The following is a 144,179-nucleotide window of genomic DNA, read 5'->3' on the forward strand; positions in this document are numbered from 1 at the left end:
CTGTGTTGATCTCTATGGCCCATGTTACCACATAGGGGAATAGGAACTATGAATATTGAAATCTGAGGGCAGTGCTGAGCCGGCCCTGCCCTTCACTGGCCTTGAGATAGCTGGCCCTGTCCCTTGATGGACACTGCAGCATAAGAGCTGGCTCCACCCCTCATGGTAGAGCAGTCTCCCCTGCACTCCTGAGAGATGGCACCACCCCTCACCACAAGTGTGGGAGAGCTGGTCCAGATGGCATGGTTATAGGGAGAGCTGGCTCCACCCCTCACTGGAGGGCGTTGGTCCCAGTAGCTTGGACTGACCAGCTCAACTACCACTCAGGTCCACATCCTGGGCCTTGGGCTGGCCCACCCTAACATCTACACCATCTGTGACCTGCTGGAGTGCATGAGGGGACTGGTCCTGTGGAACTGGACAATAGCTGCAGGATCTTTAGGACTCAGGGCAATAGCAGGATGTCTGAGAGGACTCTCAGATGAGTGAGGGTCCAATGACGATGGTGTGCCAGAAACCAGAGGTCTTCAACCAGACCAACAACTCATTGTAATGAACATTTACAAGTAAAACTGAGTCGATAAAAGGGTACACTGTTCGACACACCACAGTTCCCAGTGCCACCAGGATAACTGAAGAGATGTTGGAGAGGTGAGAAGATGGAGGAGTGAGGAAGTTTTTTGTTTGTTTTTAATTTTTTTGGCTTTTCTTTTTAGGGGGAAGCTGTGGGGGTAAGGGACAGATAGGAGTGGAGGGAGTGGAAGGTGAGTGGGATTGGGGTGCGTGATATGAAATTTCCTAAGAATCAATAAATAATCATGTTATATAAAAACAACAACTTTAAGATTCCATCCCACCCCAAGCAGACTGGCTGTTATGAAGGAAATAAATACTACGAGAACGTGGAGAAAGAGACCATTATGCACTGTCAGTAGAAGTTTAAACTGGTGCCGACACTGTGGAAAGCAGTGTGGAGAAGTCCTCAAAAACCTAGTAATAGATCTATTATACAACCACTGTTGGGCTTAGACCCAAAGGACTTAACATCCGTTTGAGAGTTTTTATTCATCCTTCATTGCTACTCCACTCTCAGTAACCAAGGAATGGTACCAGTCTGGATGTCCACTAACTGATAAGTGGATAGTGAAAATGTGGTACATATGCCCAGTGGAATATTATTCAGCAGCAAAGAGAAATGAAGTTATGAAATTTGCAGGAAAATGGGTGAGACAAGGAAATATTATATATTGTTTCCTATAAGTATGTTTAAATTACGTGTTTGTAGGTGTGGGAGCATGTGTGCATGAATGCAGGTACCCTCCGAGACTAGAAAGGCTGTCAGATCCCCTGGAGTTTGAGTAGCAGTGACTCAACCAGCATGGATACCACGATTGGAACTCGGGTCCTTTGCAAGAGCAGTATCCATTGTTAACCAGCTCTTCCTCTCCCAGATGTTATATGAAATGAAGTAACCCATGCTCAGACAGACAACATTTGCATGTTCTTTCTCTTATGTGGATCCTTAGTTCTAATTTTTTTACATGTGCATTTGTAGATGTGAGTATGGGTAGAGGCCAGGAACCTAGAAAGTGGCTCTTGAGGGGGCGGGGGAAGGGCTTTAAGGGGAGACAAGGGGAGGGTACTAGAACACATGTGCTTTGCAAGTACAAGTGGCAGTCCAGGGGGTGGGAGGGCTTAAGTGGGCATGGGCACAAGGACAGAAAGTGGAGAGAGTGTCAACCAAAGCTAGGTCTGTATGAAAAAGCCACAGAGAAACCTGTTACTTTGTAAGCTAAAAAAGTTTTTCCTGTGCTGAACAGGGATGTGGTGGGAGGAGACACCACATAACAAAAACTGCTGCTCCCTTCACACTGCCTGGTGTCAGGGGCACGCACTGCTCCGGAAGCCTTGACAGAAGAGCAAAGAACTCTTTGCTTTCATCCTTTGAACTGGCAAAAGCTTTCTAAATGCGTTAGATTTATGATTATAATGAAATGACCTATGGAAATATCCTTCACAATATACCAGATCATCTAACAAACAAAAGATGAATCTGTCTTGCCATTTTTGTATCAAATCTGACCTGCCTCTGTCTCTTATTGTTAGTCTCTCTTTAGAGAAGAATAAAGCAAAGTCATGATACTTTACAAGTCAGCATATTTAACAATTGCATTTTGTGAGTGACATAAAGCATCCCTTTTAGATTATGTAAAGTACAACAAAGACGTATCTATTTTAGGATTAGACAACGGAATTTCCATCAGGTTTTAAGCTTTTTACATTTGTAACCAGTTGTTCTACTTTGGATCACAATGGTGTCAGAGAATGAGACAAAAGTAAACCGAGGCATGTAGGGACCAACCTGCAATGTCTGCAGGAGACACAGGCTACAGGACAAGGGCAGATGGAGTAAATGTTCACCATTCCAGAGTAGGATACACATCTGTTTATGACATACTCAACATACAGTTGAAAATAACAGTCAAACCACCTGTCTTGCCAATCCTGTGTCTCCTGCCTCACATAGATTCTGCTAGAAGGTAAATACTGGTGTTTGCCACAGTATGATCCCTGTTCCATTGGAAGCTCCGCCTCAAACCTGTCCCTTTCAGAAAGCAAGCCAAGTAGCGGCTCCTTCCCTGGAGCTGATCAAGACCACACCTACAGGGTATTTAGGCTCTGGTCCATAAACCTGCCACATGATTTCCCCTCTTTCCTTCCCCCGAGATCACCCAGAAATGCTTTGCTCAGATTAAACCTGGTCCTTTACTTTTAATTGGGCTCGATTTGGCTTACTCTATTGATGGAGGAACCTACTACCGGGGATTCAAAATACCTGTTAAGGCCCACCACTCCTAACCTGGATGGAGAAAGCAGGCCTATGGTTCCAACCACCACTGATTCACAATCTTTTAATCTAAAACAAGGACCGCATTGGAAGCACAGTAAGCAAGTATGTTAATATTAGCTGCTAGCGTCTGTTTCTGCTTTACTTGTTTTGTTGTTTGGTTCTATATCTAATTTTAAGTGATAAGGCAAAATTAAATTTGATTCTGACTCTGCCAGGAAATGTTCATGTTTTCATTTTAAAGACCTGTTTTCTACTTTTATTTTACCACTGCGTATTCGTCACTGCTTACCCTTTATACATGCAGAGCTGTTCTGTACAACCTAATGAAGAAACTATGAAAAGAAATAGACCTGGTGGCACACACCTTTAGTCCTAGCACTTGAGAGGAAGAGGCAGGAAAAGCCAGGCTTCAGTCATCCTCCCGCCATGTAGTGAGTTAGAGTCAAGCCTGGCTATGTGAGCGCCCATCTCAAGTGGAAACGTTAAACATGAAACTGGAAACAAACAAACAAATCTACCTCCTTGTTTTTGTTTTGTTTGCTTTGCCAACCAGGGATGTTCATTCCTGGTGTCTTGTAAGTGTAATTACACTCTTTGGAGGGAAGATTTGGCCTTCAGTGGAAAGGCAGCCTCTCTTACTGACTTTGATGGGAGAGTCTACTTTTGCAAGAGTGAAATCCCACCGAATTGGCTTTCCAAAATGTTCTGTGGAAAGTAAGAATTAATAGGTGCCAAGTCCTCGCTCCTGACTGTCAAACAGGAGACAAATTCATCAGACAGCAGGGTCTGCTCTGGAATAGTTTCCCGGGGTGTGTCACTTTCCAAAGTCATGGTTGTTTCCTCCTGTCTTGAGTTTTTTATGTCAAGAGGATTGAATTCACCTTGATTTGAAACGAGGTTCAAGTCATCAAGAATTAGTATTTTGCTCAGTAAAGTCATACTTGAGGCAGGAAATGCAAAGTTGGGATATGTTTTCAGTCTGGTAAAGTGGTCACTTGTGGCCTCAAGGGTTGCAGACTCCCTCTCATCCCTGTTAATGAAATGGTCTCCCCCGGGGGGAATGTTTGAAATCTGGGGTTTGTATCCAGTGTTGAGATCAGGAATATACACAACAGAAGAACTGGTAGACAGTGTTGTTAGCGGACAGTCTTTTGTCTCCAGGAGTCCTGTGAGCCTTTCTTCCTTGTAACCTGTGTGATGGTATTCCAGCGGAGAGATTTCACTTACCTCTGTAAGCACAGGATCCACATACAGAGCCTGCTCACTGTCTTTATTATCCTCAAATACACTTTTTTCCTAGAAAAAGAAAAGACATTACTTCACTTTACAAACAAAACAACCCCTCCCCGCAAAAAAAAAAAAAAACAACAAAAACCCAAAAACTGTTTAAAGGAATCAACCGAATAATTGAGTGAGGGCTGAAATGTTCTTTCTCCAACTTTCCTTTCTTTCCCCCTTTATCTTGGTGTTATGTCTTGGATGATTTTCTCTTGTCTTTTTGGTGTCTTCTAAACCTTTATTCAGGCCTCCCAAAGATAGAATTAAAAATAATGCAAGACTTAAGCATATTTCTCGGTTAAAATCTTTTTTAAAAAAGTTCTTTAGCCAGGCTGTGGTGGCACACACCTTTAATCACAGCACTCTGGAGGCAGAGGTATGAAGATCTCTGTGAGTTCGAGGCCAGCCTGGTTGACAAAATAAGTTCCAGGACAGTCAGAGCTGTTACACAGAGAAACCCTGTCTGAAAAACCAAAACCAAACAAAAAATGGTTTTAAAAATTTTATTTATTTATTTTTATTTTATCCTGGGAACGCTTTGTTCATATGGACTTAAGTTGATTAGTAGGTGTGCTGACTAGTTTTATGCCAACTTGACACAAGCTAGAGTCATTTTGGAAGAAGGTTGAGGAAATGTGGCCACCAGATTGGCCTGTGAGCAAGCCTGATTGATGACTGATGTGGGAGGGGCTAGATCATTGTGGGCAGTGCCACCCCAGAGCTAGTGGTCCTGAGTGCTGTAGGAAAGCACACTGGACAAGCCCTGGAATGCAAGCGAGTAAGCAACTCTCCTCCATGGCCTTGGCATCAGTTCCTGCCTCAAGTTCCCGCCCTGTCTGCCTTGGATGATGGACTGCAAGCTGTAAGACGAAACAAACCCTCTCCTCCCCAAGCTGCTTTTGGTCATAGTGGTTTATCACAGCGATAGAAAGCAAACGAAGACAGTGGGCTCACCCAGCTTTAAGCAGAACCGTGGGTGTCTGTTTTACAAACAGGCCAGCACTGCCCGAGATGTTGTTGTCCCCTCTGTACTTGAGCTCACATGGCACTTCTGCCGAGACCATTCAAGAAAGTCCTCATCTTCCCACATTTCCTCTCTGCAGCCATCACATTTGGACTCATTTTCTATGGTCATTGCTCTGGTAGTACCACATGTTTAGATGACATTTCTGTCCCACTAACTGGGTATTCAAAATGGTGATGGCTAAGCAGAGTTCTGGAAGTTCTGGAAACATACTTCTGACCTTGGCTCTGTAGCTGGCAAAGCTGCACCCCCCCCACCCCCCCCACCTCCCCCCACCCCCCACTCCCCCGCCTTTCCCAGGGCCATCCTGGTGCCTACTCCTTTTTTCCTGGTTGACATAAATCCTAGTCCATCCCGGTGACACCATCTTCCGCAGTCACCCAACAATAATCTTTGCATAGTCCATAAAGTTGGAGAAATGGAGTGGTACCCTGCCTGAGACTTGGACACATCTCCGTCTCTTGTAAACAATCCTCTTGGAGCCTTTAATGCACGATCCACAAAACGTTTCTTCCCTCCCTCCTCTTCCCTGAAGACACTTAGCAATCTTTCTTCCTGTATAGTATAGTTTCCTTTTTTCCTGCCCTTTACTCTGCTAACTGTTCTTTCGGCTAAGTAGGGTTTGAGATGCTATAACTTTGTTTCCACACACACATACACAGCTATGTTTCTACTCCAACTGGCATTTCAATTGTGGAGATTTTGTTGTTGTTTATTATTTATTTTTAGTTATTTATCTTATTTTGTATGTACCAGTGTTTTGTTTGCATATATGTATGTGTATTATGTGTGTATATGGTGTCTGAAGAGGTCAGAAAGGGTCATTGGATCCTCTGGAACTGGAGTTATGGATGGCTGTGGGCCACCATGTGGGTGCTAAGAATTGAACCTGGGTCCTCTGCAAGAGCAACAAATACTCTTAACTACTGAGCAGCCTCTCCAGCCCTTACTTATTTGTTTTGAAAGGTCTCATTATGTAGCTCAGGTTGGCCTTGAATTTGTGATCTTCCTGCCCCAGCCTTTCCAACGCTGGTATTACTGGCATACCTACCACACCAGGAAACAATTACATTCTGTTTGGTGCTGTTTGATTACCTGTAGCAATTGTGCAACATTACTATTTTCCATTTTAGGAATATCTTCATGAAGCCACTTTGGGATTATCAGTAAGACTTTTCTTTTAATTCTAGAAAACAAAAAAGACACATTAGAAGCAGCTCCTTCCTTCCTTCCTTTCTTCCTTTGTTTTTTGAGACAGGGTTTCTCTGTGTAGCCCTGACTATACCGGAACTTGTTCTGCAGACCAGGCTGGCCCTGCCTCTGCCTCTGCTGGGATTAAGGGCATGCACTGCCATGCTCTCTCAGCACATCTCTTTAGAATCAGAGCAGGCAATCATAGGTCATGAACTGAGCTAGAATGGAACACAACCTAACCTCATGAAGGAAGGTCTTCCATCTCTTACTTAAGAAGGGTTCAGGGGAAGCCAGTTTGATGTCTTGTCAGATGTTTTTCATGGTGCTGCCTTTGCATATAAAAGCACTTTCTATATTGATTGTGCACACTCATTTGGGCAGAAAGGTTGTACCAGGCTTGTAGACAAGACCACACTGATCTGAGGTCTATTTTTATGCATCAAGAAACTGTGAAACAAGTAAGACCTGTAATTTGTTTTAGCAGGTTCCCTAAACACATTTATTAAGTGACAACAAAAATGGCTGGGTAAATTTTGCAAGCTCCTTTGTCCTTGATTGACACTAGAGAAAAATGATTTCTTTGTGTATATGTATACAATCTTTTATGATTCAGATTTTAAAATTAATTCACATTCTTTCTGTTTATAAGTAGACCAAGATAGTGAGTTGATGCTACTGTGATGTTTCATAATGCACATTGATACAATATACAGTGATTTTACATATATATTTTTAATTTATCTACTCTTAGTTTTGTTATATTTATGTGGTGATACAATGTTCTGAAAATATTTTACATCTTAAAAGACTGAAACTTTTGCTCTATCTCACTGCCAGAGTTAATAATACACCTCAAAGTCACTTAAGAGAATGCTAGTCTACCATGTATTCAGTTTGTTTAATCCGCCTTTAAGAAAATACTGTAGTAGTGCATTGGATTTCCCATGTAATCAACATTTACAACCTAAGCTAATGCATAGCTATAATCTTAAATTATCTCCTCTTCCGTGCCCCTGACCCAGATAATGCACGTGTATCATTTGCTGAAAGAAGCAAATATAGAAGTTGAAAGCCACTTTCTAAAACCTACCATAAAGGTTGAAAGCAATCATGTATGGATATTAGTTGATAATGATATTTTTCATTGGTGTTATCTGGGCCAGTTGGAATCAGTTGGAGCCAGGGATTTAATCCCTTGTAAAACTCTGTTAAAGATTTCTATAAAGTATCCTATTCCTTTCCTATGTGATGCTTTCTGTGTTGATAAATAAAGAGTGAAGCCCTTTGTGAGAGACACACACGGCACTCACAGACAGACAGACACACATAGGGAGAGACACACACAGACACATGGACAGACAGATTCACAGGACAGCCTTCAGGTAGGTACAGGTTCAGACTCATACAGCAGACAGATGAGAAGGTACAGGGAACATGAGGCAGAGGATTCCAATCTGGACTTTGTTCTTGGTTAAATGACTCCAAGGGAAGTGCTTTTACTTCTTTCCTTAATTCGACACTGATGCATTATTGGTAACTTGATCTTAATCACTAATACATAGAATCTGTGCATATTTAAAATGTGATTTTTGCCTCTGTTTTAGTTCTGATTTTAATAATGGGCTTTTATCAGTAAAGTATAGTTGTATTAACCAACAGTATCTACTTATATGTTAAATACTTATATTGGAATTATTTCTTTCTATTTTACATGTGCATGTGTTTTCATTATACACGTGTGGATTTGTGGATATGTGTACATGTGGAGGTCTGGGGACAACCCTGGGTTAGGTGCTATCTGCCTTATTTTGAAGGCAGGGTCTATCACCAGCCTGGAGCTTGGAAAGCAGGTCAGTGAGCCTCACAGATATGCCTGTTTCTGCTTTTCCTGCACTGGGATTTTAAGTGAGTAACACAATACCTGTGACCTTTGTTAACTTGGATCCTGGGGCTCAAACTCAAGTCATACTTTAATGAAAGAGCCATCTCCCAAGTCCCTCTTTTATTTTCTTAAAATTAGAATTTAAGCAATTAAATTATCCAAGAATTGTTCTATTTTCTTATGCATTATTGCTAACTAAAAGTCTTTGGGCTATATTAATTATAGTAATGAAATGGTTATTTAAAATTCAAACTATTTAGGATATCTTTAGATGCTAATACTAATATTATTAATATTATCTTTAGATGATAATACCAGTTTTTATAGGCATTATTTGAACACTAAGAGGTTTCAAGAATCTTTGTATTTAATTACATTTTAAGACACCTCCAAGCAAAATTGCATACAAGTTCATCCACTTTGAAAAGGCACTAGGATACACTTATTAACATATTTAAAATTTGAAATATTAAGTCCTGTGGGAAAAGCCTGTGCAGATAATAGGTTGGTATAATTTATAGACTAGCTTGCTTAAAACCTTTCTTCTTCATTTTGATTATACATTTAGATGAATGATTGCCTCATGAAACAAGTGTTGAAAAAAAAAAAAGACACTGGTTTCCAATTTCTGATTGGCTATATATACAGTCTAAGTCATAAACCAGAGAACGTTCATGTGTGTCCAAATCTGTGCATTATTAGACATACTAAAACACTGTAACATTAAACAACTTTAGTCTGTAAACATATTAAAAAGGCCAAAAGCATCTGGTAACATATAGAAAATCAGAGGCCTTTCCTAACTCATATTTCACTTTGAACAACTAGGCAGAAGCCTTTACTAATACCTGGGAGAAGTCATTTGGAAGAAGATGGGGCCTTCCTCAAGACAACACAGCCTATTGCTACTGCTTTTAGTTGCCCACCATGACTAGATGGTAAGACATTATTTCTGAAGACACCATACACATTGGTTGCAGAATACAGAAAAATGATGTTGGAACTGACCTGGAAACTTCCTTCATACTGGCTAGTGTTCACAATGCTGGGAGGGTTTATGTCAGCCACTGGGGGAGGAAAGTCATCAATGGTTTTACCAAGTGGTAACCCATGTTCTACAATACTAAAATGCCAGGCAAAATGTATTCACTGGTGCTATAGTGCCAAGAATGTTACAGGAGTAACCATCCACTTTTTGATTGGGTCTGAAACCTGCCCACAGGAGGAAATTCAAGTGTGGTGTTAAACCTGGTTAAAAGCTCATGTCTGGGGAGGGCATAGGCCCAAATAAGGAAGATCTCTACTACTGTTCTTTTGCTAAATGGTCCTGTTGTCAAATTGCCTTCTATGTATTTGTTTATACTCATTGATTAGTGGTATTCACAACCTGGGTCAGAGAAGCTTCTTTTTACAGTAAGCAGCTGTCAATGCGGAGACTCATAATTGGTCAGTAAAAGTTCTGAGAAATAAGTAACTGTTTAATGATCAGTATGAGTGGACTGTCTAAAATACCCTCACCTTGCAAGGCTCAAGACAGCATCGTAGAAGAAGGGGCAGAAAGAAGGTAAGAGGCAGAGAATAGGGAGGAGTGCTGTGAAATTCTGTCTTCAGGACACGACATGGTTGCTACACTCACATACTAATACCACCTCTGGTTACCTGCATGTGACCTGTTCAGTTCCTGAATCTCACATAAGGGTGGAAAGAGAGACCCAACAACAAAGCTGTCCTCTGATCTCCATGTACACACCCTGTGACATGTGTACACTCTTCCAGTCACAAATAATACACACACAATAATGATTAAAAATTCTCTTTTTCAAAATAAAGATGTGAATGTGTAAAGAACTGACTTGACTATATTTTGGTAGTACATATATATGGCCTAAATCAGGAACCAGACACTACAAAAACCTACCTTATTCGAAGTGATGTGTTAAATATCCCAATCAGAGCAAAAATCGGCAACATGGTGGAGAAGAAGACCATTCCCGACAAAAATCCAATGTCTTGACTATTATCTAACAAAGGAAAGAAAAGAAATTTAACTAGGCATTAGTGTCCATGTGGTGACCACGCCACTGTTTTCTGCACCGTGTTTAAAGTGTCAGTCACTGATCTCAAAGGGAGGGAAGGCAGAGTTGACATTCACCTGAGACTACAAAGTGACTGACCTTCCAGATTGCCTGACTGTGTACCCCAGGAAACCATCTTCTGTCTGAGGAAATTGGACTGCATCTATCTGAGGTCAGTGGGTTTCTAGAAGTGCATCTCCAGCAAATGTGGTCAACACACACATACATAGTTTATGTAAGTAAGTGCTGTGATAAACCTCATTTCGTTTGTGTGACACAGCTGAGAATTCCCAGTTGCTGTGACAATGTCTAAGGCTGGCCAAAGCCACAACTAAGATCTCTTTGCAACCTTTTCTGTGAGGCAATATTTATCTGTGACTTCTCATCATTCTTTAAAATGAAATTTGACCTATAAGAGAGCATAGTAATTCTGCCTAGAATAATATATGCTGTGGAGAAGAAATAAAAATTGCCACATGTGACACCCATTTTAAAAACACCTTTCTTACATTTTGAAGTTGAATTGATCTCTTTAGATCTCTCAATAGAGTTTATCCAATGTGTGTTACTCATAGGCTCATCACATTTTCCCCTAGTACAGGGGAAGATAACCGCAGTATTTTCAGATCTAGAAGATATTTTAGATGTGATTTACCAATTTGGAACTTGTAGGATCATGCTGAGTTAGCAGCTACCTTTCTACTTTTCCATTCTTCTTTCATCCCTGCCTCCTTTCCCACTTTTCTTTGATAATTAACTCTAGGCAGCTACTAGACCCACACTAGTCACTTCTCTGCTCTGTTCACCTGGGGGCTTCCAGGTTTTCCTTCCTCCTCTTTAAACACACTTGCCAGGCAGGAGCCTGTGAACTTTACCTCTTTCAAATTTTCACAGACTAGGGAATTAGTATTTTTCTAGGACTAAAGATGTATTATTGAATATTCTAAGCAACTATTTGGGTTGCAAGCTACTGCACACAATTGAGCATTAGAACTTGGAATTAGAGAGAGGGTTATCAAGGTAACGTGGTGCTTGGGGACATAGTGTAAGGAGGATTATCAGAGGGACCAGGAGTCTAATTGAACTCTGCCCTTCTTCAGCTCTATGAACTTGGGGAATAATTATCAAGTTGCTGAGAGTCACGTTTTACTTTCCATAAGACACAGACAGTACTGTCTATCTAATGGAGCACCCATGAGTCCCCAGCCTCCAAAATTTCCACAGAAAACTCAATGTGCACATATACAATTAGGAATCTGTACTGGGATGTTTTTTGTCTGCTTCATGTTTCTGTATAACATGAGACATTTTCCTTCTTGTTTTGTTGTTTTTCTCCCCTATCTATGAAGAGTAGAAGCTCAAGGAAGACAAAGGCATTGTTTATTTTTCCTCCCTCCCTCCCTCCCTCCTTCCCTCCCTCCCTCCCTCCTTCCCTCCCTCCCTCCCTCATTCCCTCCCTCCTCCTCTTTCCCTCCTTTTCTCCTTCCCCTGCCTCCTTCACTCTTTGACAAGATCTCATGTAGCCCATATTGACTTCTAACTTGCTATGTAGCTGACGTATTGAACTGTTGATCTTCCTGCTTCTACCTCCTCATTGCTAGGATTATAGGCTTATACCACCAGGTCCAGCTTTGTCCACTTTTTTTTTTCATTGTCAATTTCCCATCTCCCAGAACAGTACCCAGTACATAGTTATTTAACACATATTTGTTGAATAAATTAACAACAGTGCAAAAATACCAATACAACCTGCAAAATTCCTTACTCTAGTCCTGTTAGATTTTTGTGCCAGAAAGTAAATAGTCTACTAGTCAAACAGTCAGGCCTCAAGTTTTTCAATGTCAAACTTCAATTTAGAGTTATATTTGCTCATTGTACAATCTTATCTAATATTTTTACATGCCTGAAACATTTATGTGTGGCCGTCAATAAAAACACATCAAGTCCATGTTAACAAATTAAATGGGATCTGGTTCATTTAAGAGGAAGAACACAGACTTGTGTATTTAAAAGGATAAGGCTGAGTGTGATGTTTCATGCTGGTAATCCCAACATTTAGGAAGCTGAGGCAGGAGGCAGGCTGTGAATTTCAGGACATCCTGGAACTGGGCTACAGAGTGAGACCCTGTCTTGAGAAGCAAAACAAAACAACAAACAAACAAACAAATAAATGAAAGCAAAAAGTAAGGCTTGAATTTCTAACAGTTTTGTACGTTTGAGCATTCTTCAGCCTCCCTGAAGTTGAGTTTTCCCTTTTATAGAGTGGGTCCACGGCATTTATCTCAACAGGTTGCTCTTCAGATTGACAGATGATGTATGTACAGCCCTAGCACATGGTGGGCAGGTGACACGTTTTTAAAAAGACGTTTTTGGGACTTGAGACCCATAGCCTGCTGAAACAACAATGTAACCTCCTCACGACCACAGCAGACAGGTGCCCCTGAACTACTGCTTACATTCAGTGTAAGCACATTTTGAACCTAGTCAAGTATTTCCCAGAAATGCTGATATGTCATTTTTGGTGTGGAAGTTACCTGCTGAGGAGGCCTTAATTCCACGTACATACATACACACATACATACAAACATGTGCATTTTTTTCTTTACCAGAAGTAAGATGTCCTTTAAAGACTGCAGCAGTGAGCATCTCAATCTTCTGAGATTCGTGGGATGATTTTGATGTGACCCGAGGAACTTAAAACAAGAAAGAAAGAGCATCAACATTTTAGGTCTTAGCATCCTGGTGGCCCATGTTCCTGAGACATGTTTCTCTTGTATGGAGGTGATTAAAGTAGTAGTTTTAATATGTTCAGAGGGTGGGATAAAGCAAGGTCCTCAAATGTGTGTCTTTTATTTTCTTTTCAGTGACTACATCTTGAAGGAGGAACTTCTGAACGGAGAGTTCAAACTACACCAGGCTGAGCCTTTAATCCTAGCACTTGGGAGGCAGAGGCAGGTGGATCTCTGTGAGTTCGAGGCCAGCTTGGTCTACAAAACGAGATCCAGGACAGGCTCCAAAAGCTACACAGAGAAACCTTGTCTTGAAAACCCAAAACCCAAAACCAAAACAAACAAACAAACAAACAAACAAACACCCAAAAAACAACACCAGGTTTTAAAATACCAACATGTTTAGCAATTTCACTTGGTTTCTAGGCAACAAACACCAAGACAATACCAAGATAAAAATTCCACCCAGCCACAAAAATGCACAATAACTTGTTCCTACTTGGTTTCTTCCAATTGGTGATGATGCTATGACATCCACATTGCCTTGGCCATCCAAGCTGGGTCACCTCTGCCTTGGTACAGACTCTGGCTTTGGCTGCACTAAGGTGAGTTTTTATGAGCAGACACTTTGAGGTTGTAACACAGAGGTGAGATGTCACTAATGACTCCTCTCGATGCTTTCCTGCTCTTGAGGATCTTGGCCAGCCCTGTCTAGCCATCAGACTTGCAGGGCCCCACTAATGAAAGCTTGGGAACTGGGTGAGGTAAGAAGTCTTGGCAGTTAATTTACTTTAGGTCTGAATTCAAAAGAGTTCCAGAGCAAGCTTGCCCTTCTCCTGCTTCCTAATAAATGAGAGCTGTCAGAGGTGACTTCAAGGGCACAGCCCTCAAGAGCAGAAGACAGCACTGAAGAAGGTTCTGATTCTGAAACAGGTTCTAAGTTCAGCATCCCACACACCCTATGTATCCAGCCATTCCAGGGTCACTACTCAGATTCACCTTTTGAAAAAGTGTGTTTGCACAACTTGAGATGTTCCTGTTGCCAAGCCACCAAAGGCTTATGTGATAAAGTGTGGTCTCTGGAACACTTGTTAAGAAATGCACAACACGTATTCAAAGAAAAGATTCCTATAGGCCTTTAGGATTTTTTTTTTTTGAAAGAGCTAATTGTATGCAGGTAACTTAAGGGCAAGTTTCTGTAAACTATGGGCTGGGGATTTTAGCAGAACATCAGGAAACTGTAAGGTCTGTCTTATGTCTTGACTCTTTCCACAGCAAGAGGAAAGTTTTCCCTGTGAATTGTGGCAATCAGAAATTGTTTTGAGCTTCACAATGTTTTACCAAGTTTCTTCTGCTCCCTGGAAAATAATTCTACTGAAGTCCTGAGTCATGAAGGTTAAGTAGTCATGGCCAACTGCCAGGTTTACTCATCTAGATGAATGGCTCACAGAGCAGTGATCATTCTCACAAGTCAAGAAGGACTTGCAGCTACATGCTTTGGGAATTTTAAGAGCAGAAATATAATATTAAAATGCAGCATAATTTTCCATTTGGCAAAGGCAGAGGTTTACAGCATGTGTTGCCAGTATTTTTTTTTTTACTTTTATTATTTGAAAACTAGCATTTTCATTTAAAAATAGTAAATTGAGCTGTTGTATTTTTAATACAATATAATTTTGCTGTATAAACCAAGTTGATTATTTGACAATGAAAACTTCATTGGATTATTAACTTATATCATACAAGACTAACTGTACTTCATATTATTAGCCTTAATGAATAAATACAATTTTCCTTTAGAATCTGTTATTATAGTTTCAAATGAACAAGGTGTGCTCATTGAAATTAAGCTAGTAATTTAAAAGAGGTTTTTAATTATGAGATGGTAATTTCATAAAGGATTAGATATCTGAATAAAATAACTTATAAACAGAACTATCAGGGAAGAAATCAAATCTGTGACAAAATATTTTTTAGCATGGCATGAAGTGAAACCATACATTTTCCATGTTATACTGCCACTAAGTGGCTAGTTAATTTCTTTATAAATCACACTTAAATTTTTTTCATTGTAAAAGCAAAAGTTATGGTGAAGATATTTTAACAGGAAATAGAAGTGTGAGATAAAAACAACCCAATTCTGCCCTCTTAATCCACCAGCTCTCAGTCTCTTGTAGTATTTTTAAGTATTTTAACATATGAAAGCACCCACAGATAGAATGAAACACACGTAGACTCCTTCACAGCTGTAAAACATTGTTATGTCTGTCAGCTTTAACCATCAGGCCGTTAATTTCCATGCTGGAGAAACCTCATGCTATCTCTGTTATTGCTTTATTAAATGCAGTGTTTTGTTCACAATGGGACAATTCTGTCCTGCAGTAGGGTGTTACATTGTATGACTATTATATCTTCATAGGATATATTTCAGGATATTCAGAAACCCAAATAATTTCTAGTTTGGAAATTTTTTTGATGTAGTTTGCACATACAATCATGGAAAGTAAGAATGATCATAAGAGAAGACAATGTGCCTGGAAAGAGTTGGCGTTTTTTTATAGTAAAAATAGCTCCCCATTCTTGGACAAAAAATAGAGCATAAATATACTCTTTAGCCCAACAAATACCAGGCTAAATTAACCAAATCTGCTCCAAAGGACTGGTTTTGGAAATAATGTATTCTGTTTGTTTCTTTGAATTGGTGCCAAATGATCTCCTTAGCTCTTCCCTGTGTGGCCACCTCCGGGCAACCATGTTGTCACTGTGAGGCAACCACTCAGTATCTTCCAGTGTGTTTCAGACGACACAGAGATCTCATATGCTCTCTGCTGAGCCTTGCAATCATGTCCAACTTCATCATGGCTAAGCATGCCATTTACTGAATGAAGACTTAGGAATGGTAACCAACCAATGTCATCTTCATGACAGTTAAGAGTGGAACTTCTCACCTAGTTTTTGCATGAACTTTGTCCTGGTCACTAGGCTCATGAATTAATAGTCTCACTTTTACAACAGGGCAGTTCAGAGTGGTGGACCTGCCAGCAGTCTGGCCCCCTAATGGGTAATATTGCTTCTCTGGGGACAAGTCAGTGTGTCATCCCTGCCTGGCCTTACTGAGTTCTCAATCCCACCACACTGTGTATTATTGGGTGAAAGCACTGAGCACTGATTCTTTAAAGCTTCAGCCTATGATTATTTTCTCCAGATATTTTTCTTGATCACTCTATCAACACACGCTAATTAGGAGAGGCTTGGAAAGTACAGAAGATTATGGACAGTGCACAGAATTTCAGATTGTGTCACAACCTAGAAGCAGTCATTTGAAATATTTGCTTTGTTTCCACATCAATACCCTCTTGGAGATCACATGCCTTAGCAATATCACAGCGTGTCGTTTGCATTCAGTGTTACATAATGAACACTTCTCATTAAGAATTTCTCAAAACACATAGTTGCTTAATACTCATCACACCCATGCAATGAGTACCCATTCAATAACACTCCTGTTGAGAAGCTGTTTTGAACATAAACTGTTGGCTCACATAAAATAGCTCAGGTCCTAGCTCCACCAATTGGAATTATATAACCCTAAACAAATTATTAGTTCCTTCCGTGACTTGTGTTCTTCGCAGCAAAACTGGAAGACAGCCATGCTTAACTCAGGGATTCTAATGTCCATCTTAGTTACTGTTGTGTTGCTGGGAAGAGACACCATGATCAAGGGATCTTATAAAAGAAGCTATTTAATTGGAGACTTGCTTACAGTTTCAGAGAGTGAGTCCATCATCGTCATGGAGTGGAAGGAACAGTGGTGGCTGGAATAATAGTTCAGAGCAAGTTGGAGAGAGAGAGAGAGAGAGAGAGAGAGAGAGAGAGAGAGAGAGAGAGAGAGATCGGGTCAGATTTGGACTCATCTCTTCCAATAAGGAACACTTCCTAATCTTCCACAAATAGCTCCACTAACTGGAGACCAAGCATTCAAACATAGGAGTCTGCGGGGGCCATTCTCATTCAAACCACCACAATGAGATAGTTTACATGAAGTACCTAGTACCTTGTTTGACATGAATGAAAGCCTCAAAAACATTATTTATTGCTATGTTGGACATTTAAATTGTCTTCAAATTCTTACTGTCATAATTAGCTTTGGGACAAATGTCACTGCACATGAATTTCCTTTCCTTATCTGTTGATTCTTTCCCATATATCTTGAGACCCACATTTCTAATTATTTTTCAAGGTTGTGTTTCTATATGTGGGCTTCTTTGGCCACAGACATAGGCATCTATGGGACCGTTTTATTTATTTCTCCCTTTGCCAGGCTTTGTGTCAGTTGAGGACTGTATTATAGGAACTTAGATCAGAGCTGACAGGTGCCATTCTGGACATTTCTTTCCAAAAACAAGAGCCAAAGAAAGAGGTAATTTTTTTTTAACCAACATACTATTTTCTTAAAACATAAACATCTCCGTTTGGTTCCTATCTTTCTAGTCTTATTTTAATAATTCAGCTGTGTAACAACATTTAAATGTTATCATTCTGGGCCCAACCTGGGCTGGTGGAATTCAATACCATCAGATCATGGGCAAACATTTGGTTTAGCCTATATTGATTGGTAAAGTGAAGACACTGACCATACAACACCAGACAGGCATCAGAAGCCCAAGGAAGAAACAATAGTGTGTCAGCAACCAACTCAGCACGACACCTGGAAAACTAAGCCAGATCAAGTTATTTCACGGGTAAATGAATCATATCATCCACGATAATTAGTGATGGCAAGGTATGCAGAGACACTACCACCAGACTCTCTTAATTCATGCATTCCTCCCTTGTAGTATGTTTACAGAGAAAAGGGAAGACGAACAAAGGCATTTTGTTGCAGCAACGAATAGAAGAAAGGGAAGGAAAACAACCAGAAGCTGTTCAAGAAGATTCCCCAGGCCACGTGGACCACACAGAGATGCAGGTCAGAGGTCAAAGCAAGCCAAGATTCTACAGGTAAGACTTTTGCCTGTTGTCAAAGATTCTTCAAAGTTCTGTTCTTGGTTTTGGGCACAGTGCATCCCTCTTCTCAAGTCTGAATAGTCTAGTAGCCCCTGGGGAAGAACAGTGCACACTTCTACCCATTGAGCAATCACTCTAGCCCTTCACGACTCTTGAGATGTTACGTATCCTACAGAAACACAGTGATTTATTAGAGGCGGGACCAGGAGAAGATAACACCTCGATGAGAAGTCCAAAATGGCTCATATTTCAAGGAACGGTGTGTTTGTTTTGTAGTTTATTAACTAAAAATCTGCAAATTATAATTAATTTATATATGCATGAGTGACAAGTCTCTAATTATAAACAAGGGAAAATTTGGAAAACACTCTGTACACTGTTAACAAATTTGCATTACATTTAATAGTACGTATACTGAGTTCTATTAAGATGTCTGTTTTTTTCTTCTTTAGACACTAAAAATCCTGAAAAACTGGTAATGAGCACCTAAATAGCTCTGGTGATGCTACAGCTAGTAACTTCCCAGGAACAAAGTGAAAAGAAGTTTCACAGCTTGCTCACACTTGCCTTCCTCTGGAAAACCGTCCAAACAGGTGTCTGTCTTCTCTGGGAAACTTCTACTGAAAGTTGCAGTTAAGCACACTAATTAGTCATTATGAAATTACTGCCTTTCCCTTGGCGCTCTAACTTCATAAAAGGATTACTAAATTCAAGCCCTTTTCCATCACAGAGAAGTCTGTAGGACAGAGCAGTGTCTCTGATTTATATTGGCAATACTGAGTTCAGGGAACTGACTTTGTTTTCAGTATTGGTTTTCTACAAATTATTGATGAGTTTTCTGTTTCATGTTGGGTATTTTCTGTGCTTGAAGACTCCAGAAGTTTCTGTAGCAGCTGTGCAGGTTGGTGGCATAGAAGCCCTAAGTGGTTCGGTCTCGCTGAGGCCTCACAGCCAGAGCAAACCAGACGTGGCAGAGAGGGTCATGTGGACACCATTCCAGAACACAGACCTGCTTCCTGTGCTTCTTAAGAGCCTGGGCTGCCAAGGATGCCAGAATGGGCGGACTCTCAGGAAGCAGCCAGACAGCACGAGAGAGAATTCCTAAGATTCTCTCATGCCCTCTGAAGCCTGTGATTGCTAAAACTGGATTCTACACTTGTCTCTCCCTGCTTCTCGCCTTTGCCGGGTGTTCTTTCTTAAGGAGACTAAGCAGCAGGCCCCCAATCCAGCACCAAGGCATCTTGCCAGTGCATACCAATGACCAGACTGCAGAGCTCTTGACTCCCTCCCCTAAGCTTTCCCACAACCCCGACTTTTATAATACACCAGAGCTTAGCAGATGTATCTTAGTGAGGGCACAGAGGCAGCGCCTCCATCATCTTTTGTAAGCAAAGCCCAGATAGGCCCAGTGCGCGTAAGTAAGTCACTAAGCCAAGCGTAAACTCCAGAAAGGAGAGCAAAAAACTCTAGAGATATGGGTAGACATGCCAGATTGTGAGTAGTAGCTGACTATGTGACCTTGGAGGCCCACCTTTTACTTAGCAATCTTGACCCTTGAGTCCCTGGGAACCCAATCTGAGAAGCCCGTTCTGTGTACTATTTCCCTTGTGTTCGGGCTCATTTAGATGGTCTTGTTTGCCCCTGGTTTCCATCAAAGTTAGCTAAAAAACCCACGAAAAATCTGGGAACCCTGAAAATTGAAAGCTGGAAACTAAATCTGGGAAGAATGATAACTAGTAATTCTCTCTATTCTTGGAGTGGGAGGATGGGTCTCATTACATATTCCAGGCTGGCTTAGAGTTCACTATACTGTCTAGGCTGCCCTTGAACTCCTGGTGAGACTCTTACCTCAGCCTGGATTTACAGGTGGTAGCCACCACAACCAGAGCTTCTATCTGAAGGTTGGTCTGCCATTTAAACATTGGTTCTTACACTTCATTACAGAAGAACCGGGGAGTGAAGCGGCTCAGGTATCTGCACAGGCATTTCCAAGCAACTGGCCCAGGGCTCCCACTCTGAGAAACATTGTACTCTAGATAATTTACTTGACTGGAACCTCTGCTTTGTTTCTAATGTAGGGCTCACTTTGAAAATGAACAAGTGAGAAAATAATCATAATATCCCATCAACTACCTCACACTTTGTCGTGAATAAATGAGGAGGAGGCAGGCTCAGTTTGAGGGACTGATAATGAAACAAAGCTCTGTCCTCAGGGTTTTCTTATTGACATATGTGGAGAGCATTTAGACTGTGGCTGAGATGGGACTGACACAGGCTCTTCCTAGGTCTCTGGGGAACGCAAACAGCTGCCCTGGAACCCCACAGCCTGACCGTGCCAGGACTTGGCTATTGCCCTGTGTTATAACTTTTGGCAAGTTTTTGGACCTCATTGCCTTCATCTGCATGGAACAATGATCATGCTGGTTTTATAGGACCATAGCAATAGAGAACAATTCATAGGTAAAAAGTTTACCATAGTGACCATCCTAGAAATGTTAGCTAATATCTTATATTCTGAAGACTCCCAGTCTTTCTAAGTGACTTGATAACATGCTAGGATAGAGGAACATGGGTGTCTAACTAGCAAAACTTCCCCTGTGGGTATGGTAAAGCCTGACATTCTATTCTGAGGAACTGATTTTTTTTTTTTAATTTTTATAAAGCTCTGCTTTCCAGTAAAGGCTTAATATTCAAGGAAGGAAAAGAGATTAAGTCATTCAAGTCACCCAGCTCTTACTATAAATGAGCTCTTTCGGTTTCTCTTTGAGCCTGGGTTTTTCAAAAACTTTTATTGTTGTCATAGTTGGCAGTACTTGAACCAGGCAGGCCAACCACGCTACAACTGACTAGCATCATAGCTTGAGAGCAGGTTTTGCTGTTTGTATCCTCCCCATCCATCCATCCATCCATCCATCCATCCATCCATCCATCCATCCATCCTTCCATTTATTGGCAGACTCTCACTACACAGCCTAGGCTGAACTTGAACTCCAAATCCTCCTGCTTCAGCCTCCCATGTTATAGGATTATAGGCATGTGCACCCATGCCCAGTGTTCAAGACCAGGCTTTAAAGACAAGGAAAAGACGCTCTTCAGAGAGTAGCAATACAGAGAAATGCCTACTAGCCTAGCTGGGTATAATTTTGGAAATCAGTGACACACATGTAATAATTTAGAAAATAATCAGGACAATCCTCTTTGGAAGGAACATTATTGCTCGCACTGCATGTACTTCCTTATAAATAAACGCTTAATTATTTGGAGTTTAGCTATTGGGAAAAAACTTCATTACCAAGCAAACTGGTTAACAAAAATAATATTATGGGAACATATTTTGTTTTCAATCACAAGTCACGTTGATCTTCACCTGTGTAGGTTGCTTCTCCCTGCTTTTATTTGTATTTGTACTTACAAGGTAATGAAATTTGTTATGTAATTATTCTTTTCTATTTTCTCTAGAATAAAATTTCTCCAAGTTATATATCTTGGTCTTTGCTTACTGAGGTTCTTAAGCACTTATAAGGCCTGCCAAGTGGTATAGGATGAATTAATATTCAAATAACATGATAATAACTGTTTTTTCATGGATTCTTAAAAAGGTAAATAGTGAGGATTTGCTAAAACATATTTGAGAACCTACTATTATGATTTTCTTAAGTCAATTTAGCTTCTATTTCTAAACACTTATCTTTATACTCACAGATAAGTGTGGCTCATATCCCTCATCAAAGAAACTTCTTTTTACAACAGATGGAGATTGCTACAGGGATCCATAACTGGTCAAAATGTAGAGACTAAGTGACCATGGGAGGCAAAGACTTAATTAGTACATCTATAGCACAACCCCAGTACCTAAAGCTCAGGAGACATGATGGAAAAGGGAGCAGAAAGATGGTAAGAGCCAGAGGACCAAGATGCTTGTCGCAAGATAGCGTCTTCTAGACATTACAGGGAGCTGCTCCCATGATCTCTCAACAATATGGCTGCCTAAACAAGACCTGCATAATGAATACATTAGTTGATGAGCCAACGAAGATGAGGGACATTTCACAAGACTCCTCCCCTAGATGAAGAGCTACAGACAAGCAATGGCTTCTGAGGGAGGGAAAGTTAGTTATCTTTGGGGTTAAGTTCCCTCATAGGCTATTCGTTTCAAATTATTAGTCCTAAACACATATACATAAGTACAACACTGAATGGATTCACAAATACACACACACACACACACACACACACACACACACACACACACACACACATATATATATATATAATTGCACAAGAAGGGACCATAGCCCAGAGGTGGTAGTGCAGGCCTTTAACCCCAGCAGTTGGAAGACAGAGGCAGGTGGATCTCTGCAAGTTCAAGGCCATTCCAGTCTACAGAGTGAGTTCCAGGACAGTCATGGCCTCACAGAGAAACCCTGTCTCAAAAAATAATAAAAAAAAGAAGAGGAGGAGGAGGACAAGAGGAGGAGGAGGAGTAGAAGGGGTCATGAATTTGGAAGGAGGTATAAAGGAGACATAGGGGTGGAAATGATGTAAATACAGTGTATTTATATATAAAATTACCAATAGAATTAAAAAAACAATTTGATAACATGCATCTTAAAATGTGCTTAATCTCTCTCTCTCTCTCTCTCTCTCTCTCTCTCTCTCTCTCTCTCTCTGTGTGTGTGTGTGTGTGTGTGTGTGTATGTGTTGCCTGAATATATGTGTGGTTTGTGTATATGTGCTTAACTTGGAGTATTTGTGTATATGCTTAACACTGTATGTGTGTTGTATACATGTATGTGCTTAACTGTGTATATGTGTGTATGCTTGTGTATGTGAGGATACTTTCTTCCATGTATGTGCATGTGGCAGCCTGAGACTGACATTCAGTTCTACTTCTACTGTTCTTGACCTTCTTTTTGAGACATTGATACGTTACTGAACCTGGAGCTCATTGACGGGCTAGAGTGACTGGTTAGTCAGCCTCTAGGATCTGCCAGGTTCTGCCCTTCCAGAGCACTGGGATTACAGATACACACTGTTGCACACGGCTATTATATGGGTGCTGGAAATGTGAATCCAGAGCCTCATTCTCACTCAACAAGCCCTTTACCTACCAAGCCATCTTCCCAGCACCAAATTTGCCTACCTCTTGATCTAATAATTTTTTTTTAGACATAAAGAAGTAAAAGTTTAAATACAAGTCTACTAAAAGAAGCTTACTGATAATGAAAAAATGAAGTAGCTGAAATTTTGTTTAAATAAGGAAATGGGGGTGGAGAAATGGATCTGCTGTTAAGAGCACTGTCTTCTCTTCCAGAGGTTGGCTGGATTCACAGCATCCACATGTTTGTGCATGTGTAACTCCAATTTCAAAGGATCAGATGCCCTCTTCTGGCCTTCTTGGATATTGCATGCATGTGGTGCACAGACATTATACATGCAGGCAAAACATCCATATATATTAAAAAAAAATCTCAAAAAAGGAAATAAGTCATGGTATGTCTATAAACTAGAACAATGTGTAGCCATTAAACAAGGTGTTTAAAAACTTACAAGTAGAATACATAGGCAAACCAGAAAACACTGCAGGTTCCAATCACAAAATGTATGTGCATAGGAAATACTATCATAAATTCATTAACATGTGATTAATAGATATTTCTAGATCACATAGTAAACAAATGTACATTGTGTTTGCAAAGAAAAATACGTATTTGGGTTTAAAAATTTTTACTTTCTCTAGTATTTCCACTGTTTCTCATTAAATGTATCACGGGAAGGGATGTGGAACAAAAGAATAGCCTGTGGTTCCTTTAAGCGAGTGTGTGAGGTGCATAAATCCTTACGTTTGACTGCTATTTTGCCTTTTAAGTGAAATTTTTCCTTATGAAATAAGAAATGTGAAGCTCAGACTTTGTAGGTTCTTATTCCCTTCTACCCTAGACCTTTGTCTTTAAACAACATTTGTGCTGGATATGATTGGCACACGCCTGTAATTCCAGCAGTTGGACGGCTGAGGCAGGAGGATTGTCACAAGTTCAAGACAATACTGTATTACAGAGTGACATTCTGTCTAAACAACAACAACAACAACAACAACAACCAAATACGTGCATGCACACACCATTTGTTGGCCTGCCCCTGACCTGTAGAGGGACAGATTATCTGCCATTCCACTTGTTCAGACAGAACTGAATGACAAAGATTGAGAGTGCTGAGCAGTGGTGATGAGAATGTACAGCATTTGAGCAGCTCAGTGCAATGACCCACGAGCAATGCGCCAGACTGCCTAGCAAATCATGACTCACTTTCTACATTTGCAAAATGGTGCTAATTACACAACCAAATACGGTGGACATAGAAAACAAACAAGCTTACAGAGAACAGTGCTTTGCAAGTTTAAGCAAATTATGCTCAATTACACTCATTTGAGCAACTCTGGGTTTCATTTAAAAAGAACCGTGTTACTTGGGGCTAGAGAGATAGCTCAACTGTTAAGAGCTCATCCAGAGGATCTGGGTTTGATTCCCAACATACACACTGTGGTTCATAACCATTTATACCTTCAGTTTCAGGGGATCCACTGCCTTCTTCTGGGATTCTGTGGGCTCCAGGCACACACAAACATATAAATAAAACTACCATACACATAAAATCAAATTAAAATAAAATTTGAAAAAGAATTTAATTACTAAGTAAATATATTTTATATTGTATGGAAAGTCTCAGGAAGTTTAACCAATACCAACTTAAGACGGAAAATATTAAATTTTAACTTCTAAAAATAGAGAACTGGTAATTTATTTGGAATTATTCTCCTAATAATGTAGCTCTAGGATTTGGACATTAGGGGGCGCCAAAATAACTTGGTTTGCTTGGCTCCATCCACTTGAAATCACATATCATAGTTGTCAAGCTGTTGCAATAAGGATGATGTTATTAATGATGTGAGTATAATTAAGCCAGATGCGTTGTTTCTGGAAAGCAAAACAAAACCTGGCGTATAAACTATACATAAAAGGCATACATCTGGTTCATGGAGCCACTCTGGAATATTGTGACAACTGTACTTGTTTGACTTTTATTACTTGCTTACAATTGAAATCTATTCAGCTAAGAAGGTGGTATTGTGTGGTGTGACTAAATGCATATGTAATTAAACAAATAGTAATAGGAACGAGATCTTTCTATATCTCTATCAGCGAGGTCTTGCTGAGAAGTCATTAATTCCATGGTTAAGTGTTTTTAACTCTTTTGGGTTACTTTTAGTATAGAGATAATCAGTGTTTAGTCACATTATTTGATTTTTTATTTTTTTTGTGATGCATTTGTTTTTTTCTGTAACTCAATGATACTTTCCAAAACAAGGACTGATAACAAATCATTGTGTTTGTGAGGATTGTCACCCCAACTGTGTGTAGAATTAGTCCCTTTGTGGGAAGAAATGTGAGTAAATGTGTTGAAACCTAAGCATCTCCAGGTGGCTTAAACCATTTCACAAATTGTCAGCCTTAAAAAGCTCAAAGCAAATGATGATTTTAATATTGTCACCCTCCACAGAGTAGCCTTTCTTAAGGATCGCAGGCAAGCTGAAAGAATGCTTGGAAGAAGGAGATCAAAAGGAGAGCTACAGAGAACACAGTATTTAAACATACCCACCTGAGAGGGGCGTTTTGTGAACAAAAGGCAAACTCCAAGACTGCCAATGTCTTTTACCCGGTCCTTGACATCTCACTTGAAATACATAATTGCTGTTGGGCTCCAGGTAGAATTCTGACTGCTGCACATATGTGAAGTTGGTGTCAAATTCCTTAACCTAAATGGATGCATAATGGCAATGAAGTGAGGTGGTGGGCATTCAGAATAGCTATTCCATTCAGCAAATCTAGAGAACACCCACTCGATTCTGGGCACTTCCTAGAGCCAGAGAAAACAAGCAAGAACAGAGTACTATAAAACGTACACAACCACACGCAGGCTTTAGAATCAAAAGCAAAATCCATATTGGTTTATATTTGACAAACTTGGAAATCTCCAGAAATTCCAAATTATGATACATTTTACACTTTGTAATAGCTGCCTGCCTCCCCCCTCCCCTGAGGATGGAGGATTTAGTTGTTAATCGTTCGTATTCTTTCTATGTATCAGATTAAAAGAAATTTTTTTTTTTTGCATTAGGGTCTGATGCAATCCAGGCTTCTGATCCTCTTGTCCCCACCTCCAAGCACTAAGATTTCTGATATGCACCTGTTGCCTAGTTACTTGGTACTGGGGGTTGAATTCAGTGCAAGCATTGACTATTTATATGAATAACCTCCCTGAATGAGGAAAGTGTCTCATTTATTCATGAAAAATTAGAAAAAATACTCAGAAGGCAAGTTGTTAAATTGGTTCTTATTGGAGATTTGTGTAAATAGTACAATATGTATGAGTGTGTGTGTACAAGTATATGAGAACATCCAAGAAAAGGGGACTCTGAAAATGCAATGAAAAGGAAATAGGAGAGAAAATAGCTCAGGAATACAATTGTGATTGTGGTATCATCTGTTATCAAAGAAAGTGAAAAACACACTCCATATTCACTGGTTCAGCGGAGAGGAACCCAGGGCTCACAGCAGCAGCACCCCGTGGAATGTGACTTACTGAAGTTGTAAATAGTTGTGACCTGCCATGTGGGTGCTGGGAACTGATCCCCTGGTCCTTGACAAGAGCATCGTGTGCTCTTTTAGCCAGGAGCCATGTCTCCAGCCCGAGTCAGTTCTTGACAGGAGCTTAAGGTGCCAAGAGGAAGACTACAAAGATAAGTAGCTAGAAGACAGGGTCTAGCACTCAGAGGAGCAGGAAGGGTGCCAAGCACCGTCCACTGTATTGTTGTAGAAACAGGGGCAGTTTATTGTGAAAGAGAAAGCACCCCAGCGAAGGGGAGTGGGCCAGAGAGCTGAAGAAAAAGCATGTGCTCAAAAGGACTTCTGGCCCTTTTCACAGAGGTCATTTACATAGCACTCACCTGTCCTATAAAAGACTCTAAGCTATCAGGGCCCACCTGCCCCGTGTTGATAGATGGGAAGTTAATTGGGTCCCTCTTGGGGTTATCAATAAAACAATTTTTAAAGAATAGACTCAAATGGAAGCACGAGGACATTATTAGAGCTCAAAAAGAAAACTTCCAGAGCAGTTATGCTGCAAAACTTTAGCTACAGAAGGAGAAAGCCATGCGTTTCGGCTGTCATGGAGGCCACAAGGTTTTAAGTAGGAATCCTAAAACACTGAGGGATGCACGATCCAAATGGGCCCCCCAAAATGGCAGTGCCCTTGACAATGTCATAAGTGACATTCTAGGCTCAGCTCAGGTTGGGCGCTGACCAGGTAACAGAAGAATTGCTAGCAGATAAACAAAACCCTGAAATCAGAAACTCATGAAGCAGGTTTCTGTCTGTCAGGAAGAGCCATTGCTTCTCTTATCTCCCTACAGCCGAGTATCTCCAGCAATGGGCATCCATTCCCCAGTAATACCTTTCACAGCCCCACTCTAGTCCTCAGGTTCTCCTGGCTCACAGACCTTCCCCACTTGATACTCGAATTCCCAGGCTATTCCCACTTCCTCCCGCAGCAGCCTGTCTCTTTAAAACTGTCAGGGCTTTCCCCACCTTTTGCTTTTCTCTCTCTGTCCCCTAAGAGATGGCCATGGTAGCTTTGAACTTTCTCAGATAAACTTGTTTGTCATCATTTAAAGAAGATTGGTTACAAATTGTTGTTAGTTATAGTCAGGAAAAAAGCTAAACAAATGCGTTAAATTCAAAGATCTCTTTCTAAAGAAAAAGGGGAGGATAAAGGAATTATAGGAAAAAAAGAGTAGATTATTGAATCTATTTAATCCAAAAATCAACTATCAATCTCAAAATATTTTACATTGGTGTGGATTTTGGTTTATTGATACAAATTTGAAATTATTTTTGCTATAATGTATGTATGTATGTTTCTACTTTTGTTTTGAGTATTGTGTTTATGTAGCTAATTTAAAAAATGTCATGTATAATTAAGAAATACAGGTTGACAGTAATCTATAATAATCAAGCTTATAGTCATATTAGATATGTTTTCAAGGTTAAATATATACATATTTAGATAGATACATGGTCTTCATACACTTCAAAGACTTATAGAATATGACATATAAGGTGTTCAATAACCTAAGGCTTTTCATGACAGTAAGACAGGTCTGTTCCTGACAGCACCAAATTACTTCAAAAAAGATGACGGGCATCGAAGAAACTCTGTATTGAGTTTGCTTTTTTCATGGCAAAAGCTAGCCATTTGGGCAAAGAAACTGCCCTTGCCTCAACAGCTGACAGTATACTGTCCAAACTGGAACAGCAGGACACAAAAAAACATGACTGGCAAACTTGCCAAGACAGGGTAGACAGCCCTGCAAAATTTCCTGCTTCTCAAAAATGTCTGTCAGATATACTAGGCCTATAGGCCAAAGTCGGATACCCCAACATTACAGAACAACTTTGGGTGACAGTCTAGGCAACCAGATGTCCCTGTCATTAGGTAACATTACACCCTTCTGGGGTTTAATGGACTTAAAGACTAAACAATTAGACTTAAAGTTTTCCTTAGTTATGATAAAGGTAAATTAGGGATAAAACTTTAGACTCACAAAAATAAGATAAATAATAGAATATTTTCTCTAAATTTGCCAAATACAAAACTTTATATCTATATCTATATCTATATCTATATCTATATATCTATATCTATATATATATATATAGTTTTACTATGTTAAAAAAGGGGGAAATGCTGTGGACTAATCCTCTTGTTCACTGTGAAGCTGTATTGCTCTCACTGTTAATAAAGAGCTAACTGGCCTATAGCTTTGCAGGAAGAGATTGGGTGGGAGAGACTAGAAGGATGCTGGGAAAAAGAACAATGGAGTCAGGAGGGTTGAGAGGAGACAGAGGAAGCAGGTGATGAACATGTTGTACTGAGATAAGGTACCAAGCCATGTGGTAGAACATAGATAAAAATATGGCTTAATTTAAGATATAAGAGCTAGTTAGTAACAAGCCTAAGCTATGGCCAAGAATTTATAATTAATAATACTATATTATTATAATTAATAAGAGACATAATTAATGTCTCTGTGTGGTTATTTGGAAGCAGCTGGCAGGACAGAGCTGACTGGCTGTCCATATGAAAAACTCTGCTTACAGGATACAAATAGAAAAGTAGAAGTCAAAGTATCTTTACTCTCAGATGATATGACTTTACACATAAAAGACCCTAAAAACTCCAATAAGAAACTTCTATAGTTGATAAACATATTTACTAAAGTACTAGAACACAAAATTAACTCACAAAAATCAGTAGCCTTCCTATATATAAATGACAAGCATACTGAGAAAAAGCCCGGGAAACAATACCTTTCACAGTAGTCTCAAAAAATATACCTTGGGGCAACTTTAATCAATCAAGTGAAAGACTTGTATAATAAAAACTTTAGTACACTGAAGAAATTGAGGAAGATATCAGAAGATGTGAAGACCTCCCATGCTCTTGGATCATTAGGATTAATATTGTGAAAATGGCAATACTACCAAACTCAATCTACAGACTCAACACAATCCCCATCAAAATTCCAACACAATTCTTCACCAATTTGGAAAAAAGAACAACTTTTAGCTTCATATGGAAACAAAAAACTCAGAATAGCTAAAACAATCATGAATAATCAAAGAACTTCTGGAGGTATCACCATCCTGGACCTCAAACTGCACTACAGAGCTATAGTAATAAAAACAGCATGGTATTCACACACACACACACACACACACACACACACACACACACACACACACACACACAAGATATCTTTAATAAATGATGCTGGTCAATTGGATGTCCAAATATAGAAGAGTCTAAATAAATCCACATTTATCACCTTATACAAGACTCAACTCCAAATGGATCAAAGCCCTCAACATAAGATCAATATAAGAACCTTATAGAAGAGAAAGTGGGGATAGGCTTGAACCAATTGGCACAAGAAAAGACGTTCTGAAGAGGATACTGATAGTATGGACACTAAGATCAACAATTAATAAAGAGGACCTTATGAAACTGAAAAGTTTCTGTGTGGCAAAGGACATCATTATTTGGGAAAAGCATAAGCCTAAAGAATGGGAAACAATCTTTACCAATTGCACATTGGATAGAGTCTTAGTATCTAAAATATATGAAGAACTAAAAAAAGTTAAATATCAAGAAAACCAATAATTAAAAAAATGAGGTTTCAGAACTAAGCAGAGAGTTTTCAAAAGATGAAACAGATGCTGAGAAACACGTAAGAAAAATTTTAACATCCTTAGTCATCAGGGAAATGCAAATCAAAGCTACTTTGAGATATCATCTTACACCAGTCAAAATTGCCAAGATCTATAAAACAAATGACAGGCCATGTAGGGAAAGCACAACGCTTATTCATTGCTGGTGGGAGCACAGACTTGTTCAGCCACTGTGTAAATCAGTGTGTGGATTCATCTGGAAGGTGAGAATGTATTTACCATAAGATCCAGTGCATACACTCTTGGGCATACATACAGAGGACTCTACATCCTACTACAGAGACAGTAGCTCATCCATATTCATTTCTGCTCTATTTATAACATATTCATTGCTGCTCTATTTATAATAGCTAAAATTGGAAACAGCCTACATGTCCATCAACTTAGGAATGAAAAATAAAAATATGGTACATTTATACAATGGGATATTGTTCAATTGTTTAAAAAAAAATAAAATTTGCAGGTAAATGAATGGTGCTAAAAAGAATCATCCCAAATGAGGTAACCCAGACCCAAATATTGTATGTTTTCTCTTATTTTTGGGTGTTAGCTTTTTTCTTTTTGAGACAGGGTTTCTCTGTGTATCCCTGGCTGTCCTGGAACTCACTCTGTAGCCCAGGCTGGCCTCAAACTCACAGAGATCCACCTGCTGCTGCCTCCCGAGTGCTGGGATTAAAGATGTGTGTGCCACCACCATCCAGCATGGCGGTTAGTTTTTAAGCCTTTGATATGTGTGCTACAATCTGTATAAACACAGAAGTTAGGGACTTAGTAAGGGACCGGGAAAGAGAAGAGGACCTCTCCAAGGAAGGAGAAGTAGAATAAATAGAATGTACTGTTGTGGAGAGATGGGAGGGACTGAATTGGGAGGATTAAAGGGGAGGGGGATGAAAGAGGAGGGAAATAGGGAGAATATGGGGAGGGACAACTAACACAAAGGACCATTTGAGGTACCGTATGGAAACCTACTATTGTAGAAACTTCCCAAAATACATGCATATATGAAAGAAATCTAAATGGAGTCACCAATAACAGGACAGATATTGCCCCAATTATAGATCTTACACCACCAAGAAAAATCCCACTCCCTGCAATGGGTCATATCTAGTTGAGCTGGCCAAAAAGGCCCCATGGAAACCTCCAGAACACTTCAGGCTATTGCCAAGGCTATTGGTTGCTTTCCACAAATTGATGGGAAGGCCCTATTGCTGAAGAAGATACTTATGTATCCCACTGAACACTCAGAAGTTCAGCTGGTGTCCAACTAGAAACCTTACCCCTGTTGACTAGTGTTTAAGGTACTAGAAGGTATTCTGCATGCTACCAGAGTGGAAACACCAACCAAGCTACAAACCCTGAGATCTACAATGGTGACCCATCTGCAAGATATTCTGGTTCAATAGTGACAGAAACATTGTGGGAGTAACCAGCCACTCTCTGATTAGATTTAAGTCCCACTTTATGAGATGGAACCCATGCCAGACACTGCTAGGGTGGCTAAGAACCTGAGACTAGACAGACCATGGGCCTAGTGGAAAACCAAATACTATTTTTCTGCTAAAGGAACATAGCAATGAAATGACTCCTAATGACATTCTGTTATACCCATAGGTCAGTGCTTTGCTCAGCCATTATCAGAGAAGTCTCTTTTTGCAGTAGATGGAACCAACACAGAGACCCATAGCTGGAAAAGGTAAACATGTTTTTTTTTTTTCAATTAAAAAAAGGCAAAAAAATAAATACCAACCCATAAAAGCAAAATGAGAAGCAGATACTCACTCAGTTTCAGATAATCAGTCATAAAATAAATTTCTCTATAGTCTCATGACTTAAGATACCATAGGAATGACCAATACATGCAGTTCCTTCTTGCTACTGGTTCCAAAAAAATCCCGTACGATCAGGTTCTTCACAACAATAACTCATTCCTGGTACCAACTTCTGTACTAGCTATGTTTCCATTGCTGTGGTAAAACACCATGACCAAGGCAACCTATTGAAAACTTATCTGGCTTAGAGTTCCAGAGGGATAAGGGTCCATGATGTCAGAGCAGAGGCAGGGCAGCCGCCCCAGGATGCTGAGAACTCAATCATGAATCGCAAGCAGGAAACAAAGGATGTGAACTGGGAGCGGCATGTAGATTTGAAACCTCAAAGCTCACTCCCAGTGACAGACTTCCTCTAGCAAGGAAGTCTACACTTCCTAAACCTACCCAAACATCACCACCAACAGAGGACCAAGTGTTCAGATGCTATGGGGAACATTTCTCATTCACATTACCACATACTACAAATGTGTCCTTTTATCCTGGTGGCCATGGCTTGCTGAAACTGATAACAAAGTTTTTAGGGTCATAGCCTAAATAAGGCTGGCAGTCCAATTAAGCTAGGCACAGTCACTCATCTACAATGGGTCAGTTGAAAAGACAGAGGCATGATGAAAAGCAGGATGAGGTGATTTATTCAATATGGCCACAATGAGAGGAGAACAAGGAGGTCCAGTACATCTTAAGGGGTCTGACATGAAGTTTAGGTTCAAATAAAGGGTGAAAGGTGTGCATTACTAAGTAGTTCTGATTAAGGCATGGTCCACTCATCACCACTATCATGGCTCTATCTGTCCTTCAAAGAGTCTGACAACTTGTTAAAGCTGTTTCAGTCCTCTTTGGGAGACAGATTTCCTCCTTTTGGCTGGGACTATAATCACAGGATCCTAGCAAAAGATTCCGGGGATGGGGGAGCAAATCCCAACAGCTTTCAGACCAATGTTTCAATATTCTGATAACCAAAAAGAGGGGCCATTCCCTGCCAGAGAATGTAGTTTACATTTACACTTGGTAAACTAAGGCCAATGAAGTGAGTGTGCATTAATTTGTAAACTTGTATATTTATTGTTATTCAATAATTTTGATGTGGAATGGTACAAATGTGTCTATGTCATTGACATAGCTCACTTGGACACAACCATCAAGGAGATCTGGTCTTATTTTGTAATTAGGACTACATTGTGGCTGGCTTATTTTCCTATTGCAATTTCTGAGACTTTCTCAAATCTTCCTCATATATCTCAACCCAATTTTGGAATCTAAGTAGAGATTGTGAGTTGAAGTTCTTTGAGGAAGCTAAATTTCTATTAAAGGTCTTGCAGATTGCTAGATCTTGGCTGATCAGAACATCCTGATTATGGAGAGATGCAATGTTGTAGTTTATACTCCGTGTTTTCTTGGGCTTTCTTACCCCCTTTAACAGCCTTTAATAGTCTTAAGTTTTGCATCAGCCTAACATCCTCTTAGGTAAATGTCTCAGAAGGTATCACAAAGCTCAGCAGTCCAAGGCATCCACTAACTTCACAATTGGCAACAGGGTTGCTGTAGGCTGCACAATTTGAAAGTGGAACAGAGCTTTGACCCTGTGATCTGAGCCACAAGGCTTTCCTTAGATAGTTGCCTGTCACTGCCTTCCAGCTAGCCTAATGAAGACAGTGTCACCACAGAACCGAGAGGTGAAAGGCGTAGCCCTTTCCAACTTTCCATTCTTTTGTACTCAATGACCTAGATGAAAATATAAAACAAAGCTTCATCCTGGCTATCTTTGACTTGACTGGAAAATTATAGAAAGAAATGGCAGTCCACCTTTTTCTGTGCTAGTGGCTGCATTTTAGAAGCACAGTAGAAGGGATGGAATGTGGGCTTTGGATTGGAACCTGTTGTTTTCATTTTCTGGCTATTCACTGGATACCTGTAGCAATACTGCTGTGGATATCGCTCTATATAAATAAAACACTGATTGGCCAGTGACCAGGCAGGAAGTATAGGTGGGACAAGGAGAGAGGAGAATTGGGGGAACAGGAAGAAGGAGGAGGAGACACTGCCAGCTACCGCCAGGACAAGCAGTATGTAAAGATGCCGGTAAGCCACAAGCCACGTGGCAAGGTATAGATTTATAGAAATGGCTTAATTTAAGATGTAAGAACAGTTAGCAAGAAGCCTGCCACAGCCATACAGTTTATAAATAAGCGTCTGAGTGATTATTTTATACGTGGGTTGTGGGACTATGGGGCTTGGTGGGACCTGGAGAGAAGCTCTCCAGAAACACAATACAGAGTTTGTAAGAGGCACCTAGGCACTAACTGTAAACATAGGAACACTTGCCTTGACTCATTCAGGCTAACTTCAATTATATGATGAATGGAGTTAATGTGACCTGTCCCAAAGAATTGTTGGGAGTTTTCTGTGAGGATTACAGGAGATAATGAATATGATGGGGAAAGGAGGGATAGACAGAGGCACCTTTACATTTGTTGTATAGCAGTTTTCTCTGAACAATTCCCTCCATGGGGGAGGGTAGGCTTATGAAGTTCAGGAGGTAAATGAAAAGTCACTCCACTGATCAAGAGAACAGAAACTTGGAAGATTCCCCAGAGCTCCTCCCCAGCATAAAAATGAGCAAACAGCTGTTGGGGGAGGGACCACTGACTGCTGGGTGCTTCACAGAGAAGAGACTGAGTTACCTGAACGCTGTCCAGACAGCTCTAGGGTGGATGCTTTCAGTAGTCATCACCAGTGTTGGGGCTTCTGGGTGATGCAGCTTCTTGAGTCATCCCTGCTCCTGTGGGAAACTCCTCACCTATGTTCCTGTTAGGAATCTCCACCCCCCAAATTCATTGTTTCACTAAGTTGGACATTGGTGTAATCTTTCATTTGTTCTGTCATGGGTTCCCTTTCTGTTGTGAATAGACTTCTTTATCTATCTGTCTATCTGTCTATCTATCTATCTATCTATCTATCTATCTATCTATCTATCTATCTATCTATCTATCTATCTATCTATCCATCTATTTCTATCGCGTATCTCTAATCTATCTATATCTCTAATCTATTTATCTATCATCTATCTATAATCTGTCACTCCCCTATTTGTGTGTGTATGTATTGCATCTCCCCAGGAAAATGTCATCACACAACATTCTCTATTATAAGGGCACATTTGTAATTCATTATTTGTACTTCAATGTGTCTGAAGGAACACATTGTAAAAAGCCCAGCAAACTTTTAGCAGTTTGTTTTGAGTTAAAGTTTAACCTAGATGTAATCCATGTGGTGACTTGGGAGGAATGTAAGACTCAATGACGTTCAGTGTGTGTGAACGCCCCTCCCCTTACACAGAGGCCATAATGAGGTAAGTGCAGGAGGTAAGCAGACACAAAGGGGGCCACTTGACCAAAGGGACAAAATGAAACCTTTGAATGACTTACTGCCTTTTCTGACTTGCTATAAAAATAGGCTTACGTTGGCATCCTGAGGACGTGTGAATTAAAATTCCTGACACAGAGGTGGGCAGGGAATGTCTGTGCCAGTGGGCTAGAATTAGCCCAAGACATGGTGATTAGACTCGGGACCTGCAACATTCCAGTCTCTCCACAGTGCTGAAGTTCCAATCAGTCATTTAGTCTCTGCAAACACAGATTCTTTTCACCAACTCTGTCTGTACCTTAGGTACGCTGTATATGTATGGGGATGTACATACAAATACAAACATTTAAGGAATTTTAAGGATATTTTTGACCACTACTGTGTCCTTAAAAAACAAACAGACAAACAAACAAACAAACAGACAAAGTTTTCAAGATCCTTATTTTAGTCAGGCTTATGTAAGAGAAAAACTCTAAATATATATTTTCAGCTCTCATTTAAAAAACTGTGTTGAGATTTATACAAACATCTTAGAATTTGCAGATCATCTTAATGTTTTACACCATAATGATGCATTTTAAAATATTATTCATCTTTGAATTTTATTTAAAATAGCAATAATAATAAAGTCATAAATGCCAAACTTTGTTTTGCTCTGGGTACCTCATAAACACTAATAAGAGGTAAATGTTTTTCTAGCAAAAAAGTATTTCAAGGTATGTGTTATAACAATTTAAATCTTTAACAAGTTATTTGTTTATATTTGGTAAGACAACAAAAACTAATGTTCTCTACCTGTCTTTATAATTGTTAGATATCTAAAGTTTCCATTTGTTTTCTGTGTTTTAGATACAACCTTCTTAGCTTTCATTTAAAACTACCATATTAAAATTTTTTTTCTAAATTTTTTAATAATGTTAAGATTAAAGTTATGTTGTAAAAGGTTGTTTTAAAATAAACATTTCATATTTAAGTTAAAAATAACATAAAGGGCCGGGCGTGGTGGCGCACGCCTTTAATCCCAGCACTCGGGAGGCAGAGCCAGGTGGATCTTTGTGAGTTCGAGGCCAGCCTGGGCTACCAAGTGAGTTCCAGGAAAGGCGCAAAGCTACACAGAGAAACCCTGTCTCGAAAAAACCAAAAAAAAAAAAAAAAAAAAAATAACATAAAGGTTATAAATTATCCAGGGTTATTTCCATACCGAGATAAATATAATGTTTGATTCTCTACAACAATGTTTTCTTAATTATTGGTTTGCTCTTAGTATCTTTTTACTAAATGAACATTTAAAAATCCATAATTAAATTTTAGTTTTTTCATGTTTTCCCATTGGATGAAACCCTTGTTTTTTGAATAATCAGTCATTGTTTTCATCATAAAAACATTCTCTTTAGAGGGTGATGCCTACTTAGAATATTTATACTGTTATAATGCAGAATGTTAATCTGCATTAAACTGTGTTAAATCTGTTTGTAAGATTTGGTCTATTAGAGAAACATAACACATAGCATGGTAAAATACTCAACGATGACAACTAACATTCAAAATTAGTTACAGAGTCTTCTTCAGAGGATAAAAAACTAGATTATTTCACCAGCTTAAAAAAAAAAAAAGACATCACACTGAAGACTCCATTCTATTTAAAAAAAAAAATCAGGCCCGTGTCCAGGGACTTCTAACTCACTTCTAAGAGGCTGTGAACTTTCTCACATCATCTGGTAGCACATTCATGTGGGCTTTGAAAATTCTGGGCACTAATCTTAAATGTCACTGACCATCAAGTACTCCAAGTGACTGACATTTCTCTCACCTTCACGTTTCTTAAATTTTTTTTTGTGATTAGATCTTAAAATTTTGTTTATGACATCTAATATTCTACCTGATATATTTCTAAATGATAAAATAATACTAATCTTGGTTTTAATGAAAATATAAGGTCTAAATGAAAATATTATCTCCTTACATTTGGTTATGCCTTTTTGTTATAACTGTTTCCTTAACCTAAACCCCTGCCTTATTCAAAATTAATATATAAAAGATTCAAGGGTTTTCATTAAATACAATTTAATTAAAACAAAAAAAATATAGCTTTTAAATTAAAATTTAACTCCACTTACTTTCACTAGAGATACCCAAATATTTGGGTTAATTCTTCTTATCCAAGTTATGCAAAACACATCAATTTCTAATAACAGCATTCAACCTTAAATACTGATGTTTCTTGATTTAATTAGTATCTAAAATGTCCTATGGGACAATTAAAAAATTAATTAAACAATATTCACATTTTACAAATAAAAAAGGGACAATACTACATTGATTCCTTCGAAAGTCTTAAATCTAACCATTTAAATATAAGTAAGATAGTTTGTAGAGTATAAATAACTGTAAATACGGGGGGGTTATGTAGCCAATCTTGTTAAAAATATGTACATTTTGGTTATTTTAGAAATATTTGTCTCATCTGTAGTCTTCACTCCATTAGGCCAGACTGTGTTCCTGATTACTTAACTTTAGGTAGAGTGTCTTACATCACATGCAAGTATTACGTCAGACACTGAGGGGATTAAACAAGTCAAATCCGGCTCACAAGCTAATGGTTTTGACATGATCCAGGATGTTCTTTCTTAATGTCCTTTCCCAGCTGTTCCTCTCTCCTGACATCTGCTGTCCTGCCCACTACTCAGCCTCATCTAGATCAGACCCTAGGAATGAGCCTTCCTAGCTATGAGGGACCTCATAATATTTAATAAATAATATGTGCCCCACATGCCCAAAGTGTGGTGCTTGTCCAGAAAGGGGAACTGTGAATGAAGAGAAGCCGAGCCTGCAGACACTGACTGGCTGGGTAGAGTTCCGGGATTGTGGAGTGGTTGGAATGTGGCAGGTCCAGAGGTTAATTACCTTATCTTGGGCTAGTTCTAGTTGGAACAGCCATTCCTTGCCCATTTCTGTGCCAGAACTAACATCTTGTGAATAACAGATAAACAAACAGAAAACATGAACAACAATAACAAAAACCCTTTCGTAATCTGTTAATTTAGCAGACCACTAGCTTCTACCCAACCGTGAACTCAGAAAGCATCTCAGGTCCATAGAAAAGCACACCTCAGTGAAGGGGAGGACACACCTCAGTGAGGGGGAGGACACACCTCAGTGAAGGGGAGGACACACCTCAGTGAAGAGGAGGACACACCTCAGTGAGGGGGAGGACATACCTCAGTGAAGGGGAGGACACACCTCAGTGAAGGGGAGGACACACCTCAGTGAAGGGGAGGACACACCTCAGTGAAGGGGAGGACACACCTCAGTGAAGGGGAGGACACACCTCAGTGAAGGGGAGGACACACCTCAGTGAAGAGGAGGACACACCTCAGTGAAGGGGAGGACACACCTCAGTGAAGAGGAGGACACACCTCAGTGAAGGGGAGGACACACCTCAGTGAAGAGGAGGACACACCTCAGTGAAGGGGAGGACACACCTCAGTGAAGAGGAGGACACACCTCAGTGAAGGGGAGGACACACCTCAGTGAAGAGGAGGACACACCTCAGTGAAGGGGAGGACACACCTCAGTGAAGAGGAGGACACACCTCAGTGAAGAGGAGGACACACCTCAGTGAAGGGGAGGACACACCTCAGTGAAGAGGAGGACACACCTCAGTGAAGGGGAGGACACACCTCAGTGAAGAGGAGGACACACCTCAGTGAGGGGGAGGACATACCTCAGTGAAGGGGAGGACACACCTCAGTGAAGGGGAGGACACACCTCAGTGAAGGGGAGGACACACCTCAGTGAAGGGGAGGACACACCTCAGTGAAGGGGAGGACACACCTCAGTGAAGAGGAGGACACACCTCAGTGAAGGGGAGGACACACCTCAGTGAAGAGGAGGACACACCTCAGTGAAGGGGAGGACACACCTCAGTGAAGGGGAGGACACACCTCAGTGAAGAGGAGGACACACCTCAGTGAAGGGGAGGACACACCTCAGTGAAGGGGAGGACACACCTCAGTGAGGGGGAGGACACACCTCAGTGAAGAGGAGGACACACCTCAGTGAAGAGGAGGACACACCTCAGTGAAGAGGAGGACACACCTCAGTGAAGAGGAGGACATACCTCAGTGAAGGGGAGGACACACCTCAGTGAAGGGGAGGACACACCTCAGTGAAGAGGAGGACACACCTCAGTGAAGGGGAGGACACACCTCAGTGAAGGGGAGGACACACCTCAGTGAAGGGGAGGACACACCTCAGTGAAGGGGAGGACACACCTCAGTGAAGAGGAGGACACACCTCAGTGAAGGGGAGGACACACCTCAGTGAAGGGGAGGACACACCTCAGTGAAGAGGAGGCCACACCTCAGTGAAGAGGAGGACACACCTCAGTGAAGGGGAGGCCTCTCCTGGGAGCAGAGGTAATCTCCCAAGAAGCACACTGTAAGAATAAGTACATTGTTGGACCATGTTGCAGGACGGTAATTAATGAGATCACACCTAAACAAGGACTGGGTAAGTATGCATATTTCTTTCCTTCTATTTAAACCAAAACTTATCAGCAGTACCCTGAAGATGGACCTGGGGTTATTGAATCCTTTAGTTTTAGTTTTTTCTTACTGTGGCCACTTTCAATGAGTCTCTGCTCTTCTTTTCACACGCCCACTTTCACAAGTGACCAAGCTTAGACTGTTGAGGCTGCCAGGGCCTAGGCTTGTACCCTAAAAGCTTTGATGGCAAACCAAGCGTGTTCCTCCTAAAATACTTGGTCATTTAATGCTGGTATTTAAATTCTGCTAGTTTGTCCTGAAATTCATTTTTACTTTAATCCCATCTAAGATTAAAGCTTATACTAGTGATAAATCTTAAAGTTTGATTGTACACTTTTAAAAGATTTTTTTCCCCACGTAGGAGGTTTATTGAGGGGAGGGGAGAGAAGGGGGCAGAGAAAGGGGCAGAGATTGGTTCCTCGGGATGAGAGTGGAGAAAGGAGGGGGGAGAGAGAGACAGAGAGAAAGACAGACACACACACACACACACACACACAGAGAGAGAGAGAGAGAGAGAGAGAGAGAGAGAGAGAGAGAGAGAGAGAGAGAGAGAGAGAGAGAGGGAGATGAGTGCTACTTCTGGCAGAGGGAGATAGCTAAAGATTTGTTTTTATTCATGTGTATGTGTTGTATTCATGCACATGTATGAAGGTGCCCTTAAGGTCTAAAGAAGGTTGTAAGATACCCATTTTTTCTTATCTTGTTGGGAGCCAAATTACAGTCTTTCACAACAATGGCATTGCCTTTAACTGCTGAGACACTGCTTCAGCTCCTGACTCACACACACATTTGCATTTGAAAAACAGACATCTTACTCTAACATCTCCATTCTGAATCTCCCCTACCCACCATGCTGTCAAATTTCAGCATAGAATGCTTTCGTTTTATACCCATGGATGAAGATGTAAATTTCATCCTAAGAGACAATCCTAAGGAACTAAAGATAATCTTATTTAGTTGTAAATTCAGCCCATTTAGCAACTTACAGAAGGCAGAGGATCATTTCAGGAAACAACCCCATTCAGAAGCACATAGTAATCACTGAAATCAGAGTAGTTCAAATGTCCTATCAGTCAAAAGTGCGAGAAGCGGATGCTTCCTGAGTCCAGTCTGCTAATTGGCTTTTCTCTAAGTCATTTCCTCATATGCTAAGGAACAATGAAAACTTAGCTTACATCCCACGTTTGATTTGTTGTTTCTCTGTATCTCATTTCACAGAATACATTCTCAATCATGGTTTTGCTACTCCAGTAAATTATGGTCTTGGGCACAGTAGCATTTACAGTCTCAGCTCTGGAAATGATGGGTGCAGAAGGTATTACTAGAAAAAGAAACAAAATATTTGTGGTAAAAAAAGTTCCCCAGAAAGAAATTGATAGCCTTTCATCAATATATAAACATGTCAAAATTCAAAATACAAAATTCCATAAATTTATAATTTAAGTAACAGCTGATGAACCTTGTCTTATTTTCTGATTTATTATGTAAGAGAAAAGTACTTCCTATAAGTCTAATGAAACTCCAACTGCTGGCTTCATTATCTGGAGTATAAAAAAGAGATAAAGGAGGTATTTCTTCTGCCATGGCTTGGATTTTAAAAGTTCTCAATGGCCCATGTGTTAAAGGCTTAGTACCCACCTAGACACCACTGGGAGATGACAGGAACTTTAAGATGTATAATCTAGTAGGAGGTCTTAGATCAAAGAGATGTGTGACTTTAAGAGGTATATTTGCGACTCTGGCCCTTCCTCTCTCTCTCTTTTTGTTTCCTAGCAATGATAAAGTAAGCAGCCTCTTCCACCATAGGCTCTACCGTGACGTGCTTCTCTACTATGGGCCCAAAGCAATGGGATCAACCAGTCGTGGACTGACACTGGCAAAAAGTCAAGCTGTATCACATCCTTCCTTCTTACGAGTTTATTATCTCAGGTACTTTGTCACAGTAACAGTAAGCTGACACAGCATCTGTATTTATTTCAGATGATCTTTCTTGATAAGCTGTTAAACATACCTTTCACAGTAACCTTCTTCTGTTGGGGAAGAGGGAAATCTGTGAATATTTACATCTGCTGCTACTTGTTTTCTTCTCCCATTGCAATGAACAAGTTCCCTAAGAGTAAGACGTTGTGTGTCCTTAAAGGGGGACTGACATTCTGATGGGTCACCTTATAGTTATTCTAGAAGAAATAGTGTAGTAGCTAGAATATTCATATTTCTAAACTATATAAACATCTGTAAATTTTTTCCATTTGTAAATTTTAAAAAAAGATTTATTTGTTTAGTATGTATAGAGTTCTGCCTGCATGTGTGCATGCAGGCCAGAAGAAGGCACCAGATTTCATTATAGATGGTTCTGAGCCACCATGTGGTTGCTGGGAATCGAACTCAGGATCTTTGGAAGAGCAGCCAATGAATGCTCTTAACCTCTGAGTCATCTCTCCAGTCCCTGTAAATTTCTTTATATGAACAGAATATATTATTGATACTTTTTATTTATTCTATATGTATATTATAAAGGTGAAAACCTTTGTCTTCGTTAGATAAATTATCAACTCAGAAGCCTGCATTTAGGCTTTAGGAACTATTGTTACAACTTAATATCCTCTATGAATTAATTAATTTTTATTCATTTTTAACTTCATAGAATGCACTTTGGGAAGCTACTGTTTAATTAACAATTACCTAAAATTATGTACACAGGTAGATAATTTATAGAGAAGTATAAAACTCAAATATGCTTTATACAGGACTAAACAGCATAAACATCATAGTGAAATTAGTTTCTTCCCAGAGCTCACTGTAGCTGATTTATGTCACCCAAATTACACAGTTATTTTCCTTTTACTAGGACAAGCTGTGTTTCAATAGCAGTCAGTTTCTGAATTTTTCTGGAGTTAAGAAAGTAGACTTACATGGCTCTGGGACCACTTAAAACTTTTTAAAGTGCTATCAAAGCCATAACTTATATTCCTCCTCCTGTCTTCCACTTGAGTTTGGTGCAGGCATTCAGAATAGCACCATTAAGCATTCTGAACCCTGTAAAAATTATCAAAATCAAAATATAATAACTATGGTAAGTCCTCTTAACAAAAAATAAGTATGTAAAGTTGGGGGTGAGGATAGAAAGGGAAAGGAATTCATGATCATGTGTATGATTACAGATTTGGTCACAAAATACTCTGCCAGAACCCTAACATTCCACAGAAAATGCTTGTGCAACGTCTGTCCATCAGCTGTCTGGCCTTGTTTGGGTCGACATCACCTTTGTTACTAATCCCTGTATGCAAGGGTAATTAATGCAAAACAATTTATATAGTCATCCTCATTTTACCTTTGAAACTTCTTGCCTCATCCTCTTTCAATTCATATATAGTTTACAATGGCATACATATTCACATTGTACTGCTAAGTCTGAATAAACTAATTTACCCTTGAAGAGTACCTTAGCTAATTATCATGACATTATATTTAATGATGGTGGAAATTGAGAGTAGTATAAATCTCCAACAAGGGAATAAACAATCACATGCTCAGATAATAATGAAAACAATACTGTAGGTTATTTAATAGAAATGCTTATTAAATATTGTAACCTTTAAAAGGCAGGGTCTAAATATTTCAAGTTAAAACATGCTAACACGAGTTTGGTTAGTGAAATTAGAGATGTCAATACAATTTTCAGCAATCTCTATGTACTTGAAAAGGGCCCTCCCTGATACACAGTACACAGAGCATAGTATTTTAGTATGCCATGGCTTTTACAACATAAGGTTCATCATATCTGAGTACAATCCTTGTTTTGTTGCATCTGCCCTTGAAGGGTGACAAGTTCTTTTGAGGTAGATTTCCTGTCTCTCTTAGTCTCTCTGGCTTTTGGAATACAAATTCTCAAAACATATTTCTAAAACCACTGCCATCTAGAAATGAGACTAGAAGGATGCCCAATTGCAGAATTGCCTCAGGTGGAAGAATATCAGAAAATTTCGATTGTTTATAATCTGCAGGGACTTTAGGTGTGCTTTGTTCAGATTTAGACCACTTGACACCATCAGTGCAAATTAGTTGTCTGTAATAAAAGACATGTAGCATCTCTCATTCCTTACCTATGTCATCCAGATGGACTTGTAGTGGTGGTGAATCCTCCATGCCTAGGGCGTTGACAGCTTGGACCCATACCAAATACTTCCTTCCACCTTGCAATGAGTCAGTGGAAATGTTAACATGGCTTGAGGCAAGATACTGTTGCTCTTCTTCTGTCTCTAAACTATAAGAAAACGCAGTTATATTTATGTAGTTTACTTGTTCCAGAAACATTGAATGCTATCTTTTTCACCTGATTTCAGAACTCAACTTGTTACTAAATCATGAATCAAACTTCATTTTATCTTCTGAATTTTTAAAAACAAATTCAAGGGTGGCACAGGCCACGGTTTAGCTTTGGTGGGTACCAAATACTTTTCCCCCTGTAGACCTCCTCTATTGAAAAAATAAAAGTGGTTATATAGTTATGTGCAAAATATACATATAAACAAAATGCACACATATATTCATATGTTAATGTATTGTTGGTTTATTTGTATGCTTACATATATATTAATATTATTTATTAAAATTTTAAAGTTCTATTCTTTTCTCATTTAAAAAAATTAAGTATTTTCATGAACTCCTCTGTGTATTGTGGACACCAAGCACTGTGTTCACAGTACCTCACCAAGCACTGGGCTCACAGTACCCCCACCAGGCACTGGGCTCACAGTGCCCATTAATGACTAACTTGGCATTGTCCACAGCTTGACATGAATGAGCCACCACTGTGAAGGGGCAATGCAGAGGATCAGTGCTTTGGGCTTTTCAGCTGGACATTTATTTCGGCCACAATATTGGGTAAGGGGTGAGAGTGAAAGGAGGATCAGGATGGGGTGAGAGGCTGAAGCAGGGTGCGGAAGGGCAACTTTGCAGGGAGAAAAAAAACCAGCATATTGTAAAACAACTAAGTGAAATGATGATATGAGAGCTCAGCAAGTACATGGAAGGGAGCATGAAAGGGCAGGAAGTAGCTGGGAGTGGAGCAGGCCATGCTCAAAAGACCCTCTAAGGAGGAGCCAATAGGTTGGGATTTGCCATGTGAGGGGAAAGAGCATTTAGGATCGGCTGGGCAGTTTCAGAGGCATCATTATGAAGGTTAGACTTCTGGGAAATAAAAGTGGTGCAGGAGAAAGAACAATAGTCCAGGATCATCCAGAATTAAACTATTGTAAGTCTTAAGTGAGGGTCAATGAGGATGGCCATGACATATTTTGAAAATAGAACTATCTGACCATGATTGGGAGGTGGAGGCATGCAAATCTCATGTTCAAGGCCATTCCTGGATATACAGAGAGTTTTAGGCTAGCCTAGGCTACAAGGAGACTCTATCTCCAAAAATAACATAAGAAAGTAGATTGTACCAGGTAGTTGATTAAATGAGGAGAAGGAGTCATTTGCTGTGCAAGACAATGAAGAAGATGATGGTAGGAGTTAGGGACTAGGCAGAATAGAGAACCGTTAAACACCACTTGAATCACATCAATGTTTTTGCAACGTATGGCTGAGGATTTCCAGTCAGCCAGTTAATCCTGACAAATTCCACTTGCTTTGTGCTAAACTGTCAAATTTTATTAGCTAATATTGCCTTTGGACAGTAAACAGAAGAAGCAGACCAGAGTAGGAGCCTTCTAGGTCTCAAGAGATGAAGACATGTGTGTGTGTGTGTGTGTGTGTGTGTGTGTGGTATGTGGGTGTGTGTGTGAGAGAGAGAGAGAAAACAACCCGTGGGAGCCAGTTCTTCTTTTACCCTGTGGGTCAGTGTCAAACTCAGGTCATCAGGCTTGGTGGAGAGCATCTTTACCTGCTGAGCCACCTCATGGTCCTCTATTTTTAAATCTCTACTCTGAAATAGCCATTCAATGTTCTCTCTCTCTCTCTCTCTCTCTCTCTCTCTCTCTCTCTCTCTCTCTCTCTCTCTCTCTTTCTCTCTCTCTCTCTTTCTCCCTCCCTCCCTCCCTCTCTCTCTCTCTTTTTCTCTCTCATTTCAAATGTAGCCCCGACAGACTTGGAATTCATTATGTAGACCAGGCTGGCCTCAAACTCAGAGATCTCCTTGCCTCTGCCTCCCAAGTGCTGGGATTAAAGGGTTGCACCACTATGCCTGGCCTTTTTTTTTTTTTTTTTTTTTTTGAGACAGGGTTTCATGTAGCTCTAGCTGTCCTTTAAACTGCCTCTGTTGCTGAAGATGACCCAGTTTATTCAGAGTTGGGGCTTTGTGCATGCTAGAAAATCATTCCGTTAATTGAGTCACATTTCAGCCCCCAAATCCCTATTTTTAAGAAATGGAAATACTTCACAGATCTGCACATCACCATTCATTGGGAATGGGGTGCTGTGGGAGTCATCTGACCCTGTTTTTTGTACTGTTCCAATTATGATGTTTAAGCTGATGAGTTGAGGCAAGGACTGGCCTGATTTCTTTATCTAACACCATCAACTTTTTTTTCTTCTACAAGACTGCTTTCATGGGGTTGGTGAGGAAGAGAGAGCTTTAAGATTACTGCCATTTCATGCGTAGAGTTCCATTCTAGCTCCATGTATTACTACGTGACTCTCTAGCAACTCCCGAATTTCTGCAGCTTCCTAATACCTCGGCAAGAATCAGAACTTGATTCATGTGACTTATTCACAGAGACACAGATGTGAGGAACTAACTTTATGCTTTCATTAAAAAATGAGTTTATGAATTAAAACACCACAGAAATGTTCTGTCATACGAAGGCCACCTTAGCAGGTGATAAAGGGCTCTCTCAGGCTGACACATGACACAGGGGTAGAACCAAATAACATGTCCCTAGCAACTCGGGCTTTAAGCTTCAGTGTTTTCCCATATTGCCTCTTGCCTCCTTTCATAAGCTGTGAGGCTTAAGATAATTTACTTAACCCTAATATAATTCACTTGACTCCTCTGTGAAACAGGAAAGATAGCATCATTGTAATAACGAATGAAGGTAGATGCATGAGGAGAGAAAGCAAGGAGTAGGACTCATTAAATTATGACAAGTTAAAAGGCATTTGTAATGTCACTTTTATGAATGGAAATGAAATTAAAAAAATTAAGACAGGGTTGTTCTGTGTCTCAGGCTGGCCTCGAACTCTTTTATATATATATATATATATATATATATATATATATATATATATATATATATATATATATATTATTTTACAATACCATTCAGTTCTACATATCAGCCATGGGTTCCCCTATTCTCCCCCCTCCCACCCCCTCCCCTTACCCCCAGTCTACCCTCCATTCCCACCTCCTCCAGGACAAGTCCTCCCCCGAGGACTGCGATCAACCTGGTAGACTCAGTCCAGGGAGGTCCAGTCCCTTCCTCCCAGACTGAGCCAAGTGTCCCTGCATAAGTTCCAGGTTTCAAACAGCCAACTCATGCAATGAGCACAGGACTTGGTTGGCCTCGAACTCTTAATCCCCTTGCTTTGGCTTCCCAAGTGCTGGGGATTGCCAGTGTGTGTGCACTACCACACCTGCTTGATGTGTGTGTGTGTGTGTGTGTGTGTGTGTGTGTGTGTGTGTGTATACATACATATATCAAATTTGTATCTAAAGTTAAATTACGTCATTGTGTTTAGATAGTTATGTAGGTGCCTTATATTTTCTGAAATACGAGGGGTCATAAGTTTATCAACAGAGAACTTATGGGAAAATAGGCTAAACTGTGTTAAATAAGAATTCAAACGTGAAAACGAGAAACCTACAGCTATGCTTAGTGGTAAAGGTAAGTGCTAAGTGGGGCATCTTTGACTATTTTCCAGTTAGAGAAAACCACACACACACATTCTTAGTTGGTTTGTGGCTAGTTCTCTTACCGCACATATTGAGACCTCAAGTCTTGTAAGGAGAAATGCATGGGGTGCTAAGGATGTGACCCAAACAGCAAGAGAGTTGTCCTTTACAAGATGGGGCTTAGCAGTTAAAAATGCTGGTCTCCAAGACTGATACTCTGTTGGAAACAAGTTGGAAGAAGAGCCTGGTGCTTGATTTAGAAAAATGTTCCCTTTGGGCAGCCTTTTGGACATCTAAGAGGAACCACTGACCTCCAAATGTTTATGATCTTGGGTTTGTTGGTGTCTTTTTCCCCCTTTAACTTGTAGGGTTTAAGATGGGCCTGGAAGTCATAAAACAGGAAATAAATATTTGCTAAATTGGCTTGGCTGGCCCAGGGGACTGGACTAGGCCCTCTGGATACAGAAGACGGTTGTTTGGCTCAAACTATTTGGGTAACACCCAGGTAGGGGGATCAGGATCCATCCCTGGTGCATGGGCAGGCTTTTGGGAATCCAGTGCCTGTGGTGTGATGCCTTGCACAGGCTTGGTACAGTGGGAAGGGGCTTGGACCTGCCTAGGCTCAGTTTGCCGGGCTCTACTGACTCCCCATGGGAGACCTTGATTTGGGGGATGTGGGGATGTGTGGTGGCTTGGGAGGGAGAGATGGGAGGAGGGAGGAGGTGGGATCTGTGGGTGGTATGAAGAGCGAGTAGAAGATTTCTTAATAAAGAAAAAAAAAAACAAAAAAATGGCTTGGCTGGGACAGAGTAGAGGGCTATCACTGATCCATTTCTCTTCCTAAAACTTGTTGAAATTAAATATTTTTCATCTGTTTATTATTTATTTTGTGTACGTGTATACTCACAGGTACACATATGCTATTGTGGTCAGAGGTCAATTTTTAGATTCAGTTCTCTCCTTCTGACTTGTGGGTCTCAGGAATCAAACTGAGGTTGTCAGGCCTGAGGCAAGCATTTTTAACTGCTGAGCCATTTTGAGGGTCCCATTCACTCATTTCTATTCAACAACTATTAACAACCTGAAGACACTGTCAGACACTGCTGAGTTTCACAGATGGTCTATTTATAAGGGCCTGCTGAAGACAGCGGGCCAAGAGTAGTTAGACACTTAGTAACAGAGGCCAGTCTTTTCCTGGTACCACCCATTGATACACAGGAAAATAACAGAGTTCTGTCTAGTGGGAGCACCACTAGAGAGGAGAAGAGCCATTGCAGCCATAGACTCAGTTCTGCTGGACAAGGTCCACGCAACACTGGAAGACCTCCGATTCCCCTGTCCTGCCATTGAAGGATTTCTACTTTCCTGTGGAACAAGCAGGTGGCCATGGCGGCAGGCTTCACAGTGTGTGTGATTTTACTGGAACACAGAAGCACAAGAGTTGAAAGTGAAACTTTGCCTATGCCAACCTCTTGCTGTTTGGCTAAATGGAAATACCCTAAGAAGCCAGGATCTTCACAGGTTTTTTTTTTTTTTTTTTTTTTTTTTTTTTTTTTTTTTTGTTTGTTTCTTTTGCCTGCTGCATGCTTTCCACCTTCAATGCCCACAGCATTCAGTAGAACTCAGCTTTTTCTTGGAGGGAAAAGGCCTTTTGGGCAGTTTATTAGAGAAATGGGCTTTTCTTTCTCTAGCTTATTTCAGCTCCTTTTGTTTGTCTGTGCTTACTGGCAAGTGTGCTTTGAATTTGCTAGAAGAAAAACATCTATTTGTATGATATTTTTTTCAAATGCTTTATGTCATCTCTAAAGAATTTAGTGTTGTTATTTTTTATTTTTAATGATGTGTGTGTGTGTATGCATGTGGGTATGTGAGTGTTATGTGTGTGCATAGGGGTATGTGAGTGTATGTGTGTACATGTGGGTATGTGAGTGTATGTGTGTACATGTGGGGGTATGTGAATGTGTGTGTGTGTGTATGTGAGTATGTGAATGTGTGTGTACAGAGTGTGTATGTGTGCATGGAGGTATGTGAGTGTATGTGTGTACATGTGGGTATGTGAGTGCATGTGTGTACATGTGGGGGTATGTGAATGTGTGTGTGTGTGTGTGTGTGTGTGTGTGTATGTGTGTATGTGAGTATGTGAATGTGTGTGTACAGAGTGTGTATGTGTGCATGGAGGTATGTGAGTGTATGTGTGTACATGTGGGTATGTGAGTGTATGTGTGTACATGTGGGGGTATGTGAATGTGTGTGTGTGTGTGTGTGTGTGTATGTGTGTATGTGAGTATGTGAATGTGTGTGTACAGAGTGTGTATGTGTGCATGGAGGTATGTGAGTGTATATGTACATGGGAGTATATGAGTGAAGGTCCCATAGAGGCCAAAGGGTTAGATCACGTAGCACTGGAGTTCGTTACTAGCCATCTGACATGGGTGCTGGGAACCAAACTTGGGTCTTCTGGAAGAGAAGTAAATGCTCTTAACTCTAAACCATCTTTCCAGTCTCACTGCGCCTTCTTTAAAATTCAGTAAAATTACATTGATCTGTACTCCATCAATTTGAAATACAGATTGGTTTTGCCAGAGTTTAACTATAGTTTACTTCCCTTATCCAAAGTGCTCAGGACCAGAAATGTTGGATTTTAGATTTTTTTTTCAGATTTTGGAATATCGCTTATACATAATGATATATTTATGTTCAATAGCTATAAAGTTAATCTTTCATATTAGAACACATCGAGCATCATTTTCTAGACTTGTCCAAAATTATTTGAAAATAAAATTGTATACAGTACTCTGTAAATGATTGTTGATGTGTTTATTAATCTTTCTTCTCCTGTATGAATCAGGCTTGGTGTAAGGCAAATCACATAAGCCTAGGAAGACAGTTTTGAGTGCACCATAATATTCTAATCCCTTTTGCTATAGTCTGATCAGTGTCCCTCCAGACTCACATGCTGAGACCTAGCTTCTCTCTTGAGCAATGGGTCAGTTTCATATGTAAGATTCAGACTCTAGTGCAAGAGTCTTAAGGGATTGAGCTGTTAGATGGTGATGATGTAATGAGGGTTCCACCCTCAAGGATGATGTCAATGCCTTATGAAGGAATGGAGTTGTTTTTCCTCCTCTCATCTGAGTACATACAGAAGACACTGCTTATGAGGAATGGTCCAGTGGCAGACACCAAATCTACTAGCACTTTGATCTTGAACTTCCCGATCTCTGGTCTATATGAAATGAATTTCTATTTCTTACCAATTAGCCGGTCACTGACATTCAGTTACAGTAACATGAATGGGCTAAGATATCTCTTGTTTCATCGTTGCTTTAATAATTGTCTCCATTCCACAGGAGCTTGAGAGCCAGCCATCCAGCAAGGCTAACAACCTCTCAGGACATATAGTGGCAATAGTGTTGGATGGCAGTCATAAGGCTGCTCTGTAATGCCTTCTGCCAGATTGCCAGCTGGATAGAGTAGGCAGATGCATCGCATTTTTCTGCCCAGAGCTGTGGAGGAGGAGTCCATGGGAGGATATCTTTTTTTCCTTTCCACTTTTCCTGTCTTTAATTCCCATTCAAGTTAGAGTTGTATTACCTAAAGAACTAAAACTTGAAGGTCACAATTAATCGTTAATACTTCCCCTGAACTTACTGCTAAGGACCTGGCACCATCATGTGAGTTGAAAGCCAGAACCACTCATTTCATTGGAACAAGCATGCACTGGGGGCCCATTTTAAAGATGAAGAATGGGAATTTTGAGGGACTAAGTACATTATCCTAAATCCTCAAAGGAGAATAGGACTGAGATTTAGGTCACAGTTTAAAATGGGCTCTTTAACTCCTGCTACCAGTTACTACCAAGAGAGAAGAATGAGTTGGTCATAGAGTTTGTTGTCCCATGAAGCAGAGAACAGCAGTGACCCAGGAGTGGTTTTAAGTTCCCTAACAAGCGTAGGTGTCTCTAGGTCGTGGTCTCTGTTGGATCTGCAGTAGAATATGCATCTGATAGTGCCATAGAACCTACCTCTTCACGTGCACCACATACTTGGTATCTATGTAGGTGGGCTTCCCAGTGTTCCAGGTGCACATCATGTTGTCTGAGTATTCGTAGATGACACATGTCACTTGGCTGGGGGCATCTGGTGGATCTGCAACAAAATGAATCACTAAGAGTTGCTCTTGATAAAGTAGGTAGTTTATAAATCATCAGTTTCATAGGGAAACTGGGCCACTTGGCACTGAGTACCCAAGGGCTCCTCATTCCACTACTACTACCTTGTACCCAGTTTGTCACCAAGCATTGCCCCTTCCCGCACTATGCTGTCCTGTGGGCTCTACTCCTTTGGGATACTAACAAGGTCGGAATCCTCCCATTCACATAAAGCAAGTCCCCCGCCCCCAATTCTCCAATCCTATCTCCTCTCAGCTACCACTCTACCTTTCTTAATTTTTAATCAAGTCATTAAAAAATTATTCTTATACATATTTTTGTGTGAATGTATGTGTGTACAGTGTGTGTGTGTGTGTGTGTGTGTGTGTGTGTGTGGTTTGTGTACACTTATGTGTGTGAGAATTCTGGCACAAGTGGAAGACAGAGGCCACACTGGATGTCTTCCTTCATTACTTTTCATATTATTTTCTAAATATGTATTTTATTGTAAATTACACATGTCTGACTATGTGGGAATTTGGCATGTAAGTGCAGATGCCTCTGGGGAGACAGAAGAGGGCATTGAATTCCCTGGAGCTGGAGTTACAGGCAGTTGTAAATAGCCCTATGTGGGTTTTGGGAACTGAATTTGGGACTTCTACAAGTAGAGTATGTGCTCTTAACCCCTGAACCACCTCTGTAGCCTTTCTTGCCCTTTTTCTGTTCTTGTTGCTATTAGTTTGTTTGTTTGTTTTGAGGTAAGATCTCTCACTGATCCTGAAGCTCACTGATTGGGTAAACTGGCAGGCCAGCAAGCCCTAGAGATTCTCCTGTCTTTGCCTCCTCAGTACTGGGATTACAGGCAGCCATCATCATGCCAGGCTTTCATGTGGATACTGGAGATCTAACCTCAGGTCTTCATGCTTTCATGGCAAGCATTTTACCAATGGAGCCATCTCCTCAGCTCCTCTGGTCTCTCAGGATTAGTTTGCACGGTTCTGCTGAAGCCACAGTTGTTAAGGTCACAGGAACTTTCTGTCTGGAAAACTCCTTCCTGTCCCATCAGAATTCCATCAGTATCACAGAACTTGACCTCTGCAGCGGCTGACCTTTCCCCTTCAAGCCTTTGTTCTCAGGCTCTGTGAGAGATTCTTCAGCTTTCCCCTATTGGTCCAGAAGACTCTTTCCTCCGATGGAGTGTGTATTTTACTTTCCCCCTTGAAAGTTTGCTGTTCCCATGCGATTCAGCAGTAAGGGGAAGGAAACTTCCAACCATGTTACAATATGCATGACCCCTGAGGACACTGTACAGAATAAGCCAGACACAAAAGACTTGCATGGTTCCTCTTAGAAAAGGTATATAGAATAGTCAAATTCACAAAACCAAAGGTAGAATGACAGTGGTGGCCTGTTGTGCAGGTAGGCAGTGTGTGGAAGACCAGGATGAGAGCTGTTATTCAATAGACAGTTTCCTTTGACAAGAAGAGTCCTAGAAAGAGAGTGCTGGAAGGAGATAAGCAAATGCAGCAACCGCCACTGAAGCAAACCCTTACAATTGGCGAAAATAAGTAGGTTATACTATGTAGATTTTACCATTGCCACATCAAAAAGGTTTTTTTTTTTTTTAAGCTTTGGTATTCATAGAACTATTTCAAGATGTGCTCTCTCTCCCACATCCCTGACCACACCCCTACCCACCCACCCCGGCCCTGCTTGTCCTCCTCATAGCCTCATTTTTTTAAAAATTTTGTTTTGCCTGCTAGCATTTTTTCCTATGAGAAGCAACACTATCCCCAGTCTCCTCAGCTCCATTCTCCACCCAAGTCTAGCCCAGGGATGTCAGTAACTAGGTCATGTGCACAAGGGTGCCCTTGAGCTAAGCTGACTAATCAGAGAATTTCTCTTGGGAATGAGCTCATGACTCAGAATGAATCAATAAGAATTCTCTAAGGGTCTCCCTCTCTCCTTCTCCCTCTTCTCTCCCCCTCTCCCTATCCCCACTCTCTTCCCTGCTGCTCTCTCCCTCCGTTTCTCTCTATGCAATACATGAGCTGAGCTGCTTGTGACATTCCTGTCACAGTGAACAGTCCTTTTAGTGGTGCTCGATTTGAGGGTGAATCCAGCCTAAGACAAAGAGTTTTGATGACAGTCTTGGACCCTCAGGGTCTTTGAGGCCCATGTAACCCCAGAAGCCATCGAATGACATCCAGATGTCCAATTATGTTGTTCAACAATAAGCCACCAGGACTGATGTTTTCAAACAAGCATGGGGATACTGAGTGCTTGCTGTATCTCAACATTTCCAGGGCATTTCTCTTGGTTTTCTCCTCCAGATAAACTCCTGCCTGAGATGACTATGCTGAGAATTACAAGACAAATGGAAGAAATTGTGGTGGATGCTGGGAGGGGAGAATTATGAAGAGTAAAGCTTGGGCCAGTCCGCAGACAATCATGGATTCATGGATCTCTGCTTCTGCTGATGAACTGTCGGCTACTGATGGTTAGGGGTGAACATTATCTTCAGTTATGCACCCGAGAGTGAGCCCACAAGGCACGACAGATGGTTTCAAAGCATGGTCACACAGATGGCCCCAGTTAAAATCAGTAGATCACAAAACAAAAGGACATGAATATGGGGAAAAGACCTGTGAGGAGGAGGGTGTTGACAGGGATGGAGAGTAGACAAAAGACAGTGAGGTTAAGAGCCATCAGAATATGTGTGTGTGTGTGTGTGTGTGTATGAAATTGTCAAAGAGCAAATTTAATTAATATGAAAAGGACACAGACAGTTTGGTATCTGCAAATTGTCTACCAAGAATATTACATGTTATTTCGAGAGGCAAATGGATCCCTGTGAGTTCAAGGCCAGCCTGGTCAACATAGTGAGTCCCAGGTCAGCCATAGTGAGACACAGTGAGCTAAACAGTGAGACCATTTTCTTAAATGAAACAAAACAAAACAAAAAACCTCAAAAAGTTATTTAGAGCTATCAAATTGGCAAAGATTTAAAAAAATGGTATTATAAATTATAAAATGTTAAAATGGATTTATGGAAATTCTGTAACACATTTCCGGCATGGGTACAAATTTGGATAACCTCTGAGGTTTACCCTTTGTGTATAATAACAGGGAAAGGCGAGAACAGGGCTGGCAGGATCCCTCCGTGTGAAAACGTGCTTGTTGCTCAAACTGACAATTGGGGTTTGATCCCCAAGACCCATATGGTGGAGAGAATGGATTCCTTGGGTTGTCCTCTGACCTCCATATGCGTGCCATGCCATATGCATAGGCACATAAATACACATACATGTGCTCACGTGCACGCAGAATAAATAAAACATATAATTAAAAAAGTTTCTAGTGAGAACAATACCATGCAACCCAGCAGTTTTACAGGTAGGAGTGTATTCTTAGTGAAATATCCACACACATATGAAAATAACTTGCCAATAGTATGTAACTATCCTTCAAAGTAGTGTTAATAATAATGAAAAACATGGAATCCCCCTCAAAACACAAGGCTGAGCAAGCTATGATATACTCTTAAAACACACCTTAAAACAATGTTGTTGGCAATGCTTTAAGGACTTAGAAGTTGTTAGAAATATATTACTGAGTAGTGACTCTATGATAAAGTGATTAAAAAGTATGTTACAAAGAAGTATATTGCAGCAGTTTCCATAGAGGGAAAAAGAAAGGGAAATGCTGAAACTTCAAAGACACATTTCCAATTGTTAAGATGGGATTATGTCATGGGCAGAATGATGGACTCGTGTGCTTAATAGGCATTTCTATTTTTGCTCATCAAAAGCTTTTTAACTGTGTATGTTGAATGTAATCAGTTTTACTATTAAAAGCTGTGTTCTTGGCTATAGAGATGCCCAGTGGTTGAGAGTGTTTGTTGGGTTCAGAGAGAGAGAGAGACTCTGCCTCAAAGAAAAAAGAAGGAGAGTGAGAGAGGAAAATACCCAGTGACCTCTTCTAGCCTCCCTACCTTCACACGCATATGTACATGCATTCTCACACAGAAACCCATACAAACAACTCAATCTTCTTTTTAAAAGCTATTTTCAAACAGCAATGATGACATGAAAGTGCTTTGTAAGAGTTTGGTGAGTGGTAGCGTTAGGTTCCAACGAGAAACGTGGGCTCCCACAAGGTGAAAGAAATCTTGAAGTTTCATTTGAACTTGAAAGAGGTAAGCATGGCAACAGTACCTTACATCATTCTGTACTCTGGGTTGTGAGAGCTTGTGGATTATAACAGTGGGATTATGTCATGGGTAGAATGATGAGCTCGTGGGCTTGGTAGGGGTTTTTCTATTTTTGCTACTTTTTTTTCCTGTGGTTTTAGACAGAAAGCCCTGTAATTTGACAATTACAGAAGACACATGTCAACTTTCTGGACTTTGTTTCACACTATTTTCCATGAAGCAAATGGTCAGGACTGCAAATGGATGGTTGGCAACAACTTCGGAAAAGACAAAAGTGACAACTCTGTCACATGGCTAAGTGAGCAATGTATGTTAGTGGGAAGCCGAATAAGGAGCTAGAGAGTAAAGTCCCAAGAGGAACATCCCAGTGTTAGATTCACTGCTAGGCTATAGCTATCCAAGAACAAAACTGGCTGTCCACTTCTTGAGAATATCCAGAGTACACAGAGGATTAAGATTTTGTTCTCTCACACCCATCCCACCCTTCTACCCTTATTGGATGCTCTCTGATCATTTACCAGGAGATTTACTAATTCAGTCTAACCAGAGATCCTTTGCCACTGAGATCTTCTGAAGCGGCAGGGTCTGTGGTTCTCTTTACTTTGTATTTCTAGTACTTAGCACATTTTTGGGTACATTTGTAAAACAATCACTGAAGTTTATCCCATGAATTGAATGGCGAATTCAAAAGATGATAATGAGAAGAATTAAGATGGAGAGAGGCGTGAAGTTTCAGGTGGAGATCACTAAGTCACTGCAGGAAGGTGCAGGTTAGGCTATCCACACAAGGAGCAACACTGAAAATATTCAGGGTTTTGAGTGTCTAACAATTCTTTCATAATCGTAAGTGTAGGCCAAAGACTGAAAATATGTAAGAAAAAAATGCTTAAAATTTTAAGTAAATGGTTAAGTGGAAACATCACCAACATGGTTTATTTAATTTGACACTTTTCAATGACCCCTATTTGAACAAATTTCCCATCATGTGTTCTCAATCAGAGAAAGAATCTAAGAAGCATTTAAGATTATGGATTATAGTGGAAACTGTGATAGTGATGTTTCAGGAATCACTCATTAGAAAGACTTTGAAATACCTGTATAGTTTCAGGGAAAACACTGACCCACTTTCCTTCTACCTTCCATGATGTGTCAAAATGCCTGCAACCACTCCATTCAAAACAGTGATGCCTACTTGACATCGTAAAGCTTACAGAACAAATATCTTGTATCAAAGTGGCCCAGTGAAAGCAGTGTGCTTTCTAGAGCACCACAAAACCCTCAAGTCCCCCCTTTTGGCCTAGTTAATAGGAAGTAAGTTTGCTGAGAACTCAGCCCCAAAGCTCATTCAAATTGAACCCAGGGGGTTGAGTAAATTCTTGCCTGGCAGTTGGGTTTTCACACTCATAACCCAAGGTTTCTATGAGGAATTACACCTCAAAAATTAATGAATGGAAAGAGTGATGGTACAGGATGAGAGCTTCTCTTAGGCTGTCCTAGAGGGGGAGCGGAGCATCCTCTGACTTGGTTCTGGGCTTTGGACAGAAACCCCTCAACCATACTAAGAGTATGAGTCACCTGCACTCTGGTACACACAGGGAAGGGTTGTTAAGTAAAATTTGTAAGAACATGTTTGCTGTTGTTTTGGATGAAGGTCCTTCACTAGGAAAATAAACTAACTATTCAAACCAAAATGAAGGGGCCTGTGCTCAGCACCAAATTGGAGTTTAAGATCAAGTTTGCTTGAAAACAGGAGGCTCAACAACATCCTGTATTAATGGTTCATTCTCCCAGACCCAGCATAAGGCAGACCCATTCTGCTTTAACTAAAAGTAACATGGTGGTAACTGTTTTGATTTCTTGTTCCATCTTATAAAACCACCTGCTCTGATCTCCATCACCACATCTGTCTGTTTAGAGAATGAGGTGCTCTTTGAATCAGGAATTGTAAGTAAGATACAGAACTGAAACCCAAAGCTGCTGGATTTTTTTTTTTTAATAGAAGTGATACTTATTTTGGATTTTTCCCCCTCTCACTTAAACCAACAACTCACCTTTCCCAGAAACTATGGAGATTTCTCATTTTCCCTCTGAAGAAATTGCATATCACTCTCCACTCTTACATCAATCCCCAAAAGAGAAACAGCAGAACACTGACATATTGAGAGGGTGATTTTTTTTTTCCTGAGATTATGGACAAGCTAATAAGATTTCATACTTCTGATGAGCTGTCTGTTTATGGTTTGATTTTTCACAATGCAGGCACATTCTACTGTTTAATGCATTGATTCAAGGCACATGTAGCAAGTTTATTATTAAAGTCTAAAACTTAGTTCTTCAACTCTCCTCCACCTCATCCTATAGCTATCTCATTTGAAAGACATGCATGCTTGGTCAGCTGCCTGGAGTAAAGCACGACAGTGGCCTTATTACAGAACAAGGAAGTCTCCTAGCTTCCAGGCAGTCAATCATGAGGCCAAGTGATCCAGGGGTCTGCTCTGGCTCTTCTTATTTATGATTTGGAGCCGAGGAAGAAGCAAGAACTTAGATAGTATTATAAAAATACAAGGGAAGGGAGGGAGCCCTTCTGATCTTTCACCCCAAATGGCAGAGATATACTGGAGAATGAGGATAAGGAAGTGGCTCAGTTAGTTGGTAAGGCGTAAACATGGGGACTTGAGTTTAGTCCCTAGCATCCACATAACATGCTTGGCATGTTGTCATAAGCTTGTAATCTCAGCATTGAGTGGGTGGAGACAGGAAGATTCCTAAGGCTCCCTGGCCAGCCAGACTAACTGGTGAGCCTCAGGTCACAGTGTGAGGCCTTGTCTCAAAAAACAAGGTGAAAGACTCCTTTCAAATAATGCACAAGTTTGACCTCTGGCCTCTGTACCCAAATGCACACACATACATGTACACTTGCACACACAATCACAGACACACTAATACTTAAAAAACAAAAGGTCCATAGATATTTATATAAATAAATACAGGAACTTATACACCTTCATAATGTTGTGAACACAAACTGATTTGGTGTGTTTTGAGATAGATTTGACTGAATTTTTCTTAATGATGGCAGTAATGGTAATTCATAATAGGAACTATGGGATTAAGAACAAGAGATTGTATGAGAATCTCCCTATGTATGTTTACTTGTTTGTTTGTTTATTGAAATGGGGTCTCACTATGTAGCGCCAGATGGCTTGTAACTCCTGATAAGAATGGTCTACCCTTAAGCTTACAGAGATCTATCTGCCTGACTCCCAAGCGCTAGGATTAAAAGTGGAAGCCACCATGCCTGTCTGGAGAATCTTCTTATGATTTATCAACAACATGCATTTAATAAGAAATAGATACTAACATACTTTGAAGTTTTTAACATATATTCAAATAAAATTTTGAAATATTGTGCTTACAATTACTTTCATTTCACAGAAAAAGCCATGGAGGTTGAGGACAGCTAAACAAATTGCCCAAGATCACATAGCTCATTGGGAAGACAGTGAGAATACAAAGATAGTTTTGAAATGCTCCCTGAATCTTGGTTTCAAAATCTCTCACTGGGATCAATGAGCTTCAAAGTGAATGATTTTAGTTTGGAAAACAAATTCACTGACAAAAACCAAATTAAAAAGAGATGAAAAGAGCATCATTTAAACTTTTTGTTGTTGCCAAGGCTTAGGTTGATCAGGAATTCACCATCCTGCCTCCTCCATATCCATCCTTACCTAAGAGAAGCCTCTCAGACCTGAGGTGTTGGCTTTCACATAGACTGTATTTATTCAGGCTAGTGGGGAAAATTGTTCTGGGGGTATTTGCAATATTTTAAAATTTATGGTGTTCACATCAAACTTCCATAATTCTGTCTTCTTTTGAAAACCCAACAGATCAAGGTACACTGGGCCCTCTGTGACAGTGGCTGTCCCAGTGAGCCATAATCTTTCTTCTTTGTATGGGTCTCACCAGCCCCCATAACTCAGAGCTGATGAACCTGACTCATTTGAATTGAGCCCCTGTCTTAAACCTATATGATAGGTCAACTGTAGTGATTTGCCTCTAGCTTTAGTTCAAAAGTCCAGCAATTATCAGTTAACCATTAAGATACACCATAGTACTTACATCCAGAGGAAATGTCCTTCCCACAAATGAACGTCTCTTGAAAATGCCCAGGACACTCGGCAGTGCAATGCATAGAGGCATGAGGTTCCCAAAAGCCTTTGTACCAAAGTCGAGCTGTTGTTCTATTAATCCTTGTGATAGGAGAGTTTTCTCTGCGGCCGTTTTTATAAAAATAAAGCTTCATTGGTCGGCAGTTCTTAAGGGCTTCTTGGCAATATATAGAAACATTCATCCCCATCTGAAACATTTCACTAGGCTCTACCCACATGTTACCAGAGCAGTTTATAGTTGTAATTCCTGGAAACAAACACATAAAATAATCAATTGTGCTGGCAAAATATTGTAAGGGATTTAGAAGAAGAATGTGCCACTGCATGTAAAATGTTTTCTTTCAGTAACTGAATGATTACTGAAGAACAGTTGTATGTTTTCATTTTGGTTCCCCTGATGAGCAGCAGCTCGACACAGCCTCTGAGCTTTGTCCTTGTCAGAGAGCAAATACAATTTCCTTTTCTACTGTAAAGTGGAGACCATTATGAAGTGACAACATTTTTTCATAGATGAGACTCAAAGTAGTGCACGGGGCACTGCAGAATTCAATTCTATGCTTTTGATACTCAACCAATCTTTTGTTGGTTGGAGGGGGGCTGTTTTTGTTTGTTTGAGATAAAAAGTTCCTTTTATCAGCATAATGTGACTATAATGATCAACTCCTTACAAAGAGAGAGTCCTTAATAGCTACATGAAACTTATCATTAATTTGATAATATAGGGAAAACAAAATACATTATTGAGTTAAAAAGCAAGCTGCAAAACAACATAGTTCGTAAAAGCTCAACATTGGGAAAAAGCAAATAATGGACGAATCAAGGAGAAATACTGAAAGTTGTTAGCAACAGTAATCTCCATGATAACATTTTTTTTTAAATTGTGTATGTCTATGACTTAAACATTACACAATGGGTAAATTACTTTCATGACACCGAATCACTAATTTTAAAGCTCAGTGGCAGTGTTTGCCTTGAGTTATGTTCCCATCAGACTCGCCTAATAGTAAAGTCATTTATATAGAGTCAAACGGAATGGAATGTTAATGAAATAAAACTCTTATCTAGAAAACATACCAGAAGTTTTATGAAATGTGTTGTAGCTTTTCCTGGAAGCACTTGTATTAAAATATATTTAAATCTTATTAAGATAAGAACAAAGATCAGTATTTGATTTTAAAAAGGTCCTTGTCTTTGAAACATAAAGCTTAAAGAACTAGCTTGCTGAGTATGTAATTTAAGATTTCATTTTGTTTAAGTAACATTTAGACATAAATTAAAAATATTTAAATGTTGAAATAGTAATAAAATAATTACAGCATCATCAATAGGTACCAGAACCAGAGCCACGAAAAGGGAGTTTGTGACAATATCTGGGCAATCTTTTTTGTCGTTGTTGTTTTTGTCTGTTTTTCGAGACAGGGTTTCTCTGTGTAGCTTTGTGCCTTTTCCGGAACTCACTTGGTAGCCCAGGCTGGCCTCAGACTCACAGAGATCCGCCTGCCTCTGCCTCCTGAGTGCTGGGATTAAAGGCGTGCGCCACCACTGTCCGGCCACCTGGGCAATCTTATACTATTGTAATCCCAGGACTCAAGAGACTGAGGGAGGATGACTACAAGTTCAGGGCCAGCATGGGCTACATAGATTATAAGATCTAAGCTAGCCTGGGCTGCACAACAAAGAATGAGAGCAGGTGAGATGGCGACCAAATTTGGAGACATGAGTTTGATCCTTGGGTCTCACATAGTGGAAAGAGAGAAGTACATTGTCCTCTGGCCTCGTCCTTGTGCCACGGCACAGGCTCTGTTCCCCAAACAGATGAATCAGTGTGAAAAATATTTAAAAAGAAAGAGAGAAATACCTACCAGGGCATGGTAGCATATTAGTAGAATCCTAGCACTTGGGAGGCTGAAGCAGGAGGATGGAGAATTTGAGGTCAGCCTGTATCACATAGCCAGTTCAAGGCTGATGTACAAATTGTGGCTTGATCTTAAAAAAATAAATGAAAGAAGAAGATGAGGAGAGGTAAAAAAAAAAAAAGGTAGGAGGAGGTGGAGGTGAAATGGGGCAATATTGAGTAGAGCAGCATGGGTCCAGAGTAAGGATGACAGACAGATTTGTGAAGTTCTCTCTCTCTCTCTCTCTCTCTCTCTCTCTCTCTCTATATATATATATATATATATATATATATATATATATATATATATATATATACATATATATATATATATACTATATATATAAAGGAAACATCTGGTATTTTAAATAAGTTTGATAATTCAACTTTAGAAAAAATATCTCTATGCTCATTGTGAAACCATTTTTAGAATACATAGAAAAGTGTCAAGAGATTTGGTCACAAGTCCTGGGTTTTAGAAATGGCTTTTCAGAGCATAATGGGGGCAAGTTGTTGATCAGGAGGAGACAACACAGACTATAAAAGACTAGGTCATGTTGACTTGACAGTTCCTTTCTTCTTCTTGAGATAGGCTCTCACTTTGCAAGCAGCTTATGCTGACTTTGAACTCATTTCCATCTTCCTGTCCGCCTCTTACATGATGATGAATAATATAGACATGAGCTACCCTGCCCAACTAATTGAATTTCTTAAACAAGGTTATTAGATTGGTTAGAAATGTTTAACTTTTTTTTGTAGAAATGTGTAATTATACTTTTATATCTTTATAAAGCCATTTGTTTATTTAATGATATATTTTTTTTTTGGTGGAGTAGTTTCGCCATGTGTTCCAGGTTGTCCTTCCACTCTGTAGCCCACTCTAGCCTCAAACTTGCAGCAACTCTCTTGTCTCGGCCTCCTGAGTATCAGGATTAAGCTGTGTGCCTCTGCACTTGGCTAGTAGAGCTACTGAAATGGAGTAACACCATTCTAGTGAAAACCTTGACAGTTGTCACTTGGATTCTACTAAAATAGTCATAGAAGAATGAACGACAGTGCTGGCCCTGTCTAGCACCACTTCTTACTTCACTTGCTGTGCACTCGTCATTTGGATGTATAAACAGAAATCTACTTAGTGTCTGCTCATTTCAAGCAACTGGCTTCTTTTCTCCTAAAGCTTGTAAGGAATCTGTTGGTCTGATTCTGAAGTGTCCAGTCATCTTGCTGTGAGTTTTTACATCTACACCTATAGCTCCAACATAACTGTGTCCACAACTGTAGATGAGCAAAATGAAAGTCAGCATGGTCCCAAGCAAGGATGACTTACTCATTTGTGAAACATTTCACATTTAACAACAAACAAATAACACCCTGCAAAACAAACAAAAAACCAAACAAACCAAAGAAACAAAAAAGGAGAAGTTTGTCACTATTATGAATCACCTAGTCTGAAAAATGTCACTCACTGTTCAGAACCCTGTGTTGGTACTGATTGTCTTTCTGTAACTGTACCCTTGCCCAGGAAACAGCTGTTCCCAACAGAAACTCCCAGATGTCAACCACAGCCTTCCTTAAAATTCTGCAGTCTCAAATGAACTTTTTTTTTAATGTTGATGTGAATTATAAGACAGAAGCAAAGCAGCAAAATAATGGTGTCTCACAAGGACTAAAAACTAGCAGAGAGCTTACTGTATAGTAATCATCAATAAGTAGTTCACAGAATTTAAGTAAATGCAAGCTTTGGATAAATTACATGACAGTTATGATAATCCCCAAATAGAATATCTCAAGATGGCCTCCTTTGTGGAAACATTCATAAATGACAGAGGAGTGTCAACTGGGGTATCTGGGGAAAAAACAAAACAAAGCAAAACAGAAAACAACTTGCATTTGGAGGGAAGTTGGATTACTTTTAGTTTGTTCCATTCCACATTAATTTTCCTCAGTGCAATAATTTTTGTATTTTTTAGATATTATGACACAATGGCTTGAAAATGATAATCATTCGATGTTCTATTGTTAAATGAAAATAGAGACACACAAAATACTATACCTCCATGACACCATCTGAAGAGCACATAGAGGGCTATTCCTACATGCAACTGAAGTGTGAGGTGATTCATGTCCCAAGTGAGGAAGAAACCTTTCATTTCTCTCTGGAAAAAATATGAAAAATCTTTATATTGTAACATTTTACTGAGACACTTAGCATTACATTTCTCATAATTATTGGCTTGAATAGGATTCTTTCATTCAGAATGACTGAAACAGGGCAGAGAGATGCCAGTGTTGTGTGAGGAGCTTCATGAAGAGGCAGATAAGCAGAGCATCAGAGTGGAATGTCTGCCTTCAAGCATCACTTAGGAGGTCATCAGATCTTTGTTAAAATGTAGTTACTCCAACTCTATTTTCCCTCATCAGACAGCTCCCCTATCTGCTGTAACTTCTGATGATGAACAGTTAATGTGTGACCGGTTCACACCCATCATGATCTGGAAGACCAATCTTTGGTGGACAAAAGTTGGGAAACACTGAAAGTTTTAGAATTCTCACAGAAAGAGGACACACAGTGGGAATAGTGGAACAAGGCAAAGACTAAATAGACTATGACAAGTCAAAGCTACAGAGGGCCCTTCATCTCTGGCTCAGAAGAGACGTATGATGAAAGACACTGTCCACAGTTTACACCTGGGCCTTGCTCTTCACTTGTCAGTCTAGCTGTGGAATAAGCTGGTTACTCAATAGCAATTATTTTGTTTTTGTCAATTTAGTTAAGCCTGAGTTTTCCTATTAAAGAACTTCAAAACACAACTCATGGCTCATCAAGCAGCATAAAACACATGATTATATTTTTGTGGTTTATGAACTTGGAGAGCCCTTTCTTAATTTGAGACAACATATCTTTATAAAAGGCAGTACAAGCTGTAGAACCACCTCATCAGAATTTCACTGCTCACCACCTAGTTATCAGAATTGGTGTGATGGCAGACAGTATAATAGACTCACCTTTCATCAGTAGCATTGCACAAAAGCATCACAGAGCACATGAGAGAAAGCAGTTTTGGCCTGTGCATTTGCAGAGTGCAGCTGGCTTTCAGTATTTCAGGGATTAAGGTCTCTTTACCTCTCTGCTCATTTGCAGCACCTTCCTTCTTCAGGGCCAAGCAGCTGCCCTCATGGCTGCGCTGTCTTCTTTCCCACTGCCTGCCTGTCAGTGATCACTTCAGATTTTTACCTATGAGACAAATGGAAATTGTCAGCAGAGCCCTGACCTACATTTCCGTTTCCTGAAGAGGAACTCGGTGTCCATTTCATAATGACTAGCTCTCATGTCACTATTTGGGAAAACCCAGATTGCTGAAAGTGAACTGCTGCGTCAATACTTTTTTCCCTCACCTTAATTGAAAATATTGTCTTATTTAAGAAGTCAAACAAATGGGCATGGCTGTACATGCCTTTAATCCCAGCACTTGGGAGGGAGGGGCAGGCAGATCTGTATGAGTTCAAGGTCTGCCTGGTCTATGTAGGGAATTCTAGGCCAGCTAGGGTTACATAGTGAGCCCTGGTCTCAAAACAAATAAACATTAAAAAAAGAAAGAAAAACAAAAACACCAATCCATGTAGCAGCTTATTTTTCTACCTGCACCATGCACCAAAAGTAAGAGAGAATAATGAGGTCAAGAGAACTGGAGAGTAACCCTCTACTCCCCCCCAGCTCCTTCAGAGATAATAGCAACATGAGGCAACTCAAGAGGAAGTTGTACCACTCTCTCCTGTCTGTCTCATTTCCAGATTCATTTCCCCCCAACCCCAACCACACACTGAAGCTTGTTGAGGCTTAACAGGGAGGCCATACTTCTCCAGCAAGAAGCTGGAATTTCTCTAGGTCATCACTCCTCCTCTTTCCTTTGGCTGCTGAGGGCCAAGGGTGGGTAAGAGAACAACACATTTTAGCTTTCAAAATTATGAGAAATGGGATTTTAGAGCAGAGAAGGGGATGTGGAAGGGAGGGAAGATATGCTCCCCCAGCCACAGAAAAGGAGGCACCTCACAAGAGTAAAGGGGGCAGCAGGGGTTATACCCCTGTAAGTCCTTAGTTTTCAACAAATGCAGGGGAACAGACAAGTGAGGACACGCCTGTAGGGAAGGCAAAGGGAAAGTGGGTGAAGGGGAAGCCAACTTTGAAGCCTCCGCAAAGTCATAGAGTAACTGCTTCATGTACAACCCTTCGAGTTTTTCCTTATGGTTCCCGGTGGTTTGAATGAGAACGGCGCCCATAGGCTTGAATGCTCCTCATCTAGTTGGTGGACTGTTTAGGAAGGTGTGGTTTTGGAGAAGGTGTGCCACTGGGGGTTAAGTGTTGAGGTTTCTGAAGCTCACACCAGGCACAATCTTGCTCTCTCTCCCTCCAGCTTGCTCTTCAGATGGGACCTCTCAACTACTGCTCCAGCACCATGCCTGCCTGGCTGCCACCGTGCTTCCTGCCATACAGATCGTGAACTAGCTCTCTGAAGATGTAAGCAAGTCTCCAATTAAAAGCTTTCACTTACTTCAGGGCCCTTACCAGGTGCAATGTGATAATGTTGCCAGCCTATTTGGCTCAAAATAGTCACTGGAGTGAGAGAAGGACATATACCCTCCCATTCTCTGAAAGAAAATAAGAAATTCCTTTCCTACTAGGAAAAACAGTTTTGAATAAGAATCATCAGTTTAGAGCTGGGGAGATGGCTAAGTAGGTAAAATGTTTGCCATGACTCTGATTCATTTACAGCTTATTTGGGGAATATGTATAATTATGCTTATTAAGAAAAGTTACATTAAATCCCCAATGTTTGGGAGGCTGAGGATCTCTAGTTCAAGGGCAGTTGGGTTACAAAATGTTTAAAGATAGTGTGGGGAATTGACTAAGACCTTGTTTCAAAAATAAAACAAGGCTTGGGTCTGGAAATGTGGTTTACCTGTGAAGAGTGCTTGATGCTCTTCCAGAGGACCTAAGTTCGGTTCCCAGCACCCACATTGTGGGAGAACATTTAAAACATTGCTGTGCTCGCAGTCATTGCAGACAGTAAAATTGCAATTGCCGTGGGCAAAATCTGGACACTGAGGTTTTTACAAAAAGCCTCCTGAGTGACTGTAATAAATGGCCAAGCTGAGAGCCTGTGGAAAATATGAACATAATATAAATTTGAAGACCAAGCTGAAGAAATGACTATGGACCAGGAGTTAATCATTAGTTACAGCCTTATAACCTGTGAAGGAGGTGTGAGAAACACTTCACGTGTGGAGAACAGAAGGTGCAGGTGACTGTCTAAGGACCTTCAAGTTGTTTCTCCAAGGCGAGAGAACAGAGAGCTTCATCAGAAAGTATGTTAGTGAAGAGGTGAGCATGACGGTACATGCCCGTCATCCTAGTCCTTGGGAGTGTGAAGCAGAAGGGTCACCAATTTGAGTCCAGCCTAAGACATATAGCAAGATCCTCCCTGCCTACCGCACCCCACCATGCTAAAACAAAACAAAATAAACAAACAAATAAGCAAACAATCGAACTTCATGTCAGTAGCAGCCTGAAATTGGTATTGTATTCCTAGCTAAATAATTAAGTTTCATTCTGAAGGCAAAAAAAGAGATGTCAAATATTGCTAAGTAAAGAAATAACGTTAACCAATGTAGCTTTAGAAGATAATGGGGATGACTATGTGGAGAACTGATTAACGATGAAGCCACCTCCCATGGGGGGAGAGCTACCAAGACTCAACTGGGGCCAGAAGAAAAGCAAAGCAGTAAGAATTTAGTGGAGACATGGAGGTGTTCTGCAAATTTATTTGCTTGGAATGGGTGTAAATATCCAGTTTCCCCTGAGCACAATCAACACATTGTCCCTATTAGGCTATTGAAAGTCGTCTTAGTTTATTTGGGCTGATATAGTCTCACTGATATGTTATATTTTTGTTGTTCCAACTTTTGTTTGTGGTGCAGGCATCCCTTTTTCAACTTTTTTTCTGCCCTACTATCCTCCAGTGGGTAAGCATTCACCACCATGTGATGCACAGCTCACCGTCTGAGCCTGACCTACCTTTCAACACTGGAAATTCTGAGTAATTATGAAACATACAGACTAAGTGACATAGCTATTATTTGAGGAGGTAACAAACTATTTTCAATGAATTTATAAAAAAGTATTAAAGTAGCATTGGGAGTGCTTACTCAGCATGTATAGGGACTAGATTCATTCCTAGCAGCCTAAAATTTCTTTGACATAATTTTTTCTAAGTTCATGGCTTATTTATAAATTTTGAATAAATCAAGGACACTTTTACTTTTACTCATCCTTCAAATAAGTGAGGAGATATTTTGTCTTATTAGTTATCACAGAAGTGAACTGGTACCTGAAGATTTTCTGAGGAAAAAGAGCCATTTATTGACTTATCTGAAAGGTAATGCAACCCCCAATCAGCAGCTCAGGGCTTCAACTTTAGACACCTTGGTTCCCTCAGCTCTGTTAAAGGGAAAGAGTAGAAGATTGGCTTACCCCACTTCCTGTGAGGTATACACTAAAGGTCAACTTTGCTTGATTCCCCAAGACATTTAAGAACTCTAAGAAACAGAGACAGATTAAAATTAGTAGGAAATGTAAAATAGTACAACTGCTTTGAAATTTAAACAGACTCTTATAAATTCTTATATAAAAATCAGAAATTATGTTTCTTGGTATTTACTGAGCAGATAAAAATCTACAAGCACACAGAATCTAGCATATGGGAATTTATAACATTATTCATATTTACTCAAACTTGGACACACCACTATGTCCAGTAGGTGGATGGATAAACTGTAGCACATACAGACAATAGACTATTATTAAGTGTTGAAAAAAACTGAGCTGTGGTGCCATAGAAAGACTTAGGGGAAAGCTTAAATGAATGTTACTAGGTAAAAGAAGCCAGTTTGAAAGACTACATACTGTATGATTCCACCTGCATGACATTACAGAAGATAAAAAATTATAGAGAAAAAGAAAACAAATGGAAAACCAACCAAACAATATCAAAACCATCACAGTGTCTGTCAGGGATTAAGTGGAAGGGAGAAAAAGATGAATGGGCTAAGCACAGAGAATTTTTAAGGTAATGAAACTACACTTAATGATGCTACAGTGATGGTCTCATGTCATTCTATATTTATTCAAACTCATAGATGCACATCACCTTATCATAAACCGGGACCCTGTGTGATAATGACTTGTCACTAGAGGCTTATCAGTTCTAAAAAAAATTTATCCCACTGATAAAGGTGTGGAAACTTAGTACATGGAACGTTTGTCTAGTTTTTCTGTAGAACAACATGCTCTAAAAAAAATAAAATAAAAAAGTAAAATAGACAAGCCAGGGACTACAGGCAAGGAGGCTCAACCCAGGCAGTGACACACACAGGAGTTGGGGAGCAGATGACATTAGTTGGGGATAATTTTGGACTATGATATCCCGGAGCCTGATGTCAGCAGATGGATCAACTTCTGGAGCATCTCTCTGCCTGGGGTTCATTGCTGTAGAGCCCATGAACTCCAAAGCTCCAGCAGACATCTTGCTGTCCCATCCCTCCAACTGAGTGATTAATGCTTAGTAGATTTTGAAAGCATAACAACAGGTCAGCCTATAGGGATTTCAGTACTTCACTTTGCACCTACTGCACCTGGAAGACACTTCCTCAGCTAGAGCATCAGCCGTCCTCTATCATGTGATCTAGGTCCTCTTAGGGAAGAGAGGTAGTATTATGTTCAGCTCATGGATTGCAAAGCTAAGTGTTGCCAGTAGAGGCCACTGGTATGCAAAGAAGAAAAGCTACTGAAATGAAGACAGTTCTTGCAGACATCAAACACTTGCTGGGTACAGAATGTATCACAAGAAAGACTCAGGTCTGTATTTCCAGTACTCAGGAAACCGAGGCAGAAGGATTTCTGTAAGTTCAAGGGCAGTTTGATCTACAAAGTAGATCCTGAATCAAAGCAACAACACCAAGAAATTAGTTCACAAGTTCAATTGGTTAACACCCCATCCCCTAACTCTGTATATGCCTGCCAATCTCCAAGGTTCCCTTCTCTTCCCTACCCCACTTCTTTCTCTGCCCTCTCCTAGTATTTTGTTGCAAGGTATCTTGTGAACCTAGTTATGTAGGCTAAGGATCCCTTTTGAACTACTGATTCTTTTGCTTGGGTTTCCATGCTCAGCCAATCTTTAATTTCCAAAGGTCCAAAAGGAAGCTGCTCCAACACTTTTCCTTCCTTCCTTCCTTCCTTCCTTCCTTCCTTCCTTCCTTCCTTCCTTCCTTCCTTCCTTCCTTCTTTCTTTCTTTCTTTCTTTCCTTCTTTCTTTCTTTCTTTCCTTACTCCCTCCCTCTTTCTTTTCCTTCCTCCCTCCCTCCCTTCCTTCCTTCCTTCCTTCCTTCCTTCCTTCCTTCCTTCCTTTCTCTCTTTCTTCCTTCCTCCTTCCCCCCTTCTCATTGATGGCATAAACAAAACTAAATACATGCATTAAGGGTAATACAATTTAAAAATAAACACCATACAACAGAATTAACCAGATCTAGAGTATGTACATTTCAATGGTCTTTTATACAGTTACAGTAGTCATTCTGAAGCTGTGGAGCTTCACACTGGATTCATCATTTTTACTAGTGAATATATTTAAATGCATATCCACCACCAAAAATATCCATGACAGAATTAGAACTACAAACAATTCTTCCTTTAATGTTTAGTCTTTTTTCCCCCATTAGATTCAAGGTCTTATCAGTTATTTGTTATTCTTAAAGGGTTATTTTTGACTGGGCTCAAACTTAGAAGTAGAAACATCACTAATATACTTGATCATGCAGAAGAGAGATTATTAGATATATAGAACAAGGCTGAGAAAATACTACACTCAAACATCAATAGGGAAGAAAAGAGCATGTTCATGACATCCAAGAATTCTGGGCTATGGCCAAGAAACCAAACCTGGGGGATGGAGGGTAGATCAGTGATAAAGAGCTCATATTGCTCTTGCAGAGGACCCAAGATCAGTCCCAGCATCCAACCAGGAAGCTCACAACTTCCTGTTACCCTAACTCCAGGGGATTGAACTCCCTCTTCTGGCCTCCAGGTGCATCTGCATTCATGTGAACACACAGAGACATACATTATGCTGGCTAACTTTTGTTATCAACTTGACTGCATTCGGAAGTAACTAAAACAGAAGCAGCTGGTTACACTTGTGAAGGATTTTTCTTGTATTATTTGAGGTGGGAAGATTTACCCTAAATCTGGACCATTTGAGGTTAGATGATATACTTTAAATCTGGGCCATACTTTCTGGTGGCAGTCCAAATAAGAGAATATAAAAGAAGGAAGCTTGTGCTTTCTGTCTACTTGTCCTCATTCTCACTGGCAAGTCCATCTATCCTGACCCATTCCTTTACTGGTATTAGAACTTACTTCTTCAGGATTCCAATGTGGACTGAAAACTGGCAGCTCTCTAGGACATTCCTGGGACTCCAGCACCAGATTGGGACTGTTCACACATCTAGTATTGAGAACTGAACAACTACTGGATTCTTGGCTTTTCCATAAGGAGAGAGTCACTGTAGGAATACTTGGCCACAGCCTGTAAGGTGCTCTGATAAATCCCTTACTAAAATATAGATGCACATTAGTTCATTCTATCAGTTCTGTTCCTTAGAGAACCACAACTAATGCACACATATATTGAAAAATAACTCTAAAATGAAGTTGAAAAATAGATGCTTAGCTTTAATGATTCAAAGAACAAGTTGTAAAGAGTTATTAATGATATTTAGTATAATTTACTTTTATTGCTGTTGGTAGCTTTAATGGAAAATTTTACCTATTTGTTATAAGCAAAATATGCAAGTCAAGACAACTTTTTAGAATTAACTGTGTGTAAAAAGATTACTTGGAAATTAATTGACTCATTTTTGAAAAAAATGGGAAGTTCTATATATCACAAAGTTTCAGGATTTAGGTTTTGTTGTTTTCTTTGGTGATAGGCCTTGAGAGATAGTAAGGGGTGACCTGGAACTTGCTATGTAGTCCAGGCCATCCTCAGACTTGAAATCCTCCTGCTTCAGTTTCCAGAGTAATTATTGTACAATTTTAAGGCTAAAATAAAGAGATCTGAAGGTAAAAGTAGATCAAATTCAACATTCTAGATCTTTGGCCACCAACACTTTGATCAGTGGAAAATTAGACAGCTGAATTCTTTTTTTTTTTAAAGATTTATTTATTTATTTATTATATATACAGTATTCCATCTGCATGTATGCCTGCATACTAGAAGAGCACACCAGATCTCATTAGGTGGTTGTGAGCCACCATTTGGTTGCTGGGAATTGAACTCAGGACCTCTGGAAGAGCAGTCAGTGCTCTTAACCTCTGAGCCATCTCTCCAGCCCCCAGCTGAATTCTTAGAATACTTTAAATCCAGGAATTTAATTTCAGTCAAATGAACAAATTGACAGCCAAGTAACCAGCATGAAATGGGCAGATTAAGTATGGGTTTGTATAGACCAAAGTCAACATTGCTTTAGTCCATGCTTACAAGTAGTTAAAAATAGATACTTGGGAAACTGAGGCTGGAGAAATAATTTGAACCCAGGAGTTCAAGACAAGCCTTTGGGGGGCGGGGGAGATGAGATCAGTTTAAAAAAAGTGATAAATATTTTAGTCCCAATTTACAAAAAAAAAAAAAAAGTGCATGCATGAGAGCAAGAGAGAGAGAATATCCATCCGGTTTAAGGGACCAAATCCAATCAGAAGAGTGTGACTTTGAGAAGGAACCTAGGTGTCACTCTTGGCTTCTTGGCTGCTTCTAACCACATCTCTGCTTTCTCCACTGTGGCCAGCAGGGCTGTGGATCAGCCTAAGCTTCATGTTTCTGCACCTTTGTCATAAACAAAAGTGCCTGCTGGTCTCCCCTGAGCTCTTAAGTGGCTGTACAAATTAGTGTTAATTATTAACTTGACAGCCAAGACTCATCTGAGAGAAAAATCCCAGTTAAGAATTTGCCTAGATAACACTGGTTTGTGGATATGTCTGTGGAGGACTGTCTTGATTACTAATTGATGTAAGAGGGCCCAACCCACTGTGGATGGTACCATCATCCCTCAGGGGGTAGTCTTGGGTTGTACAAGAAAGCATGAGCCTGTTAGTGAGCCAGATACCAAGCCAGTGGAAGTTCAGGCTCTCTGTGATGCATATGTCAAGACAGAGTCAGACATACTGAATACTCACTGAATGGAAAAATTTGAGAAGGATGCAGAAATAACAATAATCCAAGGTGGTCACGATGAGATCTGACATTGCTTAAAGAAGAGAAGACTGGGTAAGAGGAGATTCAAGGTTTAAAATAGTTCTGGGAAGGCAATGGAGACAGGGAATTCCAGGACCGTAAATTGCTCATTAGAAGAACTCTGTATCTTGCAGAGATGGGCATCCACTGCCTTTCACATCATGCTTAGTCATTAGGTAGCCATAGCCTGGGGGAAGTATTACCTTGTTCCTCTCTCTTGGGGAAAGCCCAGGTCAGGGGCAGACATTATGTGCTGGTCATGCTCCTGTCATGTAGCAATTTCCTCTGAAGCTCTTCAAGACCCAAGAAGTTCTAATGGAGGCCCCTTAATATTCAGGAAGTTCCTGGATCTGGATCAATGGCTTAGTGGTTAAGAGCATAGCATTGGTTACTTTTACAGAGGGTCTAGGTTTACACTAACCACATAGTGATTCACAATCATCTATAATTCTAGTTCCAGGGCACCTGACACCCCTTTCTCTGCAAATAACAGACATGCATGTGGTGCCTATGTACATGCAGGCAAAGCACTCATACACAAAAGTAAATAAATAAATAAATCTAAAAATAAGACTTTAAAAATAAAATTTAGAAAGGCTCAGGAAGTCCTTGAAATTGACCAGCTACACAAGGACTGTAGCTAGGGTTTTCCTGCTTTGCCCACAGTCAGGACAAACCTCTGTTACCTGCCAGTCCCACAGCTGCTCAGACCCAACCAAGTAAACACAGAGACTTATATTGCTTACAAACTGTATGGCCATGGCAGGCTTCTTGCTAACTGTTCTTATAGCTTAAATTAATCCATTCCCATGTGGCTCGTGGCTTACCAGTGTCTTCACATGCTGCTGTCATGGCAGCAACTGGTAGTGTCTCTCTTTCCCTTCCTGTTCCCTTACTTCTCCTCTCTGTTAGTCCCACCTATACTTCTTGCCTGGCCATCAGTGTTTTATTTATTGACCAATCAGAGCAACAGATTTGACATCAGAGCAACAGATTTGACATACAGACCATCCCACAGCAAAGGACTTCCTTCCTCAAGATTCTATTAGCATCAAGGACTGCTAAAGGAATGCTCAGAGCAGCTGAGCTCCCTGGGAGAGATTTTTAAGCCTTATGAGCTGCCTTTATGTCATGCAGCTTTCATGAGTTTTCATCCTGGCTATGGTGGGCTTTTAGGTGATGCAGCTACATTTACATCATCCCTGCTCTTATAAGTAACTCTTCACCTATATTCCTGTATGTAGCCCTGATGAAACTCTTTGGTTTGTTAAGTTGGACTTCAGTGGTATTGTTGATTTGGTCTGTCATCAGGTTCCTGCACAGGGTGAATATATTTGTGTGTATCTTCCCAGGAATAGTGTCACACCATAGTTTCCCACAGTAGAAGATCTGAGAAATATATTTTCACAGCCATAAATACGTGCATAATTTTAGAGTTTGAGTAAGTTTTCTGTTCTGGATATACATCATTATGTTGCCAAATGAATAGTTCTTCAACATGTTTATGTGCCTCCTAAATTCATATTTTGAATACCCAGTGTTATAGTATCCAGATGCTATTAACTGGATTAAAGGCCCCAACGGCTCAATCCCTATTATTGGGATTGGGAGGTTCTGTGGACTTTGAGGCAGTAGGACATTATGTGAGGTCCTTGGTAATGAGGCTGCATCTACAAAGGAGTTAATGGGACCCCAAACAGTATTCTTTCCCCGCCATCCACAAAGGAGTTAATGGGACCCCAAACAGTATTCTTTCCCCGCCATCCTCTAGTTCATGATCTGAATATTTTGCTATCTATCACACTATCTTGGCTGTGACTGTCTGGCACCTCATCTCAACAGAGGCAGAGAGAAATAAGTCTACCTCATTTGGGACTAGAACCTTCAAACCATGGGCCAAAATAAACCTTTCTTTTTAGAAGTTAATTATGTCAGATATTTTTATTCTAGCAATACAAAGATGACTAGGAGGTAACTAGGTAATGCAGGGAGAGTACTCCCGAATGACAATAGCCCTATATAAGGGAGGCAGAGAAACCAGAGATTTCTCATACTTCCATGTAAATATATAACATTTGTCTGTAAAACAAGAAAGGGACCCTCCATCAGAATCTGACCATAATGACATTCTGATCTTGAACTTACAGCCTATAGGCCTGTGTGAAATAAACACTCTCTGCTTAAGCTCCTCATTTGATAGTAGTTTGTTATATCAGCCCAGACTTAGACATGTGATCAGATCCCATTTAGGAACCAACATCCTTGTATTGGCTTGTATAGTTTGAATATACAATATTTTTCCCCAAAGCTGGTATGCTGAAGGCTTGGTCCCCACTGCAATGTTCAGAGTAGAGTTTTGGGGAGGCATTTAGATCATGAAGGTTCTGGCTTAATCAATGAACAATCGATTGATGAATTCACAATTTTACAGGCTATTAGGTGGGATGGGAGCTCTGGAAGCCAGGAATGATCAGAAAAAGTGAATTGCTGAGGGCCTGTCTCTGAAGAACTGTATCGTATCTCTAGTCTTTTCCTCTCTGTATCTCTCTGTTTCCCAGAAGCCAACAAGTGATAGCCTTGATCCCCAACATGTGATTGAGTTGCCCAACCATGTTCTGAAGTTCAAACAAGCCTTTCTTCCTTTTGCATTTTCTCAGCTATGTTCCACAGCAATGAAAACTAATACAGCATGCTACCTTTGAAGACTTTGTGAATGTCAAGGCTCCAAATGCACTCCATCTGGGTTCAGAGGACCAACAAAAATAACTTCCTTTGGTTAAGCCCTTATAAAAAGTGTTTCAGTGTGGAATATGGCTGAGATGAGGTATGCGCACCGTTTGTGAGTATTCTTTCTTGAAAGGAGAGTTGCTTGAAGAGTTCCACTGAAGCATTTGCCCTGTGACACCAATACTGTCATTAGGACTTCGTTTACTTACATTCAACTCAGAGGAATCACTGTGCTACATACTAGATCCCCATTCACAGAGGTCCTCATCCCAGCAGCTGTCTGCCTCCTAAATTTCCCAAGGAGAAAAGCATATGTTTCTTCTCTGGGATAGTGCACACTCAACAACAGATCGATTGTGGGTACAAAGCCCTGGTCCCTATGCTACAAGTGAGGACAACCCTACAGGGACCAGATCTCTTCTTGGAGTTGGCTGAGAAATGCCATGGTCTTTTACTCTCTCCCTTAGTATTCCTTGTTTCTGGAGACTTTCTACAATAATCTTGCACACAGACACATCTCTCTGTTTCCAGGTGGTTCAGTACAATATAACTAAATTTTCTCCCACAAAAAGCCACATTGGTACACAGAGACTTTCATTCACATCTTTTATGAGGTATGGGAAGTTGAATACTAAGTTAAAGGTGATAGAAACTCTGCAGAACTATGAAGTGTAACTTGTTTTAGAACAGGTTTACACAGGTGCCCTCAATGCAATAATCAGATGTTTGCTGCTCTTGGTACAGCCTGTGAAATAGGTGAAATGGCCCTAAGTTTGATGAGAGTCACAGATGCGATGGACTATAGTGCAGGGACAGCATTTTGACTGAAATGTTCCCTCATGCTTCTGGAATATACATGTTTGCAGTACTGGCTGCATCCTTATTTACCAGTTATATTCCAATAAAAATTAGCTTGGCATTTCCTTTACCCACCCTTGACTTCCTGTACTTTCTTGTCATCCTAAACAGGTTTTCCACTTTAAACTTATTGTTTTTGCTTGAAGAGAATGGTCACACTAGCTCATAGAGTGTTGTTTTTGTAACTGACCCTTGGATTGCTAGTGTACTAACATCCTCACTACAGTCCCATTCTTGTCTAACTAGCAGCCGCTAAGATCTGGTTTCTGAAATTGGAGCTAGGAGAATTCAAAATGGCTAAATGTCCACCAGGGGGAGTCAGAGGGGGTAACCACAGCTTAGCTATTCATTCAGAAGTTCCAGCTGAAAACTCCTTTAAGTGGTTGTAAATGATTACTTCCTAATTTCATAAATAAAAATAAATATAAGAAAGAAAATTGCCATTGACCCTACTGTCACAATACCATTGCTCACATCTTGATATGTAACCTTCTTGAAATGCAAAATTCAAATATCTTCAGTATTTAAAGTACTTGAAACACTATATGGTAAGCTGTTCCTTTTGCTAGTTAAATGCACATTCCTTTGTTCCTTAGAAGGCAAGCATCTTTTCACGCTTCCAGGTTGTTTGAATTTCTTCTTCAAGCAAACACTTAATTCTTTTAATCCACTTTCTTTAAAAAAGAAAATATTCCTTTTATTGATTTGTAAATTTTTTGTTTGTGTTAGGACCAAGATCAGGCATTGCTTAGATCATACCATCTATAGTTATGACCCCCTCCTCCTCTGAGGAGCTGATTCTGTGTACATACCCCAGGGAAAATAACTCACATCTCAAATGATGGGTACATATTAACTAAGTGGGCTCCTCCTTTCCACTTCCCCTACAGCCTTAAGGTCACATGTTCTTTCCTCTCCTTTCTCCTGCTGCTCAGAGTCAAAGATAGCCTGATTGTAGACCCATTTTACCATGTACTTATCAACCCACCAACCACGTGGTGGCATAGAACCTAGCCCTTTCCCTGAAACCTGTAAGAAGGGTTCCACACTCTGCTACATGGACTAATGCTAATGTCATGCTACTGTTTCTCTATGGTATTAACAATTCTTCTAATACAACTGTTCACAAGGACAGTCTTGTGAAGAGATCATGACCAAGGCAGCTTATAGGAGAAATAATTTAATTCAGGGCTTGCTTACAGTTTCAGAAGGTTAGTCCATGATCATGGCATGAGCATGGTGGCAGATAGGCAGGTATGGTGCTGGAGAAGTAGCTGAGAGCTTTATATGCTGATCCTTGGCAATAGGTAGAGAAAAAGAGGGAGACTGCACCTGGTATGGGCTTTTGAAACCTCAAAGACCCTTCCAGTGACACATCTCCTCCAACAAAGCCACCACACCTCCTAACCCTTCTTAAACATTCTACTAACTGGGAACCAAGCATTTAAGTATATGTGCCTATGGGGGCCATTCTTATTCAAACCACCATAATGTTCTTAGGAGGTGATGAATAAACTGTGATACATTAAGGCCATGAAATAATATTCACCACTAAGTATAAACATACTATTAATCCATGAAAACACATGAAAGGAGTTTAATGAAGAAGTTACACACTATTATTCCAACAATATGACATTCTGTATAAGGCAAAACTGTAGACATAGTAAAAAGATCAGCGGTAGTCAGAGATTGTGGGAAAAGAAAAATGAACAAGTAAAGCACAAAGGATTTTTAGGGTAATTGGTACATCCTTAGACATTTGTGAAGTATCGGGAATGAACTCTAAGACAAACAATAGACTCTGGGTGATAATAATGTGGCATGATAGTTAGTCAATTTTAATAAATATGCCATTCTGGTGTGGAGTATTGATCACTGAGTGAGATCACTATAATTTAGTCACATCTTTCCCTGGGGAGATATGAACAAATACCTATTTATTCCTCCAGATTCAGTGGAAAATAACTTGGTAAGGTATGTTCTGATGATTTTCAAAAGTTTATTGGTGTTTTAAATGTCTCAGTTTTCATGTCTAATTTTAAAATTTGGTTCTTTTTTTTTGGTTGTTGTTTGGATAAGGGATTGTCAATCTTTTTTATGTTTTAAAAGAATCAGCTCTATTTCATTGATTATTTTTGTTTTTTCATTTGTTTCATTAATTTGTGCGATCTTTTTTATTAAGAAATTTTTTATTCATTTAACATACAAATCATGGATCCCTCTTTTCTCTCCTCTTGCCCTTGCAATCTTCCCCCCAACCCACCTTCCTTCAAGAGGTAAAGCTTCCCATGAGGAGTCAGAAGAACCTGGTACATTCAGTAGAGGCAGGTCCAGTTCCTCAAGGTTGTTCCAGGTGTCCCACCACAGATAGTGGGCTCCAAAAAGTCAACCCATGCACAAAGGATAGATCCTGATCCTACTGCCAGGGGGTGCCTTAAGCAGATCAAGCTACATAACTGTCTTGCTTATGCAGAGGGTCTAGTCCAGTACTGAGGAGGCTCCACAGGTGTTTGTCTAAATTTCTTAAGTTCCCACTAGTTTGGTTTGGTTATCTCTGTAGATTTCCCCATGATCTTGAGACCCCTTGATCATAGAATCCCTCTTCTGTCTCTTTGAGTGGGCTCCTGGAACTCAACTGGTGTTTGGCTGTGGATCTCCACATCTGCTTCCATCAGTTACTGGATAAAGGCTCTATGATGATAGTTCAGGCATCCTCTCCACTATTTCTAGTAGTCTAAGCTGGGGTCATCCTTGTGGATTCCTGGGAACTTCCCTAGCACCCAGTTTCTCCCTATCCCCATGATGTCTCCCTCTATTATGATATCTCTTTCATTGCTCTCCCACTCCATCCCTGTTCCGGTTCAACCATCCTGTTCCCTTATGTTCTCATCCCCCATCTCCTACCCTCCATTGCCCACCCCTCATCTCCAATTTACTCATGGAGATCTCATCTATTTCTCCTTCCCAGGGTGGTCCAAGCATCTCTCTTTGGGTCCTCCTTGTTAGCTAGCTTCTCTGGAGCTGTGGGTTGTAGTTTGGTTATCCTTTGCTTTACATCTCGTATACACTATGAGTGAGTACATACCACCAGATGGCCAGGTGGTGGTAGGCAGGGCCAGGTGGATCTCTGTGAGTTCGAGACCAGCCTGGGCTACAGAGTGAGTTACAGGAAAGGCGCAAAGCTACACAGAGAAACCCTGTCTCCAAAAAAAAAAAAAAAAAAAAAAAAAAAAAATGCTTTCTGTTTCCATTTGTGTGCAATACTTTTCTCTATCCTCTCCCCTAAGGTAGTATCTAGATTTAATGATGGGGTATATGCTTAGAGTCAGCAAAGAGATGGTTCATGTTTTTTTCTATTTGTTTTTGTTTTTTAAATTACATTTTATTGTCTTTGAAAATTTCATACAATGTATTTTGATCATATTCACCTCAATTTCTCCAAGATCCACCTTAGCCTTTTTACCCACCCAACTTCTTGTTTTCTCTCTCTTTCTTACTCACTAACTCTTTCACTTTCTCTTTTTAAACCCAATGAGTTTAAATTGGTTTAAATTTGCATTGGTTAACTTGTTTTGGGTGTGGGGCCTACCCTGGAGTATGGCCAATATATCAGAGCATATACTATTAAAGAAAACTCACTCTGTCTTTGCTAGCAGCTGTCAAATGTCAATTATCTCCTCAGCTAAGAGTGGTACTACATGGCCACCTCATCACACTTCTTGCTGGGACTTTGTCGGCCTTGACCTTTCTTGTGTTCTGTGTATGCTTGCACAATCACTGTGAGTTCCTGTGTGTATGCCTCCTTGTGTCCAGAAAACTCCACCATCTTTGGCTCTTACAATCTTTCCACTCCCTCTTCTACGATTTCCCTGAGCCTTAAGTTGTGGCATAGATATCTAATTTAGGACTGAATGTTTCACAGTCCGTTATTCTCTTATTCTAGTGGTGAATCTCTGTGATAATCACTATCTGCTGAAAGAAAAAGCTCCTCTAATGAGGGTTGTGTTGTTTTCCATCGGCACAGAGGCTGCGCCTTTACCTGCTGCTGTTTCAACCAGCAAATATGGCTCTGAAGTTACTGGCCTGCTTCTCTGGCAGTGGCCAGGGCTGCTCAGGCTGAAGCCTGGCAGGAATTCTGTTCCTGCAGGCATTGGCTATGTTGCTGCCATCAAATGTAGCTTTTAATTAAATTTCTATTGTTCTATTTATCAATAAGACTTGGGAGTCAAAGGCTGGGGTGAAAACCTGCTAGTTCAAACAGGTTGAGTACAACCAGCTGACCTTCTCTCTTTGCCAGCATCTCTAAAAAAGAGTATCCTACTGCTCTGCCAAAGCATGAGAATCAATGCTACACTAAGTCCTTCCCTACTACTTCCTGTGTGTCTCTCTGTCTCTCTGTTGTCTTACAGACACCCTATGACTCTCTCTGATTACGTTTTGTCAACTGGTTGCTAACTTGGCCTCCTGACCCTAGGTTGATTTTATTTAATAATGCAAATTCAAACTCGGGATTTATGGCGTGACTGAATATCCCACATAGGGTTGAATGATATACTGATCTATGAGTGTAGCAGTAAGTCATTAGCAGTTTAAATGCTATGTCCATTCAGCAGAATAATAGTAGTAGGTTCTCTATTAGGGTCTTATTGACAGTGCCAGATATTTTTTCCACCTAATGGAGTGAACCTTAGATCCAGTCAGAAAGTGGATGATTACTTCCATTACATCCATGCTACTCTTGTACTACTGGGCATATCTTGCCAGACAGGTCATTATTATAGTATGCAAGGTTAATAGCTGAGTGAGACTGATGATTACTTTTCTCCTCCCATATTGTGTAAAGCATCCTCTAGCACTATTAATGTTATCCAATAGGGCTGAAACTTCCAGATCAGTGGCTATTTGATTTCTTCATGTTAATGACTCAAGTATGTAGTATCTTCAATAGGGTATTACTGTCAGATGCTGGAGGGTTACCAAGAACAATTGGAATAGTCTGTAATGTTTGTGGGGGTCTATGGAACTCCACTGGCCAGCAATTCTAGAAAAGATTATCTATTCTTGGTACTGGGAATTTTTGATAGTATATGGTGTCTAGTTGGAATATTGTTTGCCCCCCATTATGAGGTAGCTCCACTTAAACTCTTTTTATATATGTATATATTATAAGATGCTTCTATTCTGGTAGGTTTCCTCAAAAATGTTTTTCATGTTAGTTTCCCTTCATTCCCTCATCTACGGTGCTTTTCCCCCAACCCCTTTAATCCTTTCTATTCCCATTTCTTCCCCATATAACATTATATTGTATTTCCCTTGCTCGGAAGGTTTCCTCCTTCCTTTATTAGTTTATTAACTTCTATGGGTATTTCAAACAAAACACTCATATCTAAAGCTTAAAAGTTAATATCCACATATGAGAGAAAACATGATGTTTGTCTCTTTGAGTCTATGTTACCTCACTCAGGAAGATTATTTTCAGTTTCACTTATTTACCTGCACATTTTATAATTTTCTTTTCTTCCCCTCTTTTTCTCTCTCTTTCTTTCTTTCTTTCTTTCTTTCTTTCTTTCTTTCTTTCTTTCTTTCTTTCTTTCTTTCTTTCTTTCTTTCTTTCTTTCTTTTTTTTGAGACAAGGTTTCTCTGTGTAATAGCCCTGGCTGTGTGGGAACTCACTTTATAGACTGGGCTGATCTTGAACTCTCAGAGATCTGCCTACCTCTGCCCTACCCCACACCGAGTTCTGGGATTAAAGATCTGTGTCACCACCTGTGCATTTTCTTAACACCTGAATAATATTCTATTGTGTAAATATATCACATTTTTGTTATCCATTCATCAACTGGTGAACATCTAGGCTCTTTCCATTTCCTGGAGATTGGGAATAGAGCAAGAGTAAAGGAAGGGCAATGATCTCTGTGTTGGGATCCAGGCTGACCCAAGGCTTTCTCAGAGGCCCTGATGAAATGACAGAGAGATGGCTAGCTCTGTGTCCTGGCCCCGGGGCAGACTTGGCAAGATCTTGCCTGGAGCTGGGGCCAGGGCATCAAAGGGATTCAGGATTTGGTTCCTGGGAACTTTTCTTTTGCCCTGGTAGAGAATGGAGTTACCAGTCATAAAGCCACTGAATGTTCAGTGTCTGCCAGACTTGGGACATCCTGTGTTCCTTTTATGCAACATTGCTTGATTAGCTTCCTTCTGACTTCGTCCCACTGTATGATAGCTTTTGCTGACTTTGACATGTTTCTTCCCCAACCCCACTCTCTATTTAGGATGTTGTATTTCTTAATAAACTTGTTTGCATGAGCCATCAACTTGTATAAGATCTTCTGATCCAAAACTTTTCTGTCTTCCTTGTTATTTCTCATCTTGTTGTCCTCCCTCCCAGAAAACCTCTCACTGGTCCAGGTTATTTCTGTAGTAACATATAGAGTTCTTTGGAGATGTTCTCAAGAGTGGTATAACTGGACCATGTAGTAGATTATTTCCAGCTGTGTGAGGAACCTGTGCATTGATTTTCAGAGTGGTTCCTTCAGTTTTCGTTCCACCTGCAGCGGACCCTGTTTTTCATCCAATCTGCTTTTTGGTTGGGGAATTGAGGCTATTAACATTCAGAGTTGTTATTGAAAGTTATGTATTAATTACTCTCATTTTATTGATGTTGAAATGTTTGCTGTTTTTCCTAATCCTTATTTGTGTAACTAATTTTCTGTGTAGCCTCTTGCATGGGTTTGTTGTTCTTTTTAGTCTGAAGACTTCATTACAGTATTCTCTGTAATGGTCATAAGTTCCTTAAGCCATTTTTATCATGGAAAACTTTGATTTTCATTTCAATGATGGCAGGGAATTTTGCTAGGTATACCAGTCTGGGTTAGCACCAATGATCGACCTGAGGCTGAAATACGACATTCCAAATCTTTCTCAGTTTAAAAGTTTCTGCTAAGAAATCAGCTGTTACTCTAATGGGCCTGCCTGTATATGTGACTCCATTTTTATCTCTTGCGTCTTTTGATCTGTTAGTTGTTCTGTTTTGATCCTAATATGGTGTGTGGAGTTTCTTATCTGATCTTATCTGTTTGATAGTCTACATGCCTCTTGTACCTGGGTGGACATCTCCTCTTGTACCTGGGTAAACATTTCCTTCCCTAGATTTGCAGATTTTTCTGTTACATTGAAAATATTTTCTATTCTTTTAGCATGGAATTATTTTCTTAGCATCCCATAGATCTTCCATATTCCATTTGTATGTTTTAAATAATGTCTCTTTGTTCTTGACAGAATATTCCAATTCTTCCACCTTGTATTCAGTCCCTACAATCTGCCCTCCCTATGACAATTCTATGGGTGAAGTACTCTTCTGAGCTTGTTATTTGATTTATTGACTATTTTATTTCCAGCATTTCAGTTTTTTCTCTTATATTTATATTTTTTAAAATTTATTTTATTTTAAATTATGTATATATCTATGTGTTTGTGTGTAGGTATGTTCACATGAGTGCAGGTGCCCATGGGGGTGCCTAAAGTGGGTTGTGGGAGAAGAACTTAGGTTCCCTGCAAGAGCAGTACACCTCTTAATTGCTGGACCATCTCTCTAGCATTTATATCTCTTGACTAAATTCCATTTTTATAACCTTATTTCATTCAGTTCTTTGTGTTTTCTTAGAATTCATTCAGGAGTTTATTTATCCTCCCTGATTTCTTTGAATATGTTTATAATCATTCTTTTGAATTCTTTGTTTGAAATTCCACTGAAGTCATTCTTGTTGGGGTCAATACTGTGGGATTAGTGTATTTTTGGAGGAAACAGGTGTCTTTGTGTTCATCTTACTTTTGTGTTTGCCATGGGACTTGTGCATCTAGAAAGTTTTTGTTTAAGTCATTTTTCTTCTATCAGTGGGGGTGCCTTCATGTTCAGGAGAAATTTTGTAGTAGTGTTGAAGAGTCATTTCCTTTGTAAGACTACTGTTCAGGGAACTAGACTCTAATTCCATTCCATCCATTAGAGTAGAATTCTATTTGTATTCTATCACATTAATCACTATCTATTGATAGACCCACCTTGAAAATAGTGTTGTAGTCAACTACAAAATCATCATCCTAAATGCACCAAATGTTTGGGGTTTAAAGAGACAGGGGACAACCAAACTAAACTAGAGGGAACTCATGAAAGTTGGATCAATGGTTGTGGGGCCTACATGGGACTAGCTAGATTAGGCTGTTTGCGTGGTGAGACAGTTGTGTAGCTTGATCTGCTTGGGAGGCCCCCTGGTGGTAGGATCAGAATCCATCTCTGGTGCATGAGTGGGCTTTGTGGAGCCCACTGCCTATGATGGGACACCTTGAACAACCTTGAGGCAGGGGGAGGGACTTTGACTTGCCTCTACTGAATGTGCCTCCACATGGAAGGCCTTGCCTTCTTGTGGGAGAGAATGGGGCATGGGTTGGGAGGGGAAGCTGGCACGGGGGGGGGGGGGAGGGGGGACAGGAGGAGGGAAGAGGGGGATCTTTGATTGGTGTGTGAAATGAATGAAAAAAATTCTTAATTAAAAAAGAGATGTTGACAGTACTGTGTGTATTAATATATCAGATATTATGGGTATTCATGGAAAGCAAAGTGAAGGAAAAAAAAATCCCACAGTAAGAAAGACTAATAATTAGTATTGGGTTGATAGAAAGCATGGGGGGGGGGAGTCATAAAAAGTAGGGATTGCTGTAAGAGCAAGAAAAGGAGGGTGAGTTAAGGGAGTTTGGGCGGAAGGTAATCTCAATGAGAGAGGTAAAAATATGTTGTAGATAATGCAGAACAGTTCCATTTCTCAAGACTCCATGGAGCCCCCAAAATCAGGACAGTCTTTGTTTTTTGAGAGATGAAAAAGGAAAGATAGGAAGAAGAAAAAAGACATAAGACAGGACCAAGATGTTCTTTAAAATTGACATTGGGTATTAAATTAAAAAGAAGCCGTTGTAACAGGGAGAGGGAGTCGAGTAGGGACTTAGGGCATGAAAACGGTCTGGCCCGGTTGCTTCTAGAGGACCGTCTTTGCCATGGGAGCTCCTCTGTGCAATGAATCCTTCATCATTCAGCTCCTCAGTGCCAAACTCTTTCAGCCTGACCCCTCAGCATTGAACTACTAGAGCACTACTGTCTACGCAGAGAACCCTTCAGTGGCATTTTTAGTTCTGGTTCTCGCAAATGAATCTTCAGTTTTACAAGATGGAGCTTCCGTGAGTGGATAACCCTGAAGTTTAAAAAGAAACACATTTGAGCTGGGTGGTGGTAGCACATGCCTATAATCCCAGCACTTGGGAGGCAGAGGCAGGTGGGTCTCTGTGAGTTCGAGGCCAGCCTGGTCTACAAAGCAAGTTCCAGGACAGCCAGAGCTGTTTCATGGAGAAACCCTGTCTCAGGGGAAAAAAAAAAAAAAAAAAAAAAAAAGAAAGAAAGAAAAAGAAAAGAAAATAAACAGATTTGTTTCTCATACCGTGGTTGAAGACATGTCTCTGTTTTGTATAATCCAGAGGGGCCATGGCTCCCTCTGTGAACAGATGCCCCCCTGGGCCCCCCCCCCCCCCCCGTTTCCCTATCACAGAAATCTAGAAAAAGAGATGTTCCCATGAGCAAGTGGGTGGATGATCTGTGAACTCATTCACAAACAGCAATTTTTGCTCCAGGTTCTTTGGCTAACTTGCTGTAGATCAAACAGCAAGATGTAATCTCTTCAACCCTTAGGCCTGATCTTAACTATTAAGATCAAGCACATTGCTAAATAAAACTATACCCATTTCAAAAACAGGAAAGTAGCAGTCAGATGACTTCAAAGCTTACCACTTTACACCCATTTAGCCAAAGTATTGCTCCTATTTAAGTGATATCCAAAAGTTGTAGAATATTCACAACTTAAAAATGGAAATAATCACCAGGCATGGTGACATACACCTTTAATCTCAGCACTCAGGAGGCAGAGGCAGAATTTGAGCCCATCCTGATCTACACAGGGAGTTCTAAGCCAGCCAAGAAATCAGAGTGAGATCCTGTCTCAAAAGAAAAAAAAATGTGTATAAATAATCTAGAAAAAACAAAAAAGAGTAACCAGGCAGGCAGACAGAATGAACACTAGATGGGACCGTGAGGAGTTGAGAAACTCAAGGACAACCCTACCCGGCTTGGGTAAATCTTTTCTCTGTGTTCTATCCCTTCATCTGTACAATAAAATATTAGACTGAAATGACACTCCTCCTGTCTCTAACATTCTGCTTGGAAACAGTAAACAAAAAATAGGCAAGAGTGGTAAATAATGTTGAATATTGTTCTTCTTAAGGGAATGGAAATAATGGAGAAAACCCTGGTGAATCACACAAGGAAATCAACCTAGACTGCTGGAGGCTCAGAGGACAAGCTGAAACCTGATGAGAGCCCCACCTGCTTTACACATTCCTCTCAAGTCCAGCACCAGCCTGAGCTCAAGCCAGCCAGTGAAATGGAAATTTTGGCGTGAAGGGGAATCCTGGAGGAGGAGGCTAAGGCCCCGAAGGAAGGCTACTGTTTCAGGAGTCCTGCCCTCAGCACACAGGTTGAGTTGAAAACAGAAATATGACCGGCTTGGAAGAGATGAAGAGGAGAGGTCCTGTACACACCAGGTGCCCATGACAGCCACTTGGGCCAGGAAGCAAAGTCAACTTTGGCTCAAGGAGGATGTGCGTGCACGTCAACCTCTTTAGATCTTAATTTTCTTGTGTGTGTCGTTCATGTGATCTAGAAAAGAGAGCAGTGGTATATATAAGGGTGTTTATAAATATGCTGAACTCACCAAATACCTCATGTCATCTTCGCAGAGAGGGGAGAGTTAGTAATTTTCTCACCCGAGTAGGATTTGCATTCAGATTCTCCAGTAAGTCAGTGTCTCAAAGATGATACATGTGAGAGGGGATCCAACTTGGAGCTCTGTGAAGTGCAAAGCATCTACTCTGGGCTAAGAGAAGAAACTATGTGTCCTACCGTAGCCCCATCCTGATAGAGGAAGGCTTTCTCAGAAAGCTTCCTTTTCAGTTGCCCAGTTCGTCCACACCTGCTTATTTGATTTTTGAAGGTAAGTTAAAATAATGAAACCTGTAATCTCCAGCTGGGCCACAGAAATTTAATTTTGGGAAACCCCTTGTTCTTACCCTTATGATGGAAGGTTAGGTCAAAGGATGCCTCACCTGCCCTCCCCCAAGGCTTTTCAGCCTGGGTCCTAGGGTGACTCTGAAAGAGGAAAGGGCCAGAGAATGAAGACCGCAGAGTCTCTGTCACTAGGGAGTAACTAGGTAGGCACTTCCGCCTGAATGCCACTGCTGGGAACCTGCCTGCACCGCCCCCTTCCTTTAAATGGTTTCATTTGAACAGGAGAGGAAGTTTTAAGCTTGAAGACACTTGGTCCTCCTCTAGCAGCAACCTAAACCACCAACGTCAAACACTCACAGCCCCAGGCTGAGAAGACAGTCAGCTGAGAGCTACCACCCCTTAACCCCCAGCCTGGTACTTTAGGCTGAGGCTCAGCTTGGACTGTAGAGGAGAGGTGGGAGGAGATGGATTTCTTTAGGGAGAAAGCCTTGCATCTAGGTTCCCGGTTATTGCATTGACTTGTTGTTGCTCCATAGCGACACACTTGGCTTTGGGTGAGTACCAATGAGTGAAAAGCAAGTGGTAACCTTGATGGAATCGGTGACTAGCTTGCACAGTCAATGGAAAAATGGTGCAAGTGCTCATAAATATGGGTTTGGGAAAGTTGCTTAACAATTGCTCACTACCAAGATTAATGTCCTTGCCCAACAGCTAAATGGGACTAGTACCTCCTACTTCAGAGTGGGACTCTTAAGAGAAAATACGCTTGTGAAACGAAGGAGCCTCACCAGCTTACGGCACATGGAGGTCAGCGTGAAGCAGTGAGTCATCAAATCGAAGAAGCTGAACTCGACAGTGGCTACAGACCCCATCTAATTGGCAGACCAAGTGTCGCTGTCCTGCTCAGATGCGAAGCGGAGCATCACCTTTAGCACTTGCAGCACTGGCGTGAGGGCGGATCAGACGCCGGGTTTGGCAGGCTGGGGCTAGGAGTTGGGACACTGCGGACATCTGCGGATGGCTGGACCGCTCCCTCTCGTCCTTACTCTCCACCAGACCGGATCAGCTGGTTCCAGTGGCTCACCTAAAGGAATTTGGGTGGCCCTCCCACTCCACCGAGTACCCAGCCAGCCCTGCGTGATAGCATCAGACTGTACACGCCTCTGGGCAAACGAAAGCCGCGAGAGGAAACCGATACTCGCCTGCCCGCCCAGGCTCCGCCCCCGCACAGCTTCCCTTTGCTAGGCAACCACACCTCCTATCCCTCAGGAACCACTAGTAGTAAATGTTAGAGTTTCAGGAAAGCATCTAGAGGCGCTGCCCCACCCCATTCTCCCATCCTCCCAACTTCTACCTTCAGGTCTTTCCCCCTTACTCTCTCCCTTCTGGCCCCAAACAATAGCAATCATTTATACAGTCACCAACAGGTGAGTGTCCTCACAAGAAAGACAGGAACTCTTAGCCCTGTTCTTCAGAAGATGAGTCCTAGAGACCTGAAGCCACCTAGCCATTTATTTCCTAGGATTCTTGGGAGTGGTCTTTGCTCCTCCACGTGGCTTAAGAACTGTAAGGAAGGTTTGTCTGTTAATAAGCAGCCAGAGGCTGCTCCCATCTCCCATTCCTCTGTGGGTTTGAAGGCGGCTAGTTTTAGCAAACACCTTCAAATGAATTGCAATCCCAAATTTCCATCTCTCCCCACCCACCGCTGAGGACGGAACCCAGGGCCTGCCAGATGCTAGGCAAGTACACCATCCCAGCCCTCAGGAAACACCAGAATATCAAAAGTCAATGTTAGAATCTCCCATGGGAGCATTAGCATTTAAAATATAAAATCCAAGGATTAGACAAAGGAGAACAACAAAGTGGTATAAATCTGGAGGGAATTTTTACACAGCCCTTCTTCAGGTTTGTGCCTTTCCCATATTTTATTAAACTCGAGTTGTTGCTTAAAAAACAGCAGCATTATTAAAGACGCATCTGTACAAACATTTTTACAAAAGAGAACATTACTAGTATCAGCTCCATCAAGGGCAGGCAGAAGAATAGACGCAGTCCAACAGAGACATTTAAAATGTATTCAGAAATTGGAAAGGCCTTTTCCTCCCTTACAAACGACGGCCGACGAAGAAGGACACTGCACAGGCTCAATTAGTGAACTTCTCTTCTCTCGGGGAAGGCAGAGAGCCGATGGATGTCAACCCACGACGGTACAAACACTGCTTCCCCATCTCAACCCATTTAAGTCTTTAGGTGGATTCAAGTCACTGGGAAACAACTCTGGGCTGCCTGGCATTTGCTCCTTGACTAAGCCACCTAGCCAGCCTTTGCTTAACTCTGTGGTCAGGTTTCTGTTGACAGGACAAGGAATTTCAGAAATGCTTCCTTCAAGACCAAAGGCGAGGAGGTAACCTGAACTCAGCATCTAGCGAATTTGTTTGTGGATAGAGAAGGAAAAGGTCAGAGCTGGGAGGAAAATTACCTCCTGGCCAAGAATCAACGGGTCAACTCATTCTTGTCTGGGATGATGTGGGAAGCCCAGGACCTGCCGGGCATCTATAAGCTAGGTTCGCTCCTCATTTCCCCCAGCTCCTTTAGCTCCACCTTTCTGTACTTTCCTGACTTCCTCCGGTTGGTGACCACCAAGACGACCACGCCGGCCACTAGGGCCACTACAACCACAGCAATGACAGCGATGAGGCCGGCGGTGAGGCGCTTCATGGAGAACTGGGGGGGCTTCTCATCCAAGTAGTAGATGAGCGTCCGCTCCACATGCAGGGGCTCCCCACGCACCTGCACATCCAGGTGGCGGCGACCAGAGAACAGCGACTCGCCTTTGATGTCCCTCTCGAAGTAGTAGGCCACATCAGCTATGTCCACGTCTCCCAGGCTCTTTTGCGACGCGTTCTGTCGCAGCTCAATCTGGATGATGGGCTCCTCGTAGTGCACGGCTGTCAGAAAGTTGGGGCGCAGCTGGTAGCGCTCCTTGAAGAGCCGCCGCAGCTCCGAGTCCAGGTCAGAGTGGTTGAAGGCTCGGTCGGTCGGTCGGTGGCGCAACTCAATGAGGATGTGGTGGGTGCGCACCACTTCGTCGCAGCGCAAGCTCAGGTCGCCCTTGTCTGTGCGGCGCACACCCACCGAGTTTACGCACCAGCACTCCGAGGTCTGATTGCACTGGCGTGCCTTGAAGCGGCCCCTGTCGTCGCATTCTGGGTCGTAGAGGCCATCATTGTCCAGGATCGCATGCTCACTAGGCTTCACCAGGCTGCGGCCACTCTTCCCGGCGCTCATGCGCGCCTTGAGCAGCAGGCACTTGGAAGTCAGCGTGGTGCAGTCGACTAACATCTGTGAACCGATTGCCCGGCATTGGCAGCGGCCACCTGGGCCATCTAAGCTGCAGACGGTCATCTTGTTGGTGGGGCATGTGCAGTTGCTCATCTGTGCAGCGCAAAAGTGGGTCACCACCGCCAGCAGCCCCAGCAGCAGCAGTGGTGCTAGCTCCGAGCCCCTAGCCATGGTGGGGTGGAGGAAATCAGACTTACAGCTACTGACCAGGGGCAGGAGTTCTGACGGATCACTGCAGGCGACTGCTGCCGGGCCGCTCCCTCCCGCTCTTATACCCTCCTAGACCTGCAGGACTGGTTAGCCAGTGACTCACCCATTGGAATCTGGGTGGCACTCTCCATTCCCAGGTCCCGTGGAGGAAGCCACCATCCCTGAGCCTCCTGAGATAGGATCAGGCAGGGGAGGCTGCTCCTGCCATCTGCTGACTAAAAGCTCATAGAGGAAACCAGTACTTACCTAGCCCCACCCTGGAGACGCTGTCCTCCTTACGGCTCAGAACCAGGCCGTCCCACCTCCTGAGTTCTTCCAGAGGCCCAGCTCCTGACCTCCACGCCCCTCTCATTCCAGGTCTCATAATCCCACACCTCCTCCCTTTCTCTCCCAGCTCCTATCTTGAGTCTCTTTCCTTCCCTCTCTTCTTGCTCTAGAACACCTCCTAACACATTTACACAGTTCTTTCGCTGGTCAATAGTATTAGCATGTCCTCATGCCTTTCAGGACACAAAGGGACTGTCTGTAAGCCCTATTCTAGGAGAAATGGTACAGATGAGGCAGGGAGACCTAAAGTTACCCCAGTCATTGATTTCTAGGATTCCAGCCTGGGTCTTCCATTTGGCTATAAAAACTGTAAAGGTATATTTATGAAAACAAGATGGTGCAGAATCTGAAGGCAGGCTAGTGAAACAATTCTATTACCACCACCTGCAGAATCCAGCTGCCCTGGTGTGTCATGTATTAAAAGTTCTATTGAACACACACATGTGCCTATACTTGTGAAGATAAATGAAAAAGAAACATTTTTTTTTTTTTTTTTTTTGTCACTAAGACCACTAGGTGAGATCTTGTACCATTTGATTCTCGGAGACCAAATTGTTGATTTTCTTTCTCGGTAACCAATGGAAGTGTCTGAACCACTAAGTATAATGAGAGAATGGAGCCTGTGAGAAACTGTGCCTCTTTTATGGGATGAAGGGGTGGCAACCTCTTTTAAAATCTAGAGAAAGTCCACCATTCCAAGCTGTGGTAAAATTAACAATAATTAACAAACTATAATTATTCTTAGATCCACCTTCAAAACACATTTTATATATCAGCATTTAATGCGTGCTGGTAGTATACTGTACAAGGGTGTTGTTTGACTCATGGATGCCAGCCAGGCCTCTGCACCATTAATTATCAAGTAATTCCCAAGGCAGACAGATGCAAACATATTATTTTGTCTTTATAGATAGAGGAAGTAGAGACACGAGGGACGAATTCTTACCCAGTAGCACCATCTCTTTAGGTCTCTTGAACAACTAGCCTAGCCTGTTCAGCCTCCACCCACCCTGCCACAGAGCAAGATCTAATGCTCAAATCTGTGTGCATTTCTCTCAGTTGAGAATTCTCTCTCTCTCTCTCTCTCTCTCTCTCTCTCTCTCTCTCTCTCTCTCTCTCTCTCTCTCTCTCTCTGTGTCTGTGTAGAAAGGGGAAGAGAGAGACATTTTGGCTCTAAGGGTAAAGTTTATACTTTATTATATTAATTAGTGCACAGGGTCAGCTGCCGTCATAGTTACTGCTTTCATCACTGTATCGCTGACCACTTCCCAGACTTCCACTTGTTCTCAAGCCCTTGCAGAGTCATGTACCTGGAGTCTCCTCTTTAATTGGTTCCAGTACACAATTTTGATTTTTCTACTCAATCATTGTTTACTTTCTGGAAGCCTTTCTTGATCCACTCTTCCCTGATCCACTCAGAGAAATGCCTCTTCTCTGTACTCCCTTATCTTTTGCATCCCAGGGTTAGCAAAAACTGCCCTTCCTGGGTTTCTGTTGCCCATCTGTAAATTGGGTACATCAGAGGCTCTGTTTCTTAGTTTTTTTATTCTGAGAATCAAACTAAACAGACAAGACAGTAAATGGTAAAGCTCTGTAACTCCAAGACCATGTTATATTCCATTAAAAATTAGCCTGTCTTCTTGCTTTATCCAGTGATTGGCTGGGTGGCCAAAATCTATGATAATTGGCAAAGCCCCTTGGCTATCTTTTTCTTCTTAAAGTTTGTTTATTTATTTATTGAGTTTTTTTTTTCCAAGACAGGGTTTCTTTGTGTAGCACTGGCCATCCTGGAACTTGCTCAGTAGACCAGGCTGGCCTTGAACTCAGAGATCTGTCTGCCTTTGCCTCCCAAGTGCTAGGAGTAAAGGCCTGTGCCACCACTTTCCAGGTTTCCACCTGGTTTTCATTGCCCTGAGTCCCAGGCCAAATGGAGGAGAGCTAGTGCGGAGGGGCTCTCTGGGCTGAGGACCATAGGAGCAGATGGCCTGGCTACTTAGTTAACTCAGCCCAGAATGGATTTTGTTAGTTTACTAGGAGGAGTGGAGTAGTATGTGCTAGGTGTCCAAGCTTGGTATTCTCTTTGGGAGGACAGAGTGAACAAGGATGACCTCGAGATCCCCTGCCTGCCTTCCTTCTTTAATATCTGGTTCTGCCAGGCTTTCCTCGACAGGCACAAACCCACCCAGATTGAATTCTCCCTTCCTCTAATTAAAAACAAAAATCATGTACCAGCTTATTTTCTTTGTATTTTTACTGTAGTTTAGAAATACATGATAAAAGCTTTCCATCATCTGGAGATTGTCAAGTGCTTACAAGGGGCAGGAGCCACATCAGTGTGCTGTGTTCCTGACAGATGATTATAGGAGGTACTAAGTAATGTTTGTCGGGTTAATTCACAGTGAATTGTACTCAGAATGTTGCAACATTGATATGCTTTCCCTGGAGTGCATATATGACCCATTTCAGTGTTGATGGCCTGGGACAAGAAAATAACATCACCTGTGACATCCTGGGATACCATCCCTACGTTAGCCCATCTTTCAAATGCCTAGCTTTAAGGAAGACTTGAAAATGGCACCCTGAGAACTGCTTTCACATTTACCCTTGAACACAAACTTTCATTGGCCTTGTGCCTGTAGGGAGAAGGGATATGTTCTGCTGAAAGGTCAGCTTTAGGGATTAGGGTCAGGGTTTAGGTTTGGTTTGTGTTAACGTTAGGATTAGGGTTTGGTTATAATTTGTTAGGTTTGGATTAAGTTTAGTGTTAGAGTTTCTGTTTGGTGGTTAAGGTATGGCTTATGATTAAATTTGATGGTTAGAGTTCTGGTTAGTGTTACAGTTAGTGTTAGTGGTTGATATTAGGGGGTTAGAAGTAAAGTTAGGAGTTAGGATTAGGCTTAGTATTAGGGTAAGGTTTATGGTTAGTGTTGATTTACAGTTGGGGTTAACTCACTTTAGAGTTATGGTGAGAAGGTTAGGGTTAGGCTTCAGTTTTGTTTAGTGTTGTTAGGTTTATTGTAGATTAGGGTTAGGAGTAGAGAATGGGTTTGGTTTATAGTTAATGTTTGAGTTTTGAGATTTGGTTTAGGAGTTTATTTTAAGGTTTACTGCCAGGGTTACAGTTAGGGTTTGGTTAGGTTTGGATTAGGCTATCATTAGGGTTAGCATTAGAGTTCAGAAAAGGTTAGGATCAAAGTTGGGTTAGGGTTAGGTTTAAAGTTAGGGAGTTAGAGTTAGGAATAGTGTTCTGAGTTATTGTAAGGCTATTGTTAGGTGGTTGGCATTCACATTATGTTTATATTTAGATTTTGAGTTGGTTTCAGGTTAGAATTAGAACTTGGTTTGGGGTTAGTTTTGGAGTGTTAGGGTAGGGCGAACTCTGGTTAATATTAAGCATATAAGTGCTAGGTTTAGGCTTATGGTTAGGGTTAGGTTTTATATATGATTAGGTTTTCAGTCTAATTAGATATAGGGTTAAATTTAAGATGTTATGAGGGCTAGTTGTTAGGGGTAGGGCTTCTGGTTGCTGATTTATTTAGGGCTAGTGTTTGCACTAGAGTCACATTTGTGATGAGGGCTAAGATTTGGTTTTGATGTCAATTTAGATAGAATGTTAGTTGTAGGCTTAAAGTAAGGTCAGAGTTATGGATAGGATTGGGGTGCTATATAAACTTACAAATAGAGCTATGTACATGTTTAATTTGGCTTGGAATTCTGGTTAGAGTTAAGTTTAGGCTTAGGACTCAGGAAAAGAGTTTAGTGTAGCATTAGGGTAAGGCATCGAGTTAGTGTTAAAAATTGCTTTATAGTTAGTTTTAGACCTAGTTTTGTGGTTCAGGCAGGTGTAGAGTTAGGGTTTTGGTTATGGTCTGATTAGGATTATTGTATGGTTATGCTTAGGGATATTGTTAGTGTTAGGGTTATACAGGACTAGACTAGGTATAGGGTGGGTTTAGGGTTAGGGCTATGGTTAGTGTTGGGGTAGAGACAAGTTTATTTCTAAGATTGCTGGAAGTATTGTTTGAATTATGGTTATGCCTGTGTCAGGGTTAGGACTGGGGACTTAGTTATATTTCTAAGATTCATGGTAGATTTGGAGGTAGGTTTGGTGTTAAGATTAGTGTTACATTGTCCTTAGAATTAGTGTTTGTTCTGTGGTTAGGTTTAGAGTTAATTTAGGTTTATGGTTCCAATTGCTAGGAGAGCCAATGTTAGGATTTTCATTAGGGATAAGTTTGGTGCTTGCTTTGATGTTCTGTAAAAGCTACAGAAATTGTTAGAACAAACGTTAAAGGTTAGTTTTAAACCTATTTTAGGCATTTTGCTTAAGGTAGTGCTACAGTTCCATTTAGGGCTAGGGGTATGCTTAGGGCAAGAGTTTGAGCTTTTTGAAGGCTCAAGTGAGTGCTAGGATTTGGCTTAGTATTCAAGTTATGTCTAAGATATAGCTAGTTTTAGTTTTGTGGCTAGGGATAGGATTACAAATTAGGTTAGAGAAAAAGTTGTGGCTAGCATTAGAAATAATGTTAGGTTTAAGGTATGACTAAGGTTAGAAATCAGGTTGGGGCTAGTGTTAGAACTGGGCCTAGGTTTAGGGTTAGTTTTAGTGTTAAGACTAGGGTTCAAGACATTATTTGGGTTAGGTGTAAAGCTTTGTTCAGTTTGAGACATAAGGTTAGTGATAGGTTTAGGGCTTTGTTTAGGTAATGTTATGGTTAATGCTTGGTTTAGTGTTTTGATTAGGTTAGAGGTAGGGTGAAGGTTTGATTTAGGGCTTGGAAATCACAGTAGTGCTGTTATTTATAAGGTTAGTTTAAGAGTTAGAGTAGGCTTAGTGTTAAGGTAGGGCTATATTTGTTGCGTTAGTGTTAATCCTGGGGTTAGTTTTATGTGTAAAGTTATGTTTAGGGTGAGGTTTGATGGCAGAGCCAAAGTTAGACTTATGGATGGGGTTCAGTTAAAGCTTGGTACAAAGCTGGTGTAAGAGGAACAGCTAGAATTGGAAATAGCATTAATGTTAATTATAGACCTAGCTTTAGGGTCCAGGCTTGAGGTAGAGTTACAATTTCATTTCAGTCTAGGGATTTATTTAGGGCTACTGTTTTAAGTATAGGGTTAGAGCTAGTTTTAAGTTTAGTGTCTTGGCTAGTGGTAGATATGAGTTAGGTCTAGGGTTAGAATTAGGGCTGTGTTTTGGGTTAGTTTTAGGGTTAAGACTAGTGTAAGAGTATGTGTTGTTTAATGTTAGACTTACGGCTGGTATAAAGTTAGTGTAGGAGGGTTAGGATTAGGGTTGGGTTGGTTAAGACTAGAGGTAGAGCAGGTATAAAGTTAGTGCAGGAAGCACAGTTAGAACCAGGGTAGAAGTTATTGAAAACCTAGTTTTAGGGTACAGACCTGAGGTAAGGTTACAGTTTTATTTAGGATCAGAGATATATTTAGAGCTCGTGTTTAAACTAGGGTTAAGTTTAGTGTGAGAGATATGGTTTGGGTAAGTATTTAAGTTATGTATAGGCTTAAAATTAGTGTTAGATTTAAGTCTATTGATAGACTTAGAAATACATATAGGGTTAAGGTTAGAATTAGGGGTCCAGTAGGGTTAGATTTATGCTTAAAATGAGTTTCAGAGCCAGTGTTTAGAATAGGTATAGGTCTTTGTTTAATGTCATGGTTAAGATTTTGGTTAGGGACTCTCCTTGCAGCAGTGGTCTGAGTGCAGAGTTTGAGCTGGGGCGGCACAAGTCATGGCTGAACAGGCTTTCGGAAAGTGTCTTCTGCTCTTTGATGGAGTATTGGAGTGCCACCAAAACCATGACCAAAGCATTATGCTTCTGGAAAAGTCTCAAGGAAAAGTATTGCAAGCAACACTAGTGGCTGTGGGACCAGGCACGAAAGGAAAAGGTGGAGGGATTCAGGCAGCCAGTGTGAAAGTTGGAGACAAAGTTCTTCTCCCAGAGGCACCAAAGGTTATTATAGATTACATAATTATAGATTATTATTATAGATGACAAGGATTATTTCTTATTTAGAGATGGTGACATTTTTGGAAAGCATGTGAACTAAAATCATTGTTGAGGTGGTGTCACATGAAATTGCACATTCTATTGATGTTCTGAACTATTCATCATGTAAATAATTTCTGTGCCTCCCTTTTGTAATAAACTGATGACACCTAAACGAAAATAAATAAATTTAAAAAAGATTTTGGTTAGGATAATGTGGTAGTTGAATGTAACTGGCCTCTATAATCTCATAGGGAGTGGCACTCTTAGGACATGTGGCTTTGTTGGAGTGATTATGGCCTTGTTGGAGGAAGTGCGTCACGGTGGGGGTAGGCTTTGAGATCTCTTTTGCTCAAGCTTCCCCCAGTGTGACTGAGAGTTGCCTTCCTGTTGCCTGCAAGATGTAGCACTCTCAGCTCCAGCACCACATCTGGCTGCATGCCACCATGTTCCCTATCATGATGATAATGGACTGAACCTCTGAAACTGTAAGCGAGCCACCCCAATTAAATGATTTCTTTATAAGAATTGCTGTCGTCATGGTGTATCTTCAAAGCAATAGAAAACTTTACTAAGACAGATATGGTTAATTTAAGCTATGGTTATGGTTTAGTGCTAGGGTTAGGGTTATTGTTATGGCTAGTGTTGTTTACCTTTAGATATAGGCTCAGAGTAAGGTTGGAGCTAGGGTGAATTTTTTCTTAGATGTAAATTTTTAAATAGAACTGTGTGAGGGTTAAATTTAGGGTTGGGTTTATGGTTAGGGTCAGAGCTGGTCTTAGGACTCCAGGGATAGATCTTGGTGTAGCACTAGAGTCAGGGGTCTAGATAAAGTTAGAAATAAGCTTATGCTTAGTTTTTGTTTATGATTAGTTTTAGTGTTCTGGTTATATGTATGATTAGGGTTTTGACTAGGATCTGTTTAGGGCTATATTAGGGTTAGGGTTAGGGCTAGAGACACTTTTAGTTATATTTTTAAGATTAATGCTTGAGGTTGAAGTAGTTTTAGAGTTATACTTAGACCTGGGTTAGTAGTAGGGCCATTTGCAGTATTAGGCATATTTCTAAGATTGATGGTAGAGTTAGAGATAGAGTTTGGGTTAAGTTTAGGGACAGTAGTGCTCTTACTTCCAAGTTTGGGTTAGTATTCAAATTAGGCCTAAGGTTGGAGCTAGTGTTAGGTTTTGAGTTAGGCTAGAAAGTGTTGTGGTTCTGGTTAGAATTTAGGGCTAGATTTAGGGTTAGTTTTTGGGGCAAGACTAGAATTAAAGCCAGTGTTTAGAGTAAGTGTAGAGCTTTTTTTTAGTGTTAAGATTAAGGTTAAGGATGGGTTAAGACAGTGTTTAAGTTATTGTTATGATTAGTTATATGTTTGGGGTTTTGATTACTGCTGTGGTTGAGGATAGTGGTATGGTCAATATTGTAGCTATGGTCAAATGTATGAATACTGTGTTAGGTTAGGATAAGGGTTAGATGTAAACTTACAAATAAAGCCATGAGGGTTAAATTTAGAGTTGAGGTTATGGTTAGGATCAGTACAGCATCAGGCACTGGACTCAGAGTAGGGATAGAGCTTGGTGTATCATTAGAGTGAGGAGTAAAGTTAGTGTTAGAAATTGGGTTATTGTTAGATTTAGACCAATTTATTTTTTATTGTTTTTGCTAGATGTATTGTTGGGGTTAGGGTTTTGGTTGGGGTCTGATTAGAGTTACTGTTGAATTAAGGTTAGAGTTGTTCAAGTTAGTGTTATGACTCAAGTTAGCCTTAGGCTTAGAGACAGTTTTAGGTTTAATTCTGAGATTAATGTTAGAGTCATGGTTATGTTTAGGCCAGGGTTTGTGTAGAGCAAGGGACAGTTTAGGTATATATCTAAGATTAATGTAAGATTTAGAGTAGAGTAAGGGTCAAGGTTAGGGCTAGAGACAATATTGCTGTCATTTCTAAGGTTTATGTTAGAGTTAGGTATAGTCTTAAGATAAAAGCTTGGGCTACATTTATTGTTAGGGTTAGTTTGAGACCTAGGTTTAGGTTTATGATTAGGCTTAGGCTTATTGACAGTGTTAGGTAGAGCTTTGCATATTCTTAGTATAAAGCTGTAATTAGTCTTAGAACGTGGGTTAAAGTTAGTTTTAGACATAGTTTTATAGTTGGGGCTTGTGGTAGGGTTACAATTTCATTTAAGGCTACTCTTTGAGCTAGGGCAAGAACTAGGGTTGGGATGCTATTTAAAGGTAAGCCTAAGTCTACTGTTAGAGCTACTGTTAGGTTTAGGGTTGGGTCATGGCTATTGTTAGTGTTAGGATTACAGATAGGGTTAGTACTAGGCCTAGAATTAAGGCTATGTTTAGGATAATTTTAGGATTAAGATTAGGATTAAAGCCAGTGTTTTTGTTAGGTGTAAAATTTTGTTTAGTGTTATGTTTAAGTTTTATGGCTATGATTAGGACTAGTTTTAGGTAGTGGTAGTGGTTAGTGTTAGCATTAGAGTGAAGATTAGTGATAGGGATAGGGTTAGTATTAAATTTAGGATTGTATTTATGCTTGGTTGTATGTTAGAGTAGTGTTAGATCTGGATTTAGGATTAGGGTGTGATCTAATTTTACTAACAGAGCTATGTGACTATTCCCCATTTACTGTGGGGGTTATTGTTAGGGTCAGATCTAGGGATGACTCAGGTTTGATAGAGCTTGGTTTAGCATTTTGGCAAGGGAGTACATATAGCATTAAAAATTGGATTTTGATAAGTTTTAGACCTAGTTTTTAAATTAATTAATTAATTAATTTGGTTTTTTGAGACAGGGTTTCTCTGTGTAGCTTTGCACCTTTCCTGGAACTCAGTAGTTTTATTATTTCATTATCCTAGTTAAGGTTAGGATTTTCTTTAGGATCTGATTAGAATTATTGTATATTAAGGGTAGAGTTATGGTTAGGGTTAACATTAGGATTAGAAAGTGTTTGGTTAAGGTTAGGCTATGGTAAGAAATGGTTAAGTTTAGTTTAGGGTAACAGCCAGAGTTATTGTTAGCTCTAGAGATACTTTTATGTTTATTCTAGGATTAATGTTAGAGTTAGGAATAGGGTTATGGTTAGGCTAGAGTTTGTGTTAGGGAATGAAAGTTTTAGTTACATTTCTAAGTTGAATATGAGATTTAGAGGTATGGTTAATTTTAGGGCAGGATTAGGTACAATATTCATGTTATTTCTAAGGTTATAGTTAGATTTAGAGGTTGGCTTAGGGTTCACTTTAGGGTTAGGTTTACAGTTACAGTTAATGTTAGTCCTTGGGTTATAATTATGGCTAGGTTTAAGTTTTGTGTTAGTGATGGAGCCAGGGTTAGGATTATGGACAGAGTTAGTTTAGAGTTTGGTATAAAGTTGATGTAAGGTCTACAGTTATTAGAAATAGGGTTTAGATCTAGTTTTGAGTTTGGGCTGGAGGCGGGTTTACAGTTTCTTTAAGGCTAGTGATGTATTTAAGGCTAGTGCTTAAGCTAGGATTAAATTTACAGTGAGAGGTGAGAGCTATGGTTTGGGTTAGTATTCAAGTTAGATTTAGGGAAAGAGCTAGTGTTGAGTGTAAGGTTAGGACTGGTGTTAGGGATAGGGTTAGGGATAGGAATAGGGTTAGGCTTAAATTTAGAGACCACTTTCAAAGTTCCAATTTGTATAGCATTTCTTTGGCTATCCTGTTAGCTATATTGATGGCTTTGTGCTATCAGGACTCATACCTTGGGCCTGGATCACTGACAGAACAATACCATTTTGGGGAGGTTCGTTAGCATATAAAGGCCTGTTTTGGGTTAGGCTCCTCCCTGAGCTGCAGGATGGCCAGCCTGGGCCTGGCTTCTGAGACCTACTTCCCATCAGTGCTACCTGGTGGCAAGCTCTGGTATCACATTATTATAAGTTATACAAAATAGTTTCAGCTAAGTTTCTAACAGATATAGAACTTTCTTTAGTGTTAGGGTTAAGGGTTTTGGTTAGTGCTAGGGTTAGGGTTATGATTATTGCTAGGATTCCAATTAGTATTAAAATTAGTATTGGAGTTACAGTCAGTCATTTGCCTAGTGTAAGGTTAGAACTATTGCTTGGATTTGGGTTAAGGCTATGATTAGACAAAGGGTTAAGGTTAGGGTTTGGGGTTTGAGGTTAGTGTTAGGTTAGAGTTAGGTTTAAGGGTTGGATTTCTGGTTACAGGTTAGATTAGGGGTAAGTGTAGGATTAGGGTTAGGACCAAATATGCAGTGGTCAGGGCTACAGGTAATTAAGGATAGGAAAGGCACCTGTGCTTTGAGCTGCAGCTAATCAGGCAAACCATGGACACCTGATCCAGGGGTGAAGTTAATCCAAAAGAACTGTAGGCAGCTCAGCCAAGGGTTGCACTCTATACAGAAAAGCACAGAGACCTGAGTGTAAATGTGCATTTATCTGATCATGAAAACCGATCATACCAGTTCCAGAGGTACAGCTGATCAACTAACAAACAAGCAAACAAACAACAACAAAAAGGAGGACAGCTGTTACCACAGCTCAACTAATGGCACACATACGTGTGTCTAGTGCACCAACTAATCAAGAAAAGTACAGGAACTTTTGACAAGGGCACAGATAGTCTGGATAAGTGCAGATACCTGTGTCCATGCTGCGGATAATCTGGGTAAGTGCAGACACCTGTGCCCATGGTACAGATAATCTGGTAAGTGTAGACATCTGTGCTCATGCTGTAGATAATCTAGATAAGTGTAGATACCTGTGCCCATACTGCAGATAATCTAAATAAGAGCAGACACCTGTGTCCACGTTACAGATAATCTGGATAAGTGCAGACATTTGTGGCCATGGTGCAGATAATCTGGATAAGTGTAGACACCTGTTCACATTCTGCAGATAATCCAGATAAGAACAGACACCTGTGGCCATGGTGCAGATAATCTGGGTAAGTGCAGACACTTGTGTCCATTGTACAGATAATCTGGGTAAGTGCAGACACCTGTGCCCATGGTGTAAATAATCTGGATAAGTGCAGACACCTGTGCCCATGGTGTAAATAATCTGGATAAGTGCAGACACCTGTGCCCATGGTGCAGATAATCTGGATAAGTGCAGACACCTGTGCCCATGGTGTAGATAATCTGGATAAGTGCAGACACCTGTGCCCATGGTGCAGATAGTCTGGATAAGTACAGACACCTGTGCCCATGGTGTAAATAATCTGGATAAGTGCAGACACCTGTTCCCATGGTACAGATAATCTGTATAAGTGCAGACACTTGTGTCCATGGTGCAGATAATCTGCTAAGTGTAGACATCTGTGCTCATGCTGTAGATAATCTAGATAAGTGTAGATACCTGTGGCCATTCTGCAGATAATCCAGATAAGAGCAGACACCTGTGCCCATGCTGCAGATAATCTGGGTAAGTGCAGACATCTGTGCCCATGGTACAGATAGTCTGGATAAGTTCACACACCTGTACTCATGCTGAGATAATCTGGATTACTGTAGACACCTGCTCCCATGGTGCTTTTAATCGGGATAAATGCACACACTATAGGTATTAGATAGAGCACACATGGATATGTGAGTACCACGTTGTACTTGAAAACAGTAGTATTGCAGCATAAATGTATCTCTAACTAGAGCACTGTGCATTGGTATCTGAGAAAAAACAGATGCCTTACTACTGCAACATAAACAGATGTGCATATACTGAAATGATGGAGCACAGGGGTGTACTTGTACAGCAGTGCACACATTTGTAGGAGTAGATCAGTGCACATTGATACACTAGTTCAGCAGTGCACCTGTATGTATACATATAACAGCAAACTTGGTTGTGCTACTCCTGCATGCCCATAGACCTACTGGGACAGCACTATACATATATTCACTAGAAAAGAAATGCAAACAAAGATTCTATTACTGCATTGCACATGGACACAGGTGTACTTGTGCAGAAGTAGAGCAATGCACACTGATGTTCTGTAATTGGTGTGTCTATATATTTTTTTGTAAATCAGAACATATGGATGTCCATGAACAGCAGTCCACACAGGTGTACTAGTGCAGAAGCACACACAGAATACAAGTAAAGGAGTACACATACATTCACTGTTATGGGAGTGATCACACATGTTCTCACAAAGCAGCACACATGGATGTAAGAGTATAGGTGTACATAGATGTACTATTATAGAAACACACAAATGTAATGAGTCCCACAGCAGGACTCAGTTGTATGACATCAGCTTTCATGGAACTAGACCGTTGCACACAAGGATGTACTACTACACCATTGCACATGACTGTGCTAGTAGAGCAGTGCACATGTATCTATTATTAAAACACTACACAATTTTGTTATACATCAATAAGTAGTCCTTGCTCTAAGGACTTAATGGACTGGGAATGCAGCAGACAACTTTCTGGCCTATGCAAAGGCTTTGAGTCTTTAAGAATAACAATCTAGGGCTAGAGAGATGGCTCAGAGGTTAAGAGCACTGACTGCTCTTTCAGAGGCCCTGAGTTCAATTCCCAGCAACCTTATGGTGGCTCACAACCATCTGTAATGACATCTGGCGCCCTCTTCAGTCCTGCAGTCATACATGCTGTATACATAATAAATAAATAAATCTTTAAAAAAAGAAAAAAGAAAAACAAAAGAATAACAATGTAGTGTCTGTTGCTTAAAGAGCACCTTAGCAGGGACATAACTGGGGTTACAGCTCAGTGACAGAGAACATTCTCAGAACACACGAGGCTCTGGGTCTCAATACTCAACACCAAGTATATAAATAAATAATTAAAAAAATCTATCTTAACAGCCAGTCAAGAAACTAGGTTAATGGATCCCAAAGTCCCCTGAATCTCAGCTAACAGTTCTTTTTTTTTTCTGTTTTTTTTTTTTTTTTTTTTTTTTTTTTTTTTTAATTTTACAACACCATTCAGTTCAACATAATAGCCACAATCAGCTAACTGTTCTTGACTGAAGCAAAGGTTAAATAGTAATTTAAGTAGTCCTTTCAAAGCGTTATATATTTTGTTTGTTTGTTTGTTTTAAGACAGGGTTTCTCTGTGTTGTTTTGGTGCCTGTCCTGGATCTCTCTCTGTAGACCAGGCTGGCCTCGAACTCACAGAGATCTGCCTGGCTCTGCCTCCTGAGTGCCGGATTAGAGGCGTGTGCAACCACCACCTAGCTTCAAAGTGTTATCTTTAATACCATTTCTATTAATTTTATTAAAGAACTCTACCATTTATGTGGATTCAAGCCATAATCTATAACCACACTAACCTGCTCATTTTTATAGCACTCCTTTTTGTGTCCGTGTAAGCCTGTAATCCCAATGCTGAGAAGGCCCAGGTGGGAGGACTACAGATGTGAAGCCAACCACACAGTGAGACCCTCTCCCAACACCAAAGATATCTATGCAATTCTTCTGTGTTCAAACTTAAGAAATGCCCTTTGTCACATACACAATGCAAAACCATACCTCTTAAAATACGAATTAAGTCAGCTTGAAGACTGTGCTCAAACACTGAAACCTGCCTTTCTTTCCTACATCCGACTTATCATAGTTATGTCTCAGTTTGGCCCCCTTGTCTTCCAATAATGCCATAAGGGCTTGAGGGACAACAGAGTTTGGGGGTGCTTACAAGCTGATTTTCTTCACCACTATCTCAGAGAAAGCTGGGTAGAAACTTCTGAGTTGGGTCGTTGATTGTGATGAGATTGATAGCCGTTGGAGCTGAAATAAAGTTCTGAAGAGGCAGTTGGGACAAATGGTTTAATTCTTACCTATACTTCTGGAACAAAAAGATTGAAAGAACATTCTAAAATGTTCTTTAAAACCCCTGGAGAAAAACAGCAGAAGTGTCCCATGCCGGCTTACGTGTGCAGTCAGCTACACCAGCAGTACTGTATGTAGCACTTGGAGTGTTGGTTGCCAGGCATCCCACTGCTGTGCTCAGGTAGACCAGGCAAGAAACCAGCTTGCTGGTCTTATGGACCCACCATGTGAATGTTCCAAGGTGTCTGCATGGCAGGAGGGCTGGTGGAAGGGTCAGCTCTCCATGTTGCCCCTAACTACATTAACTGAACTAGTGGATGGTTAGCTGTTAATCCCGAGACTCAAGACCAGCAGCCGGGTTACAACGCAAACCACTGCCAGGAAAAATTGCACTTCATATAGAAAACAAACATAGATTTCTTCAGGGACAGTTTTGAACCCCACCTTCTGTCCTCGTCACCCAAAACCTCGAGTCAAACAAAAACTGTGCCGTCATTAGTCAGACATGATATCCTGATATCAAAACATGATACAACATGGAAACGGCGAACTAAATATTTTCTTTGTAATGAATGATGTATGCACCAAGAGTATCACTGAATCACTGGGATGTGGCGTTTCAGTCTGGAAATCCCCATGTAACCATCTTCTAGGTTAAGAAGCAGTGCTTTAGAAGCCCGCTGGGGGCTCCTTGAAGCAATTGTGTCTTCAGAAGTGGCCATTATGTAATATCTAAAGCTGCACATTAACTTTGTCTATTTTTTAATCTTCGTATGTTACGTCAGTTTGGCAGCAGCACTCATTCACTCTTTTATCGAGGGCCAATTGGAACAGCTTTAGTTTCCAGTTTCCGGAACGACAACAACAAAGGTGTGTAGTTGACTCAGTTGCTAAATTGGCATTGTTTTCGACTCCCAGGGAGCCACGTACTAACTGAGTAAATAGCAATGATGACCAAATCTATTCTAGATTCAGTCAACAATATACCTTCAAGCTTTGAAAGTTTCCTCCCACCACCGCCAGGCTCCTGTGCCAGGAACTAACTGAATCATTTGAGACAAGATGACGCTCACCTGTCTGAGAGAAGAGACAGGGCTTGTATGACCATGGCCCTGGCCAGGAGGACCGGAGCAACAGCGGCTACTCTCCTTAAAGGTCATGAGGGCTTACACGGGCTGCTGCCTGCTTCCCTAATGTTACTCCCCCAAAGGAACTCTTTTCCACAGCCATGGTAACTCGAAAACAGGATTTTGTCCAGGTCTCAATAAAGAAGGATAAAAAGTATCTGGACTACCAGTCCCCATCCCCCCTTTATTTTATGTGTCTTCTAGTCAGCACAGAAATAGAGCAAGACAATGTAACTTGTTCACTAGAACTAGTAGAAAATTCCTTAAAATAATAAACTTAGAGATTTCTGAGTTAATAGGAGAAAATTTCCACTAAATACATGTTTGTTTTTCTTCACTCTGTTTATATGTTATTTCTGGTATGGACAGACATAGGATAATTATTTTTAATATTTTGTTTTTATTTTATGTGTAAGAGCATTTTGCCTGCATGCATATATGTACACCATGTGTGTGCAGTGCCCAAGGAGGCCAGAAGCAGGCATCAAATCCCCTGAAACTGGAGTTTCAGACATTTGTGAACTGCCGTATCAGAGCTGGGAACAGAACTTGGATCCTCTACAAGAAGAGCAAGTGCTCCTAACCATTGAACCACGTCTCCAGCTCCATAAAAGGTATAAATAAAATATGTTTTCAGTACATATAGAGAACTAAATCATCAATACTACCAGTTTTTATTTTGGTGTGTGTGTGTGTGTGTGTGTGTGTGTGTGTGTGTGTGGTGTTTATTTGAGTGTGTGCATTCATGCACATGGGAATGTGGCCAGTCTGGTCAAATCAGTGAGTTCCAACTTCAGTGAGAAACCCTGTCCCAAAAATAAGGTGGAAAACAATGGAGGAAAAAACCTTCATGTTAACCTCTGGCCTACACTCCCTGCCCTTCCCCCACCAAATGGCTAAAGGGACTTGGTGGTGTGAGGTGATGCTAAACCACTATTCTTGCTGTTTACATAAGAAGCATAGTAAAACAGACAATAAAATAAGACAATAGATAACAGACAATAAAACGGTAGCTGTGACCATTGCTGCTGATACTCCTAGTGCATTACTGTCAGGGAACTGAGCTGGTTCTGGCACAATGAGCCAGTCAGTCATTTAAACCAAGCGGTCCAGCAAGCAATTCAAATTTTTCACCTGTTAGTTTTTCATCTTTATCAGCATCTAACACGTCTCAGTCTTGTGGAATTTAAATAAATATATGTCATGTAAATACAAACATGGTTTAGTTCTGGTAAGAATGGTTACTGAAAGATACATATAAAACTTTCAAGGTGTCAAAGTCCAGAGCCCACAAAATGACCTATGGCACCATCTGCTGGACACCTAAGCAAACTGCATTCCTGAGGCCTGTGCAACTAAGGGAAAGGGACCTGGGATCAAATCCAGGAAAAGCTACAGCAAACGTTACAGCTGATCATGGAGGTGAGTGCTCCAAGACACAAACAATGCTCATTTCAAATTTTAAGTCCCCCCCCACAATTAGGACAGAAAGTGTTTTAAAGGTTGCATCTTTTTTCTATTCTGAAAAAATAAATAATGCAAACAAATTGCCATTCTGTGGTAAAGCTGACATTTGAACTTGGAATCTTTTACTTTTGACTCTCAAGTGTGGACTGTTGTGATCAAAGTACCTCAGGTACATCTAGGTAGAGGTCTAGTTACCATAGACATGAATAGAAACACTCAAGATGGTAAATTTTAGTAGCAGATGTTGTGCAAGGACTAGATATAAAAATACATGTAAAGAAGCTCTCAAAATAACTGCCCACCCTCACACACCCTATCTTGCTCGCCAAGAGATCTGAGGCTTTTCCCTTGTACCTGCATCAAACATGGACTATATGTTTTTATATAAAAGTTAGTATCTCTTGCGGGCCACAAGAATATATCATAGAGACTCAGTTGTGTATTAAAGCTGAACTTTGACAGGCCAAGGGTCTGTCAAAAGGCAAAGCCATTTATTATGAATATTTGGTGTTACTCAGCCTTTAATATTTCAGCTGTCTTCTGTTATAAAATCCTTGCATCCCCAGACCAATTAGTAAACAGTTCAGCTCCCCAGACCTGCTGAACCTACTAAGTTACTAACTGTCCTGCTGAGCTTAGGAGACAAGCTGGGGGGAGACTTGCATACCTTTGTTTCCTGTGCTAATGAAGCTCAGACCATCCCCTTGTCTTGAGGAGGCCTAGTGATCCTCCAGAGGATTTTGACTGAGAACAAAAGAGATTTTTTACATATCAAGGTGAAAGATAAAACAACATTCCTGAGGAGGTAGGGAACCATGTGCCCAGGGAAAGAAAAGGCAGGCATTTTCTGTACACAGGGACAGGATAGCTTGGCGAGAGAGAAGAGAGGATGACAGAGATTCCATAGAGGGTAAGCAGATCTTGAGTAAAGTTTTCTGAGTGCCAGGGGTAGAGAGTAGCAGAGATGGAGAAAGAGGATATAGAGGACGAAAATGAGGCTGAAAGCATAGGAGTGAGTCGTTAGCTGGACTGTGAGCTAGGAAGCTGGATGGAACTGCAGTTATGGAGACAGGATTTCATCCCAGAGAAATAAAGTAGAATGATAAAGAGCTTGGTATGTCTAGAGTTATTCCTGCCTTGAATGCCTGGTGGAGCTATAGCTGAATTGATGTAATTTTGTCTTAGAGGAATAAAGTTAACAGACATAAGAACATAGTGTACACAGATTTTTTTCCCCTGATATTCCATGCCAGACTAAACAAAGCCCCCGCTGGACCCTGGAAAATCAATTAGTACCCAAAATACAAGCCATTAGAATATTGTAAGAGTTCATTAACAGAGCAGTGATAGTGAAAGTGTCTTGTGTTATATGACAAGTGCAATAAAGACTGCCATAAGTACACACACGCTTATAGACAAATGGCTGCTTTACAAATAAAGTGACAATTCTGGTTCCTACGATAATTCTTCTAATCAAACTTTGTCCCCAAAAGTGCTAAAAATTCAATAGTAGGCAAAAGTATAGATTAAGTATATAAAGAAGGTCTTTTTTCCCATAGGAGCTCATTTAAGTAGAGTGTTATATGTTTTGTCATGAAAAACATCTTAGTTCAGATGTCAGAAATATGGTGAAAACTGTCCATTTGAATTCTTGACCCCACACTTCCTGAGGGTTTGAAGATGAAGACCCTGACCACAGTCTGCCAAGACACTAATGGTTGACACAGTCAAAACTGCTGTGAAGGGTCTGCTGCCATGCCACTATTCTTGGGTTCTCAAGAGACCAAAAATGGATCCCGGATATGCTGGGAACGGAATTTTTCTACTTATATAAGAGGCAACCTTGCCTTCTTCTTCTTCTTCTTCTTCTTCTTCTTCTTCTTCTTCTTCTTCTTCTTCTTCTTCTTCTTCTTCTTCTTCTTCTCCTCCTCCTCCTCCTCCTCCTCCTCCTCCTCCTCCTCCTCCTCCTCCTCCTCCTCCTCCTCCTCTTCCTCCTGCAGGACTGGAACTTTCCAAGTAGGCTAGGCTAGTTGGCTGGCTAGTCCCAGGACCTACTTGTTTCTACCTATGTAGAGCTGGGATTACACAGGTGTCCACTAAACCTGGGTTTTTCTTTTGTTTGGTGTGGGGGTTGTGCTGTGGGATGTTTTGTATGTTAAATGTGTTGCTTTGATTGGTTAATAAATAAAACACTGATTGGCCAGTAGCCAGGCAGGAAGTATAGGCAGGACAAGGAGAGAGGAGAATTCTGGAAACAGGAAGGCTGAGTCAGGAGATGCTGCCAGCCACCACAATGAGAAGCAGATGTTAAGATACCAGTAAGTCACCAGCCACGTGGCAACTTATAGATGAATAGAAATGGGTTGATTTAAGATATAAGAACAGTTAGCAAGAAGCCTGCCACGGCCATACAGTTTGTAAGCAATATAAGTCTCTGTGTATTTACTCGGATGGGTCTGAGCAGCTGCGGGACTGGCAGGTGGCAGAGATTTGTCCTTACTGTGGACCAGGCAGGACTGGAGAAAACTTTAGCTAGAGGGGTGGGTTACTTTCTTCATTCCTTTCTTCCTTCCTTCCTTCCTTCCTTCCTTCCTTCCTTCCTTCCTTCCTTCCTTCCTTCCTTCCAACCTTTCTTTAAGTGCACGTGTGTGTGTGTGTGTGTGTGTGTGTGTGTGTGTGTGTGTGTGTGTGTGTGTGTATGTGTGACTGGAAATCATTATGTAGACCAGAATGACCTTGAATTCACAGAGTTTCACCTGTCTCCACAGAGATTATTGGTGTGCACTACCATACCTGGCCATGCCTAGGATTTTAAAAACGGTTCTGAGAATCAAACTCAGATTACAAGTACTTTACCAACCACGCTATCACCTCTTAAGAAGGTGTTTATGGCTTAAAATGTTTCTTTTATTAAAATTAAGACATTTTATAGAATACCATCATATAAGTATATGATATCAAATAGCTCCCAACAATGGACAGGGAATACTAGCAATCTACTGAAATGATTAGCAATGTCATCCTCTAGGATGTCCTGTCATTTGAACTTACTATCTTCATTCAGCTTTTTGGTGTAGGTATGATTAGTTGGATTCTGTAACTCTTGCCTTTCTCTTGACATAAGAGACAACTCAGGAAGGCAGTCTACTCATTGACACTGGCTCCAGAAAGAGATTGACCTTTTTTAGGCTCTTCACTGGATGTACAGTTAGAATAAAAGAAGTGTGTTTTAAATTTTAAAAAAGTATTTTTTTATGTTGTATATACATCTTTTGACTACATGTGTGCTTGTATACCATGTATGCGCAGGAACCTACAATGTAAGAAGAGGAATCAGAGCTCGCCAAAACTGGAGTTACAGTAGCTCATGAGCTGCCATGTTGGTGCAGAGAATTGAATCTGAGTTGTCTGAAAGAACAACCAGTGTTTTTTTTTTTTTTTTTTTCTTTTTTTTTCACTGAGCCCATCTCTCCAGCCCAAACAGGGAACTTCTAAAGTCTTATTTTGGTTAAAAAAAAAAATGGAAAATTTGTCCTAACCAACCCCTAACCTTTCTGGTGAATTCATTATAAAGTGTTTTCATGTAGAAATTCTTTTTCCCTTCTTGCACTCAACATTTCTTCACAAGAAATGTTGTCTACATGAAAAAAAAAAAAAAAAAACCACCACCAACAAAAAACCCCAAATGACCGAGACTGAAAAAAAATCAAGTTATAATTACTCATTGGACACACTAAATGTTTTATAAGACAGAGAAGAAAAGCTCAAGCCTCGGGAGGTGTGGAAGAATGGAGAGAGCATCAAGCACTAAAACCATTCCAATCTGTTCTCTCTGGAAGGGGAAAATCAACACCACCCTGAAAGCTGCTGTGATGATCACTTGAAACTCAGTGATCTCTGAGCCTCTCTCCAACCTGACAGGCTAGAATACAGCATGGGTTAACTCCTGCACCTGACTGTCCCACAAAACACCTTCAAATGTCATCCACTGTCTAGACACAGTCAAAATGAAGTCAAAGATAACAAAATTCTTTAAAACTGACTGCTTGTGACAGTCTCTCTGAAACCAGTGACTCAGCTAAATCAGTCAGAGTGAAACAGGAAGAGAGAAGAGAGTGGAAGGCGTAATGGCAGGCCTCACTGGGATGGAAGTAACCTACTACCTGACTATAGATGTCCCAATCAGAGGTGACCTAACAACCATAGACTCTTGGCTTGCAGTATACTGACATATATCTTTGAGACTATATTTTGTATTTGTACACGCTATGATAGCAGCTCAACCCTAGGCTGAACAGAATTGAGTTATGTTAAACTAATACCCAAGCCAGACTTGCCACATGAAATTTAACTGGCTAAGACCAAGACAACTAAAAGGCACATGTAAACTCAATATTACAGCTTGGTCTCACTTGTTGCATAACTCTTGTTAATAGTTTTAGTGTAATAATATACATGGTGGTCAAGAATTAAGAATGCAGACAAAAGGGGAGTTGACTTAGAGAAGGAAGGCCTTTGGGTGGCACTGAGGAACATGATCAGTCAACTTCCCATTGACAAAAACAAAACAAAACAAAACAAAACAAAACAAAACAAAACAAAACAAAACAAAACAAAACAAAACAAAACAAAACCTCTCCTAACTCTTAAGGCTGGCTCTCTGTGCCTACATTGTTTGCATAAGTAGTAAGATTAATGCCAAGTATGTACTTTTCTTCTGGGAACCTAAAGTATGGGCACATGCAAAGATAACTAAATGCCTGCACCTAGTGAAAAGCCTTGGTGCTGCATCTCTAACAGCTTTCTTAGGCAAAAGCATGATGTATCTGGTGGTGTGTTCTTACTAATGAGTATGCTGCTTGCTCTCTATGGCCCCTTCTAGGAGGGATAGATCATGACGTTTCGAACCACTCATTTAAAAAGTAAAAAGTTTAAGATAATTTAAGACTTAAAGAAATGTTCATGCATGTCCTCAACTCAGTTTCCACTTACAATAACACAACAGAGCTGCATCTACATAAAACTTTGATCTTTTCAAAGACCTTGTTTGTTTTCTAACTAAAGAACTCAGAGAAAAATGACCAAAATATTTGAAAATATATTTTTCCTTATTTTTTGAGATATAATATAATTACATCATTTCCCCTTTCCCTTTCATCCCCCCAAAAAATCTGGTGTACCCCTTTAAAAAAATCTTTTGAATTCATAACCTTTTTTCCCCTTTATTTGTTGTTGTTGTTGTTGTTGTTGTTGTGTGTGTGTGTGTGTGTTTCTAAATACAAACAAAACCTGCTCAGTCTGAATAATGTTACTTGTATATATGTTTTCAGGGCTGACAATTTGGTATTGGACAATCAGTTGGTGTGCCCCTCATTCGGGAAGACTATTTCTTCTGATCTCAGCATTCTTTAGCTGCCTGTAGTTCTTTGTCTAGAACTGTTGAGGCCTCATGAGCTTTTCCACACTGAAATGCTTCAAAAGAAAACAAAAATACAAAATAAAACCTTAGAATTCTCTCCACTTTCCACCGATAGCTCCCAATTGATGCCAAGTCATATCATTTCCTTTACTGCTGTGAGCTGAAATCTATCCATTTTCCGAGAGGCAACACTGAGCTTTCTCTAGATTGAAAGAGACTTCTTATATGGGGAGAGTTTCATCTTCTTTTTCCAACTCTCCTTGCTTCTACCAGATAGGAGGCTGGGCCGGTATTTGAGAATAAACAGATCTCCAATACATTTCTTGATTTTATTCCACAGGTATCATAACTATGCCAGTTTCCAGTTGCTGTGCAAGGCAGTAGGAATACACTGCCTTAGAGAGCTTATTGTTCATGTAGGGTACACAGAGGCTAATCAAGTCAGTTACACAGTGAGACAGGAATCTAGGGTGACTCCAAGGCTTGTCACTTCAGTAATGACTAGAAGTTGAGGAAAGAGCAGAATGTGATGGGAATAAGGATGTTATTTTAAACACACTATGTATGAGATGTCTATTAGATTATCATTCAAGTGGTGAGTTAATAGAAGGTAGAATTTAAAATTTAGGAATCAATGGAATAGAGGAGCAAATATGGTTTCTTTGAATATGGGAAAGGGAAGGGATGTGATAGCTGGTGTGTGTGTGTGTGTGTGTATGAGATGATTAGGTCACATGACAACACAATAGAGAAAGGAAAATCTAAAGAAGAATGAAAGACCATTAACTAAGGTATATGGAAAATCAGAAAAAGTATGAAATTATGAAAAGTAAGCTAAGAATTTATGTAAATGGAGTAGAATCCTATTTGAAAGGTGAATCCGTGGAGCCTAAGGAGGGGTACACAGGAGAACCAAGTAAGACGTGGAAAAAATTGCCAATAGTAGGTCCGCTTCCTCTCTGTGAATTTTGTCTCCTTCTCCACTGGCTTCTTCTCATCTCCATAGTCTTCCATTCATGGTTTTCTCTCGTCCTCATCTCTCAAATCATATTTTTTTCATGAAGCCTTCTTGTTCTTCTCCCTTGTCCTCACCACTAAGCTTCTCAAAGGAATAAACTATATGTTTACTGATTCTTACTTCTCACTATCTCCCCAATCTAATTATTATCCATCATGATGCCAAAATTCCACATAGTTTTAACTGCTAAACACATTTATAGTTGTTCCTCAGTATTTATAGGTAATTGTTTCTAGGACCATCCACACTTGCCCAGGTCAGCTGATGAATAAAGCTCTTACATAAAAATAGCATGGGATTTATATATAACTCATGCAATCTTCTCACTTGAATCATTCCTAGGTTCTCTAATACATAACACAGTGTAAATGCTATATAAATCATTGTTATAACATATAAATACATATTTCCTGTATGATGGGAAGAATCTACATATGTTCAGTACAGATGTAGTTGTTTTTTTAAAAGAAGTATCTCCAGTCTGTGGTTGTTTGATGTGAAACCTGTGAGACAGTGGACTTAGTTCCTGTCTCCTCATGCCTTACATACCTTTCTCTGTCTGGCCATATTACTTCTTTGCTTGTGCTGGGATTAAAGGTGTGTGCTACCATTGCTTGTCTCTGTTTCTCTCCTAGACTGAGTCAATCTCATGTAGTCCAGGGTGGCTTTGAACTCAGAAGATCCAGAAGGGTCGCTGCCTCTGGAGTGCTAGGATTAATTGTGTGTGCCCCCACTCCTCGCCTCTATGTTTAATCTAGTGGCTTGTTCTGTTCTCTGATCTTCAGGCAAATTTTATTAGAGTACAACAAAATATCACCACATAAAACTTTTAATTGGGGCTGGAATATAGTTCAGAAGTTTAGTTTATTATCATCACGGTGGGAAATATGGTGGCATGCAGGTAGATATGGTGCTGGGAATGTAGCCAAGAGTTCTACATCTTGGTACACAGGTGACAGAATGAGACTGTGTGCCACGTTGGTTATAGCTTGAGCATATGAGACCTCAAAGCCTGCCCCCACAGTGACACACTTCTTTCAATAAGTCCACACCTCCCTATGAGCCAACCATTCAAACACATGAGGCTGTGGAGGCCATTCCTATTTAAACCACTACAGTCTGTTGAGTCTCTAAAGCCCAAGCATGCACTTTTGTTCCTTTGCTCTAGTCCATGTTCTATTTCAGAGCTTGGTAGTTTTTTCGAAACTTTTATAAATGCATATATTATATGTTGAACATAGTGCTCCTCAATGCACATTAAGCAGTTTATACTTTTCTAAAGTTAGACAAGGTAGAGACAGAATATTGGTGCATAAATATGTACTCTCCTTATAGACATACCTAATAAGATCAGTTGAAAACAAATGAATATCTCTTACCTCAGGTTTTAAGAATATGATATAAACTTCACTTCTTCATTAAAGGAAGCTACAAATTACACTAGTTGGGAAAAATTGCTGAAGTATATTGAAAATGTAAAATAACCTATAATATGGAATAGCATATTATGATTTTGCATGTTTTAAACAGACTAGGTATAATGAAAAATTTTCTGAAAATGATAAAACGTGGTGAACACATTTAATTCCACTGAATTCTAAGCTTAAATGATTAAATTTTAATTTTTGTTATATATATATTTTATCAAAATTATGAAAAAGTACCAAAAAGCTTTCAGTAATATATGTAAGATTATCAGAATTTTAGGTTGGAACTCAGAATTAATCTCATTATATAAAATTGTCATAGATGCCACACAAATAGAAGTCACAATTAAGGCAGCTGAAATCATGTCATGATAGAGGGAACAACAAATTCAGATCTGACTCAGACAATCCAAACAGTGAGATCAGACTTGTAGTAAATTATATACTATATGCATATCTCTACTTACTTTTAGTATACATTATTATATAAATAAATAAGGTCAAGTTCTCTAGATTAAATCATAACTTCTCCAGCACCACTTGGCATTAATGGTTCTTTACAATTTGAAATTACCTAGGAGATTGTACCTTTAGGCCTATTTGTAAGGGTGTTTCTGGGAGTTTGATTAAGGAGGGAAGACTCACTGCAAACATGGGCAGCTCCATGCCAGGAGCTGAGGGCCTAGAATGAATAAAAATAGAAAAAGAGAAAGTGAGATAACTACCAGCATTCATCTTTCTCCCATTCCTCTCTGCAGATGTCATATGACTAGCTTTTACACATTCCTACTGCTGTGCTGTCTCTGAATAATGGACTATATGACCTCAAACCCGAACCCCAAACACATCTTTTTTTTTTTTGTCTTAAAAGTTGATACTTATTAGCATGTGTACCTCCTTCTCTTGCTCTTGAGAGAGTGGGATGGGAGGACAGAGAAAGAAGAGAGAGGGGAAAGATAGAAAATAGAGTGGAGAAAGAGGGAGGAGATGTAGGGAGAGGGATAGGAGAAAGAAGAGGGACTCAGAGCAGAAGGAGAAAGAAGAGTGAATGGACAGAAAAAGACTAGAGAAAGGGGAAGAACAGAGTTAGGAGAGTTAGGAAGGGGAGAGAATGTGTATACATAGAGGAGAGAAAGAGAAAGAGAGTAAATGAAAAGGAGGGAGAGGATGGGGAGATATAGGAGAGAGGGAGAGGATGTCATCCCACCATCCAGGGAGCAGCATGTAATGGCACACAGGTAAAGCCATGGAACATGTGGCAACATATAGATTAATAGGAATGGGCTGAGTTTAGTTTTAAGAGCTATCTATCAAGAAGCCTGAGCCATCAGGCTATACACTTTCTAAGTAATATAAGCCTCTGTATATTTACTTGTCCCAGTGGTTGTGGGATGCAGATGGGAGAGATTCATCCCAGCCGCAGGGCTGGGCAGGATGGGTAAAACATCTGACTGCAAATGGCACACAGAAACAGAGCCACACGAGTCTTGCTAGTCTCACAGTCTCATACTGGGAGCAGCAAGTGACTTATCTCCCAACATGGAGACGGAGCTAGCCATCAGCCTCCATGTGCTAAGCAGCATGGCAGAATCCTGCCACAGTACACAGTGGTGTCTCCAAACTGCACTGCACACTGCATTGTGGATTTAGATTTGGCTAGTACAGAAAAAAAAAATAAGAGATTTCTGGGATACACACTGCTGGATGTAGGCATGGACCCACTGTCTCCCAGAGTCAGCAGAGAGCATGGCTCCCAGAGCTGAAGGTAAATTACCTCTGCCATGTTGAAAAGCTGAAATGGGTGGAGTTAGCAGCCAAGGTTACCACTTCAGTCCTAAACATGCAGTTTAGCAGTTTAAATTCTCTCCTGGTCAAAGAAGGGTTATAGATTCATAATAAGTCAGATTCAGATGAAATAAAACTCTAAATGGTTTACATTATATGTAAAAATGTACATAGGCCTGGAAGAGAGAGGAAAAGGAGTATATATAGTTATATAAAGAAATAGATAGTTTTAAAATACAGTTTTTAAAGAGAGAATAAAAGCCAGGCGGTGGTGGCACACGCCTTTAATCCCAGCACTTGGGAGGCAGAGCCAGGCAGATCTCTGTGAGTTCCAGGCTAGCCTGATCTACAGAGTGAGATCCAGGATAGGCACCAAAACTATGCAGAGAAACTTTGTCTTGAAAAGAGAAAAAAAAAAAAAAGAGAAAGAATAAAAGTAATATAAAAATAAGTCACGCCGGGCGGTGGTGGCGCACGCCTTTAATACCAGCACTTGGGAGGCAGAGCCAGGCGGATCTCTGTGAGTTTGAGGCCAGCCTGGGCTACCAAGTGAGCTCCAGGAAAGGCACAAAGCTACGCAGAGAAACCCTGTCCCGAAAAACCAAAAAAAAAAAAAAAAAAAAAAGTCACATAAAAATCACACAGAGAATCTGGACTATATTGTCTTTAGGATTTTTAACTGCACAGAGACATTTTATTGTAAAGGGTGCTGAGTTAAACCAATATATATATTTTAAAGGTAACTTGACTTTAAAATTTATGTTTAAGGATACATTGCTTTGGAAAAGAGGTCCTGCTATTGTTTCCACAGAAAATGAGAACCCATGGATTGCTTCCAGGCTAATATGGTTTGATCAGCCAAGATCCTCTGAGAGGTCTCCAGGTGATCTAACATCCAGAACAACTTCAAGGACACTGGCTCAGAAAATACAGCATTGCAGACTACTCCAGTCAGGACTTGACCATAATTCTTAATTTTCTCAGGATCCTCATAGATTGCCAGAGCCCTCAGCCAGCAGGAAGTAGTATGAGAAGCTACACCCAAATTCCCAAAATATTGTTTATAAATGTTTATTTTTATTTAAAGCAGGTTGATTATAAATGCAATCTCTTTATAAAGAAGAAAAGGGGATAATATAGATATGATAGGATAAAGAGTAACAACTTGTTTAAAATGTTTTACATTGCTATGGATTTTAGTTTATTGATACAAATTTAAAGTTAATTTTGTTATACTGTATGTGTATTTTTACTCTTGTTTAAGGTATTATGTTTGTAAAACTCATTTAAAATTATAATGTATCATTAAGAAATACAGATTAATAGTTAATCATCTGTGAAAATTAATCTCATAGTTATGTTAGTCAAGTTTTCTAGATATACATAGATGTATTTCAGTTTGGTAAGTAATCTTCAAATACTTCAAAGACCTACAGAATATGGCATTTAAAATGTTTTAAGAACTTAGACTTTTCTGAACAATGAGACTTTTTTACTCCTGGCAGCACCAATTCAAGTATGGGCATTGAAGAAACTCATTATATGAAGTTTGCTTTCTTTGTGGCAAAAGTTAGCCACTGGGCAAAAGTTCCCTTGTACTAACTGATCGACAGTATGTTATATAAACTGGACATGCAGGACCCATAGAAAGGTGACCACTGAACTTTTCAAGATGAGATGGTACTTCAGGTTCCTGCTTCACAGAGGAGACTACCAGACATTCTGCAGGACACAGGGAGAAGAGACTGGGCCTATAGGCTGAAGATGGATGCCCAATGTTGCAGAGGAACTTTGGGTTAGTGTCCAGGTAGCCAGCTGTCTCTGTCATTCTAGACTTTTGGACATTGCTTACAATGCACTTCCTGTTTACTTAGGTAATATTATATCCTTTTGGTCTTTGATGTAGTTGAAGACTAGATAGTTACAATTACAATTTTTCTTGGTTATAATAAAAGATAAATTAGATATGAAACTTTAGACTGACAAAAATAAAATAGATGATACAGTATTTTCTTTAATTTTGCTAAATACAAATATACTAGATATTGTAACTATAATTCTTGCTTGATAACTGTTCTATTATATGTAATGTTACTATGTTAAAGCTAAAACCTTCCTTTGATTAGATAAAAAGGCGGTATTGCTGTGGGATGTCTTTCTGTATGCTGTGACTATGTGTTGCTCTGATTGGTTGATAAATAAAGCCATTTGGCCAATGGCTGGGCAGGATGGACCCAGGCAGGAAATCCAAGGAAGATAGTGAAAGGAGAAAGGAGAGGCAGGAGACGCCATCCTACCGTCTAGGGAACGGCCTGTAATGGCACACAGGTAAAGCCACAGAACACGTGGTGACTTATAGATTAATAGAAATGGGCTGAGTTTAGTTATAAAAGCCTAGTAAGAAGCTTGAGCCATAGGCTATGACCATACAGTTTGTAATTAATATAAGCCTCTGTGTGTTTATTTGGCACTGAGTGACTGTGGGACTGGGCACGACATAGGAAAACCTCTGATTACAGTACACTGAGATAATTGAAGGTTCCATTGTGCCATTATGAGATGTGATACTACCAGGCTCTTGTAATATCACAATGCTCCATAGACACCAGAATGTCTACTATAACTACAGTGCTCCACAGTGTGCCGCTGTGCATCACCACATTGACCCATTGTGCCATCCAAATACTCCATTGTGTCCTCACAGTACTAAACTGTAACATCACAAAGATCCATTGTGACATCACAGATCTGAATTATAGTAAATACTCAACTGGATTGACATAATGCTCCATTGTGCTATTACAATGCTAAATTTTGGTGTCACATGCTCCAGTGTGTCAACACAGTGCCCCATTGGATATATCACCATGTGATCATGGCACCACAATGCTGAATTATATCATCACAATGTTACATTGTGATCAGAACACCATTATGCTTCCAAATTGAAATGTGACATCATTAAAAGCATTATTTTGATGTAGTAAAACTGATTACAATGTAACATTTGATGTTTCATTGTGATGTCACAAACCTCAAATACTGTCACTTCTTCATGTGACACTGTGAAGTAAATTTTGATGATTCATAGCTGGGCTGTAATACTCAGAAAGCTGAGGTAGGAGCAGTTTTAAGTCCAGCATGGGTTACATACCAGAATCCCTTTCAAAAAAAAAAAAAAAAAGAAAAGAAAAGAAATAGGATGGAGATTAGCTTAGTGTGCTTGTTTGGCATGCTTGAATCCCTGGGGTTCATCTCCAGCATTGCAAAAATTAGTCATGGTGGTACACAGTGGAGGCAGGAGGACTCTAAATTCAAGGCCATTCTAGCTATATAGTGAGTTAAGGCTTTTCCACTAAACAGGAAACCCTATAAAATAATATCATAATAGGAAGTATGTGATAGTAATTTAAAATGTTTTCCACTGTTTAATGTTTCTGTGTCAGATACTGTTACAAACATTTTAAGAGTATAACTACTCTCTCTCTCTCTCTCTCTCTCTCTCTCTCTCTCTGTGTGTGTGTGAGAGAGAGACAGAGAGACAGAGACAGAGAGAGACAGAGAGACAGAGCTGTGTACTCCAGGGTAGCTGGCCCACAAGCTTATAGGTGATTCTCCTTTCTCTGCCACCTATTTCACCCATTTCTATGTAAGTGCTGGGATTACAGATGCATGCTGCTGCTGTATATGGTTTTCTATTCAGGCTCTGGGGTTGAACTCAGTCAGCTCTTGAGACTTGTAAGATAAGCACTTTTCCATGCTGAGCCATCTCTCCAGCCTCAATTTTATTTCTGAGACAGGCTAAGTTGCTGAACCTAGAGCACATCACTTTAGCTAGACTGGCAGCCAGTGAGTCCCCAGGAATTACCTGTTTGGCTCTAGTGCTGGAGTTTCAGGCATGTATGATCACAACTAGCTTTTCACATTGAGTGCTGGCAATCTGTACTCATGCTTCTGAGGCAAGTGCTTTACCCACTGGGCCATCTTCCTAGGCTCTATATTAATTGAATTAATGAGAACAACTTTATGAGGCAGATGTTACTATTCTCACCCTAAGGATGAGATAATTGAGGCCCAAGAGTGTGGATAATTTGTTTAAAGAATAGTGAATGGTTCCCCAGTTAAATTCACTCAAGGACTTGTTTCCTTTTAATGTGACAAGAATGGCTGCTAATGCTTGGCAATGAAAAGAACACCATGTGTGGATGAGACCTGGTATCTCAGAAGTAGGGACTGAAATGAGATACTAGGGCACTTACTCCTAAAGGAAGCCAAGATTTCCTCTTTAGTTTCTGTGTTGGCTAGTTTTATGTTGACTTGATGTGAAGCTATAGTCCATCTGAGAGGACGGAAGCTCCACTGAGAAAATGCTTCAATTAGATGGGTGTAGACAAGCCTGCAGGGACTTTTCTTCATTTACTGATTTGGGAAGGCTCAACCCATTGTGAGTACTTCCACCTCTAGGCTGGTGGTCTTAGAGCAGGCTGAGCAAGCCAGTGAGCAATACTCCTCCATGCCCTCAGCAGCAGCTCCTGCATCCAGGTTCCTGCCCTGCCTTCCTTCATTGGTGAACTGTGATATAGAAATGTACGCAAAATAAACCACTCTCTCCCCAAGTTGCTTCTTCACAGCGACAACACTGAGGGAGACAGGTTCTTGAGATAGCAGCAATGTACCATTAGGTGGCAATAGAGCCTAAGAAATGTAATCTACCTTTACAGCTTGACAGAGGTACAGAATTATTAAGGGACTTGTACTCCAGTGTCCTCTCTCTGTCTCTCTGTCTCTCTCTCTGCACAGTCTTTCCTGTGTCCCAAGCTAGCCTCAGATTTGCTGTGTAGCCGAGGATGAACTTGAATTTCTGCTCTTCCTTTTCTGAGTGCAGAGATTACAGGTGTGTATCACCATGCTGACTTTACAGTGTTGGGGATGGAACTGAGGACTTTGCATATGCCAGGCAAGTAATCTACCCACTCAGCCAGATTCCCAGGAAGGACCCCAAACACTACTTAAAACTAAAATTTCTTTCACAGACTTTGCCTTGCTACCATAGTCACTCTAAACAGTTTCTTTTCTTTTCCCTTTTCTTTACTTCTTTCTCTTCTTTCCTCCTCCTCTTCTTCTTTTAAAAGATTAAGTGTTGAAGATGTTGGTGCCTCTGACATGGGTGCTGGGAACTAAATTTGGGTCCTCTGGAAAAGCAACCAGTGCTCTTAACCACTGAGCCATCTCTCCAGCCCCTAAGCACAGTTTTTAAACCACAATATATAGAATATTATTTATTTATTTGTGTGTTTATTTATTTATTTTTCTCATATATTACAACCCGACCACAGTTTCCCCTCCTTTCTCTCCTTCCAGTCCCTTCCCCCCACCTCTTCTCTCTCCCAGATCCACTCTTCCTCCATTTCCCTTCAGAAAATTGCATGTCTCCCAAGGATATCAACCAAATGTGGAAAACAAGTTGCTATAAGACTAGGCACATATCCCCTCATATCGAGGCTGGAAAAGACAACCCAGTAAGAGGAAAGGGTCCCAAAAGCAGGCAAAGTAGTTAGAGACACCTAGTGTGCTCCCACTGTTAGGAGTCCCACAACAACACCAAGTTATACAATCATAACTTATATGCAGAGGACCTGGCTCAGACTCATTCAAGCTTCTCTATTGTCGGTTGAGTCTCTGTGAGCCCCTATGAGCCCTGGTCAGTTGATTCTGTGGGCCCTGTTCTTGTGGTATCCTTGACCTCTCTGGTGCCTATAATCGTTCCTTCCCCTCTTACATAGGATTCCCTGAACTCGGCCTAATGTTTGGCTGTGAGTCTCTGCATCTTCTTCCACCTGTTTCTGGATGGACCATCATGCTAGGGTCCAGTTTACAAGTATGGCAGAATATCATTAGAAGTCATTGACTTTTTTATTTGCCAGTTGAGTTTGGTTATCTGGGCTATCCAGCCCCTTGTTCCTGACCTTCCAGGCAGTGTCACAGGTGAGATCCCTCTTCTAGCATGGGTCTTAAGCTGGACCAGTCATTGGTTGGTTGCCTTTACCCCAGCACATCCTGCAGGCAGGACAGATTGGTTTTGTGGCTGGGTTGGAGTCCCAATCACTTTATCACTTCCAGGCATTGGATTTTGTCAAAGGGTTTTTTAGCATCTAATGATATTATGTGTCTCTTTTCTTTCAGTTTGTTTATGTGGTGGATTACATTGACCGATTTTTCATGTGTTGAACTATTCTGCATCTCTGGGATAAAGCCTATTTGATGGTAGTAGATGATCTTTTTGATATGTTCTTTGGTTAGGTTTGTGAGTATTTTATTGAATATTTTTGCATCAATGTTCATGAGGGAAATTGGTCTGTAATTCTTTCTTTGTTGAATCTTTGTGTGGTGAGGGTATCAGGGTGATTGTGGCCTAATAAAAGGAATTTGGCAATGCTCCTTCTGTTTCTATCTTGTCAAATAATTTGAGGAGGACTGGTGTTAGCCCTTTTTTGAAAGTCTGTTAAAATTCTACATTAAACCTGTGTGGCACTGGGCTTTTTTTGGTTGGGAGACTTTTAATGACTGCTTCTATTTCCTTAGGGGTTATAGGTTTATTTAAATTGTTTATCTGGTCTTGATTTAATTTTGGTATGTGGCACCTATCCAGAAAATTGTCCATTTCTTTCAGATTTTCCAATTTTGTGGAGTACAGGTTTTTGAAGTATAACTTGACGATTCTCCGGATTTCCTCATTGTCTATTGTTATGCTCCCTTTTCATTTCCGATTTTGTTTATTTGGATGTTCCCTCTCTGCCTTTTGGTTAGTTTTGATAAGGGCTTGTCTATCTTGTTGATTTCCTCAAAGAAACAATTCTTTGTTTCATTGATTCTTTGTATTGTTCTCTTTGTTTCTATTTTATTGATTTCAGCTGCTCTATAGGCATTCCTACAGCCTGATTTCAAGGAGGCATTTGCTCACTCAAGCTTTCCTCTTTTCAGGTTACCTAAGCTTGTGTCAAGTGGACACAAAACTATCAACCATGGTATGGAATAGAACTAGAAGAGACATTTGATGTGGAATGTGCAGGTTTGTTGATCAGAGTGATTTCAGGGATGGACTTAGTCTGTAGAACATGTCTGCTTCTAATGGGGAAGAGCTTGGGTAAGAAGGATCAGGATCATGAATGGTCATTCCAGAGTGTAGGAGACACTGACCTGGTTATTATTTAGTGTTCTCAGAGTAAGAGATGTGCCAAGTATTTTCAAAAGGCAGAGAGCAATTAAGTTCCTGTATTGGCTGAGTAAAAAAGGGCATTGAGAAATAGAGGACAAGTTTCCCTGATGTGAGGGTGACAAATGAATGATGACACTCAGTGTCTGGGCTCTTCCCTGCAGATCATTATACTATGTTTAACACATGGCATTTTTACCTTCTTTATTTAAAAATATATACATGTATATACATCTATACTGATCTTCCTTTGTTCCTGTCCATGCATCTAACTCTGTGAAAGTTATGTCTCTGTCCATCACTTGTTCTGATGATTTATCACATAAAAGCCTCAGAACGAAAACACTTTGGCCTCAATTTAAATTTCTTGTATTTTCCAAAGAATTAAATCTTATATTTAAATGTCTATCTTATATTCAAACATAGAAAGAAAAGTATGACTTTATTCACGATGTGAGCAAAAGGACAGCCTACTCAAAGGACACTAGATTAAGTACATCCTGTAGTTTCCAGGGGGAAACACTTCGTTAGCAGCAAGTCTGTGTCTCCCAGGTCTGGTGGAGGGTCCCTAAAGACTGAGACTTCCTGTCTTACTTAGCTGAGCACACCCTGCAGCTGCCCCTAGGTTTGACAAACTTTGCTGATTTGCATGTGCCCAGAGCATTTCCCACTTAACTAACAGATTCCTAGCTGGTTGTTCTGTCCCTGCAGGAGTCAGTCTCAACTGGGACACAACATGGTCATAAAGACTGCTGTACAGGCCCTGGCAATTTGGCTACTCTGGCTCTTGTAAGTTACACGGCATAGAGGATGTATTCAGCTCAGAGAAGTCAGTAATTCTTTTCAAATCAGGGAAATCCTACTATAACATTGTTAATTGAGTATTTTCTTTTCATTTTTCTACTGTCAGGTGCCAGATGTGGCATCCAAATGACCCAGTCTCCATCCTCCCTGTCTGCATCTCTAGGAGAAAGTGTCACCATCAGATGCCTGGCAAGTCAGGGCATTCATTAGCGATGACCTAAACTGGTATCTGCGGCGCGCTCCTCGGCCAGCGAGGAAGAACGACCACCATGCGAGGATCCTTCTCAGAACACACTTTATTGGAGCGCCTCTTGATTAAGGGAGAGCGGGAGGTGAGGGGCCCCAAGAACTAAACTGCAGCTGCTTATAAAGGGAATCAGGCAAACGTGCCGTACTGTGATTGGGTCCCGCCAGAATGCTAGCACGGGGAGCCACGGGATAGGCTGAGGACATAAGGCCAATTACCATACTCGGGCATCATAGCCAAATATGGAGTTGTTTACAGCTAGGCTACCAGGAAGCCAGCGTCATCTTTGAATGGCGGCTCCCTACAGGTATCAACAGAAATCAGAGCAAAGACCTATGCTCTTAATCTATTATATAACCAGTTTTCAGTCTGGTGTCCCATCAAGATTCAGTGACCAATATTCTGGGAGAAATTTAACTCTTGTCAACAGCAGCCTGGAGTTTGAAGATGTTGGAACTTATTATTGCCTAAAACATTACAGTAACCCTCATACTGCAATGAAAGCCATGACATAAACCACTCCTGGTAGTAGAAGTTGTAGGCTGTGCTGCTCCAGATGCCCCTCTTTCTTTGTCTATATGCTCAGACCGCTTGCATGTCAAGAAGTGGTTTTGCTAGAAAGTTCCCAGGTATCTGCATAATAATCCTTCTCTCTCTGGTCGTCTGCCAGCATCCAGTGTTTATCTACATCTGAGGGTATAATCTGCCTAACCATGTGGTCCTTGGACGGATCTGGGGAGTCCAAGAGAGATGGAAGCTGATGCTTCAAAATGCCAGAGGCAAATGACAGGGGAGGATCAATCCTTGCCTCATATGGCTTACCAGGAGTGTTGATAGATGGCGAGAATCCTCTCCTTGGATTTCAAATCATGGGGAAGATCTTTTCTTTATTTATATTTTAATTTATTCTTCTCCTATATATTACATCCCAAGCACAGTTTCCCCTCCTCTTCTCCAAGACTCCCCCCTCCCCATATCCACTCTTCCTCCATTTCCCTTCAGAAAAGGGCAGTCCTCTCAGGGATATCAACCAAACATGGAATAACAGAATACAGTAAGATACAATACATATTAGGTGTGGATGAGGCAACCCAGCAGGAGAAAATAGGTCCCAAGAACAATCAAAAGAGTCAGAGATACCCCCATTCCCACTGTTGGGTGCCCCACAAAACACCCAGCTATACAACCATAAAGTATATACAGAAAACCTAATTCAGACCAGAATAGGGTCTGTGTTTGTTGGTTCAGTTTCTGTGATTTCCTTTGAGCCCTGGTTAGTTGATTCTGAGTGTTTTCATGTGGTGTCCTTGACTCCTCTAGCTCCTATAATCCTTCCTCCCTGTCTTCTGCAGAATTCCCTGAACTCTGCCTTATTATTTTTTTCATTTATTTTACATACAAACCACTATTTCCCTTCCATCCTCTCCTTCTGTTCCCCGCCCCACCTCTTATCTATCTCCCTTCCCATTCACTCCTCCTCAGTCTCAGTTCAGAAACGGGCAGGCTTCCCATGGGCATCAACAAAGCATGGCTCATCAAGTTGAGACAGGACCAGGCTGCTCCTTGCATCAAGGCTGGGCAAGGCAACCCAGCATGGGGAATAGTTTTCCAAAGGCCAGTTCAAGATCCAGGGATAGGTCCTGACCCCATGGCTAGGAGCCCCACAAACAGACCAAGCTATATAGCTGTTATACACATACAGAGGGCCTAGGTCAGTCCCATGCAGGCTCTCTAGCTGTTGGTCCAGAGTTGCCAAGCTCTCACAAGCTCAAGTCAGCTGTCTCAGTGGGTTTGCCTGTCATGACCTTAACTCCCCTGGCTCATTACAATTTCTCTTCCTTCTCTTCAACAGGACTTACAGAGCTCAGTGGGTGCTTAAATATCACTACATTTTTCTCTTTTTGTCTAAAATAAAAAAGAATAAGTAATACAAGAAAAACTATATACAATAAGTACAATTACTATGTTGAATATATACAGGCAATAAATACATGATAAATGTCTAGTCCATTAATAATTGACAAATTCAGAGAAAATACTCCATATCTTTCCTATCTTGGTGAGTTCAAAAGATTGTACCTAATTCAGTTTCTATTCTAGCTTGCAATATTAAAACTATCTTCTAATGTCTCTTGACCTTATGCACTTTACACCTCTTTAGTGAATTTCTTTTCTGAATCTGGTAACAAGGAAAACTGTAACTATAAAGTCTTCAACTTCATCAGAGTCCCAAGAAGGAAATAATATTACTAGAAACAGCTGGCTGCCTGGACTCACCCAACTTCCTCTGCAACATTGGGGCATCTATCTTCGGCCCACAGGCCTAGCATATTTGACAGATTTTCCTGTGAAGCAGGATATTCTGAAGGGCTTTCCTACCTTGTCTTGGCAAAGTTCTGTAGTCACTTTCTTTTGCGTCCTGCTTGTCCAATTTGGAAAGCACACTGTCAGAAATTCAGGCAATGGTACTTTCTTGCCCTGTAGCTAACTTTTGCCACAAAGAAAGTAAACTCCATGTGGAGTTTTGTCAATGCCCATCATCTCCTATGAAGAAGTTTGGTGCTGTTAGGAACAGATATGTCTCATTGTCATAAAAACTATGTTATTACAAAATCTTAAATGACATATTCTTTAAATAAGCTATATAGGTACAATACCTGAGCAAGATTAGAAAAGTATGTACACTCTGATCTAACAAAAATAAGCTTAAATTTATATCAATACACAAAAATACATATCAATGTAAAACATTTAAGACTATTAATTGCTTTTTTGGTTTAAAAGTAGATTCAATAATCTACCTTTTTATCATATTTCTATATCCACTTTTTTTCTTTTTAGAGTAGATTCAACAATCTACCTGTATATCCTCCCTTTTTCCTTCTCAAAACAGGAACCCTGAATCTAATCTCCTTTGTTCAGCTTTTCCCCTGACCATTACCAATAGCTATTTGTAACAAATGACCCTTAAATGGTAAATATCCATGACCCATCTTTTGAAATGTTGGTATAGTTCTCTAGACTACTTCCTGTTGATTGGGGGCACTAGTAATCTTAGGGGGACCCTGAGAAAATTCAGGATTATGGTCAGTTCCTGGATAATTCTGTGAGGCTGGGATCATCTCATCCAGCAGTCTTGAAGCTGTTCTGGATGTAGAACTCAGAGGAAAATGCAATAGAGGCACTCGGAAACATTGGATCATCTGGGTCATCTGATCTCATTGGAGATTTTTCAGGGGGGTCTTCCTCAACCAAACCTGATTTTTCTTAACTCAGAACGAATCCACAGCCTCTTGTTTCCTATGGAAACAAAAGCATAACTTCTCCAGAGTAACATATCTTTTGACTTTAATTTTTATGTCAAGGAATTTTCAAAATATATAGGTTGAATTAATCCAGCAATATTTATAATCAAATGTCTCTTAGAAGCTGTTGTGCCCCATTCTTGTACAACCTGAATGGTTGGTGACTGTTCTTTATAATATCATCTAATATTTTTCCCAGAAACATGCCTTAACTTATAGTTTGTATCTGAGATTGGAGGAATGTTAATCTGAGTATTCTATTGCTGTAGCAAATCATGTTCCCATAAATTCATCACAATATTAGCAACATATGACTTTAATTTTCCTCTCTGTCCTTTTGTCCCTACACATTTGATCCATCTTGTGCTCTGTTTTACCTGAGATAGCATTCCAATCCCTAAAAGCTGAACATTTATGTTCTGAAGAGGCCAATTTGGATGCCAAAATTCTGGTGCAATTATTGTTAACATCTGCACCCATGTCTACCAGACCTTCAATGACATCATTTATTCATATTTTTAATTTTAGTCTTTGTTCATTTATAGAAATTTATCAAAATACTTGCTTTTTAGTTTCTCCTGAAATTTTTGTTCTCTCTTCTATAGCTATTCTACCATCCAGAATAGTATGTTTTTTTACAATAGGCTTTAGGTTCTTCAATTGTTCTGGTAAGGAGTTTCCTCCACAATGACAGGAAAGGACTGAACTGAATTTGACATGGGGACCTGTGAAATGCCCCCCAAGGTGTTTCCTGATGGCAAAGGGTTACTTTGACTGTCCCTTGTTGATATATACTCATTAGTCTAATGCCTGCCTTTGCCACACCTTCTGCATGCTCCAGAATGGAGGGGCATTCTATTGGGATTATTCTTAGAAAAAATTATTGTTTTTAAAAATGCCCTGTTTACAATCCCTTCTTAGGTGAACTTGTTTACTACAATTGAAACACATGACATTTTGATTTTTCTTCAAACCTCTGAAAATCACCTCTCCTATCCAAGCATTGTCATGGTTATGAGATTCAATATTTACTGTACTTATGATTCATTCTTCTAAGAGTACTGATCTTGCTTTTAATGGCCTAATTACCCTTTTGCATTGTGCATTAGCATTTTCAAAAGCCAGAGATTCAATTATTATTTGTCTAGCTTCTGAATTTGGTATCATTATATTTACTGCTGAAATCAATCTTTGTAAGAAATCAGTGAAGATTTCTTTTGGGACCTGAATTCAAGGCTGCTGTGTGGCATAAAGCCAGGGTGTGGTCATTATATAGTGATTGCCTTTCTACATTAGCATGATCTCCCTCTCCAAGAAGTTGGTCTTGGGAGATTTCTATACCTCTATCCCTATTTTGTTGTTCAATGGTCTTAGCCACATCTTTCTACCAGGTCCTCTACTGTAATTGAGGACCAGGCTCCAAGACTGCTGTAACTAGGTCTTTCCAGTCTTGAGGGATAATTCCATCACAAGTTGACCATGAGTTTAACATCTGTTTCACAAAAGGTGAATGCATGCCATATGAGACTATTGCTTTCTTGAATCTCCTCAAACCTAACATTTGCACAGGAGTCCATTCAGCTCTTACACAGCCTTGGGGATATCTATCATTTGGCAGTTACTGTAATGTTACTAAGTAAATTGAAGTTGGTTGTTTGAAAACCTTAGGTTCGTCCTCTCTCACCTTAGAAAGCAGTGCTGAAATTAATTCTTCTTTAAATTCCTCTGTCTGGGTCTATCTCTATGATCTGTTTTAATAAGTTTTTCTAAAACTTTTACCTTGGCACTCATATTAACCAACTTTTTAAATGATAAAGCAAAAATGATCAAACAGATAATATTTATAATTGACATTATGTGACTCCCATATAAATTAATTATCCTCTTGTTTAATTGCTCCATTTTCAAGCCATCCAGCGTATTATCATACAGAGACCTAACTCCCTCCATTGTAATAGTGTCTACCATTTTTTAATAGGGAAAAACTCTGTTTTAACTAATTCATTCCTTTAAAAATTCCCACCAACTCTTGAGTTGTCTCACCAACTCTTCCAATGACAATGATGAAGATGGGAGGCTGACTGCTTCTGAATAGAACAGTAGAAGCCTGATTGGGTTTTCAAGACAGCTACCTAGTTTGGCAGCAGCCCAAGGAGGGGGTACAAGGAAAGTCCACAACCCACCAGGAGAGAAGAAGCCAAAGAGCCAATAGTCTGTATGGGGAAATGTGCAAAAGTGGCTAACACTGGTGGCTTTTTGGATTCCCAAACCCTATGGAGTTTGCTGCAATCCCAACTTGCTCAGAGGCTTGAGGAAAAGAAAGGAAAAATCTTAGCTGGTGGGGTAGTGACTCTGGCCATGTGTAGCTCTGGCCTATGCTGGCAGCTGCAAAACACAGGGAAGAGGCTTTTTGTGCATTCATGCCCCACAAGTTGGACATCAGATTTAGCACAAATTTTAATTGGTCTTAATAAAAACCCAGAGCCAGATATTGGGATAAATCCTGGAAGATAAGAGAGACAAAGGAGCAAGCCATTAGAGAGACTTCTTACCTCTACTGAATCTTTAGACCAAAAAGGGGGCTGAGCTCCTGTCTCTGCCAGCCTTATATTCTTCTCTCTGCCCAGCCATATCACTTCCTGTTTCCTCCTCCCAAGTGCTGGGATTAAAGATGTGTGCTACAACTGCCTGGCCTCTATGGTTAACTAGTGGCTCCACACTATGATCTCCAGGCATACTTTATTTGTTAGGGTATAAACAAAATATCCTCACACAGTCACTAAGATTGACAATTAATAAATGGAACTTTATGAAACTGAAAAGCTTCTGTAAGGCAAAGGACACTGCAATAGGACAAAATGGAAGCCTATAGCATAGAAAAATATTTTTACCAACTCCATATCCATTAGAGGGCTAATATCCAAAATATATAAAAAAATTCATGAAACTAAACATTAACAAACTAAATAGTCCAATTAAAAATGGAGTACACACTCATAAGTGGATGCTAGATGTGAGGGAAGGGATAGCTAGACTGCAACCCATAGCTCCAGAAAGGCTAGCTAACAGGGAAAGACCCTAGGAGGTACACATGGATGACCCATTGAAGGAGAAGGGGGTGAAATCTACATGAGCAGACTGGGTGTGGGTAGGGTGGCAGAGGGCGAGGAGTGGGAAATGAGAACATAGGGAAATGGGAGGGTCAAGCTGGAAGAGAGACAGAGTGGGAGAGCAGGGAGGGAGATACCATGATAGATGAGGACATCATGGGAATAGGAAGAGGCAGGGTGCTGGGGAGGCTCTCAGGAATCCACAGGGATGACCCACCTCGGTCTGCTGGCTGTGGTCCAGAGAGTGTCTGGACTAGTCTACTATGGTGACGGGTATAGTGAATAACCTAGCTGTCATCATAGAGCCTTTGTCCAGTGACTGATGGAGGCAGATGCAGAGACCCATGGCCAGGCACCACACTGAGCTCTGGGAATCCAATTGATAAGAGAGAGGAGGGATTCTGCCGGCGGAGGACATCGAGACCATGATGGGAGGACATGCAGAGATGACTGGCCACACTGGTAGAAGCACATGAGCTGTGGACTGTTGTCTGTGGAACCCCCATGGGACTGGACTAGGCCCTCTGGATATGGAAGATGGTTGTTTGGCTCGAACTGTTTGGGGGACACCCAGGCAGGGGAATCGGGATCTGTCCCTGGTGCATGGGCAGGCTTCTGTGAATCCTATGCCTATCGTGTGACACCTTGTGCAGTCTTGGTGCAGTGGGAAGGGGTTTGGACCTGCCTAGGCTCAGTGTCCAGGGCTCTGCTGACTCCTCATGGGAGACCTTGATTTCGGGGGTGTGGGGATGTGGAGTGGCTTGGGAGAGAGGGCTGGGGGGTGGGAGGAGGGAGGAGGAGGCATCTGTGGGTGGTATGTGGAATGAGTAGAAAATTTCTTAATAAAGAAAAATGAAAAAAAAAATGGAGTACAGATGTGAACAGAAAATCCTCAATAGAGGAATCTGAGATGGCTGAGAAACACTTAAAGAAATGGTCAACATCCTTAACTAGCAGGGATATGTGAAACAAAACTACTTTGAGAGTCCATCTCACACCTGACAGAATTCCTAATATTAAAAACTCAAGTGACAGTTCATGCTGGCAAGGATGTGGAGCAAGTGGAACACTCCTCCATTGCTGGTGGGAATGCAACCTTGTTGAGCCACTATAAATCAATATGGCTGTTCCTTAGAAAATTGGTAATCAATCTACCTCAAGACCCAGCTATATCAATCTTGGGCATATACCAAAAGGACACTCCATCCTACCACAAGGACACTTACTCAACTCTGTTCATAGCAGCTTTATTCATAATAGATTGTAGCTAGAGTTTTCCTGCCTTGCCCACAGTCAGGACAAATCTCTGTCACCCGCCAGTCCCACAGCCGCTCAGACCCAACCAAGTAAACACAGAGACTTATATTGCATACAAACTGTATGGCTGTGGCAGGCTTCTTGCTAACTGTTCTTATAGCTTAAATTAATCCATTTCCATAAATCTATACCTTGCCACGTGGCTCGTGGCTTACTGGTGTCTTCACATGCTGCTTGTCATGGCGGTAGTGTCTCTCTTTCCCTTCCTGTTCCCTTAATTCTCCTCTTTGTTAGTCCCACCTATGTGGTATGTTTACACAATGGAGTATTATTCAGCACTTAGAAAAAAATGACATAATGAAATTTGTAGGCAAATGGATGGAACAAGAAATCATCCTAAGGGAGGCAACTCTGACCCAGAAAGACAAACATGTATTCACTTATAAGTGGATATTAGTTATTAAGTAAAATTGTACTACAATCCACAGACCCAAAATGGCCAAGTAACAAGGAGGGCTCTAGCAAGGACACATGGATCTCCCTGGAAAGGGAAAACACATTTTGTGGGTGAACTTGGGCAGGGGGAAGTGGGCATGGGAACAGGAAGGATCATGTGGAAGAGGGAGGGACAGAAGGAAGATTATAGGGATAGACTCTTGGAGTGTGGGGGTATTTAGGGGGTATGTGTAAACCTAGTGCAGTGGAAACTTCCTGGAACCTAGGACAGTGATCCTAGGTAAGACTTAGTATTGGAGGATATGAAGCCCGAACCAGCCATCTTCTGCAACAAGGCAAGGCTTCCAGTAGTAGGACTGGGACAGTAACCCAGTCACAAAAATTTTGATCCACACTTGTTCCTGCAAGAGGTACTGGGGCAATGATGGCTCAGATCCCATAGGAGTGCCCAACTGGTCTAATTTGGTGCCCAAGCCAGGAGAGGGTTCTCATGCCCGACACTGCCTGGATGGCCAGGAACCAGAAACTGGATGGCTCACGGCTCAGAGACATAGGGTAGAATCCAACACAACTAAATAAAACAACCAAAAGATCCTAATGATATGTAGATTGGTGCCTACTCCATTAATCACCAGAGAGGTTTCCTCTGGCAGTTGATGGGAGCAGATTCAGAGACCCACACCCAAACATTAAGTGGAGCTGGGGAACCCCAAGGAAGAAGGGTGTAGGAACCAAGGGGGCCAGGACACAAAGAGAACATGGCCCACAGAATCAATAAGTAGGGCTCTTAGGGCCTTATAGAGACCAGAGCAGCAATCACAGATCATGCATGGGGCTGCATCAGGTAGTTGGCATTCATGCTATGGTTGCTTAGCACAGTTTTTTTTTTTTTAAGGATTCCTAACAGTGAGAGTGATGGTGTCGCTGACTCTTTTGCCTGCTCTTGGGACCTTTTCCCTTCTCCTGGGTTGCCTCATCCCACTTTGATATGAGGGGTTGTGTCTAGTCTTATTGCATCTTGTTATGCTGTCTTCAGTTGATATCCCTGGGAGGCTTGTTCTTTTCTGAAGGGAAATCGAGGAGCAGTGGATCTGGGGGAGAGGCTAGGTGAGGAGAGGCTAGGAGGAGTGGATGGAGGAAAGGCTGTGTTTGAGATGTATTGTATGAGAGAAGAAAAAAAGAATATGAGAAGTAAGTGACTTGAAATCTAAAATATCTTTGCTATATTATGCCATCTACATAATGTCTTGATTTTATTTCAGCAGGTTACTTGAATTTTGGTATTATGTATACAAATTTTCAGTGTGGCTCTTCTAATAACCACAAATTGCTTTACAATCACTCCATTCCTTATTTCTCCAAAATGTGCTAGAATGTTCTATTTGCATTTCCACCAGTAGAGGGAGGCATAACTTTTCTTTTTTAACTAGAGAGAGTGAAACTCAGCAACTCATTTATGTGAGGACTTCAAGTAATCAAGCCTTTTAAAATAATTATACTTTCATAGGAAACTGTCAAAAACTTACAGGTAGAACTTAATGTACCTTGCACATAGCCTTCTCTTGAGGTGATATCTTCTGCAATGAAACAAATGAGAAAACAGAAAAAATTTTCATGTTACTAGTGAGCTCATTTGCACTTGTCTATGTGGATGCTGTGTGTGCATGTGGGGTGTCTCTAGGCATATTTGGCACATAAATGGCCTGTGTTTTCAGAACCATAATCATGTGTTTATCTGAACTGCTACCATAAAACTCAGTGGTGCCACCCTCTAAGGTCACACCACCCATCCCCCCATCTTTTACTCATAGCAAGCACTACCAAAAAGACTTTACACAGTACACACGATTTGGCTTATTTTACTCCACAGTACTGCCTTGAGGTTCTTCCAAGCTGTGTGCATGAATAATTAGCTTCACTTTGGATAAGAGTAGAAGTCCATGGTATTGAAGAACCTCAGTTCACCTGTTTACCAGCTGAGGAACATTTCAGCAGTTACTCAGTTTTAGCTACTTCTGGAAGAACTTCATGTATTAATTAATTATTTACATTCTGGCCTCAGTTTCCTCTCCCTCCTCTTCTCCCATGAACCCACCATAGAGTAGCTCAAGCCCGCATATTGCGCTGTCTCGTTGCCTGCATGAGACATGAAGTAGGAACCTGTTTTTGGTTCTGTTTGGAGTTGCTTATTAAATATTCTCAGGTTTCAGGTGGAAACTCAGGCCACTGGGTGCCATTTGTAGCTGAAGTTATTCTGGTCCTGCCTGGCTCCCATAGCCCTGTGGTCCCAAGTAAACACACAGAAGCTTATATTAATTAAAACTGCTTGGCCATTAGCTCAGGCCTACCACTGACTAGCTCTTACATTTAAACTCAGCCTATTTATGTTAATCTATATGTTGCCGCATGTTCTGTGGCTTTACCTGTGTGCCATTACATGTTACATTCTGCTCCCTGAACATTGGGCTGGTGTCTCCTGACTCAGCCTTCCAGTTTCCCCACAGTTCTCCTTGTTTGCTTATCCTACCTATACTTCCTGCCTGGGTACTGGCCAATCAGCATTTTATTTATCAACCAATCAGAGCAACACATTCACAGCATGCAGAGTGATGTCCACAACATAGGTATTTTAACACTGTCTCTCTGCGCATTTACTCTCTTGGAACATTTTATGGAATTATTTAGTCATATCTCTAACAAATTTTTATTAATATACCACCTTCATATATAGTTGGGTCTATTCCTGATGTATTTTCCTACAGAGAGTTATTTTCTACTTACAGCATTTTTGTTTGACATGAATTTTAGGGCTTATAATTCCAAAAGCACCTTTTACTTTTTCTTTACATATTCATGTTCATATAAATATGTATAAATGTGCATATATATATCTATAAAACACATGTGTGTATATTCAGATGTACACTTTGTTTCCTTTGGAATTCCTTGTTTACCTGTCTTCATGAATGTAAGTAAATTGTTGTATTAAAAGTAGAGCTTATTAATTTTGTTTTAGAAATAACCATAATCTTCTAATGGCTTATACATATTTTGTCCTCTTATGTAGCAGTAATTATCATTTCCATTTTCAAATCCAGAATGTAGCATATGAAAATACAGATGTATAGTAAGCAGAAAATACTGTTTGCAAGACGCAACTCCCACCAGTTCCACTGGCAACCCACTAACTTGCTCACTGATTTCAAAGAAAATAAAATTTAAAATCATGGCCTCTACTAGACAGTTGCATTCTACTTCAGGGTGATGAATTCAGAAAGAGTATGGATGCTTGGAAACATCATCTGAAAGTAGAACTGATGATCAGAATATTTAGTATCCAGACAAAAGCCACGTGAATTATTGACTCTCTTAGCTCCCTTCTATCACAAACATTAGGATGTTGTGAGGTGAAAGATGGACATTATCAACGATGCCACTGTGGACTCACCCTCTATCAGGTCACTGTAACACTGAATCTTGAAACACAGAATCTTGTAGAAGATTAAAGGAGAGGTGTTGCTGGAGGGCTTCTCTCCAGGTTCCACCAAACCCCGCAGTCCCACAATCCACGTATAAAATAATCACTCAGACGCTTATATTACTTACAAACTGTATGGCCGTGGCAGGCTTCTTGCTAACTAACTGTTCTTATATCTTAAATTAACCCATTTTTATAAATCTATACCTTGCCATGTGGCTGGTGGCTTACCAGAGTCTTTACATGCTGCTTGTCCTGGCGGTGGCTGCAGTGTCTCTCTCCTCAGCCTTCCGCTTCCCAGCATTCTCCTCTCTCCTTATCCCACCTACTTCCTGCCTGGCAACCTACTTCCTGCCTGGTCACTGGCCATCAGTGTTTTATTTATATAGAGCAATATCCACAGCAGAGAGGAAAGATAAAAGCCTAGGAGGCAACATTTTAAACCAGCCCTGTGAGCATCAACACAGCTGTGAAGAAATTAACAGGCAGACTCTATGTGAAGGTTTACACTGTCATTCAACTCTGCCTTCCCAACCTCTGAAACATTCAATATAATTTGCATGTCCCATTCCCTCCTCAGTCTCTGATGGCATATAATGCATGCTGCCACACTGAGTGGGAAAATAGCTAGGACCCAAGGCCATGGCCATGTTGTCCCATGCTCAGCTCCTCAGCCTCTTCCTCCTCTGGATCTCTGGTAAGGGAAACAGTTTCTCTTCTTCCTGACATTTGTTAAGTGTTCATAATCCCCATAAAATTCTATAGTTTCTAAAGAAGTTGAGACTTTAGTCTATATAAATATGGCACATTTGATTTGTCTTTCTTATTTTTCTTCTATGAACAGATTCCAGGGCAGAAACAACTGTCACCCAGTCTCCAGAATTCCTTTCCATGGCCACAAGAGAAAAAGTCACCATCACTTGCAGAACCAGCACAGATATTGATGATGACATGAACTGATACCAGCAGAAATCAGGGGAAGCTCCTAAGCTCCTTATTTCAGAAGGCAATACCCGTATTTCTGGAGTTCCACTCCGGTTCACCAGCAGTGGCTACGGAACAGATTTCACCATGGCAATTGATGGCGTGCAGTTTGAGGATGCTGGAATTTACTTTTGACAGCCAAGTGATAATTACCCTCTCACAGTGACATATCCTCTTACAGAAACCTGAAGATGCTGTCTGTCACACTGCCTCAGCTGCTACTGAAGCTGTTCAGTGTGCAAACCTGGCAGCCTGTGATGTTTATTCCCTCCACTACGTGCGTTCTTACTTCCCCTTTCAGTTCCGTAGCCTCCACAGCCCCCTACCCTGTTCCTGACACACTTCACTTGAAAGAGACTGAAACAGCCTTTACATCATTTTCCAGGGATGTAAGTTCCTGTCCATTGCCCCACTCATTTCCACCTTTGATATCAAATCAGACTTCAATGAATCTGGTTTAGGCTCCAGGTGGTATTGGTTGGTATTATTTTTGCAGTCATCAAATACCAGGCAATGAGCATCTTAAGGTAGGCAATATTTGCTTCGATCCATGTACCAAAGGATACAGATCATTATGGTGGAGAAGACATACTGGTCTGGAAGCTCCCATTGTGGCAATGACAGTTTGCTCAAACCTAGGCCGATCAGGAAGGGGAAGCAGGTAAACTGTGGCATGCTACTCATCTTTTCTCACTTTGCTTGTGTGTTGTATGTTCTTGTGTGCCTGCATACATGTTCAATGATGGATTTTGGTGTAAGTGTGCATGTGCATAGCACATGCGTGTGTGTGTGTGTGTGTGTGTGTGTGTGTGTGTGTGTGTGTGTTGTGTGCAAGGTAGATCTCAACTATAGATGTCATTCCCTGAACACTTTTCAGCTTGTTTTTGTTTTGAGACAAGGTCTTTCATTTTTACCTAGAAATCACACATTTGGTCAGGCTGAATGGACCGTGACTCCCAATGATCCACTTGACTCCACCACACCTGGCTTTCCCCCCACTGTGTGTAAGGCATCAGCTCAGGTCCCCTAGGATATACAGAAAGACTTAAATAAATAAATTGTGTCCATTTCCTTTTTTCCACTTTTTATTCAGTCAAACCCATGGATAAAATAGTCCATATTTGGGGTGAATTTTCCCCTTCATTCATTATTTTCTAGAAACACATTCTGGCATCACCTCTGGGTGTATATCTCAGGTGATTTTAAGTTCAGTCATTGTGACCATGAAGATTAACTATCACAAACAATATTATTATTATTATTATTATTATTATTATTATTTGAGACAGGGTTTCTCTGTGTAGTTTTGCACCTTTCCTGGAACTCACTTGGTAGCCCAGGCTGGCTCGAACTCACAGAGATCCACCTGGCTCTGCCTCCCGAGTGCTGGGATTAAAGGCATGCACCACCACTGCCTGGCTCAAACAATATTATTAAAAGCAATCTTCGACCTGATTCCAAGTGTGCTCCACAGCAGTAGTCTAATTGTATGGGGAAAATTAATCTTTATTGTTAACTTGCATTAATATCACCTGATTCATTTGGTTTTTCTTAATATAATGATCTTGGAACACATACACCCTCTCACTATTTCATTCTGTCTTTTCTCCCATCTTTCTTCTCTTTTCCTTCTTTTCATCTACTGTCCCTGTCCTTTCTATCTTTCCTTGTATCTCTGTCTCTCTCTCTCTTACTTTGCTTAAGGTTATCTAATGTTAGATTGGGATTGATTGAAGTATCATTGAAATTTTTAAAAAGGCAGTCCAACATCTCCAGAACTAGAATTGTTCTTTAATAAGGATGACTGAAGGCCTGCAGTCTTTCCAAGGAAGTGAAGACAGCACAAGTGGCATGGGATCTTGGGTTTTATAGGATGGCAAAGGTCGAAGATTGGGGATGGAAGAGTCCATCTGCAGATCAGTTCCCCTGCAGTCTGGGAGTGGTCGACACCAGGGGTTTGATATGTGCAATATAGTAGTCTCCTATTGGCTACTTCTTTCATAAGGAGTAGCTGGGCTTTGTCATCAGGGTCTAAGAAGCACAGGTTTGGTAACTTCATATATCAGGAGGACAGTTTTAACTTGATCATCTTTGGTGAATCATGTGATTACCATAATATACTCCTAGAGAAACTTTAGATAAATAGTTAGAGGGCTAAATATATGTGATTTTAACACAGTGTAAGACAGGTTTCCCAGGGAGGGGTAAAGTAGTGGTGGGAGATAAAGAGAGGAGCCAGAAAAAAGAGGTCGGTTTCCATATGTAGATGCTCGCATATAGGGTGGGGAAGGATTCCATATTGTGTCTTAATTGTCTGTAGGCATTTGGCAGGGCTGAGTTGGTTCAGAATGGGAAGGATGTCAATAGAACTGATAAGTTGGTGGAGAAAAATAGCTCACCATTTGGGATTAAGGAAACAGTATGGGATGGTAGAGGATGGAGAAAGCTGATTAATCCTATCTGTATAGGTCCAGAATGGAGTCAGTCATTATGTATATATGTAGAATGAGAAGCGTGCATATCTATAGTGACAGTGAGGCAGAGACAGCCCAAGAGCACTTGACCTTAATGAACAGATAGCCCCAGCAGTTGGATGAGTAAGTGGAACTGTACACCTTTAGGAACTGGTGAGTTCTGTATAACAGGGTATCCATCTCTCCTGTGCAGAGATTAAGGGTTGAGGCAAGAGTAGAGTCCATAGAATGACCATGATCAGGTAAAAAGGACTGTGTCTAGTGAAAAGTATATTTCACTTTGAAAAGACAGAGATGGGGGAACACCCTAAGAGGGGTGAAGTAAGGGTGGCAGTGAATGAAGCCAAGGACTGTAGTACAATCGAGATAAAAGAATGCTGTGAGAATTTTTTTCTTTAGGTTCAGTCATTCAGGAAATAGTGAGTAGTTACACTGCCACATGTGCTGCACACAAGTGAGCTAGCAGAAGATACAGGGGCTGCAGAGCTTGGAAGAAAGGGATGAAGAGAAAATATAGGACTGATGAAAGGAGATGTGTTTGGTCTGGGGTGAAAGATGTGAAGGTCCCTTTCAGCCAGAGCCCCTCTTCAGTGTCCAAAAGGTTTTCTAGCAGATTCCCCAGAAATGAATGAAGTTGTTTTAGGGTGAGTGCCATGGGGAGAACTTCCATGGAGCATTCCTGTTCAGTTATAGAAGGAATCTACTTTAAGGAAGTCGTGTGCAGTAAGTAAAACATTTAAAGGAAATAACAAAAATGTGACGATGAGGATAATAATGAGGAAAGGATTGATCAAAGGGAATTGTTTGCATGGAAGGGGAAAAAAGCCCATACATAGGTAGAGCCATGTCATTGAATTTTTCTTCTGGTCCCCGTGTCTTTGGGACCCATCTCAAAACCCTTTGGATTTGTTGACAAGGAAGCAGCATTGTTTAAGGAGGGCAAAATTCCCATTCTTTTTTTTTTTTTTTCCGGAATGCAAAAACAAGGTTTAATTCTGGATATCCAAAAGCAATACAAGCCTAGGCAGGGACTTTGTCCAATACATCCAACGCAGTGGAGGCTGGAGGAAGTGCCCACCTGTCTGCAAGCTCAATTTTTAAAGGGAAAAGTCACAAGGTTACATCATTTAGGGGTGCTAGTATGGATACAATTCTGATTGGCTCGCTTCTAGGGACTTCTAGAAATTACTTCTAAGGGAGTGGTTGCCCACTACCATTTCTCATTGGCTGCCCTCAGGTGGAGACATTTCTGTGATCAGTTACCCTGGAAACCAGGGAGAGGACATTCCATAGTCTGGCAGGCATTACCTCGTGACTATCTTGTGACTCTGTACTTTTACACTTCCTGGTTTCTGGAATCTGAACTGACTGGTTTCAGTAACTAATGGCCTATTCCCAAAAGGAGAAATCTTAGGCCTTAGTTTTTGGGTGAAAGCATTTCTAAGATGGCTCATTTTGGTCTCACATTTCCCCCTTCTCATGTGCATAATGGAACCCAATCATGGGTTTGGGACAGTTAGCTCATAAGTATCCCTCTCTAATAATGGCCATGTATAGTTAGCCATCTTGTCTCTATGCCAGGGAGTTTCCTTTTGACCCAGCATTTCAGCCTTTTCTGAACAGGGAACATGGGTGATGTATTCTCTTCTGGAACTGCTTCGAGCTGGCATTGGGGCACCGTTGTCAAGCGGCCCCAAAAGGCTGAAAAGCTAGTCAAAGACTGGGCAAGGGGGCATTTGTCAGAAGCATGTAGCTGCCTGACCCCATAGGGACAGGGAAGAACCATGTTAGCTGGGCTGGTCCATGTCTGCTTTTAGCAAGTCCGGAGCTCACAGTCGTCTGGAGCAGTGGAGTAAGCAACTGAAATTTGGAGGTAACTGCCAGCCAAGTGGAAATCTGTTGAGACAAATTTAAGCTAGGAACAGAAGTTAAAATTTATGAACTTATTTGGAACCCTTAGGTCCATACCCTCAGTAATGGGAAAAGCAGTAGTCCCAAGACCAGGAGAGAGGAAAAATACCATCTTTAGGAACATTTATCTGGGGTACTTTTGACCTCTGTGAAGTGGGTCTAGGTTTTTATGACTCTTTTGATCCTTTGAGGCCTACTTACAAAATGACATAAAAGTTTTAGATACATTAGTATAACCAATCTGTACTCAAATTCATATTGTAGACAAAGCAGGTAATGGGTATCTTGTAAAACAGCAGAAGTGGACTCATAACTTTGAGTCCCAACAAGTTACATTTAAATATGACATCTAAAACAAATCCAAAATATTAAGCTTGTGACTGAACAGTAAGTAGTCATTGCTCTACCAGCTCATCAGGACTCCTAAATGTTAAGCTCTGAACCATAGAACAGGAGAGTAATCTGAAACATATCTCATTTTAGACTCATATCTGAACCTTTATGACTTAGAACATTTTCCTAAAAGTGAGCTAACAAGATAGCTATAGCCTTGCACGAGGATCTGGTTGATGCTGCCATGCTGACAAAGTTAGAGCTAGCCCAGCCATCAGT

The 144,179-nt window shown here is 40.6% G+C and overlaps 3 protein-coding genes across 3 annotated transcripts; 1 reads left to right on the forward strand and 2 right to left on the reverse strand.

The window, feature by feature from the left end:
* Nucleotides 1–2,136: 2,136 nt before the first annotated feature.
* Il23r (interleukin 23 receptor) lies at nt 2,137–65,620 on the reverse strand. The gene is made up of 11 exons (XM_042274659.2): nt 65,514–65,620; nt 64,443–64,545; nt 60,446–60,742; nt 51,988–52,111; nt 44,230–44,390; nt 41,302–41,447; nt 25,697–25,853; nt 12,911–12,997; nt 10,148–10,250; nt 6,249–6,339; nt 2,137–4,147 (listed from the first exon to the last, which is right to left on the reverse strand). Exons 1-11 carry the CDS (start codon nt 65,523–65,525, stop codon nt 3,509–3,511), a joined length of 1,920 nt encoding a protein of 639 aa, XP_042130593.2. The 5' UTR covers nt 65,526–65,620; the 3' UTR covers nt 2,137–3,508.
* Nucleotides 65,621–90,280: 24,660 nt separating this feature from the next.
* On the reverse strand, nt 90,281–92,028 carry Tacstd2 (tumor associated calcium signal transducer 2). Its single transcript, XM_006988836.4, has one exon. The coding sequence runs from the start codon at nt 91,928–91,930 to the stop codon at nt 90,971–90,973; it is 960 nt and encodes a 319-aa protein (XP_006988898.2). The 5' UTR covers nt 91,931–92,028; the 3' UTR covers nt 90,281–90,970.
* A 6,012-nt stretch (nt 92,029–98,040) lies between these two features.
* LOC121828311 (10 kDa heat shock protein, mitochondrial-like) lies at nt 98,041–98,359 on the forward strand. The gene is made up of 2 exons (XM_042274660.2): nt 98,041–98,253; nt 98,288–98,359. Exons 1-2 carry the CDS (start codon nt 98,041–98,043, stop codon nt 98,357–98,359), a joined length of 285 nt encoding a protein of 94 aa, XP_042130594.2.
* Nucleotides 98,360–144,179: the final 45,820 nt, after the last annotated feature.

The sequence above is a fragment of the Peromyscus maniculatus genome, chromosome 3 (genome assembly GCF_049852395.1).
Source record: "Peromyscus maniculatus bairdii isolate BWxNUB_F1_BW_parent chromosome 3, HU_Pman_BW_mat_3.1, whole genome shotgun sequence".
Classification (NCBI taxonomy): domain Eukaryota; kingdom Metazoa; phylum Chordata; class Mammalia; order Rodentia; family Cricetidae; genus Peromyscus; species Peromyscus maniculatus.

What these genes read in the sequence shown, in the direction of transcription:
- Il23r (XM_042274659.2), bottom strand. An exon ending in TCACAAAACGCCCCTCTCAG is followed by an intron (nt 12,998 to 25,696) that starts GTGGGTATGTTT and finishes TCTTGTTTTAAG; the next exon opens with TTCCTCGGGTCACATCAAAA. An exon ending in ATGTTGCACAATTGCTACAG is followed by an intron (nt 4,148 to 6,248) that starts GTAATCAAACAG and finishes TTCTTTTTCTAG; the next exon opens with GAAAAAAGTGTATTTGAGGA.
- LOC121828311 (XM_042274660.2), top strand. Translation starts at nt 98,041, where the DNA reads ATGGCTGAACAGGCTTTCGGAAAGTGTCTTCTGCTCTTTGATGGAGTA. An exon ending in ACAAAGTTCTTCTCCCAGAG is followed by an intron (nt 98,254 to 98,287) that starts GCACCAAAGGTT and finishes ACATAATTATAG; the next exon opens with ATTATTATTATAGATGACAA.
- Tacstd2 (XM_006988836.4), bottom strand. Translation starts at nt 91,930, where the DNA reads ATGGCTAGGGGCTCGGAGCTAGCACCACTGCTGCTGCTGGGGCTGCTG.